This window comes from Kogia breviceps, chromosome 2 (assembly GCF_026419965.1).
Source record: "Kogia breviceps isolate mKogBre1 chromosome 2, mKogBre1 haplotype 1, whole genome shotgun sequence".
NCBI lineage: Eukaryota > Metazoa > Chordata > Mammalia > Artiodactyla > Physeteridae > Kogia > Kogia breviceps.
Window position 1 is genome coordinate 104,931,116 of NC_081311.1, and position 143,298 is coordinate 105,074,413.

General features: G+C 46.8%; 2 protein-coding genes across 2 annotated transcripts; one reads left to right on the forward strand and one right to left on the reverse strand.

Annotated features, from left to right (window-relative positions):
• Positions 1-1,429: 1,429 nt before the first annotated feature.
• SCTR (secretin receptor) lies at positions 1,430-80,212 on the forward strand. The gene is made up of 13 exons (XM_059052853.2): positions 1,430-1,480; positions 20,886-20,991; positions 39,271-39,378; positions 43,350-43,453; positions 49,897-49,994; positions 51,221-51,353; positions 53,546-53,699; positions 67,584-67,644; positions 69,244-69,313; positions 72,511-72,602; positions 74,379-74,505; positions 79,206-79,247; positions 79,909-80,212. The coding sequence occupies exons 1-13, from the start codon at positions 1,430-1,432 to the stop codon at positions 80,053-80,055; spliced, it is 1,293 nt and encodes a 430-aa protein (XP_058908836.1). The 3' UTR covers positions 80,056-80,212.
• Positions 80,213-82,140: 1,928 nt separating this feature from the next.
• On the reverse strand, positions 82,141-87,345 carry TMEM37 (transmembrane protein 37). Its single transcript, XM_059054931.2, has 2 exons — positions 87,233-87,345; positions 82,141-82,959 (listed from the first exon to the last, which is right to left on the reverse strand). The coding sequence occupies exons 1-2, from the start codon at positions 87,251-87,253 to the stop codon at positions 82,369-82,371; spliced, it is 612 nt and encodes a 203-aa protein (XP_058910914.1). The 5' UTR covers positions 87,254-87,345; the 3' UTR covers positions 82,141-82,368.
• Between the last annotated feature and the right edge of the window lie 55,953 nt (positions 87,346-143,298).

Genomic DNA, 143,298 nt, shown 5'->3' on the forward strand with positions numbered 1-143,298 from the left:
TACAGTAAAAATGGCACGTCTTTAACTCATGCACTTTCTAATGCACGTTTATGACGTCAGGGTTTAGGGAAAGCCAGATGATAACTTTTTTTCCAGCCTGAATCTTGAACCAGTTGAGAAATACGACTAAGACAGATGGGGCCCAATATCACTTTTATTAGTGATAACGTTGGTCTTGGAGAATATGGCTTATACTTGTGGGCAAGTGGGTTTGTCACTGATGATGTTGGAGGATGTGGCTTATACTTGTGGGCTGGAACCAGATAAAAACCACCACCTGTCACTGACCAAACTGGATCAAGGCGGTCAGAACCTTGACCTCCAACGACAGCCTGGCCCAGGGCAATCCAGTTATAGGCTCTCTGCTAGTGGGAGCACTGTGCGTGCGCGTGTGTGCCCACGCGCGCAGAACCTCAGGCCAATCCTTATCCCAAATGCGTCAATCACGCAGACCTCGCCTCACCACCACGTGTGCGGGAGCGCGTGGGGGGAGGGGGGAATTCAGTGAGCTGACGAACTTTAAGTGCCTGAGAGAAAGATCGAGATAGGAGAGACACGAGGAAAGGGAATGGGCACCAGGGCAGAAAAAGAAAAACTTGGGTCTGCAAAAGCCATTTGAAGATGCCTTGTACCGAGAGGCCGAAAGCCAACCTCCAGGACATCTGAGGCCTCAGACTCGGCATGCGCAGCTGCCGGGCACACCTGCCTGATGCTGAAATAGCCTCCCGGGGACACCAGGAAGCACAAAGCCTCCAGCACAGCCCCAAACGCCTGGGTGCACGGGATGATCTTGCTCCGTCTCACCTCATCATCAAAGGCTTCTCAGCGTGATGGGTGTGCAACTTTCTGGAATGAGAGTGTGTAACGAATCAGAAAGAAAAATAGAGTGAAAATCGGAAATAGAGTAGCTGCCCCCAGAATAGACGCCTTAGCGATTTCCCAAGCGCCCGCGGTGTCACAGGGCACTCGCCCGGCCTTTCACCGGAAGGTAGGTGGGTATTATTAGACGTGCGGTTCCGGAGGAGAACAGAGGCGCTCTGAGAAAGGTGGCGCTCGCTGCGCAGCGGTGGCGGCGCTGACCCGGGCTTTGGGGAGGGCTCTTTCCGTCTGTGGGGGTGTGGCGGCGGGGCAGGCCGAGCCCGTGGGAGCCGCTGCGGCCGCGCCCTCTTCCGCCGCCGGCCTCCGCGCCGGCCCCCAGCCAGCCGCGGTGGGCAGAGGACCGCACGCCGCGCCGCGTCCTTATCAACCGGCCGGGCGGCGTGGCTCGCGGCCACCTAGCCCGAGGAGGCGAAGTCCCGGGTGGGGCCACGGCTCCCTGGGGCGCGGCGGCCGACCAGGGTCCGAGAGGAGGCGGGGAGCGCCGAGCCCGGGACGGGCGGCGCGCGCGGGCACGCGGCCGTCGGGGCGCCCAGGGAGCGCACGCGGCACCATGCGCGCCCTCCTGCCGTCGCTGCTGCTGCTCGCCTGCGCCGAGCGCGCCGTGAGTACGCGCGCCTCCGCGGGTCCCACGCGGGGAGGGGGAGACCCGGTCTTCCGCTGGGGGTGGGAGCCCTTCCTCCGCACGCGTCCCCCACCGCTACGATCTCGCTCCGCTCCTCTCCGGAGGGCCCGCCCCTCTAAAACACCATCAGCGTGAGCCCAGGCGCAGGCAGCGCTGAGATGACCCCCTTGCCCTCCAGCCCACCCCTTCCTCCCGGCTGCGCCTCCGGGGCCCTCCTAGGTGGAGTTCTGGAGCCGCCCCTGGCCGTGCGTTTTGTGTGCCAGGCGCTTCGCCTGCGTTATCTTCTTGAAACCTCATCATCACCTTTCGAGGCTGATGTTTTCACCCTCACTTCGCGGACAAGGAAAGCGAGACTTGGAAAGACCAAAAATCTTGCCCCGAGAAAAGACAACTGGAACCCAATTCGTCCGCTCCAAAGCCTTGACATTTGCACACACACCGGGCTGCGGATGGGAAGACCTCCGAAAGCTCCGGCCGCAGCAGCTGCTGGTTCTGTGACGGGGCCGGGTCTGCGGCTCTCCCCGCCGTCTCTCCTGTGGGTTTGGCTCCCCAATGTCTGTGTGTCTTGGGACTCCTGGGAGCAGCTGTTCTCTCCAAACCAGGCCCAGGGAGGAGCTGGCGAGAAAAGAGAAGGCAGCAGAGGGGGTGGCGTGTTTTTCTCTCTTTCTCGGAAACTGCAGGGAATCTGGCCCTCTCCCTGTGGGATTTGTGAATGGGAGAGTGGCTGCACCCAGACTGGCGGGCTGGAAGCGAGGGCGGGGGTTTGGGAAGTGGGCGCACAGATTGCAGAACCACTTTTTCCCACCATCCTTCCAAACTGGCCCCCGGGGCCTCTGTCCCAAGAAACTTCTCAGGGAGAGCACTTGGGGACCTAATTCCGAGTCTGCAGTCTCTGTCCTGGGCAAGTCCTTCCTGGCGTCCAGTGACCTCGCCTTCCTGTAGTCCTATCCTGTTTGACTGCAAGAAAGACCTGCTTCCCGAGCTAACAGGAGTGTTGTCAGGCAGCAGGGGCGGCTCTGTGGCATCCAGGCTGGGGTTTGGGGCTCTGTCCCCAGCTCGCTTGTAACTTGGAGCCTCTTGTCCTAGGGCTGGAGTTGGAAGGTGCTAGGGCAACAGTGCCCGCTCGTTAGTCTGAGCTCCCACTTTGGGGAAACGCCACCTGAGGCAGTGGGGACAGTCCGAAGCCCAGTGCAGCCTCCGGGTGTGTTGTTATTCGGTGCCCAGGGCTGGGAGGCAGCTGCTCGCTCTTGGTGATCCTCCAGCCTCCTTTTTAAGTATCTGCAGTAACTGCAGTTATCAGAAGAAATCGACAGGTAGCTGGGCTTCAGGACTGAGGTTCAACCTACATTTTAATCTCCAGGGGACCCCGGTGTTATCTCAGGAATAAACAGGGGGGAAAGGAGAGCCTCCCCTTGGTTCAAGTCTTCTGTGTGCCTTGGAAGGATGCTTTATTATGCCCTGGTCCAGTTACCCCCTTTTACAGGGGAGCAAACTGAGACCCACAGAGAGCAGGGACCTGCTCCACATCGGTTGGTTTGCAGCAGCGCTGAGGCTAGAGCCTGGAGCTCTGTCCGGGACGCCCCTTGTCTTTAGGTGCATTTTCATCCACTCCTGTATCGCTTTCTGTCCTTCGAAGTGGGTTCCTGTGTGTAAGTCTTGGTTCTCTGGTGATTTTATGGGTTTATCCAGACCTGAGGTTCACACTTCTTGGCAGAGAACTCCTTCAACAAATAGAAGTGGAACTGACCTACTTCGGTTGGACTATTTCCCAGACTATGAAACCCTGCTTTTTTTTTTTCCTGTTTGTTTGAGGCGTCAGACATTCGATTTTGAAATTGAAGGGCATTCAAACAATTCTTTTTTCATTTCGTGCTCCCTCTTGAGGGAAATCATAGGCATCTTTCTAACTGGCGGGGGCGGCAGTCACTAAGGCCAAATGCTTATTACTATCCCCTCCCCCGCCTTTCCATACAGGGTGATGTCGGGAGGGTCCCTTGCCAGTGGACTAACAAGTGAGTGCTGATGGCTGATGGGGCAGTTTTCTGAGACCTGGGTAGGAAACCCTGGCCACACCTCGCCTGTCCCCACCTGTGTCTCTCATGAGGACTTCTACCCGGAACGCTATTGTCATTATTTACCAGCACATCTGTCCTCCCCAGTATGTTCACTTCGAGCTTGAGCCTTGAGACTTAGTCTCGCTCATCCTTTATCACTAGAGCCTGTCCCAATGTAAGGGGGAGTCAATGAGTGTGTGTGGGCTGAATGAATGCATGAATGAGTGAATGAAATGATGGTGCTATCCATAGTGGCTGACCTCAGCTGGGACAGTTTCATATAGCAACAGGTAGTGAAGCATGACATCTTGAAAGCAATTGTTGCTTACAAAATTGTACACAAATATGTCAGGAAAGGAGGAGGAGTCACTCAGGGGAGGGCTTTTTAATCCAGGGCATCTGGCAAGCTGCCCATCCGAGAACCTGAGTTAAGGGGGGTGCAGGGCTGCTTTTTCCTTCAAGCAGGGTTTCTTAACTTTGACGCTGTAATTTTGGATATTAAACCTGGGCTTTTCATAAGGGGTGCTGGGAAGAGAGCTAGGCCCTCCCCTGGCACGGGAGGGAACGAGGGGGTGGAGACAAGGGGTGGGGCGGAGGCGGTGCTGTCTTGTGCCTTGTGTGCTGTCCAGCAGCATCCCTGGATCTAGCCACCAGAAGCGAGGACCATCTCTCCAAGTCGTTCCAACACAAAGTGTCTCCAGACATTGCCAAATGCCCTCGGGGAGCAGGCAGGGCCAAACTGCCCTGGTTGAAAGCCACTGTCTTAAATGTTATGTTTCAGGGGAAATGCGTGAACAGGATTCACAATAGGTGTCACTGGATGTTGGATTCAGGGTAGTGGGGTTGGTGACAGGGAATCTGAGCCGGAGGACAGAAGCAGGTGTACCTGATGGAGACCCATTTCCAGACAAGACTTCTGCAGGGCATGGGTTCCTTGGGCTTCTCCACCCTCCCTTCCCCCCGCCTTCATTCCTTCTCAGTTGCCGGCTCAGAAACACAGAAACTCCAAGGATGGGGTCTGGCACACATGGTGGTCCCCACCCCTCTCTGGGCTGCATCTGGACCCAGAGGCTGACGAGCTCTGTGGCAGCTGGGTGAGCAGAATTTTAGGAAGGCCTGCAAAGGTCACCAGAGGATCTGGCTGCTGCGGCCTCTTACAGGAAAGTCACTGCAAGTTTTGGAATATTCTGAGGAAGTATCTATGGGTTTCTTTTTGAGTGTTTACTGGCCCTAAATTAACGTGACTGATGGCGATGATGGTGGAGGCTTCTCTTACTGAGCACTTACTTCACACCAGGTACTCTGCTCAGTCCTTCCTGGCACTGTCTGATTTACTTCTCACACCAACAATCAGTATCCCTCATTGTGCACAGGAAACACAGGCTCAGGGAGAGGTGAAGCCATTGGTCAAGGTCACCCAGCTGGACACGGCGGCGAGAGGACCCAAACCCAGCTGTTCTTGGCCAGAATGTGCGTCTGCTCCCAAAGAGAGGCCGCTCTGGTTTCTGGTGCCCAAGGCGCTGTCATGAAATTCTCTCCCAAACCGCAAAATGACACTAATTTCAGTTTAATCACTTCATAAAACATAAACAAAATACTGGATTACACACAGCATTTTATTGAGGAGGCCAGAGATGAGCTTGGGGTCATGAAGTCCAACAGGAGGTGCACTCCCTGCACTGTTTAGGGGGGTCCTCTAGGCTTTGGCACCCCCTTTAGGAGATGCTATAGAGTTCCCCTCTCTCTGTCCTGTCCCCAGTATTCCCCGCATGCCAGGGACAGGCAGAGCTTTCCTCCTGGCACCCCTTGTTGAAAGAGCAGACTTAATAACCAGGATTAGAGCTCTGTCCACAGAGCGGCCCCTGCAGTTGCCCCTGGTTTGGTGCCTGCACCCCTGCCCTTAGCAAGCTGAGGTTTCTCACCAGTGACCTTTGCTCAGTCTCTGGAACAACCTGCAGCCCAAGGCAAGCCCCACAACACTCAGATCCTATCTGCTTGCTTACATGACAAACAGGACTGCCCAGCATTTGAGAGGACACGAGAAAACAGGGATCTCCTGGGACCCACCCAGCTTCAACAGGCCGTGTCTGACAGAGTCCAAGGGGCCTCTGCGGAAGGGACCTCCCCGGTGCATCATGTCCTGCCCGTCGTGCTGCCAGGATTTCTGAGTTTTCCAGACTTCTCCAGAATCCCAGCGTGCCCCACATCAGTTCCCTTTACCTTGGCTCCCAGAGGCTCCCCCTGGTGTCTTCTCAGATTTCTGACCTCACCGCCTCCTCTTTCATTTTCAACAGAGTGCATCTACCTCCCATTTCCCGAGAGTCAGGGAAAGAACTTCCTCTGAGCAACATCTTGCCCTCACAGATGTGTCTGAATTGTACCATTCTGTGCCCTTCCTTCGCGAGGGCTGCCGTAACAGAGCACCACAGACTGGTGGCCTTAAACAGTGGACGTTTACCTTCTCATAGTTCTGGAGGCGGGAAGTCCCAGATCCAGGGCCAGCATGGTCAGGCTCTGGGGAGCCCTCCCTCCCCAGATGGCTTGCAGACGGCTGCCTTATCCTCACATGGCCTTTCCTCTGAGCGGGCACAGAGAGAGAGTGAGCCCTCTGGTGTCTCTTCTCATAAGGACACTAACCTATCAGATCCGGGCCCCAACCCCTTAGACCTCATTTGACGTTAATTACCTCCTTATGGGCCCGTCTCCAAACAGAGCCACATCCGGGGTTAGGGCATCAGTGTATTCGTTGGGGGACACAGATATCCTGTCCACAACACATCCAGGCGGAACAGAGGCTCTGCTCCGGCCCACGGCCACCCCTACATCCGTGCTCCCACCCCCGCCCCCAGCCATGCTCAGTGACTTGTGTCCTGAGATGACACAGAGGCAGCCCAGTCCTCACTGTCCTCCTCTTGACCGGCTTTTCCCATCAGCTGCTCAACCTTCCCAAGCCTGGTGGTACAGGGTCCTCCCCCTGCACTCTGGGCCTTCTGGCCACAGTTCCATCTCTGACTTCTTACGGCCAGCGTCGTCTTAGAAGAAGCGTCCACGACCCCTGCCTCCGCCCATTTCTCAGCCAGCCGCACCCTGGCTCCCACCTGCTACCCACGGGATTCAGTCACCAGGGCCTGTGTTGCCACATTCACTAGGCGGTCTTTGGTCTACCCTGGGACCTCGTGACTGATGAGAGGAGCTGGACATTAATGAATAACGAGATCCAGGTAGCAGGCACACATCCAGACTGACCTGGTCAAACTGGGCAGGACACCCATGGGACCCCAGCCTCTTGGAAGCATTCCGTGCCAGAGCACCGTGTCCCTTTCCCTGCCTTGGCTCCTACCTTTCGCTGTTCCCACCACGCCTCTCGCGACATTCCTCCTCTCGCATTGTCCCTCCAGTGGCTAGGCCCCTCCTCTCACGTGGCTCCTCCCCTCGCGTGGCTGGCTCCTTCTCGCGTGGCTGGCTCCTCCTCGCGCAAGTTCCGTCCTCTGGCGTGGTCCTTCCTTACGCTCTTATTCCCAGCCTGAGCGGGTCCTTTCCCGAGGCTGTGTGTCTGGCCCTTGGTCTTCTGGATCTGCTCCCTCTTACCGTGTGAGCTTCTTTGGCCATCTTACCGCGTCACAAACCCAGTCTTGCTCAAGCACACTTCTCTCACTTCAGCTCCCAGGCCTACATCTCGTTTCCTTGTTCTCCCTGTGCTCGGAGCTGTCGAGGCACCCAGAGCAGACGCATCATGGGAGCCACGCCGGCCCTGCCCTCAGCTGGCCCTCAGGCCCTCGCCGGCTCCGTCACGTCCGTCCGCATCCTCTCCGCTCTGTGGGGATGACTTCTCTGGTGCAGCCGCCTCCCGGTACCGCTGCTGATGGTCCATCGTGACCTGGCGGCTGCCTTCCCCCCCACGCGATCCCGCCTCGGGCCTCTCCGACTCCTTGGAGCCGGTGAGCTCCGGGAGCAGGACCCGCGTCCGTTCGCCTTTGATTGCACGGCGTCTTGGGAGCCCAGTAAGTGTTTGATGACGTTTTGTGCTTCGAACTGATTGTACGATCGAGTTCCCTCTTTGTCTTTCTCATCCGATAAACTAGACTAGTATTTCTCTTGTTTGCCCCTTGAAACTATTCCTTTCCCGTCTCAATGTTGGCAAGTGAGTAATTATACTGTAAAGTGTGATGAGCAAAGTGATGCTGCGTCTTCACCTTCAGAACTCAACAGGTTTTCATTGCATCTCCTCCCAGATTTTACCTTTTCGGATTTAAGAGTCCAAAATAGCTAACAGAACCCTCTCTTAACATCTTTCCTCTCTTATTTTGGGGTCTGCCTCATTATTTTCTCTCTCTGCAGGTTGGACTTTTCTATCCCCAAATTATTAATTAATTGGATAATTACCCAAGTGAATAAGAGCTTTTTCACTCCTTCAGAGATTCAAAATTTTACTTTCTCCGTGTGTTTCTGTAAAACAAGAAGAGTAAAGAAAAAGGGAGTCCAGGAAATGGAACTCTGGCCGGGGGAGCGGGGAGAGGCCCCCAAAACCACAGGCCGGTGTTGGGAAGAGGAAGGAGGTCTGTGGGAGGGAGGGCTCCAGGGGAAAAAGAATAGGACTGTTTTTTTTAAAACATCTTTATTGGAGTATAATTGCTTTACAATGGTGTGTTAGTTTCTGCTGTATAACAAAGTGAATCAGTTATACATATACATATGTTCCCATATCTCTTCCCTCTTGTGTCTCCCTCCCTCCCACCCTCCCTGTTCCACTCTAGATGGTCACAAAGCACCGAGCTGATCTCCCTGTGCTATGCAGCTGCTTCCCACTAGCTATCCACCCTACGTTTGGTAGTGTATATATGTCCATGCCACTCTCTCACTTTGTCACAGCTTACCCTTCTCCCTCCCCATGTCCTCAAGTCCATTCTCTATGTCTGCATCTTTATTCCTGTCCTGCCCCTAGGTTCTTCATGACCATTTTTTCCCTTAGATTCCATATATATGTGTTAGCATATGGTATTTGTTTTTCTCTTTCTGACTTACTTCTCTCTGTATGACAGACTCTGGGTCCATCCACTTCACTACAAATAACTCAATTTTGTTTCTTTTTATGGCTGAGTAATATTCCATTGTATATATGTGCCACATCTTCTTTATCCATTCATCTGTCGATGGACACTTAGGTTGCTTCCATGTCCTGGCTATTGTAAATAGAGCTGCAATGAACATTGTGGTACATAACTCTTTTTGAATTATGGTTTTCTCATGGTATATGCCCAGTAGTGGGATTGCTGGGTCGTATGGTAGTTTTATTTGTAGTTTTTTAAGGAACCTCCATACTGTTCTCCATAGTGGCTGTATCAATTTACATTCCCACCAACAGTGCAGGAGGGTTCCCTTTTCTCCACACCTTCTCCAGCGTTTATTGTTTGTAGATTTTTTGACGATGGCCATTCTGACCAGTGTGAGATAATATCTCATTGTAGTTTTGATTTGCATTTCTCTAATGATTAGTGATGTTGAACATTCTTTCATGTGTTTGTTGGCAATCTGTATATCTTCTTTGGAGAAACGTCTATTTAGGTCTTCTGCCCATTTTTGAATTGTTTGTTTTTTTGATATTGAGCTGCATGAGCTGCTTGTAAATTTTGGAGATTAATCCTTTGTCAGTTGCTTCATTTGCAAATATTTTCTGCCATTCTGAGGGTTGTCTTTTCATCTTGTTTATTGTTTCCTTTGCTGTGCAAAAGCTTTTGAGTTTCATTAGGTCCCATTTGTTTATTTTATTTATTTATTTATTTATTTTTTGCGGTATGCGGGCCTCTCACTGCTGCGGCCTCTCCCGTTGCGGAGCACAGGCCCCGGACGCGCAGGCCCAGCGGCCATGGCTCACGGGCTTAGTTGCTCCGCGGCATGTGGGATCTTCCCGGACCAGGGCACGAACCCATGTCTCCCGCATCGGCAGGCGGACTCTCAACCACTGCACCACCAGGGAAGCCCTATTTTTGTTTTTATTTTCATTTCTCTAGGAGTGGGTCGAAAAGGATCTTGCTATGATTTATGTCATAGAGTGTTCTGCCTATGTTTTCCCCTAAGAGACAAACGTGATTTTTAAAAACTGTTTAAAGGGAACTTTTCAGTACTAATAGCTCTTGTTTTTAGGAAAATTTTATATGAATTTAGCAATACTTTCACCTTCCCTTGTTTCTCGTCCTGTGAATTTTAAGTAAAATTATATTTAATACTTTTTTTTAAAGGGGGTGAACTATAGAGGATAGTTTTTTCTTCTTCATCTTTTTTCTTTCTTTTTTGTCTTAAAATTTTTTTTGGCCCCCTGTATTCGCAGTGTGGAGTCTTAATCACTAGACCACCATGGAAGCCCCAGTTTATTCAATTTTAATGGAAGGGTAAAGGTAAAAGAAATGTGGGATAATCCACTTTGTACCCACTAAGATGGATATTATTTACACAGAATAACAAAGGTTGATGAGGACATAGAGAAATTAGAACTCTATGCATTGCTGGCGGGAAGGTAAAATGGGGCTGCTGAGGAAAACAGTGTGGTGGTTTCTTAAAAAAGTAAACACAAAATTATCATATGATTTGCACATTTTGCTTCTGGGTATGTACCCAGAAAAATCAAAGCAGGCACTCGACACCTCTGTTCCTGGCTGCATTATTCACAGTAGCCAAGAGATGGAAACGACCCAGCGATGAATGGATGAACAAAGTGTGGTCTGTCCATACAATGGAATAGTATTCATCCTTAAAAAGGAATGAAATTCTGATAGATGCTACAATGTGGATGTGAAATGAGCCAGACACAAAAGAGCAGATATTGCATGACTCCACTTATATGAAGTACCTAGAACAGGCACATTCATAGAATCAGAAAGTAGAATAGAGGTTACCAGGGGCTGCAGGAAGGGTAACGGATAGTTACTGTTTAATTGGAACACAGTTTCTGTTGGGCCAGTTGAAAAGTCCTGGAGATGGATAGGGGTGATCATTGTACAACTTTGTACACTAAACCACGGTTAAAATGGTAAACGTTATGTATATTTTACTACAACTTAAGAAAAAGAAATGTAGAATGAAAAGAAAAAGTTAAACTGTCTTCTGATGTTTATTTTTCCATAATCCCAGGGAAAAACACAAAGGAAGTTAACTTTTTCTTGGAGAGGTTCCCATTGTAGGTGTTCCCTCATTCCTCATCTTGCTCCATTGCTCTCAAGACCCTCTTTGCTGGAGCGCCCCTTTCTTCATTTCCAACAATGCACATGGCCACCCACTTTCGGGAGACGTCTCTCCTACCCAGTCAGCTGTGCTGTGTAACAGTCACAAAAACTCAGTGGCACATAGCAGTGCATGTTTACTTCTTTCTTAGTGTTTGCAAGTGAGCTGGGATTTGACTGACCAGCTATGATACTGACGTTGATGCAGTCAAGGTGCAAAACAAGTCTGCAACCCTGAGGACCCTTCGTGGTGCCCTGTTAGAGTCATACCTCCCTCCCTCCCACCCTCACAGTTCACTCCTGACAGCCACTAATAAGGTCTCCATTTCTATTGATATAATCTTGCTGTTTCAAGAATGTTATATAAGTGATGTGGAATCTAAAAAAAATGATACAAATGAACGTATTTACAAAACAGACTCACAGACATAGAGAACAAACTTATGGTTACCAAAGGGGAAAGGGGGTGGAAGGATAAATTAGGTGTTTGGGATGAACAAATACACACTACTCTATATAAAACAGATAACCAACAAGGACCTACTGTACAGCACAGGGAACTCTACTCAGTCCTCTGTAATAACCTGTATGGGGAAAGAATCTGAAAAAGGATGGATACACATATAACTGAATCACTTTGCTGTACACCTGAAACTAACACAAAGGTTGTAAATCAACTATACCCGAATATAAAAAAATTAAATTAAAAAAATGTTATAGAAATTGAATCATACAGTATGTAACCGTTTGGGTTTGGCTTTTTTCATTCAGCATATTTCTCTGGCTGTTCATTTAAGTTGGTCCATGTATTACTACTTTGTTCCTTTTTATTGCTGTGTAGAATTTCGTAGTATGGATGTACCATAGTTTGTTTAACCATTTACCCATTGAAAGGTATCTGGAGTGTTACAGTTTTGGGCTGTTAGGAATAAAGCTTCTACAAATAGTAATGTACAGGTTTTTTTGTGAATATAAATTTTCACTTTTCCGGGGTAAATGCCCAAGAGTGCAATGGCTGGGTCATATGATAGTTGCATGTTTAGCGTTTCTTAAGACACTGTCAACCTGTTTGCCAGAGGGGTTGTCTCATTTTACAGTCCCACCGGCAATGTGTCCATGACCTAGTTTCACCACGACTTTGCCAGCATTGTCATCATTTTTTATGTTCGATATTCTGATAAGCATGTAGTGATGTCACATTACGATTTCAATTTGCATTTACCTAATAGCTAATAATGTTGAACATCTTTTCATGTGCTTATTTGCCATCTGTGTGTCTTCTCTGAAATGTCTTTTCATGCATTTTGCCTATGTTCTAAATAGATTTGTTTTTTTTTTTTTGGCCATGTTGGGTCTTCGTTGCTGCGTGTGGACTTTCTCTAGTTGTGGTGAGCAGGGGCTACTCTTCTTGGCGGTGCGTGGGTTTCTCATTGCGGTGGCTTCTCTTGTTGTGGAACACAGGCTCTAGGTGTGCGGGCTTCAGTAGCTGCAGCACACAGACTCAGTAGTTGTGGCTCACAGGCTCCAGAGCACAGGCTCAGGAGTTGTGGCTTGTGGGCTCTAGGGCACACAGGCTTCAGTAGTTGAGGCGCATGGGCTTAGTTGCTCTGTGGCATGTGGGATCTTCCTGGACCAGGGATTGAACCTGCTTCCTCTGCACTGGCAGGTGGATTCTTAACCACTGCGCCACCAGGGAAGTCCCTAAATAGATTTTTTAATTTGTTTACTATTGAATTTTGAATGTTCTCTGTCTGTTCTAGATATTAGTTCTAATTGGTGGATTGCAAATATTGTCTCCTCATCTGTAGCTTGCCTTTTCATCCCCTTAACATGGTTTCTCTTGGAGCAAATTTTTAAATTTTGATGAAGTCCAGTTTATCAATTTTTCTTTTTATGGATCGTGCTTTTGGTGTCAAGTATAAGGAATCTTTGCCTGGCCCTACATTTTGAAGATTTTCTATGTTTTTTCTAAGAGTTTTAGTTTAATGTTTTGGGCTCAAGTCCATGATCATTTTGAGGTAATTTTTGTACAAGGTATGAGTCTTAGTTCAAGGTTCATTTTGTTATCTGTAGCTGTCCAGTCGCTCTAACACCATTGCCTATTCTTCTACTAATACCATGCTGTTTTGATTACTCTAACTATACAGCGAGTCTTTAAGTGAACTGATTCCTCCCACTTATTTTTTTAAAATTAATATAATTTATTTTGTTGAGAGGATTTAGGTTTACAGAAAAATTCTGCAGAGAGTACAAAGAATAACCATATACCCCCTCAACCCTTCCTCTCCAGTGTCTCCTATTACTAATGTCTTGCATAAAAGTGGTGCATTTGTTAAAATTGATGAGCTAATTTTTTTAACATCTTTATTGGAGTATAACTGTTTTATAGTAGTGTGTTAGTTTCTCCTTTGTATAATTGAATCAGTTATACATATACATATGTTCCCATATCTCTTCCCTCTTGCATCACCCTCTCTCCCACCCTCCCTATCCCACCCCTCTAGGTGGTCACAAAGCACAGAGGTGATCTCCCTGTGCTATGCGGCAGCTTCCCACTAGCTATCTAATTTACATTTGATAGTGTATATATGTCCCTGCCACTCTCTCACTTCGTCACAGCTTACCCTTCCCCCTCCCCATATCCTCAAGTCCATGCGCTAGTAGGTCTGTGTTTTATTCCCGTCCTACCACTAATCTCTTCATGACATTTTTTTTTCTTAGAGTCCATATATATGTGTTAGCATATGGTATTTGTTTTTCTCCTTCTGACTTACTTCACTTTGTATGACAGACTCCAGGTCTATCCACCTCATTACAAATAACTCAGTTTCATTTCTTCTTATGGCTGAGTAATATTCCATTGTATATATGTGCCACATCTTCTTTATCCATTCATCTGTTGATGGACACTTAGGTTGCTTCCATGTCCTGGCTATTATAAATAGAGCTGCAATGAACATATTGGTACATGAGTCTTTTTGAATTATGGTTTTCTCAGGGTATATGCCCAGTAGTGGGATTGCTGGGTTGTATGGTAGTTCTATTTGTAGTTTTTTGAGGACCCTCCATACTGTTCTCCATAGTGGCTGTATCAGTTTACATTCCCACCAGCAGTGCAAGAGGCTTCCCTTTTCTCCACACCCTCTCCAGCATTTATTGTTTCTAGAGTTTTTGATGATGGCCAATCTGACCGGTGATAGATGATATCTCATTGTAGTTTTGATTTGCATTTCTCTAATGATTAATGATGTTGAGCATTCTTTCATGTGTTTGTTGGCAATCTGTATATCTTCTTTGGAGAAATGTCTATTTAGTTCTTCTGCCCATTTTTGGATTGGGTTGTTTGTTTTTTGTTGTTGTTGAGCTGCCTGAGTTGCTTATAAATTTTGGAGATAAATCCTTTGTCAGTTGCTTCATTTGCAAATATTTCCTCCCATTCTGAAGGTTGTCTTTTGGTCTTGTTTATGGTATCCTTTGCTGTGCAAAAGCTTCTAAGTTTCATTAGGTCCCATTTGTTTATTTTTGTTTTTATTTTCATTTCTCTAGGAGGTGGGTCAAAAAGGACCTTGCTGTGATTTATGGCATAGAGTGTTCTGCCTATGTTTTCCTCTAAGAGTTTGATAGTGTCTGGCCTTACATGTAGGTCTTTAACCCATTTTGAGTTTATTTTTGTGTGTGGTGTTAGGGAGTGTTCTAATTTCATACTTTTACATGTAGCTGTCCAGTTTTCCCAGCACCACTTATTGAAGAGGCTGTCTTTTCTCCACTGTATATCCTTCCGTCCTTTATCAAAGATAAGATGACCATATGTGTGTGGGTTTATCTCTGGGCTTTCTATCCTGTTCCATTGATCTATATTTCTGTTTTTGTGCCAGTACCATACTGTCTTGATTACTGTGGCCTTGTATAGTCTGAAGTCAGGGAGCCTGATTCCTCCAGCTCCATTTTTCGTTCTCAAGATTGCTTTGGCTATTCAGGGTCTTTTGTGTTTCCATACAAATTGTGAATTTTTTTGTTCTAGTTCTGTAAAAAATGCCAGTGGTAATTTGATAGGGATTGCATTGAATCTGTAGATTGCTTTGGGTAATAGATTCATTTTCACAATGTTGATTCTTCCAATCCAAGAACATGGTATATTTCTCCACCTATTTGTATCATCTTTAATTTCTTTCATCAGTGTCTTATAGTTTTCCGCATACAAGTCTTTTGTTTCCTTAGGTAGGTTTTTTCCTAGATATTTTATTCTTTTTGTTGCAATGGTAAATGGGAGTGTTTTCTTAATTTCACTCTCAGATTTTTCATCATTAGTGTATAAGAATGCCAGAGATTTCTGTGCATTAATTTTGTATCCTGCTACTTTACCAAATTCATTGATTAGTTCTAGTAGTTTTCTGGTAGCATCCTTAGGATTCTCTATGTATAGTATCATGTCATCTGCAAACAGTGACAGCTTTACTTCTTCTTTTCCTATTTGGATTCCTTTTATTTCTTTTTTTCTCTGATTGCTGTGGCTAGAACTTCCAAAACTATGTTGAATAAGAGTGGTGAGAGTGGGCAACCTTGTCTTGTTCCTGATCTCAGTGGAAATGGTTTCAGTTTTTCACCATTGAGAACGATGCTGGCTGTGGGTGTCATATATGGCCTTTATTATGTTGAGGAAAGTTCCCTCTATGCCTACTTTCTGCTGGGTTTTTATCATAAATGGGTGTTGAATTTTGTCAAAAGCTCTCACTGCATCTATTGAGATGATCATATGGTTTTTCTCCTTCAGTTTGTTGATATGGTGTATCATGTTGATTGATTTTCGTATATTGAAGCATCCTTGCATTCCTGGGATAAACCCCACTTGATCATGGTGTATGATCCTTTTAATGTGCTGTTGGATTCTGTTTGCTAATATTTTGTCGAGGATTTTTGCATCTATGTCCATCAGTGATATTGGCCTGTAGTTTTCTTTCTTTGTGATGTCTTTGTCTGGTTTTGGTATCAGGGTGATGGTGGCCTCATAGAATGAGTTTGGGAGTGTTCCTCCCTCTGCTATCTTTTGGAAGAGTTTGAGAAGGATAGGTGTTAGCTCTTCTCTAAATGTTTGATAGAATTCGCCTGTGAAGCCATCTGGTCCTGGGCTTTTGTTTGTTGGAAGATTTTTAATCACAGTTTCAATTTCAGTGCTTGTGATTGGTCTGTTCATATTTTCTATTTCTTCCTGGTTCAGTCTCGGCAGTTGTGCATTTCTAAGAATTTGTCCATTTCTTCCAGGTTGTCCATTTTATGGGCATACAGTTGCTTGTAGTAATCTCTAATAATCTTTTGTATTTCTGCAGTGTCAGTTGTTACATCTCCTTTTTCATTTCTAATTCTATTGATTTGAGTCTTCTCCCTTTTTTTCTTGATGAGTCTGGCTAATGGTTTATCAATTTTATTTATCTTCTCAAAGAACCAGCTTTTACTTTTATTGATCTTTGCTATTGTTTCCTTCATTTCTTTTTCATTTATTTCTGATCTGATCTTTATGATTTCTTTCCTTCTGCTAAATATGGGGTTTTTTTGTTCTTCTTTCTCTAATTGCATTAGGTGCAAAGTTAGGTTGTTTATTCGAGTTGTTTCCTGTTTCTTAAGGTATGATTGTATTGCTATAAACTTCCTTCTTAGAACTGTTTTTGCTGTATCCCATAGGTTTTGGGTCATCGTGTCTCCATTGTCATTTGTTTCTAAGTATTTTTTGATTTCCTCTTTGACTTCTTCAGTTATCACTTGGTTATTAAGTAGTGTATTGTTTAGCCTCCATGTGTTTGTATTTTTTACAGATCTTTTCTTGTAATTGATATCTAGTGTCATAGCGTTGTGGTCGGAAAAGATACTTGATACAATTTCAATTTTCTTAAATTTGCCAAGGCTAGATTTGTGACCCAATATATGATCTATCCTGAAGAATGTTCCATGAGCACTTGAGAAAAATGTGTATTCTGTTGTTTTTGGATGGAATGTCCTATAAATATCAATTAAGTCCATCTTGTGTAATGTATCATTTAAAGCTTGTGTTTCCTTATTTATTTTCATTTTGGATGATCTGTCCATTGGTGAAAGTGGGGTGTTAAAGTCCCCTACTATGATTGTGTTACTGTCGATTTCCCCTTTTATGGCTGTTAGTATTTGCCTTATGTATTGAGGTGCTTCTATGTTGGGTGCATACATGTTTACAATTGTTATATCTTCTTCATGGATCGATCCCTTGATCATTATGTAGTATCCTTCTTTGTCTCTTGTAATAGTTTTTATTTTAAAGTCTATTTTGTCTGATATGAGAATTGCTACTCCAGCTTTCTTCTGATTTCCATTTGCATGGAATATCTTTTTCCATCCCCTTACTTTCAGTCTGTATGTGTCCCTAGGTCTGAAGCAGGTCTCTTCAGCATATATATGGGTCTTTTTTTGTATATATTTAGTGAGCCTGTGTCTTTTGGTTGGAGCATTTAATCCATTTACATTTAAGGTAATTATCGATATGTATGTTCCTATTACCATTTACTTAATTGTTTCAGGTTGTTCTTGTAGGTCTTTTCCTTCTCTTGTGTTTCTTGCCTAGAGAAGTTCCTTTAGCATTTGTTATAGAGCTGGTTTGGTGGTGCTGAACTCTCTCAGCTTTTGCTTGTCTGTAAAGGTTTTAATTTCTCCCTCAAATCTGAATGAGATCCTTGCTGGGTAGAGTAATCTTGGTTGTAGGTTTTTTTCCTTCATCAATTTAAATATGTCCTGCCATTCCCTTCTGGCTTGTAGAGTTTCTGCTGAAACATCAGATGTTAACCTTATGGGGATTCCCTTGTGTGTTATTTGTTGTTTTTCCCTTGCTGCTATTAATATGTTTTCTTTGTCTTTGTATTTAATTTTTGACAGTTTGATTATTATGTGTCTTGGCGTGTTTATCCTTGGGTTTATCCTGTATGGGACTCTCTGTGCTTCCTGGATTTGGTTGACTATTTCCTTTCCTATATTAGGGAAGTTTTCAACTATAATCTCTTCAAATATTTTCTCAGTCCCTTTCTTTTTCTCTTCTTCTTCTGGGACCCCTATGATTCGAATGTTGGTGCGTTTAATGTTGTCCCAGTGGTCTCTGAGACTGTCCTCAGTTCTTTTCATTCTTTTTTTCTTTATTCTGCTCTGCAGTAGTTATTTCCACTATTTTATCTTCCAGGTCACTTATCCGTCCTTCTGCCTCAGTTATTCTGCTATTGATCCCATCTAGAGTATTTTTCATTTCATTTATTGTGTTGCTCATCGTTGCTTGCTTCCTCTTTATTTCTTCTAGGTCCTTGTTAACTGTTTCTTGCAATTTGTCTATTCTATTTCCAAGATTTGGAATCATCTTTACTATCATTATTCTGAATTCTTTTTCAGGTAGACTGCCTATTTCCTTTTCATTTGTTAGGTCTGGTGTGTTTTTATCTTGCTCCTTCATCTGCTGTGTGTTTTTCTGTCTTCTCATTTTGCTTATCTTACTGTGTTTGGGGTCTCCTTTTTGCAGGCTGCAGGTTCGTAGTTCCCGTTGTTTTTGGTGGCTGTCCCCAGTGGCTAAGGTTGGTTCAGTGGGTTGAGTAGGTTCCCTGGTTGGGGGGACTAGTGCCTCTGTTCTGGTGGATGAGGCTGGATCTTGTCTTTCTGGTGGGCAGGTCCTCGTCTGGTGGTGTGTTTGGGGATGTTGGTTACCTTATTATGATTTTAGGCAGCCTCTCTGCTAATGGATGGGGCTGTAGACATGTCTTGCTCTTTGTTGGGGATAGGGTGTCCAGCACTGTTCGTTGCTGGTCCTTGAGTGAAGCTGGGTCTTGGTGTTGAGATGGAGATCTCTGGGAGATTGTCGCCGTTAGATATTGCGTGGAGCTGGGAGGTCTCTTGTGGACGAGTGTCCTGAGGTTGGTTCTCCCACCTCAGAGACACAGCCCTGATGCCTGGCTGGAGTGCCAAGAGCCTTTAATCCACACTGCTCAAAATAAAAGGGAGAAAAAATAGAAAGCAAAGAAAAGGAAGGAAGGAAGGAGGGAGGGAAGGAAGGAAGGAAGAAAGGAAGAGAGGAAGGAAGAAAGGAAGGAAAGAAGAGAGGAAGGAAGAATTGAAGGAAGGAAGAAAGGAGGGAAGGAGGGAAGAAAGGAAGGAAGAAAGGAAGAAAGAAAGGGAGAAGACAAAATAAAGTAGGATAAAGTATAGTTATTAAAATAAAAAATAATTAAGAAGGAAAATTTCTATTAAAAAAAAACAAAGAAATATGGGTCGGTCTAATCCTAGGACAAATGGTGAAAGCAAAGCTATACAGACAAAAATCTCACACAGCAGCACACACATACACACTCACAAAAAGAAAAAGGGGGAAAATAATAGTATATCTTGCTCACAAAGTCCACCTCCTCAACTTGGGATATTTCGCTGTCTATTCAGGTTTTCCACAGATACAGGGCATTTCAAGTTGATTGTGGTGCTTTAATACGCTGCTCCTGAGGCTGCTGGGAGAGACCTCCCCCTCTCCTCTTTGTTCTCACAGCTCCTGGGGTTCAGCTTTGGACTTGGCCCTGCCTCTGCGTGTAGGTCTTCCAAGGGTGTCTGCCCTTCGCTCAGACAGGACGGGGTTAAAGGAGTCGCTGATTAGGGGGCTCTGCCACAGGCCAGGGAGAGGGAGGGGCACGGATGCGGGGCAAGCCTGCGATGTCAGAGGCCGACGTGACGCTGCACTGGCCCGAGGCGCGGCGCCTTCTCCCGGGGAAGCTGTCCCTGGATCCCGGGACCCTGGCGGTAGCGGGCTGAACAGGCTCCCAGGAGGGGCGGTGTGGAGAGTGACCTGTGCTCGCACACAGGCCTCTTGGTGGCGGCAGCAGCAACCTTAGCGTCCCACACCCGTCTCTGTTGTCCGTGCCGACAGCCGCGGCTCATGCTCGTTTCTGGAGCTCCTTTACACGGTGCCCTTAATCCCCTCTCCTCGCGCCCCAGGAAGCAAAGAGGCAAGAAAAAGTCTCTTGTCTCTTCAGTAGCTCTGCGCCCGTTTCTGGAGCTCCTTTAAGCGGTGCGCTTAAACCCCTCTCCTCGCGCAGCAGGAGGCAAAGAGGGAAGAAAATGTCTTTTGCCTCTTCGGCAGCTCCAGACTTTTTCCCGAACTCCCTCCCGGCCAGCCGTGGCGCACTAACCCCTTCAGGCTGTTTTCACTCTGACAACTCCAGACCTTTCCCTGGGATCCAACCGAAGCCCGAGGCTCAGCTCCCGGCCCCGCCCGCCCCGGCGGGTGAGCAGACAAGCCTCTCGGGCTGGTGAGTGCCGGTCGGCACCGATCCTCTGCAGGAATCTCTCCACTTCGCCCTCCGCACCCTGTTGCTGTGCTCTTCTCCGCGGCTCCGAAGCTTCCTCCCTCCGCCACCCACAGTCTCCGCCCGCGAAGGGGCTTCTAGTGTGTGGGAACCTTTCCCCCTTCACGGCTCCCTCCCACTGGTGCAGGTCCCATCCCTATTCTTTGTCTCTGTTTATTCTTTTTTCTTTTGCCCTACCCAGGTACGTGGGGAGTTTCTTGCCTTTTGGGAGGTCTGAGGTCTTCTGCCAGCGTTCGGTGGGTGTTCTATAGGAGCAGTTCCACATGTAGATGTATTTCTGATGTATCTGTGAGGAGGAAGGTGATCTCCGTGTCTTACTCTTCCGCCATCTCGACGAGCTAATATTGATACGTTAACCAAAGTCTCTAGTTTACATTACTTTTTTTACAAGTCTTTTTTTATTGACCTATAGTTGCTGTACGATACTGTATAGGCTATAGGTGTACAATTAGTGATTCACAATTTTTAAAGGTTATGCTCCATTTATAGTTATTGTAAAATATGGGCTCTGTTCCCCGTGTGGTACAACGTATCCTTGTAGCTTATTTTATACCTAGCAGTTTGTACCTCTTACTGCCCTGCCCCTAGCTTGCCCTCCTTCCCTCTCCCTGCTGGTAACTACTAGTTTGTTGTATCTGTGAGCATGCTCTCTTTTTGTTATATTCACTAGTTTGTCTTCCTTGTTTTGAGTCTTCATTGTCTGGCTCCGCCCTGCTTACTAGACTCAGCTTCGTGGCAGTGACGAGCATTCTCGGCTTTGGGCTTGCAGGTGGGAGCCCTCCCTCGGCTGTGCGCTGTGCTGCAGGTGCTGCAGGAAGAGCGGGACCAGTGTCTGCAGGGACTCGCCGAGGAGAGGGCCAGGCGCCTGGCCCCAGGTACGTGCACACCTGGGCCCACTCTGGGATGTGAGTTGCGTCCAGGTCCACTGGGTTGGGGGAGGTGGGGGCTGGAGCAGCTGCGTCCTTTCAGAGAATAAGCTGAGGGAAAGGGCCTGGAGTGACCCTGGTGGCCAGTTTATACACACCCAGAGAAACCACATCATCACCTCTTTGGTTCTCTTGAGTTTGTGGTTACAGCCAGGGTTGTTGAACCATTAGCTTCTGCATGATGACTTTACCAAGGTAAGCGTTTGGTGAGAATTACTTATCAAGGTGGTATACTTCTCACCCATTCTCTCACCTCTCCTGCTAGTTTGGTGGGAGAGGCAGCGTGGGGTCTGGAAAACTTGGAGTCCATTGCTGGCTGACCCTCACAGGCTGTGTGAACACAGACACATTATTTAACCTTCCGAGTCTCGCTTTACTGATCTGTAAAGTGCAGGTGATAAAGTCTACATCAGAATTATAAAGATATATGAGATGAAGTATGTTAATACAGGTGTTTCTTAAATATTATTAATTTAAATATTTGTTATTAGTCAAGACTGTAAATATTATTAATTTGATATTTACATGTTAATTTTATTTCTGTTCCCTTCCTTCACTTATCTGCTTTGCTTTCACTTATCTAAGGGCAGGGAGGGATGTGGCATTAGGAGAAGAATCCTTTACAGATAGACAAAAAGACTTGTACAGGCAAGGTCTTAGCAGCATGGGTTACAATCGCCAACAGGTGGAAACAACCCAAGTGTCTGTCAGCTGATGAATGGGTAAAGAAGATGTGGTCTGTACGTACAATAGAACAGTATTCAGTCTTAAAAAGGAATGAAGTACTGATACGTACTACCACCTGGATAAAGTTTTAAAAACGTGAAGTGAAAGAAGTCTGTTGTAAGAGGCCATGTGGTATATGATTCTACTAGTATGAAATGTCCAGATTAGACAAATTCATAGAGACAGAAGTTAGATTCGTGGTTGTCAGGGGCTCAGGGGGAACGGCTGGGGAGTAACTGTGTAGGAACTGCCTTTTGATGGTGGTGAAATGTCTACAACTGGATAGAGGTGCCAGTCACACAACACTGCGAATGTACTAAATGCCACTGATTGTACACTTTAAAATGGCTAATGGTTAATTTTATGTGATGTGAATTTCTTTCCTTTTTTTTTTTTGCGGTACGCGGGCCTCTCACTGTCGTGGCCTCTTCTGTTGCGGAGCACAGGCTCCGGATGCGCAGGCTCAGCGGCCACGGCTCATGGGCCCAGCTGCTCCGCGGCATGTGGGATCTTCCCAGACCGGGGCACGAACCTGCGTCCCCTGCATCGGCAGGCGGACTCTCAACCACTGCGCCACCAGGGAAGCCCATGAATTTCTTTTTAATAGACTTTATTTTTCAGAGCAGTTCCCTACAGAGTGGAGCGGAAAGTACAGAGCATTCCCACGTACTCTCTACTACCCACTCCCACGCAAACACACAGCCTCCCTCACCGTCAGCATCCTGCACCCGGTGCTACATTTGTTACAGCTGATGAACCTACGCACCATCGTCACTCAGAGTCCACAGTTTACAGTAGGGGTCACCCTTAGTGTTCATATTCAGTGGGTTTTGAAAAATGTATGATTGCATGTATCCACAACTACACTATCTTACAGAGTAGTCCCTCTGGCCTGAAAACCCTCTGCGCTCCACCTGTGCCTCCCTCTCTCTCCTCGAACCCCTGGCAACCACTGATCTTTTTACTTGCTCCCTAGTTTTGCCTTTTCCAGAAAGTCATATAGTTGGAATCACGCAGTGGGTAATCTTTTCAGGTTGGTTTCTTTCACCTGGTAATATGCATTTAAGGTTTTTCTCATGTCTTTTCATGGCTTGGTAGCTCATTTCTTCTCTGAGCTGAAGAATATTCCACCGTCTGGATGGTCACAGTTTATCCATTCTCCTACTGAAAGACATCTTGGTTGCTTCCAAGTTTTGGTAATTCTAAATCAAGTTGTTCTGTGTAGACATAAGTTTCAGTTCATTTGGATAAATACCAAAGAGAATGGTTGCTGGATCATATGGTGAGAGTATGTTCAGTTTTGTGAGAAGCTGCCAAACTGTCTTCCAAGTAACTGCACCATTTTAATTTCCCACCAGCAGTGAATAAGGGTTCCTGTAGCTCCACATCCTTGGCAACATTTGATATTGTCAGTGTTTTGCTTTGTTTTTTTACTTGTAGTAAAATACATGTAACATAAATTTTACTGTCTTAAGCATTTTTATTTATTTCTTTTTCTTCCAGTTTTATTGAGATATAGTTGACATACAGCAGTGTATAAGCTTAAGGTGCACAGCATAATGATTTGACTTGCATACATCATAAAGTGACTGTCGGGCTTCCCTGGTGGCGCAGTGGTTGAGAGTCTGCTTGCTGATGCAGGGGACACGGGTTCGTGCCCCAGTCTGGGAGGATCCTACGTGCTGCGGAGCGGCTGGGCCCGTGAGCCATGGCCGCTGAGCCTGCGCGTCCGAAGCCTGTGCTCCGCAATGGGAGAGGCCACAACAGTGAGAGGCCCACGTACCACAAAAAAAAAAAAAGTGACTGTCACAAGAAGTTTAGCAAACACCATCGTCTCTTATAGGCGCAGAGTTAAAGAAATAGAAACAAATGGTGTGACGAGAACTCTTAAGATTGCTGTCTTAACAACTTTCACGTATAACACACAGCAGTGGTAACTGTATTTATCATATGCTGCACGTCACATCCCTAGTACTTATTTATATTATAACTGGAAGTTTGTACCTTTTGACTACCTTCGTGCAATTCCCCCCAGCCCGGCCTCTGCTACCCACACATCTGATCTCTGTCTATGAATTTGTTTGTTTGTTTGTTTTCCAAGTATAATGGACCTACAATGCTATGTTAGTTTCTGATACAGAACATAGTAATTTAATATTTCTGTACGTCTCAAAATGATCACCAAGACAAGTGTAGTTATGAAGTGTCACCATACAAAGATATTATTATTTATAATAGTTATTAATAATATTAATATTAATTAATATTAACACTTAGTTATTAACTATATTCCCCACTCTGTACACTTCATACCGGTGACTCATTTATTTTGCAACTGGACCTTTGTATCTCTTGATATCCCTCACCTATTTCTTTCCTCCCCCACCCTGCCTCCCTCTGGCAACCACCTGTTCATTCTCCGTAGCGTGTTTCTTTTTAGTTATGTTTGTTTGTTTTATAGATTCCACATCTATAAAATCATAGAAATCATAGTGAAATCGTATAGTATTTGTCTTTGTCTGACTTATTTCACTTATCATAATACCCTCTAGGTCCATGCATATTGTCACAACTGGCAAGATTTCATTCTTTTTTATGACTGAGTAATATTCCATTGTGTATATATGTACCACCTCTTCTTTATCTGTTCATTCATCTGTTGATGGGGACTGGGTTGTTTCCATATCTTGACTATTGTAAATAATGCAGTGAATATAGGGGTGCATGTATCTTTTCTAATTAGTGTTTTTGTTTTCTTTGGATAAATACCCAAGAGTGGAATTGCTGGATCATATGATAGTTCTATTTTTTAAGTTTTTGAGGACTTTCCATAGTTTCTCCCCAGTGGCTGAAGCAATTGCGTTCCCACCAACAGTGCATGAGGGCTCCCTTTTCTCCACACCCTCGTCAACACTTGTTATTTCTTTTTGTTGTTGTTGTTGTTGTTGTTGTTTTGTGTGTGTGTGCTACGCGGGCCTCTCACTGCTGTGGCCTCTCCCGTTGCGGAGCACAGGCACCGGACGCACAGGCTCAGTGGCCACGGCTCACGGGCCCAGCAGCTCCACAGCATGTGGGATCTTCCCGGACCAGGGCACGAACCCGTGTCCCCTGCATCGGCAGGCGGATTCTCAACCACTGTGCCACCAGTGAAGCCCCAACACTTGTTATTTCTTGTCTTTTTGATAATAGTCATTCTGACAGGTGTGAGGTGATATCTTGTGGTGGTTTTGATTTGTATTTCCCTGATGATCAGTGATGTTGAGCATCTTTTCATGTGCCTGTTGGCCATCTGTATGTCTTCTTTGAAGAAATGTAGTTTAAAAAATGTAAATTTCATCAACTTAACCATTTCTCAGTGTACAGTACAGTTGTGTTAAGTTCACATTGCTGTGCACCCAATCTCCAAAACCTTTTATCTTGCAAAACTGGAGCTCTATACCCATTAAACAACAACTCTTTTCCTCTCTTCCATTATCCCCTGGGAACCATCATTCTACTTTCTGTTTCTGTGGATTGAATGGTTCTAGGTACCACAAATAACTGGAATCATATGGTATTTGTCTTTTTGTGATTGGCTTATGGTATCTCATTGAGGTGTTGATCTGCATTTACATGATGATTAGTGATGTTGAGCATATTTTCCTGTGTTTCTTGGCCATTTGTATGTCTTCTTTAAAGAAATGTCCTTTCAAGTCCTTTGACCATTTTAAAATAGGGTTGTTTGGTTTTTTGTTATTGAGTTGTAGTTCTTTATATATTCTGGATATTAACCCTTTATCAGATATATGATTTGCAAATAATTTCTGTCATTCTGTAGGTTGCCTTTTCATTCTGTTGATTGTGTCCTTTGATGTACAAGTTTTTAACTTTGACGTATAACCTAATATATATAATTTTACTTTTGTTGTCAGTTCTTTTGGTGTCATATCCAAGAAAGCATTGCCAAATCCAATCTCATGAAACTTCCTCTAAGAATTTTATAGTTTTAGCTCTTACATTTAGGTCTTTGGTCCATTTTTGAGTTAATTTTTATGTGTGGTATAAGGTGAAGGTCCATTTTCATTCTTTTGCACATGGACATTCAGTTTTCCCAGCACCATTTGTTGAAAGACTGTCCTTTCCCCATTGAATGGTCTTGGCACCTTGGTAAAAAATCACTTCACCATATATGTGAAGGTTTATTTGGGGGCTCTTTTTCCTATTCCATTGGTCTATATGTCTGTCTTTATGCCAGTACCACACTGTTTTGATTACTGTAGCTTTCAAATGGGTTTTGAAATCAGGAGGTATGAGATCCCCAAATTTGCTGTTTTTCAAGATGGTTTTAACTATTCCCAGGTCCTTAGAGATTCCATTAAGAATTTTAGGATGAATTTTTCTATTTCTGAAAATAATATTAAATAAATAAATTTTAAATAAAATATTTCTGGGGCTTCCCTGGTGGCGCAGTGGTTGAGAATCCGCCTGCCGATGCAGGGAACGCAGGTTCGTGCCCTGGTCCGGGAAGATCCCACGTGCCGCGGAGCGGCTGGGCCCATGAATCATGGCCGCTGCGCCTGTGCGTCCAGAGCCTGCGCTCTGCAACGCGAGAGGCCACGACAGTGAGAAGCCCGCGTACTGCAAAAAAAAAATAAAAATAAAAAAATAAAAAAATAAATAAAATATTTCTGTTACTGGGATTTTTTTTTTTTTTTTTTTTTGGCCGTGCCATGTGTCTTGCGGGATCTCAGTTCCCTGACCAGGGATTGGACCTGGGCCATGGCAGTGAAAGCCCATAATCCTAACCGTTAGGCCACCAGGGAACTCCCTGTCATTGGGATTTTGATACAGATTGCATTGAATCTGTAGATCACTTTGGGTAGTATTGACATCTTAAAAATATTAAGTCATCTAATCCATGAATACAGGATGTCCTTCCATTTATTTGTGTCTTTAATTTCTTTCAGCAGTGTTTGGTAGCATGTGTTTCACCTTGGTAGTTAGGTTTATTCATAAGTATTTTATTCTTTTTAATGCTATTGTAAATGGATTTGTTTCATAATTTCCTTTGTAGGTTGTTCCTCACTAGTGTGTAGGAATGCAACTAATTTTTGTGTGTTGATTTTATATCTACCCTGTCACTTTGGTGAGTCCATTTGAGGCATCATTAGGGTTTTCTACATATAAGATCACATCGTTTGCAAACAGAGATAATTTTACTTCTTTCCTCCAACTTGGACAACTTTTATTTATTTTTCTTGCTATACGCTAGGGCTTCCAGTACTATGCTGAATACAAGTGGCAAAAGTGGGTGTCCTTGTCTTGTTCCTGATCTTGGAGAAAAAGCTTTCAGGCTTCATCATTGAGTATGATGTTCACTGTGGCCTTTATATATATGGCCTTTATTATATTGAGATAGTTTCTTTTTATTTCTAGTTTAAGTGTTTTTTTATCATGAAAGCGTGTTGAATCTTGTCAGATACTTTTTCTGCATCAGATGAGATGATCCTGTGGTTTTTGTTCTTCATTTTGTTAATGTGGTGTATCACACTGAGCAATTTTCACATTTCGACCATCCCTGCATCGCAGGAATAGATCCCACTTGGTCATAGTGTATAATTCTTTTAATGTGCCCTTCAATTCAATGTGCTCATATTTTGTTGAGAATTTTTACATCAGTGTTCATCACAGATATTGGTCTGTAGTTTTCTTTTCTTATAGAGTCTTTGTGTGGCTTTGGTATCAGGGTAATGCTGGCCTCATAGAATGATTTTGCAAGTGTTTCCTCCTTTACAGTTTTTTGGAAGCCTTTGAGGAGGCTTGGTGTTAATTCCTCCTTAAGTGTTTGGTGGACTCTATCTGGGCTTTTGCTGTTGGGAGGTTTTTTGTGACAGACCCCATCTCCCGACTAGTTAGAGGTCTGCTCCGAGTTTTGACTTGCTCATGCTTCCGTCTTGGTAGGTTGTGTGTCTCTGGGAATTGACCCTTTTCATCTGGGTTATGCGGCTTGTTGGCATACAGACCAGACAGATCCTTTTGCAGCGCTCTTATCTCCAAGTCATGGCCTTTGTTCTTGAAATCCTTGGGCTGTTGGTCGTCCACTTTCTCGCCCCCCATGGCCAGGCCGGTGACTCCTTCCCAGCCCCCTCCCACCGTGCTCACCCCTCCCAGGAACCTGGCTGCCACCCAGACCGCTGCTGCCTCCTGCTTTCTGGTCCTCTCAGCTGGGTCTGCCAGGCCCTCCCCTCCCCCCGCCTTCCTGTCCCGCTTCTGGCCCCCTGGAGACAACTGTCTGCCCTCTGGTGGCCATGGCGGTGGTATGTGCGTGGCTGCAAGGGGGAGGCAGCCCCATCTCGGCATTTTGCAAAAGAAAGAGAGAGGAAGAGGGGTGCAGGGGAGGAGAGGGGGAAGGGGGAGCCTAGACTTTTAAATTAGAGGCTGTGTGATCTTGAACAAGTCCTGTGTCTCTGGGCCTGCGTTTCTTTCGACATCTGTTTTATGGGGTTGGTGTGAAATTGAAAGCATTCATTCAAAAGATAGTTAGCACTTCTTGTTGTGAGGTGAGAATGGTGAGAAAAAAGGAGCTTGGACTCCTCTCTTATGGCTTAGGAATGTGTTTTTGCACATGTGGCAGAGACTTGATAAGCGAGCTTCATCAATAGGGGTTGGTTTCTTAGACATCACAGAAGATACAGAGCTGGTGCAGAGTTCCCAGGTGTCCTCAGATTCCAGATTCCTCCTGTCTTTCTGCTTAACGTGTGGCATTCGCCTCCTGGTCGTAAGGTGGCTGCAGCTCCTCCAGGGATGAGGGGGGAGCATTTTGGGGGAGAGGAGATGAAGGTCGTGAGTTCAGTTCTAGACACAAGAGTGGGGGCTTCAGAGGAGGGCCGGGCTGGGGAACGCTTCTGTTTGGCTGGCAACTGAGGCTGAGGTTGCAGGAGGAGAGGGTGAGGGAAGGGGAGGAGGAGAGGGCCCAGGAGTGGCCTCGAGAGCCCCGCATGAGTCTGTCAGGAGCAGCCAGGGGCAGGAGGAAGGTGGTGCCGTGGGCGGCAGAGGCCCAGCCGTGTGGGTGCTGCGATGGGCTTCAGCCGAGTCGCCTGTCTGCTGCATGAGGGGCGGGGCGGGATGACACCTTTCTTCCGTGGGTTGAGCCTTTCCTTCCCCCCTGCTGGCTGTGGCAGGTGCTTCAGGGGAGCCAGACAGTAGTGTGACGGCTCACGGGGGCCCACCATTGAGCCACAGCCTCCTGACTTCCGGGGCCTCTTGCCACCCCGGAAACCACAGCTGCCTGCATGTCCCCAAGGTGAACGCCAGAAATTCCCATGACAGGGCGTGGGACTTGCATTCAGGCCCAAGGGATAAAGCCTAGAATGGCAAGCCACTGGAGAGGGATGATGGTGAACTTTAGTTCACACTGAGAAGTTACGGATGGTTACTTTACAAGTCAGCGTCTGTAGTGTTTAAATGTCCTCTTGCTCACCAGTGGCTCCAGGGTGAGGTTCAGCTCCTCACTCCCTTGTGCCTCCATCCCAAACGTTCCCATTTGCCTCAACGAAATTGCTTACAACTTCCTGACCGTGTCCGCTGCTCTCATGCCTCTGGGCCTTTGCACATGCTGGCACCGCTGCTTCAACACCGTTCCCTCTTTTCCACTCCCCCAACCACTCTCCTTTATAGACTCCTCCAGGAACGATTTCTCCCCGTGCAGCTGGCCACCGGACTTCTGCAGGACCCTCTGTTTCTCTCCCTCCTGGCACCTCTGCACTGCATCGTATGGATGTGTTTCCTGGATTGGGAGGGACTGTGTCACTTTGCTCTTTTTCCCCACCGCGTGGCACAGGGCTTGCAAGGCCTAGTAGTTGGCGTGTGTTTGTTGGTGACTTACCGGGTGAGAGAGTGAGTGCAGACGTTTGACTGAAAGCAGGGAGTGAGGAGACTGGAAGGAGAGGGAGGGAGGTGAAGCAGAGCCTTTGCGGCAGAGGACGTGGAGCCCCTGGCCTGCCCAGCTCATGACCGACCAGCCGGGGTGAGCAGTGTAGCCACGGCACCCACAGGGGGTGCTCCCCGGAGCCTGACCTGGGGGCCCGTCACCCTGTGGACGCCGACCTCGCACTGCAGTTCCTGGGAGGCAACTTGACCGACCTGGAGCAGGTCTAGCCATCTTCTGTCCCCAGAGGCTCCCATGTGGTCCTACTTGTGCATCCAGGGCCGAGAAGGTGTGGTGGGACCTCTGCTGAGTTCTGCCGTGAGCTCCCTGGGGGGGCCTCGCTCTCCTTGTGTGCGATGGGGCTGTGCTGCGCACGCAGTAGTCGCAGCTGTGTCTGGCAGGGCCGCTGGGTAAACGGGGCCAGGCCGGCCCCATCCCAGCACAAAGGCTCAGGCTGCTTGGATGTGTTTTGCATTTTGGCCTTCTGCAATTTTCGTTTAGGAGGAGGGGTCTGTTGTTTTGAACAGCTGGATGAAAAGCCCCTGAGGCAGAAGACTTCTGAGTCTTCTGAAGTCTTCTGAGGACCCGGACTCCTGGGAAAGTCTTCGGGCCTGTTCTGCTGAGAGGTTGAGAAAGCTGAGCCAGAAGACCCATCGTGGAGCTTAGAACCGACATGGTGGCAGCGGGGGAAGATTCCCTCAAAGGATGCAAACAGGAGAAACAGCAAAGGCATAGAGCCCTTGGTCAGGCTCCGCCCTGCGGGTCCCCATCAGGGCCAGGTTGTGGGGGCCGGCGGGGGCTGAGGCCGCCTGCAGGGGTCCGGCCCCATAACCTCCGCTCAAGAGCGCGACTCCAGAAGTCCTGGGTGCCAGGGCCCAAAGGCCCTCCGTCCCCAGCTAGGGTCTGTCTGGCGCCTGAGCCGGGGAGGGGCTGGCGGACTCTCTGTTGGGGGTGTAGGTTAATGGTTAAGCTGCCCGGTCTTCCCTGGGGAGGAGGTTAATGTTTGAACGCCCGAAGAGTCCCAGGAAACACCACTCACCGAGCTGTCACCAAGCCCGGCACACTTATCACAAATAAAAAATTAACTCTTCAGCTATTCCGGGTTAGGTGGCCAAGGCCTTCGGAACATTTTGTGGGAACATTTCAGGGTCACCCTAATAGCTGCATGGCGTGCTCTACCCGGCTATTTATTGCTCTGTTTTCAGAAACTGATACCCCCTCAGAGCTGGCCGGTTGAAGGGCTTTACCTCTCCCTAAGGAAGGATGTTCCTGAGAGACAGTGCAGTGGCAGGAAAGATGCGGGCTTAGCGGTTTGGACAGACCTGGGCAGGTGTGCTGCTCTGTCACTGAGGGGCCGTGTGACCTTGGGCAAGACCCCGATCCTCTCTGGACCTTTGTGTCCTTGCCTTCAAAATGGGGACACAGCATCCCCTTTTCCTCCTGTCTCTGCCAGCTGGTTGCCCACTCCCATAGAACATGGGATGGCTTCTAGCAGGTGGCAGGGGGCAGTGCTTTTTTACCGAGGTGAAATTCTCTATATTAACCATCCTAAAGCAAATAACTCAGTGGCGTTTGGTGCATTCACGGTGCAACCACCACCACCTCTGCTTAGCTCCAAAGCATTCTCATCACCCCAGAATAAAACCTGTACCCGTTGAGTCGTCACTCCTCATCTCGCCCCCCTTCCACCCCGGCAACCACATATCCACTCCCTGTCTCTGTGCTTTTGCTGACTCTGGACATTTCATAACAAATGGAGCCACAGTCCGTGACCTTTGTGTCACCTCCTTCCACTAATGTTTCCAAGGTTCATCCACGTGGTGGCACTGCTATCAGTGTGTCTTACGTGCTGGCTTTTTTTTTTTTTTTTTTTTTTTTTTTGCGGAGTGCAGGCTCTGGACGCGCAGGCCCAGCGGCCACGGCTCACGGGCCCAGCTGCTCCGTGGCACGTGGGATCCTCTCGGACCGGGGCACGAACCCGCGTCCCCTGCATCGGCAGGCAGACTCTCAACCACTGAGCCACCAGGGAAGGCCCTACGTGCTGGCTTTTAATGCAGTTTCTCTAACAAACATTCCAGTCCTTTTCTGGCCTCTCCTGGCTCCTGAGGGCCACTGGCAGCCAGGCAACCTGGGACCTCCCTCCCCTGCCCAGAGCCCAGCTCTCTTCACCCTTTCCTTGGCAGTACTGATCTGGGCTCGTTTTTCAGAAACAAGTAACTTATGTTCACGTAGCATTTTCAACATACTTTTTCAGTTCTTAAAACAACCTGTGCAGTGAGTACCATTGTCATCCCCACTTCACAGAAGAGGAAATTGAGGCTCTTAGAGGCACAGGATCACACAAGGCTGAAACAGGACTCTCAGCCCATATCTTTTTTTTTTTTTTTTTTTGTGATATGCGGGCCTCTCACCGTTGTGGCCTCTCCCGTTGGGAAGCACAGGCTCCGGACGCGCAGGCTCAGTGGCCATGGCTCACGGGCCCAGCCGCTCCGCCGCATGTGGGATCTTCCCGGACCGGGGCACGAACCCGTGTCCCCTGCATCGGCAGGCGGATTCTCAACCACTGCGCCACCAGGGAAGCCCAGCCCATATCTTTTGACTGCAAATCCTGAGGATTGTCCATTTTACAATCCAGACTGAGCTGTGAGGGACTGATATTCTCACCCTCCCAAGAAAAGATTGGCTTTGGGAAAAAAAAAAAAAAAAAAAGAGGAAGAGAGAGACTGTTGATACCAATTAATGTCTATTCAGTGTGAGAGGCAGGCGTGAAAGGAAGTGTCTCAGCCAGGGAGGACTAGGAGGACTTTTTTGGGCCAGGTGCAGCTTGTACGGTCAGGGGAGGGGAGGCTTAGCCTCCAGTGCTCAGAAGCCACCTTGAGCAAGCCTCCCGGAGGCCAAAGAGCCAGCCGGCCTCAGGGAAGCGGCACTCCGCCTCACATTCAAAGGGTCCTTCGTCTCATGCCATGCAGCCTCCTGACTGCGTGACCCTCGCTGCTTGAACACTCTAGGTGGTGGGCAACCCACTACTCCCCAGGATAGTTCTGAGGAACGGTTTGTGCTTCTTGGTTTAAAGAGGAACACCCCCAGACTCATCACTGTCCCTCCTGTGCCATGCTTTTAAACACCGTTGCCACCATGGGCCTTCAGTGCCTCTAACCCACCCTGACCACCTCTGTGTGTGGTCCGGCCATCACAAGCAGGGCAACACCTAAATACTGCAAAGCCAAGGAGACCGTCCCAGGTTGCCCCTGGGGGTGGGCTCAGAAGGCAGAGCGGGCATGATGAAGCCAGGAAACAGGCTGTCGGTCCTGCTCATCTGGACGTCTTCCCGTAGCCGTTTCTCCTCTGGGCTTTCCCACCATCTGGGGCGAATGGGCAGCAGGGCACTCGTGCCTCTTTCTGGAACCTTCTGTGTGCCTGCTCATCACATCACCCCTTGTCTCCCTAGTCTGAGGGAAGTCTTGCTCTTTTTCTGTTTTCTCCCAAGCGTTTTGATTACACCAGAATTCCTCTTTATCCCCCCTGCCCCAGGGATCTTTGCAAACCCAAGTCAGGGAGATCATAAGTTTTCCTGCCCTCCTCGGAGACTGTGAACTAGTAATCTGAGGAGGAAGGACAGAAAAAAGGAAAAAAATAACCAGGAGGAAAAAAAGAGCCACTGCAAACACAAATCATTAATTCCCACCAAAATCCTGGGGGACGTTACTATGCCCATTTTATAGATGAGGAAAGTGAGGCTCGTAGAGGTAAGTGGCGTGTCCAAAGCTCAGTCCGTCTCCACTACACTTCAGTTCAACCGAGGATGCCATGCTGTGCCGTGGGCACCAGGCAGGCACCCCCCTGGCCCCTCCAGACGACATCTTTGGTCCCATGGTGTCTTTTCTTGTTTCCCTACTTAAACTTGCACACCCTTCCATCCCTTCCCCTCCAGCCAGGCAGTCAGTGTCAGCAGGTGACCTCAGAGAGGGTGGAGGGTTGGGGGGATGCCTTGGGCCCTGCTTGCCCTGCAGCAGCCAGTTTACCTTCGTTCCAGCCCTGCCCTCCCAGAGACGCTGAGCCCTCCCTAGCGGCTCTGTTTACAAAGCTCCCATATCCCTTACCTCGTGGGTCCCCCTCAACCCCGGCTCAGGCGCTGAGCTTTGCTGCTCTGGGTCTAAAACTCCCAGCCCCCCACAGTGACCCGAGCTTCCTCCCTTCCGAGCCAGAGCCCCAGGGGAGGCCAGACCAGGACGCCCCCCTCCCTTTCCTGCTCCACTTGTGCAGCCTTCCCCGCACTCAGAGCAGGAGCCTGTGGGGAGTGGGGTCGAGGCCCTCCACTCACACCCTGGAGCAGCGGAAAAGGGGTTCCTGCAAGCAGCCACGGGGCCGCGCAGACCCCCTGCTCCCCCGGCCCATATTCCCTCCAGCCCGCTTGCACCAAGTACCTTATGTACTGTGGTTTCCTTAATATTTTTTCCTTTAAATCAATTGGCTGACTTTTTTTCAGCACGCTAGCTCTTAGGCTTATTCGTCATACCTGACTGCAGCTCTGGAATCTTCGACCAACCTCTCTGCCTTTCCCTGCAACTCCAGCCCCTTGGTAACCACCATTCTATTCTCTGCTTCTGTGAGTTTGACTTTTCTGGATTCCACATACCAGGGAGATGATAACAGTATTTGTGTTTCTGTGTCTGGCTTACTTCACTGAGCATAATGTCCTCTAATTTCGCCCGTGTTGTCACACAAGGCAGGATTTCCTTTTTTTTGTTTGCTTTTGGCTGTGTGGCATGGCACACAGGATCTTAGTTCCCTGACCGGGGATCGAACCTAGGCCCCCTGCAGTGCAGAGTCCTAGCCACTGGGCCGCCAGGGAATCCCAGTAGCTGAATAATATTTCACTGTACTTACCCGTTCAGCCTTTGATAGACACCTAGGCTGTCTCCATACTTTGGCTGTGGCACATAATGCTGCCGTGTGTTGGGGGGGGCAGATCACTCCTGAGATAGTGACTTCATTTCCTTTGGGTATGTGTCCAGGGGTGGCATTGCTGGGTCGTATGGCGGCTGTAGTTTAGTTTTTTTGAGGAAGTTCCATACCATTTTCCACAGTGGCTGCGCCAACTTACATTGCCACCAACAGTGCATGAGGGTTCCCTTTTTTTTCAACTGACTGTTTTTTCAACTTAGCCTCATCCTAAACAGTAGTAACCCTCAAAGTCACAGCTGTGATGTGCTTGTCCTATGACCTTTTAATGCGTATTAATTAAATTCTCTTTTTAAACATGTACAACTTTTAAAAGGGTTCAACCATGTACCAGCTAACGGGGCACGCCGCCACCATGCGCTCCTCGCACGCTGGTCCCCTGGGTCTGTGCCAGCACCTGCCCCGCCCAGACAGCGAGACCAAGGCCGGGAGAGTGTGGCCAGGTCACAGGGCTCGGGACGTGAGAGATGCCGTGTGGAGTCAGCATCAAGGCCTCCTACTGCCAGAGGTCAGCCTGGCGGTGGCATCTCAGCTCTACCAGTCCTGCTGTCACCCTGCCTGTCACTTCGCCGCCTGGGGCCTGGCTTCCTCGTCTCTGCCGTGGGACAGCAACCCTACTCGACCCCTGCGGCGCACAGCACCTGCCGTGTGTCCAGCACAGGGCTGGACGGCCCCCTCCCAGCCTCTTCTCCCTACTTGGCTGATTGGAAGGGCATGGGTGTGAACCAGCTGTAGGGGGACCCCGCTTCCCTCCCAGCCCCCACCTGCCGCTCCTGCCTGGCCTTCTGCCAGCACAGGCCAGTGTCCCTGTGGGCCCAGTCTGACATGCCCCACCTCGGGAAGCCCTCCAGACACCCTGGCCCCCTTTCCATCGGTCTGGCCGGCCGGACGTGGGTCGTCCGGCCTCGTGGACTGGGGCCATGGGCCGGTGCCCTGGCTGACCTGGCCAGCCTCAGCCCTGAAGCCACTTCTCCCAAAGGGAGCGAAGAGGCTCCCGTGCGTTTCCACAGTGGGGACATGCCCCGTCTGCTCCCAGGAGGTGTGCCTGAGCCGGTGGGGCTTCTTCAGAAGCAGCGAGGCCATGGGGTCCCCTCACCCTCCAGCCTCCAGGTATGGGAGAACTCAAGAGTGGAGGCAAACTGTGCTCGTCTATCCAGGGCCCTCAGGACCGTGTCACTGTCCCAAGGGCATCCGGGGGCCACGTGAGCCGCGCCCGTGGAGGAAACCTGGAGGACCGGTGCGCAGAAGTGGCAGAACCCTGCCTGGGTGCCCTGGGGAGTTTCAGGAAGAGAGAAGGTCCAGCCCACCCTCGTTCAGGTGCTCTGTGAGAGCTGGGGCGGAGCCTCGGGACTATCCAAGGGGGTCTCAAGTCCCACAGTCCTCGAAGGATGCAGACACCTGGTCCTTGGACTCCTGGATGCCTTCACTCTCCTTGGGGGAGCCCCATCCAGGCCCCGCCCTGTGTGCCCATGGTGGCTCTCCTCCATCGCCCTCCCCTCCCTTGCCCAGGGCCACAGCCTCCCTGTCCCTCCCGGGGCTCTCCCCCTCCAGAGCCCCCCAGACACCCTCCTCCAGGAAGCTGGGGCTGATGCCCTGGAGACAGGCAGGTGGGCGGAGCCTGGCTGGACGGTCACATCCGAGCCCTTCCATTCCTGGCTGTGTGACTCCAGGAACCTGCCTCTCCCTGCTCTGCCGCTTCGTTTGTAAACCGAGGACAGAGCCGGGCGCCTGGCAGCACTGCTGTGCGTTCAGTGAGCTGCTGTGTGTGAAACACAGAGTGACTCCTGCTGGGACCAAAGCAGAGCAGGTGGCAGAGAACCGGAAGGCCAGGACCTTAGCGTGGGGCTCAGAAGCCGAGTGGGCATCACGGCGAAAGCCCGTTTACAAGGGATGGGTGATGGGGAAGGGGAGGGGCCGGAGGCTGGGCCGTTCATCCACTGCTTAGACGCTTGTGGACGCCTGTGCCTTGCCCAGCCCTTGCGGGCACAGGCGTCCATCCAGCGGTCCGGAGTCAGACAGGTTCCTGCTCTCCGGACTGTCTGCCCGGGGTGGGGGGAGCCCTCCGCACCCAGGCACCAGGAGGTGACCTCACTGTGAGCTCCCTGGCCTCTCACTCTCATCTTGGACGTGCTCCTGGGAGCCCAGGGCTGGTCTGAGCCCGGAAACGGGCCTTCGCTGTTGGGAGGTGCAGTGTGGATATCCTCAGAGCAAAGCCTGACGACACATAGAGCAGTGCCTGCAGGGAGCTCTTCACACGCAGATTCCTGGGGCTCAGGATGACTGAAGTAGAATCTCCCAGGTGATGCCGACGTCTGCTGCAGGATCAGAGCCTCTGAAGTGGGACAGATCACCAGGGGACTTTACGTGGAGTGGACGAGGGTGTTGAGGAGGATACGGATGCTCTGAGCCTGGTTTTTATTCATGTCTGGAAAGAGACTCTTGCTCTTTATAAAAGCTGGGAATTAGCCATCTGGGTAATCCAAGGGCCCCCTTCAAACCACACGCATCCGCCAGTCCCTGGAGGTAAAAATTGCCCTGCAATTCGGAGGACCCAGCCTGGCCTGCCCTCCCCATGCCAGGATGAAGCAAGAAGGGGCCTGGGGAGGAAGAGGACTGGGCAGGACGGCAGGAGGGAACTGTAATTCCCCCGCGCCCACTGAGCGCTGGGCTTTCCACGTGAGGTTGGCCTCCTCCCCCGCTGCACAACCTCAGGAGGAAGGCCTCTGTCTCCCCCAAAAGAGCTGAGGAACCGGGCTCAGGCAGGAAGTGTGTGGTGAGGCAGATGGGAACCCAGGTCTGTGGGCCTCGAGTCTGGCTTCTCTCTGAAGCCTGGGGCTCTGGGTCAGTGTGGTCTGCTCTGTGCTCCCCAGATCAGATGTGGGGTGACCGCTGACCTCATGGGTGTCACCTCAGCTCTATTTCCGGTCTGCTCCAGACCTCCCCGGGTGATGCCCTCCCAGGTGGCATGGGCCCCCAGAAGCCTGTCACAGGAGCAGTTTCCCTGGCTTTCTTCCCCCGGGATCAACTTTGGGAGAATTGGTGGGTGGTTATGTTAAATGATCTTTTTTCTTTTCTTTTTTTTTTTTTTTTTTTTTTTTGCGGTACGCGGGCCTCTCACTGTCGTGGCCTCTCCCATTGCGGAGCACAGGCTCCGGACGCGCAGGCTCAGCGGCCATGGCTCACGGGCCCAGCCGCTCCCCGGCACGTGGGATCCTCCAGGACCGGGCACGATCCCGCGTCCCCTGCATCGGCAGGTGGACTCTCAACCACTGCGCCACCAGGGAAGCCCTAAATGATCATTTTTAACAGAGTATAATCATAACTCATGGGCAAATGCAAAATGAATACCTGCCAGACATCTCTTAAGTAATGAGAGAACCAGTAAGATATCACCACTGGTTCACAGGAGAATTCAAAGTACTGTACGTATAGGGCAGAATGGTAAAATGAATTTACAAATAGATGCAAAACTGGCTGAAAACAATTCTGTATAAATTGTAGATAACTGATAGTCATGCAAATGCAAAGGAAGAGATAGAGATGTGGATTCAAATGCCTTTGGACAGGACATCAGTTGTCTACAACTTATAGGGTTGCAAAATAGCTCAAGGACCTAAAAGGCCAGAGATCCACAGAATCAGGTAACCCAGAAGGCTGTGATTAGACAACGCCTAGTTTTGCCTTAAAGACACCTGATAATCTTTACATTTCAAAGCCTTTCGGTTACCAGATGTGGGCCACAGATCTGGCTCTGAGCTTCCTAGCAGCCAAACAAAGCAAAAAGGAAACAACCTCAAATTCAGTGTCTATAACGACAGATGTATACCAGTTGTTCACCATAAGTCCAACTTCACGTTGCCTTGAGACCACGTTCTCCTTTGGGGGTGGGGCGGGGGCCTCATCAAGGGAACCCAGTGCGGTGAAAGCAGCATCCTCAGTGATGTTCCTACCACAAATGCAGTGCTGCTTCCATAGCCAAGGCAGCGGTTCTCAAAGTATGGTCCCAGACCAGTAACACCAGCCTCCCCTGGGAACTTGTTAAAAATGCAAATTCTCAGGCTCCACCGAGACTTTGGAGGTGAGGTCCCAGCCATCTGTGTTTTAACAAGCATTCTGGATAATTCTGATACAAGCTGAAGTCTGCGAATCATGGGACAAAGTTCTCAACCCTGCCATCACGGTAGAATGACCCAGAAAGCTTTAACACCGTATCATGCCTGAGCGCCACGCAGGACCGATGAGATCAGGCTCCCTGGATGTAGGGCATGGTTAGGCATGTTTTTAAAGCTCCCCGGTGGTTGCACTGTCCAGCCAGGGTGCGGGCTCACTGCCATGGAGTCAGTGGGTGCGAGCAGAGCCCAGGAGACGCTCCATCGTCTTCTCTGGAGGAGCCCAGCCCTGCCCTTGCGAGGCTTCTGTGAGACAGCATGTCCCCGTGTGTCCTCAGCACCCAGCACGCACCATGTAGATGCCGAGGCCACTGCCCCAAAGGTGACAGGGACCAGTAGACGCCGTGGTTCCCAGTCCCGGGAGCGCAACTAGTGGGGACGGCCAGGCGCGGGCGCTAGTGCTGGTGCCACGGTGCTGGGGAGGCCCTGTGTCCACCCGTCTGACGACGCTTCTCTCCTCGGCAGGCTGCCAGGGGCTATGGGACAACACGAGCTGCTGGCCCTCCTCTGCGCTGGGACAGACGGTGGAAGTGGCCTGCCCGCGGTTCCTCTGGATGCTCGTGGGCAGAAACGGTAACCGCTCAGCCCAGGGGCCCAGCTGGGAGGCTGTGGGGCAGCCCTCTGGGTGGGCCTGGGCCTGGCGGCCTGAGGCCTCGGAGACTTCTCTGGGGACAAGGAGTGAGTGGAAGGATGGGGGTGGTCCTCGCTGGGGATTGGAAGCCTTGACTGGGGAGGTGTGGCGTGGCCTCAGTTGTCAGGGCGCCGAGCAAGGGGGCCGGGGGCCACGTACTGGGGAAGTGGCGAAGGAGGCCAGGCTGGCTTCTCCCTGCCCGGTGCCCTTTAAGAGGGGCTCCCCCCTCCCTTCCACGTTTCTGCCCCCTTAGCCCCCGGGGACCTTGCTCCAGCCCTCGTGTCGGGGTCACACCGGGCCCAGGCTGGCCTTCCAGGACACTTGCTTCCTCTGTGCCCTCTCCGCCAGGCCGCAGGTTCACAGCGGGAGGTGGAGAGGCGGGGACTGCCGTTTCTCCGCTCTGCCACACGGTGTCACTGTGGGGCCGCAGGACCCGCCACCTGCCTGTCGGCCCGGAGGCGCTGCCCCTCGGCTGCGCTGCCCCGCGTCCGGGGCTGGGTGGGGGGATCATCTCGGCCGGGGTCCCGAGTGCTCACGCCCAGCAGCAGGTGCAGGGTATCGGCCAGCCCAGGAGCGCAGGTCGGGACAGCCCTGCCTCAGTTACGGAGAACCATCCAACCGCCGCCCTTTCCCTCCCCATGGAGCCACCTCGGGTCCGGGGTCCGGAGGAAGGCTTCTCGGTGGTGTCCCAAGGGTTCCAGGGGCTCCCCAGCCAAAGCAAGGAAGGAGCACTCAGTGAGGACAAACTGGGGCTCCAGACCCTTCCTTTGGGAAGAAGGAAGCAGCAGAATAAGTTAATTCTTTCTCAGGGCACCCGCTACATGGGTCTAGTCAGAATGAGTGTCTGTGTGACTGGGGAAACTGCAGGCTGGACTCTGCCTCCAGATACTTGTCTGTCTGTGCCAGGGCCTAGAATGTTCCATCTAGGATGCATTCCTTTGATGCTTAAAAGGGCGCTGGTCTTCCAGAGTTCCTTATTAATAAGCACACTTCCAGAGTGGGGTCAGGCCTTGGCTTTTTTTCCCTTCTACCTTGGTGGGGATGGGAGCCTTATAGCAGCAGAGATTCCTAACCTGACTAGGGTCCTGGGGGCTTTTGAGAATCAGATAACAGCTTTGGCCTGGCTCTTCCCCAGACTGCACACACATACATATATGTGTGAACAGAAATGCTGACTGTAGTTTCGGGGGCCCTTGAGGTGTTCACTGACCTGAACTTGGGGCAGAATCCCTTACCTATGAGGAATTAACCCAGGGGAAGTGGATGGGAGCAAGGGGCTCCAGAGGGAGCCCACCCCTGTCTCCTCTGCAGTTCTACTAAGAGCCCTGTCAGCAGAGGGCACTGCCTTGTTCACTGCTCTGGGCACCTGGCCTGGATCACACACAGCATCATCTTGGGAATCGTGTGGGGTCTGTGAAGAGAGGCCCCCAGCCAGGCAGCCCAGCCTCCAGCAACACGCTGATAACCGCTTCTGGATTCCAGGCAGTGTGTGTGCTTTTAACCCAGCCTTCTCATCCAGCCAGTGTACGTTTGACCACCATTCTTTCCTCTCTGACAGCCCAGCTGGTTTGATTTAATTACAGAAACCTTCCACCCCTCTCCTAAATTCCAAGACTCCAAGCCCCACCGCCCCGGTCCATTTTAGAAAGGCTGAGAGCAGAAGGGAAGTAGCCCTGTGGCTCCCACTCTGTCTGGCACCAGCCTGAGTGACGTCCGTGTGCTGTCGTGTTTCCTGTCGCGTCCTGCAGTGTGGGTGATTAATCCCATTTGGCACAGAGAAGTGGTGCACCTAAGGGTCCACAGCAACGAAGAGCCAGTGCTGGGTTTCAAACTCAGATCCGGCTGGTTCTAAACCAGTGCTCTGGGCCTCATGAGCCATCGTAGACCTGGCACGCCTAGAGCCCAGAGGCCATGGTCTCCTGCTAGAGCTGCCCCTGGGAGCTCAGGGAGAGGGCCAGGCAGCAGGGCCGTACAGCGACGGGCCGCATCCTGGCTGCACACTGTTGCCCAGTTCTGGGCTTCGGTTTTCTCATCTGTGAGATAGGTCAGCAGCACCTCCCTCAGTGGGGCGCTGTGAGCATGAGGTCAGAGTCAGTACGTTAGCCTAGTGGCGAGTCCTAGAAATGCCCACCACGTTTCTCCAGCTCAGTGGAACCCTGGGAGCCAGCGGCCCAGACCCTGGGGCCTGTCAGAGAGGAATGCAGCAGGCCCAGCTGGGGTGGCTGGGGGCCCTGGACAGGGCACCAATTAGAGCGAAAGGAGCAGCTCGGCTCCTGTGAACAGGGTCAGCTCCCTGCACCCCTGCGGCCTCCACAGCAGCCAGACCCGGGGAGTGGAACTCGGCCCTCCTAGGCAGCCCGGAGACGAGGGTGCAGCTGGGCCGGCAGTGCCAGCAGGGCGGCTCCCCTGCTTTCCCAGACTTCCTTCTTGGCCAGCAGCTCCTCTCCCCCAGTCTCCGGGCTCCTGTTCTGAGAGCTCCTCGCGGGCAAGCTCTTCCCTCTCCTCTTGTAGAAATGCTCTTCATCAGCCCTCCTCTGCTTTTCTAGCCAGCCAGCCAGCCTGCAAATGTTTGATGAGCAGGCGCTCTGGGCAGGCCCTGGGGAGCCTTCGGGAGCTGTAGTCTGCAGGGAGGCAGGGGGGCCATTGTCACCTCGGTGCGGGGCACAGGCTTCAGCCTTGTGCTGGAGAGGTGGGGCGGTGAGCCCCGGGACAGGGAGGGAGGGCTGCGGCTACGTTGCGGTTTGTAACACAGACGCAGAGGTGTGGCCTGGTGTCCTGGTTAAAGAGCTAATCATTCCATCCTCGGGGGGGCTGCCTGGAGGGCTAGCTCTGCTGGTTTGCAGAAGCTGGTGAGCAGGGTGTGAAGTTAGAGGTAAAGTAGAGCTTCTTAGTGCAGGAGTAGGACCAGGAGCCTGAGGAAGGTCCACCATGGGCGGGGCTGGGTCCTCACCAGCCAAGCAGATTCTCTGGGGGACCCACCCATTAGATGGCTGCAGGGCCCGGGAGCAGGGAGACCAGGAGTAAGAAAGGGCGTTAGGACAAAGCCTATGGCTACGAGTATAGGCCTGAGCCCCGGGGTTCAAATCCCAGGTCCCCCACTTACTGTGGTGTGATCTTGAGCAAGTTATTTAACCACGGTGTTCCTCAGTTTCCCCAGCTGAGGAAATGGGGAAAAATAAGTGTAGTATTTACATGTTACAGTACATTTTACTGTAAAAGTAACAGTGCTGGCCTCCTCGTCTTGTTAGGATTAAATGAGCTAATACTCATCACACGCTTAGAACAGTGCCCAGCGCATAGCAGGGACCGTGCATTGTTAAACAGTAGAGCACGAACACTTATAGTTGAGTAAATACACAGCCGTTAGTGTGAGATCGACATTGTCTGACTCAAGGTGTGTCACCTGCTCTTCTTAAGCACTGCACCCAGCCTCTCTCCTCGCAGGAGACACCGCAGTGCCTCCCAGCTTGAAGGTTCTCTGGGGGCACCCAGGGAATCGAGTGGTGACGCTGGAAGCTCTGCTGGGCCTGGGCTTGGGGCACGTGTCAGTCGTCTTCCTCACTGTGGAGCTCGGTGCCTGGCACAGTGGCCGTGAGGCGGGGGCCGGAGGGGTGTCGGTGCAGGGCCGGCCAGCTTTGCAGGTCGACGTGTCCGTGAACCGCGGGTCTGTCCCATGCTCGCGCCTCTGCTCTAGGCCATCTGCCTGCACACCTTTCCCACTGCTTTTCCTGACTCGCTCTTACTAAGGCTCCCAGGTCCAGCTGGGCCAATTGCAGCTGCCTGTGTGGTTCCGAGGAAGGGACAGGGTGACAGAAGGAAGCCCCAGCTGCCCCTGAGACGCGGCGAGGGCACCCGGAGAGCCGGCCTCGGGTCCGGTCCGCACTGCTCACCGCAGGCTGCTTGGCCTCCACAGGTTCCATATTTCGGAACTGCACGCAGGGCGGCTGGTCAGAGACCTTCCCCAGGCCTGATGTGGCCTGTGGGGTCCACGTGAACGACTCCTCCAACGAGAAGAGGGTAAGCCTGCCGACACCTCCCTGCGGGGCAGAGGTGGCTGGGGGGAGAGAGTGAAGCCGGCTCAGGGTGAGGTTGGGGACCCCGGCTGCCCTCTCAGCCCCACACCCTCCTCGCTCCCCTGGGCTGGGTGGGCCCACTTCCCCGCCCTGGCCCACCAGCCCAGAGGTGATGGTCTTGAGCATGGCACAGTGAGAGCTGCCACGTGCGATCGGGTGGCTGGGGTCGGGCAGGCGTGAAACCCACAGGGCAGAGACTGGGGCTAAATACTTGGGGCCCGGTGGTGAGTCTGAACCTGCCTGTGACGTTGGGGGGTGGGGAGCATGTAACCTCTCTGTGCCTCAGTTTCTTCATCAGGGAAATGGGGGTTAGTCATAGTCTTGACCTCACAGGCTCGTGAACCTGTGGAAGTGCAGGCAAGGGTGCCTGGCCGCGGCGCCTGCTCACAAATGTCCCTTCTCAGGGGAGCCTCGGGCTCCAGAGGCAGGAGAGCCCAGCGGTGGGCAGGCCTGGTTTGAGACAGGACGCTGGTGCGTTGGCTCCCTGAAGGGGCCGTCTGGTTCAGAGCCCTTCCCAAAGGAGGTTGAGTGGGCCCTGACGTGGAGGCTGGAGTTTCTTCTCTCCCAGGTCTTATCATCCAGTTAGGGAAGACACGTGTGGTCTTCAGATCCGATGGGAGTAATTTAATAAGGATACCTGTGGTCTTGGAGGGCCAGTGGATGGGCTCTGACCTCTGTAGATTACCATTTCTGTCACTGACCTATGTGAAGACAGGAGGCTTATGTGTATCATGTTTGTAAAGTCCATAAGATTAAGAGGGATCATTTGTATAATGGGTGGCAGGACGGAGGTTCGAAAGTGACAGAAATTTCCAACTGGCTTCGTAAGCTAATGTGGCTCACATAGCCAGGGATGTGGAGAATGGGCACGAGGGCCCTTTCATGAGCAGTGCCCCAAAGCCACCCAGGACCGGGTTCTTTCTACCTCTCCTCCTGCTAGCCTGGTGGGCTATCCCGGGGCTGGCTCTCTTCCTGTTGTCAGATGACTGCCATTGGTGACTGTAGCCACAGACTCCCCGGGCCTGCCTGTCCAGGAGGAGAGACAGCCTTACTTTTCTTGCTAACAGCAAGAAAGTTTCTTACCCAAGCCGCCAGCAAGCCTGTCCTCACATCTCACTGGCCCAACGTGACTTGAGCCTGTCCGCCTCCAGACCATCCCTGGCAGAGGGCTGGGACGTGTGCTTGGCTTGAACCAGCAGTTCTCAAACTTTTTGGCTTCGAGATCCTTTTATACCCTTGGGAGTTATTGAGGACCCTAAAGAGCTTTTGGTTTTGTGAGTTATGTCTATGAAAACCACATATAAGAACTGTTGGCTTAGACTAATCAGCTGGGCCAGAATGGAGCCCAAGGCCTTAACTATGTTATTCACGGCCGGGTTGAAACTGTAAAATGCCAGAAGAAGGAGCAGAGATTTAACTAAGATAAATGCGGGCTTCCCTGGTGGCGCAATGGTTAAGCGTCCGCCTGCCGATGCAGGGGACGCGGGTTTGGGCCCTGGTCCGGGAGGATCCCACATGCCGCGGAGCAACTAAGCCCTTCGCCACAGCTACTGAGCCTGCACTCTAGAGGCCGCGAGCCACAACTACGGAGCCCACGTGCCACAACCACTGAAGCCTGTGCACCTACAACCCGTGCTCCACAACAAGAGAAGCCACCGCAGTGAGAAGTCCACGCACCACAACCAAGAGTAGCCCCCTCTCACCACAACCGGAGAAAGCCCACACGCAGCAATGAAGATCCAACACGGCCAAAAATAAATAAATAAAATAAATTAAAACAAAGATAAATGCAAAGTTCTGGACTTAACTCAGAAAATTAGTTGTCTAAAATAGTAAAAAGAAGACCTACCATGGCTTCAGCTCACATAAAAAAAAAAAATCCCTAAGACTGGTGGAAGGGTTTACAGAGCATGTGATTCACTGTGGTTCACTGGTCCTTAAATGCCAGTCCACAGACAAGCACAGACTTTGTCTTTCTTTTTTTTAATTTTAATTTTATTTTTGGCTGTGTTGGGTCTTTGCTGCTGCACGTGGGCTTTCTCTAGTTGCAGCGAGCGGGGGCTACTCTTCGTTGCAGTGAGCAGTCGTCTCATTGCGGTGGCTTCTCTTGTTGCAGAGCACGGGTGCTAGGTGCTCTGGCTTCAGTAGTGTGGCACGTGGGCTCAGTAGTTGTGGCTCACGGCCTCCAGAGTGCAGGCTCAGTAGTTGTGGCGCATGGGCTTAGCTGCTCCACGGCATGTGGGATCTTCCTGGGCCAGGGCTCGAACCCATGTCCCCTGCATTGGCAGGCAGGTTCTTAACCACTGCACCACCAGGGAAATCCAGGGCTTGTGGGATCTTAGATCCCTGACTAGAGATTGAACCCAGGCCCTTGGCGGTGAAAGCGTGGAGTCCTAACCACTGGCCTGCCAGGGAATTCCCACAAACTTTTTCTTTTATTCTGAGAATTGAATCATCCTTTCTTAGTGTTGAAATGTCTTTTTCTCCTTTAATCAAATGATGGTGAAAGTATGTATTTGTTGGTTGTCTTTTTGCACTGTCCTGACTTGACACACACCAGTTGCCAACAGTGGACTCAGATTAGCAGAAAGACCAGGCAAAGCTGCCACTTGGGTAAAAAAAAATGGAGTTTGCTTACCCAGAGCAGAGGTTAGCAGACTAGGGCCCTTGGGCCAAATCCAGCCCACCATCTGCTTTTGCAAATAAAGATTTATTGACACACAGCCACGCCCATTTGCACTGTAAGGGCAGAGTTGAATAGTTGCAAGAGACCAAATAGTACCCAAAGCCTAAAATATTTCCTGTCTGTCCCTGTGTGGAAAACGTCTGCTGTCTCCTGATATAGAGGATAGAGAAGGAGGGGGCCCAGTCGAGACACACAGCAGAGAGATGGGCAGCTTGATCCAGGACAGGCAGCAGCCCTCTGGGGGGCAGGAGGTGGAGAGCTGCAGAGGTTGAGGCCTGGGGCACTGGGGTCACATCTGGCTTCCTGGGAACAGGGCTCTTTGGGGGTCAGATCTTACAGACAAAGGCAGAGCTGGCCGGGGCGTCCTGAGGGTGCCCCGGCAGACGAGAACCCAGCCGCAGGACAGCACGGGATGCTCAGCCTGGACCCTGCACGCTTGTCACCCCATGCCTCCTCACTCTGCCACAGGCTAACCCGATGGGCTCCTGACCTGGGGCTGCAGACCTAGGCGTCCCCGGGGTGTGGCCGACGCCCTCAGCTGTGGGGCACATCCCACACGTGACGAGATCCTAGGCTGACACACTGGTCCTCCGATTTTTTGACATTTCACTGCTCCTTGACGTCCCCACGTCTAGGAACCATTCATCCAATGCAACCTGCTGCTGTTGTGGCTTCCCGCTTGTTGCTGAGCGGTGGCCTCTGGCTTCTGCAGTTGCAGTCGCCTCAGTGCAGAAGCGCAGGGTCACACAGCAGACGGCCCGCCAGAGGTTCCCTCTGCTGCCAGGAAACTTTCGGTCCGTCTGAGTCCAGTCGACTCTGTGGTTACTCGCCTGCCTCTGGGCTCACAATCAAGTCTCAGGCGTTTTAGTACTCGGCTTCCCTAAGCTTGTTTGCTTCCTTTAGGATGCAGCATAGCCAGTTCAGATGACAGTCGCCTTCCTCTGGAAATGCTCCACTTTACTAATACTCCTCTTAAAATAACATACCCAGAACTGGACCACACACTCCAGACATTCCAAGGTGGCCTGCTTCACAGCACTCCATTAATGTAACTGCGAAGAGACCTGATTGCCCTAGCAGCTACCTCATACCCATACCTCACACTGGCAGTGTCCGACTGCTGACTCAGACTGAACGGTGGTTGGGGGGGTAGAGGGTGGAGATGGGGAAGAATCAACATGTGCTGAGTGTCTTCCAAGTGCCAGGCACTGTCTAGATACTCCACCTGATACCCTATTTGTTCTTCCAAAAAGCCTGCATGGTAGGTATTATCCCCATTTTGCAGATGAGGAATCTGAGGCTCAGAGAAGTTAAGAAATTTGCCCAGGGTCACACAGCTGGTGAGTAGTAGCATTCCTGGGTTTGGAACCCTTGTCTCTTGACTCTGAAGCCTGTGCATGTTCTCTCTGCATACACTTCTTTAATGCCATGGAGCTTGGGCCACTCAAACCTCAAGGTCATTTTCATATGAACAGCTGTCAGGTTTCCCCAATAGTATTCTTGTGCCTGTGGTTCTTTGTTTTTTATTACCCTTTTCTTCCGGTTATAAGATAGTACTTACCCACTGAAGAAAAATGAAAAGTACAGAAAAAAAATACAGTGAAAATAACGACTCCATCCATAAGTTTGTACTCCAAAGTTAACCACTAATAATGTGGAACACACCTCCTCGCTGTCTTGTTTCTGTGTGTGTATGAGATGGAACCACGTGAGATGGCCAAGATGCAGTCTTTTTCGATGTACAGAAAATGGCAGTTTCATGCAATTCAGCATAACACTTATTTTTACATAAAGCAGAAATCACACTGTACATGTAAAATTTGTATTCTGCCTTTTCAGTTAACATTACGTTATGTCCTGACATCTTTTAAATCTCTTGGTAAGCACCATTTTTTAATGTAGTCTAACCTTTGGATTTAAAAGAATTTGGTTAACTATTCTTCTGTTGTTGGACATTTGCGTGTTTTTCATCAAAAATGGTTCTGTGATAAACATCTTTGTATATAAATATGCTTTTATATTTCTGGTAATTCTTAGAATTAATTCCTAGAGGTAGAGGGGCAGTCAGAAGGAATGCATGTTTCAGAGGTTCTTGATACATGCTACTTTCCAGAGAGACTGAACCAATTTTCACTCCCACTATACCCTCACCTACATAGAATATTAGTACTTTAAAATATTTGTTAATTTGGTTGGTAAAAAAAAAAGTATGGCATTATTGCTTTACTTTTTATTTCCTTGATTCTTTTTAACGTAAAATAGATAGCTAGTGGGAAGCAGCCGCCTAGACCAGGGAGATCAGCTCGGTGCTCTGTAACCACCTAGAGGGGTGGGATAGGGAGGGTGGGAGGGAGACACAAGAGGGAAGAGATATGGGGACATGTATATGTATAGCTGATTCACTTTATTATAAAGCAGAAACTAACACACCATTGTAAAGCAATTATACTCCAGTAAAGATGTTTAAAAAAAAAGGACTATTGTACAATTTGGGGTTTTTTTTGAGCCTTAAAAATACAGGTCTTCAAATTTATTTCTATATGTCACATTATTCCATTCCATTGAGATCTTCTGTTTTTTTTTTTTTTTTTTAGTTTTTACTTTAGTTTTATCTTATTTTATTTATTTTTTTAACATCTTTATTGGAGTATAACTGTTTTACAATAGTGTGTTAGTTTCTCCTTTACCACAAAGTGAATTAGTTATACATGTACATATGTTCCCATATCTCTTCCCTCTTGCATCACCCTCCCTCCCACCCTCCCTATCCCACCCCTCTAGGTGGTCACAGAGCACAGAGGTGAACTCCCTGTGCTATGCGGCAGCTTCCCACTAGCTATCTAATCTTCTTGAATCAAAGATGAGCCAGTAGTGTAAGGTGGCTGCTGAACAAGTAAATGGCTGCTTGGCTGAATTAATAAGAGTGCAGTGTGTGTAGATCAGGGGAAGTGATGGTCCCACTCTGTTTCTTCCTGGGCAGAGAAAGCATCTGGAGCTTTTCAGCTATCTGGTTCTGGGTGTCTTGTTTAAGAAGGACATTCACAAACTGGAGCATATTAGTTGAGAAAAATGGTGAAGGGTTATGGAAAGAGATTAAAGACACAGGGAATATTTAATGCGCAGATGATAAGTGGGGGACAGATGGTCAGAAGAATTGTATTCAGAAAGGACAGGCCTCTGTGTAGAATCTTTGTCACTCTTCTGTAAGTCTAAAGCTATTCTACAATGAAAATTTTATTTTTAAAATAATTATGGGCTCTAGGTACAAGACAAATTCAATTTATTTTCAGTGGCTCCAGAAGAAGAAAAGGGACCGATAGGTACAATTTAAAGGTAATAGATTTTAGATTCACTTGAGAAAAAATTATCTAATACTTTGCACTGTTGTATATCCAGTGACTTCTTCAAAAAGCAGTGAGCTTCTCATCCCTGGAGGTATTCAAGCGAAGGCTTGAATTCAGGGTGATGGTCAGGGGCCCTGAGTATGGGATAGAAGTTTGAACTGGTATCGGATGATCCCCAAGGTCTTTTCCCAAGCCAAGATGTCGTGAGTCTATGAATGTGTGTCCTTGGGGTATGAAGAGAATAGCGGTCAGAGTTGAAGGGGCTCCGGCAGCCTGGAGCAGGTACAGGCTGTGGCAGAAAAGGGCAGGTTCAGCCAGGTGGGTGGGTGGGGCTGACACAGTCCTCTCTCTCTGCAGTACGAGTACCTCCTGAAGCTGAAGGTCATGTACACCGTGGGCTACAGCTCCTCCCTGGTGATGCTTGTGGTTGCCCTCAGCATCCTCTGTGCCTTTCGGTAAGAACCTGCTGCCAGCTCTCCATCTTCCCAGCCTTCCCCGGCACACACTTCGGGTCTCTTTTAATTGTTCTGACCAGAGAGAGGAAGGTCTGGGTGGGCCACTTTGTCCCCTCTTGATCTAAAGCTTACCTGTGGCAAAACTGTGAAGTTTCTGTGACCTCGTTCATTCCGTAATTCATTTGACATTTACTGAACAGCACTAGAACTTACTGCACCAGTTGCTTTACATGTATCATTTCTAATTTTCACACAGTGCTGTGAGATAGGTATCATCCCCATTTTACAGGTATATTAGCCAGACTCTTGGTTGCAAGAAACAGAAATCCACCTTAAAACACCTTAAGAAAAACAAAGGTGACCTGATGCACATAATTGACAAGTTCAGGGGCATCTGGCTTTAGGTGTGCCTGGATCTAGGTGCTCAAAGGTATCAGCAGAACTGGATCTGTCTCCTGCCATTTCTTCACCTTGCATTGGCCTCAGGCAGGCTTTATGCGGGGCTGGCACAGACAACCACCAGCAGCTGCAGGCGTACATTCTACGAGCTCAGCGACACCAGGGCCAAGAGACCCCCTTCTCTGTTAGTTGCAACGAAAGTCCTGGGGGAATTCTCATTGGCTGGCTTGGGTCACACGCCCCGCCCTGAGCCAATCACTGCAGCCAGGTATGGAGCTCTGATTGGTCAGGTCTGTCATGAGGGGAGGGGTAGCGTCATCCCCAACCAGAGCTGGGATGCGTTCCCCGTAAGAAAGCCCGGTTCCTGAAGTGGAAGGAGGGGAAGAGTTAAGAGACTTCTGTCCCTACAGCAAGGGGAAACCTAGGCTCTGGCTGGTGAAGGGCTTGCTCTAGGTCGTGTAGCTGAAAAGTGGCAGAGCCCGGGTCTGATTTCTCCCCACAGCCTGTGTTCTTTCTTTGCCACTTGCCCCTTTCCCCACCCCCTTCTGACAATTCTGGGAGCTGGAGGTGGTGGTCGGGGCAGAATAGAATCTCACCCATATAACCCCGGCTTTTTTTTTTTTTTTTTTTAATTGCAGCATGAGACAGAGTAGGCTGGGCGCCTGAGGGCCTGGGCTCATTCAGGTTCTGCGAACAGCGAGATTTTAGAGAGTTGTCACGTCCAGGGCATGGGTTTCCATGGTGCGTGGGGGTGGGGGGAGAGTGGGCGGCTGAGCCCTGGGCCCCTCCGGCTCTGGCCCCTACGGCCCTGCATCCTCTCCCTCCAGGAAGCTCCACTGCACCCGCAACTACATCCACATGCATCTCTTTGTGTCCTTCATCCTGCGTGCCCTGTCCAACTTCATCAAGGATGCCGTGCTCTTCTCCTCCGAAGACGTCGCCCAGTGCGATGCCCACAGGGTAACCATGCCTGCGTGGCCCACGGCGTGGCCAGGCCTGCCTGCTCCCCCGCTGCCCCCGCCGTCCCTGCTGAGGCTGCACTTAATGCCTAGAGTAAAGGGGCCAGCGCTGGGGAGGTTCAGGGAGTCTCATGTCCCCACATGCATAGTCTGGGACCCACCTGAAAGCAGTTTGTCGAGAAGCCCATGGGGCTGCTGTTCAACTCCCAGTGTCCCGGAGTGGATTAGCCATTCTGGGAAGTAGACACATAGCAATCCCCTCCCTTCCCTGCTCCTGCCAAGTCCCAAATGTAGACAGATGGCTAAAGCTAGAGGGTTGGGGTTGTAGAAAGAAAAAGGTGAGCATATGCTTGTGTGTCTGCACACCCAGACGTGCAGTAGAACAATTGTTTTGTTAAATCTCACCCTGGTCCTCCTTCTGAAAGCTCAGATGAGTCTTCGTTCGTTGCAGTGTCACTGTGTACCAGTTGAGAATCCCTTTCGCTGTACATAACAGAAAACTGTACATCAGTGCCTTAAACAGGTGGAGGTTGTTTCCCACAGAAGCAGTCCACAGATGGGTGACCCAGAGGGGGCACTGGCTCCATGCCATGATGGACACAGTCCTTTCCCCTTTCCGCTCTGCCGTTCTTTTTTTTTTTTTTTTTTTTTGCGGCACGCGGGCCTCTCACTGTTGTGGCCTCTCCCGCTGCGGAGCACAGGCTCCGGACGCGCAGGCTCAGCGGCCATGGCTCATGGGCCCAGCCGCTCCGCGGCATGTGGGATCTTCCCGGACCGGGACACGAACCCGTGTCCGCTGCATCGGCAGGCGGACTCTCAACCACTGCGCCACCAGGGAAGCCCCGCTCTGCCGTTCTTGATCCCATGCTTTACACTGCATGTTAGCATTGTGGCTGCTGCAACCCCAGGCCTCACATCCATGTTCCAGGCAAAAAGCAGGAAAGTCAAGGTTAAACTTTTTTTCTCTTTGGGAGGCTTTGCCTCTTCCCAAGACTGTGTCTACATCTCATGGGCTAGAACTGTGTCATGTGACAATATCTAACTGCAAAGGAAGCTGGGAGATTGAGTATTTTATTATCATAGTCTCCACAGCAGAAGCCAGCAAGGGAGAAGGGGATTGGAAGTCGAGATTGGTTTAGTCAGCCTGCCTGCCACTTCCCACCACTCACATCTATAATTGATCACAGATCTGTCAGGTTTGCATTGCTTATAGTTTTCTGTGTGCGTGTGTGTATGTGTGTGTTTTCTGACTCAGAACTGAGAGGTCCCTCAAGCAGGGCCCCTGTGTCTCAGGCAGATTTCCTGGGAGTCAGAAGACAGATTCAGGCCCCGCCCCATCACTGACCAGTGGAGAAGTCCAGCAGTGCCCAGCAGGGAACCTTTCCAGGTTCTACTAAGCCGCGGGCTAACGAGCCAGCCACAGGCCTCGCCTGGAGTCGGAGTGTCTGGGAGGCCACAGGCGGCCCTGGGCGCTCCTCCCCTGGGGACTTGGACGTGACCTGCGCTCTGTGCAGCAGCCTTCGGGCCATCCCAGGAGCTATGTCCTCTCTTCAGGGAACAGCGCGGTGAAAGGAAAGGAGGCCCTCACAGTGCGGGAATGGGAGCCGTGCTGGCATAGAAGCCTTGGCCCGACAATCCCACAGGCATAGCTTCCAGGGATCCCGGCAAAGGACAGGCCTGCCGCAAGAGTCACAGTGTCAGGCAAGGCCAACCCTGGCACCCCCCTCGGATATTCAGAGGCCTGCAGTCCAGACGCAGTGCACCAGGCAGGGTCGTGTACTCTCATCCTTGTTAGCTCGCCCCTTCTTCATCAATTTCCAGGAAAACTAAACCTGGAAAGGATTTTATTAACCTTTTGCTCAGAAATCCCTTTCCCTCTCTAGGCCTCAGTTCCCTCATCTGAAAAATGCCCTCATTTGCTGCTGGGAATTGGGCAATATCTGACCGTTTGACACCTGGTAGCCGGTTCCGGAATTTGAATGCCGTTCCTGCTGCTGCAACAGCCCTTTGGCCATCCTGACCAAGCCTGCTGCCCTGTGGATTTCCACTGTCTCATAGTGGAAGACCAGAGGGGGTGGCCGTGAGCCCCAGAGGCTCGCTCCTTGGCCTGGCTGCTGAACCCTGCCGCACCCCACCTCTCCTGGAGGGAAGCCCAGGGTCGCCAGCCTGGGACTCAGCTGCCTCTCTTTGCAGGTGGGCTGTAAGCTGGTCATGGTCTTCTTCCAGTACTGCATCATGGCCAACTACTCCTGGCTGCTGGTGGAAGGCCTCTACCTTCACACGCTCCTCGTCATCTCCTTCTTCTCAGAAAGGAAATGGCTCCAGGGCTTTATTGCCCTCGGATGGGGTATGTTTCTCCAGGGGTACGGTGGCTGCATGCTATGTGGGAAAGGGCACCGAGGCAAAAGGAGAAGGGTGTGGGCTCCAGTCTCAGCTCTATACTTAGTTAAGTTTGTGAACTTGTGTGATCTTAGACAAGTTGCTTGATGGTTAACTCTCTGGCCTCAGTTTGTCTGTCACATGGGAAAAAAATAGCTAAAACCTAGCCTCAATTTCTGGAATCCAAAGCCTTTACAGTTTGATACCCCCAACACCATTGCCTCGTCTTCCCCAGACGTTGCATCCATACATCCTCATTCCTGCTTCCTTTTGTATCAGTTAGGGTGCTTTTGACTGTAAGTATCAGAAAACCTGGCTTAGATAGGCTTTAAACATCAAAGAAATTAATTGGTTCATATAACTGACAAGTCCAGGGATCACCAGCTTCAGGTGAGGCTGAATCCAGCAGCTCAACGTTTCTTTTTGTTTTTCTGCTTTGCCTTCTGTAACATCAGTGTTATCATTAGGTGCTCCCAATGTAACTGCCAGCAGCTCTGGGCTTCTTCCTGGCATCATTGTTACATCTGATGAAAGAGAGAGGCTGTGTCCAAGTACTCCTGGCAAATACTCTGAGATTCACTCTGATTGGACCAGCTGAAGTGTTATTCACATCCTTGAACGAATCACAGGGGCCTGAGAGAATGGAATACACTGATTGGCTTAAGCTACTCAAACCACATAGCTTCCCAAAAGAAATTCAGGATTCAGTTTCCAGGAAGGAGGGGAAATGGTAGTAAGACAGCTAACTGCAGGCCCCATTGCTTCTCTTCCCCCTTTCCTTTCTGGTCATTGATGATAATAATTCTGATTTCTTGAGCACCTACCATATGCCAGGCTTTGAGCTCAACACTTTGCATGCATAATGTAATAATCACAACAACCTCCAGAGGCCTCTTAGAGGAACCTTGGCTCAGAGACATGACATAACATGCTCAGCTCACACTGTAGACAAGAGTAGAACCAGAATTCAAACCAATGCCTGTCTATTTGCAAAGCCCCTTAACTCTTATTCTGCTATAAACAAACATCCACCTATCCCTCCATCCACCCACCTTTCCATCCACCCGTCCATCCGTCCATCCGTCAGTCCATCCATCCATCCACCCATCCATCCATCCCTCCATCCCTCCATCCATCCATCCCTCCATCCATCCCTCCATCCCTCCATCCATCCATCCACCCATCCCTCCATCCCTCCATCCATCCATCCCTCCATCCCTCCATCCACCCATCCACCCACCCATCCATCCATCCTTCCATCCCTCCATCCATCCACCCATCCATCCTTCCATCCCTCCATCCCTCCATCCATCCCTCCATCCCTCCATCCCTCCATCCACCCACCCATCCACCCACCCATCCATCCATCCCTCCATCCATCCATCCCTCCTTCCATCCATCCATCCCTCCATCCCTCCCTCCCTCTATCCCTCCCTCCATCCATCCATCCTTCCATCCATCCATCCACCCATCCATCCACCCACCCACCCATCCACCAATCCCTCCATCCCTCCCTCCATCCATCCATCCATCCGTTGTTCATTTGATAAACATATGTAAGTTCCCCACTGGGTTCTAGACAGAGTCAGGTTTCTGTGAGTGACTCACAGGCCTACAGGGGTAGTCATATGTAGTAGCCATTAGCTTCATTTACTTTCTTCTTGGCGCCTTTAATTAAGAAGTGCCCCTGCCAGGAATGCCCTCCACTGCTCTCTGCTTGTCTAGACCCCTATGTGCAAAAAGGTCTCTATCTCCTCATCAGACCATCAGGGAAGTTGCCTGAACCAGCGGAGCTCCCTGAGCCCTCCTGCTTCTGAACTTTGGCAGCCTGATTAGCACATGACCCTCAGTCAGCAGGAGATGCAGGCTCTGCAGATCTGGATTTCCGCACAGGCCGGTAGTTCCAGAGAGCCTGGGACAGGGGACTTGCCATATGCTGCTAGCTCTGCCCCAGAGGCCCCCGGTGCCTAGCCACCTCACTGAGCCTTGACTCCCACATCTGCCAGGATTTCCCTGCGTGAACCTGGACAGCTTCGTCATCCATAATATCAGGATCATAATTTGCTGAACTTTCTTTGAGCACTTCTTTGTGCACAGAAGGGCTTACAGAGATTACAAAAACAAAAACAAACATGCTCCCTTCGCTCCAGGGGTTGGTAGCCTAGCAAGGAGACAAAAGTGTATTGTGATAATATCTCCATCACGGGTTTTTAGGGGTTTAAGTGAGATAACGAGAGCCTTATTTTCTAACTCAAATATATATATATATATTTTTTAATTTTTAAACATCTTTATTTGAGTATAACTGTTTTACAATAGTGTGTTAGTTTCTCTTTTACAACAAAGTGAATCAGTTATACATATACATATGTTCCCATAACTCTTCCCTCTTTTGTCACCCTCCCTCCCACGCTCCCTATCCCACCCCTCTAGGTGGTCACTAAGTACAGAGGTGCACTCCCTGTGCTATGCTGTAGCTTCCCACTAGCTATCTAATTTACATTTGGTAGTGTGTATATGTCCCTGCCACTGTCTCACATCGTCACAGCTTACCCTTCCCCCTCCCCATATCCTCAAGTCCATGCTCTAGTAGGTCTGTGTTTTATTCCCATCCTACCACTAATCTCCTCATGACTTTTTTTTTTTTTTTTTTAGATTCCATATATATGTGTTAGCATGCGGTATTTGTTTTTATCCTTCTGACTTACTTCACTCTGTATGACAGATTCCAGGTCTATCCACCTCATTACAAATAACTCAGTTTCATTTCTTTTTATGGCTGAGTAATATTCCATTGTATATATGTGCCACATCTTCCTTATCCATTCATCTGTTGATGGACACTTAGGTTGCTTCCATGTCCTGGCTATCGTAAATAGAGCTGCAATAAACATTTTGGTACATGACTCTTTTTGAATTATGGTTTTCTCAGGGTATATGCCCAGTAGTGGGATTGCTGGGTCATATGGTAGTTCTATTTGTAGTTTTTTAAGGAACCTCCATACTGTTCTCCATAGTGGCTGTATCAATTTACATTCCCACCAGCAGTGCAAGAGTGTTCCCTTTTCTCCACACCCTCTCCAGCATTTATTGTTTCTAGAGTTTTTGATGATGGCCAATCTGGCCGGTGTGAGATGATATCTCATTGTAGTTTTGATTTGTATTTCTCTAATGATTAATGATGTTGAGCATTCTTTCATGTGTTTGTTGGCTATCTGTATATCTTCTTTGGAGAAATGTCTATTTAGTTCTTCTGCCCATTTTTGGATTGGGCTGTTTGTTTTTTTGTTATTGAGCTGCATGAGTTGCTTACAAATTTTGGATATTAATCCTTTGTCAGTTGCTTCATTTGCAAATATTTTCTCCCATTCTGAGGGTTGTCTTTTGGTCTTGTTTATGGTATCCTTTGCTGTGCAAAAGCTTTTAAGTTTCATTAGATCCCATTTGTTTATTTTTGTTTTTATTTCCATTTCTCTAGGAGATGGGTCAAAAAGGATCTTGCTGTAATTGATGTCATAGAGTGTTCTGCCTATGTTTTCCTCTAAGAGTTTGATAGTGTCTGGCCTTACATTTAGGTCTTTAACCCATTTTGAGTTTATTTTTGTGTATGGTGTTAGGGAGTGTTCTAATTTCATACTTCTACAGGTAGCTGTCCAGTTTTCACAGCACCACTTATTGAAGAGGCTGTCTTTTCTCCACTGTATATTCTTGCCTCCTTTATCAAAGATAAGGTGACCATATGTGTGTGGGTTTATCTCTGGGCTTTCTATCCTGTTCCATTGATCTATATTTCTGTTTTTGTGCCAGTACCATACTGTCTTGATTACTGTGGCCTTGTAGTATAGTCTGAAGTCAGGGAGCCTGATTCCTCCAGCTCCGTTTTTCATTCTCAAGATTGCTTTGGCTATTCGGGGTCTTTTGTGTTTCCATACAAATTGTGATATTCTTTTTTCTAGTTCTGTAAAAAATGCCAGTGGTAATTTGATAGGGATTGCATTGAATCTGTAGATTGCTTTGGGTAATACAGTCATTTTCACTATGTTGATTCTTCCAATCCAAGAACATGGTATATTTCTCCACCTATTTGTATCATCTTTAATTTCTTTCATCAGTGTCTTATAGTTTTCTGCATACAAGTCTTTTGTCTCCTTAGGTAGGTTTATTCCTAGATATTTTATTCTTTTTGTTGCAATGGTAAATGGGAGTGTTTTCTTAATTTCATTCTCAGATTTTTCATCATTAGTGTATAAGAATGCCAGAGATTTCTGTGCATTAACTTTGTATCCTGCTACTTTACCAAATTCATTGATTAGTTCTAGTAGTTTTCTGGTAGCATCCTTAGTATTCTCTATGTATAGTATCATGTCATCTGCAAACAGTGACAGCTTTACTTCTTCTTTTCCTATTTGGATTCCTTTTATTTCTTTATTTTCTCTAATTGCTGTGGCTAGAACTACCAAAACTAGGTTGAATAAGAGTGGTGAGAGTGGGCAACCTTGTCTTGTTCCTGATCTTAGTGGAAATGGTTTCAGTTTTTCACCATTGAGAACAATGCTGGCTGTGGGTTTGTCATATATTGCCTTTATGATGTTGAGGAAAGTTCCCTCTATGCCTACTTTCTGCAGGGTTTTTTATCATAAATTGGTGTTGAATTTTGTCAAAAGCTTTCTCTGCATCTATTGAGATGATCATATGGTTTTTCTCCTTCAGTTTGTTGATATGGTGTATCACGTTGATTGATTTGCGTATATTGAAGCATCCTTGCATTCCTGGGATAAACCCCACTTGATCATGGTGTATGATCCTTTTAATGTGCTGTTGGATTCTGTTTGCTAGTATTTTGTTGAGGATTTTTGCATCTATGTTCATCAGTGATATTGGCCTATAGTTTTCTTTCTTTGTGACGTCTTTGTCTGGTTTTGGTATCAGGGTGATGGTGGCCTCGTAGAATGAGTTTGGGAGTGTTCCTCCCTCTGCTATCTGTTGGAAGAGTTTGGAGTTAGCTCTTCTCTAAATGTTTGATAGAATTCGCCTGTGAAGCCGTCTGGTCCTGGACTTTTGTTTGTTGGAAGATTTTTAATCACAGTTTCAATTTCAGTGCTTGTGATTGGTCTGTTCATGTTTTCTATTTCTTCCTGGTTCAGTCTTGGCAGGTTGTGCATTTCTAAGAATTTGTCCATTTCTTCCAGGTTGTCCATTTTATTGCCATAGAGTTGCTTGTAGTAATCTCTAATAATCTTTTGTATTTCTGCAGAGTCAGTTGTTACATCTCCTTTTTCATTTCTAATTCTATTGATTTGAGTCTTCTCCCTTTTTTTCTTGATGAGTCTGGCTAAGGGTTTATCAATTTTATTTATCTTCTCAAAGAACCAGCTTTTACTTTTATTGATCTTTGCTATTGTTTCCTTCATTTCTTTTTCATTTATTTCTGATCTGATCTTTATGATTTCTTTCCTTCTGCTAAATTTGGGGTTTTTTTGTTCTTCCTTCTCTAATTGCTTTAGGTGCAAAGTTAAGTTGTTTATTCGAGATGCTTCCTGTTTCTTAAGGTATGATTGTATTGCTATAAACTTCCCTCTTAGAACTGCTTTTGCTGTATCCCATAGGTTTTGGGTCGTCGTGTCTCCATTGTCATTTGTTTCTAGGTACTTTTTGATTTCCTCTTTGATTTCTTCAGTGATCACTTCGTTATTAAGTAGTGTATTGTTTAGCCTCCATGTGTTTGTATTTTTTACAGATCTTTTCCTGTAATTGATATCTAGTCTCATAGCGATGTGGTCAGAAAAGATACTTGATACGATTTCAATTTTCTTAAATTTGCCAAGGCTAGATTTGTGACCCAAGATATGATCTATCCTGGAGAATGTTCCATGGGCACTTGAGAAAAATGTGTATTCTGTTGTTTTTGGATGGAATGTCCTATAAATATCAAGTAAATCCATCTTGTATAATGTTTCATTTAAAGCTTGTGTTTCCTTATTTATTTTCATTTTGGATGATCTGTCCATTGGTGACAGGGGGGTGTTAAAGTCCCCTACTATGATTGTGTTACTGTCGATTTCCCCTTTTATGGCTGTTAGTATTTGCCTTATGTATTGAGGTGCGCCTATGTTGGGTGCATAAATATTTACAATTGTTATATCTTCTTCATGGATCGATCCCTTGATCATTATATAGTGTCCTTCTTTGTCTCTTGTAATAGTTTTTATTTTAAAGTCTATTTTGTCTGATATGAGAATTGCTACTCCAGCTTTCTTCTGATTTCCATTTGCATGGAATATCTTTTTCCATCCCCTCACTTTCAGCCTGTAAGTGTCCCTAGGTCTGAAGTGGGTCTCTTGTAGACAGCATATATATGGGTCCTGTTTTTGTATCCATTCAGCCAGTCTGTGTCTTTTGGTGGGAGCATTTAATCCATTTACATTTAAGGTAATTATTGATATGTGTGTTCCTATTACCATTTACTTAATTGTTTCAGGTTGTTCTTGTAGGTCTTTTCCTTCTCTTATGTTTCTTGCTTAGAGAAGTTCCTTTAGCATTTGTTGTAAAGCTGGTTTGGTGGTGCTGTACTCTCTCAGCTTTTGCTTGTCTGTAAAGGTTTTAATTTCTCCATCAAATCTGAATGAGATCCTTGCTGGGTAGAGTAGTCTTGGTTGTAGGTTTTTTTCCTTCATCACTTTAAATATGTCCTGCCACTCCCTTCTGGCTTGTAGAGTATCTGCTGAAAGATCAGATGTTAGCCTTATGGGGATTCCCTTGTGTGTTATTTGTTGTTTTTCCCTTGCTGCTTTTAATATGTTTTCTTTGTATTTAATTTTTGACAGTTTGATTATTATGTGTCTCGGCGTGTTTATCCTTGGGTTTATCCTGTATGGGACTCTCTGTGCTTCCTGGATTTGGTTGACTATTTCCTTTCCTATATTAGGGAAGTTTTCAACTATAATCTCTTCAAATATTTTCTCAGTCCCTTTCTTTTTCTCTTCTTCTTCTGGGACCCCTATTTTTCGAATGTTGGTGCGTTTAATGTTGTCCCAGAGATCTCTGAGACTGTCCTCAGTTCTTTTCATTCTTTTTTCTTTCTTCTGCTCTGCAGTAGTTATTTCCACTATTTTATCTTCCAGGTCACTTATCCGTCCTTCTGCCTCAGTTATTCTGCTATTGATCCCATCTAGAGTATTTTTCATTTCATTTATTGTGTTGCTCATTATTGCTTGCTTCCTCTTTATTTCTTCTAGGTCCTTTTTAACTGTTTCTTGCAATTTGTCTATTCTATTTCCAAGATTTTGCATCATCTTCACCATCATTATTCTAAATTCTCTTTCAGGTAGATTGGCTATTACCTCTTCATCTGTTAGGTCTGGTGTGTTTTTATCTTGTTCCTTCATCTGCTGTGTGTTTTTCTGTCTTCTCATTTTGCTTATCTTACTGTGTTTGGGGTCTCCCTTTTGCAGGCTGCAGGTTCGTATTTCTATCTATTTTTGGTGGCTGTCCCCAGTGGCTGAGGTTGCTTCAGTGGGTTGAGCAGGTTTCCTGGTTGGGGGGACCAGTTCCCCTGTTCTGGTGGATGAGGCTGGATCCCATCTCCCTGGTGGGTAGGTCCACGTCTGGGGGCGTGTATGGGGATGTCGGTAGCCTTACTGTGATTTTAGGCAGCATCTCTGCTAATGGATGGGGCTGTAGACCTGTCTCACTCTTTGTTGGGTATAGGGTGTCCAGCACTGTTCGTTGCTGGTCCTTGAGTGAATCTGGGTCTTGGTGTTGAGATGGAGATCTCTGGGAGATTTTCGCCGTTTGATATTACGTGGAGCTGAGAGGTCTCTTGTGGACCAGTGTCCTGAGGTTAGTTCTCCCACCTCAGAGACACAGCCTTGACACCTGGCTGGAGTGCCAAGAGCCTTTAATCCACATGGCTATAAGAGACAAAAGAAACACAGTGTAAGCTGTGTCACCTGTTAAAGCTGATAATCCACAGTCTTGTCAGCCTCCTTGGAATACACTGAATGGGAGAGAGGAACCCTCTGGACTTTTGTCTGAAGCAAGGTCCTGGAGCGACACCCCACCGTGTGCGGCCAACACTGAGCAGGACGGAAGCAGGCTGCGCTCCAAATATATTTTTTAAATATTTGTTTATTTATCTGACTGCGCTGGGTCTTAGTTGCAGCACGCGGGATCTTTAGTTGCAGCAAGTGGGATCTTTTAGTTGCAGCATGTGGGATCTAGTTCCCTGACCAGGGATGGAACCCGGGCCCCCTACACTGGGAGCACAGAGCCTTAGCCACTGGGCCACCAGGGAAGTCCCTCTTCCTCAAATATTTATTGAGCATCTACTATATGCCAGGCCCTGGGGATAGAGCAGCACATTAAACAGCAGTGGTTCCTTCTCTCCGTGCCTCTCTGCCTGCACAACCCCCAGGGGACATGAAGGGACTCAGGAAGGTCTAAAGCTGTCTGTGAGAGGCTCTTGTCTTGCAAAAGCAGCGGCCCCTGCCTCAGTTTGTACTCACCCCCCTCCCCAGAGATAGGTTGCTGAAATGAGTATGTGGCCACCATAAAACTTTGCAAAAAAAAAAAAAAAAAAAACATTTTTTTTATGTAGGAAAAAATATTACCATAGTCCCATCTGTTGAACATTTTCTAGGATTTCCTTCCAGACTTTTTTTATACTCCCAGTTTTTCCCACATGGTTGCAATCGTCCTGTATGTAGAATTTTGAATCTTGCCTCTTTCCGTGAACACAGAAGCACGCTCTGTATTCTTTCAAGTCTTCAGTAAACATTTTTAACCACTGTGTTTATGTATGTAACCAAATACCTATTCTTTGGATGTTCAGGTTGTTTCTCATTTTTCACTGTGATAAATAACACAGTGAGGAATACTTTTATGGGCAAAGCTTATTCCATGTGTAATAGAGAATCCTGGAATTGGGAGCCCTGAGTCAGAAGGCACAAGCTTTTGATGTTTTTATTACTTATCCAAAGCTTTTACTTTTTCAAGGTGGCTGGGGTGTCAGACTGTGCCCAGGAAAGAGTGATACCTCTGGCTTTTATAGGAGCTGCGTCAAACTCCCATTCACTGAGGGAACTCAGACTGGGGGTACTGCAGCTGGAGCTGCATTGGAACCATGCAGAGGGCACGTCAACCTGGTTGCCTGGGCCCCGCCCCACAGTCTCAGTCCAGTGGGCCAGCGGTGGAGCCTGAGACTCTGCATTTCTAACCAGGTCCCAGGTGATGCTGATACCGCTGTTGCAGGGACCACAGTGAGAACCACAACTTAAGCCATTATCCGCTTTTCAAACTTTTCCACCGACTCACTGTTAAAGATGTAAGACAAATCATCATAAACAGGTGGCCCTCAGAATCCATGTTTGCCCAAAGTACCCACAACTGAGGCAGAGAATTTTTTTTAATCAAAGTCATACGTGCACTTGGTTTAAAGAATTAAATAGAACTACAAGTCTAAGATGAAAAAACAAAAGCAAGCGGCCTCCTGAAGAGGCTTCCACTTCTGCCACCCAGATGTAACATCCCCCAGCTCTTTAGCTGCCCTCTTGATGTCTGCTCTCATGTTTCCAAACAATATTCTACCATGTCTTGATTTGTCCATCTGAAGCATTGTTTTTTTTTTTAAACTGTCTATTCACATCCTTGGCCCACTTTTTAAAAAATATTCATTTGTTTATTTGGCTGCGTCGTGTCTTAGTTGTGGCACGCAGGATCTTCGCTGCGGCACGCGGGATCTTTTCGTTGTGGCGTGCGGGCTGTAGAGCGCACCGGCTTAGTTTTCCTTCCACATGTGGGATCTTAGTTCCCAGACTAGGGATCCAACCCGCGTCCCCTGCATTGGAAGGTGGATTCTTAACCACTGTACCGCCAGGGAAGTCCTGAGGCGTTATTTGTTGACTCCTTGTGATTAAAGGGAAGAGTATAAAATTCTTCATCTGCCACCTCCATCCTCCCGTTACAGTCTTTCACAGTTTAGGGCTAAATCACAGTATTCAATGTATACATCATCATGTCTATGTAAATATTGTTTACTACCGAGCCAACTGGTGTACATTGGTTTTTACTTCCAATATTTAAGTTTTTATATTTTATGGAGTCATTTTTTAATTTAATTTTTATTTTCTTTTGGAGTATAGTTGATTTACAATGTTATGTTGATTTCAGGTGTACAGCAGAGTGGATCAGTTATACATATACATATATCCACTCTTTTTCAGATTCTTTTCCCATATAGGTTATTACATAATATTGAGTAGCATTCCCTGTGCTATACAGTAGGTCCTTGCTGGTTATCTATTTTATATATAGTAGTGTGTGTGTGTGTGTTAATCCCAAACTTATGGAGTCATTTTATATTGACTCATTTTGTGTTGCTGTCATTAATTCTCCCACATTCTCAACAGAACTGGAAAACCCTCCAGTGCTGGTTCCCCATCATCAAATGCAACAACGTGAAGTCTGTTAGTTCCTATTTGTTTGGTTTATTCCTGCTGTATTAGTGTTCTAGGGCTGCTGTAACAAGTTGCCACTTGTCTTAAAACAACAGAAATGTATTGTCTCCCAGTTCTGGAGGCCGGAAGTTCAAAGTCTGGTCTTGGCAGGGCTGATTTCCTCCTGAGGGCTCTGAGGGACAATATGCTCTATGCCCCTCCCCTCATTTCTGGTGGTTGCGGGCAGTCTTTGGCCTTCTTTGCCTTGTAGGAGCCTCACTCCAATCTCTCCCTCCATCTTTACATGGTCTTCTTCCCTCTATGTCTCCTCTCTGTGTGTGTATCTCACAGCCTTCTTAAAACGATGCCAGTGATATTGGATTAAGGTCCTTATAAGTATGACTTCGTCTTAACTAATAACACCTGTGAAGACCCTATCTCCCAAAAAGGTCACATCCTAAGGCTCTAGGGATATGAACCTTGGGGGGTGCTATTTAACGTGATATACCCACCCGTGTTCTTTCTAGAAAAGCCTTCTGTCCTCCTGCTCTGCTTGGGATGGTCATTCTCTAGACTTGCTCAACTCCCTTAACCTTCAGGCTGAGATATCCTTCGTTTTCCTCCACGAATCCTATTCCTTGACTTCTTGTCTGCCTCTCTTTGCTTTACTGTCCAGTCGTGTTGGAGCACATCCTCCAGTGTCTGTCTTAACAAAGAGTGCATGGAAGCTACATTTTTTTTTTTTTTTTGTGGCTGCATTGGCTCTTCGTTGCTGTACGTGGGCTTTTCTCTAGTTGCGGCGAGCCGGGGCTACTCTTCGTTGCGGCGCACGGGCTTCTCACTTGCAGTGGCTTCTCTTGTTGCAGAGCACGGGCTCTAGGCATGCGGGCTTCAGTAGTTGTGGCGCGCGGGCTCAGTACTTGTGGTGCACGGGCTTAGTTGCTCTGCGGCATGTGGGATCTTCCTGGACCGGGGCTCGAACCCATGTCTCCTGCATTGGCAAGCAGATTCTCAACCACTGCACCACCAGGGAAGTCTGGAAGCTACATTTTTTTTGCATTGCATATCTAAACATATCTTTGTTCAACTTTCACACCCAATTTGTAGTTTTGCTGGGCATAGAAATTAGGTTGACAGTTATTTTTCCCCAGAATTTTGAAGGCCTTCTGTTTTGGCATCTGGTGTTATGTGACATGCCATGTCATTCTGTCGCCCGAGCCTTTTTACCCACCTCTGTATCAGCTGTAGAATCTGTAGAATCTTCTCTCTGTCTCCTGTGTTTTGAAATATCACAGGGATTGCCCCCATGCAAGTCTGCTGGTATGTGGTGCTCCTTTCATCTGGAAACTCACATCCTTCATTTCTTGGACAGTGTTCCTACACTGCCCCTTGGATCATTTCCTTCCCTCTGGTTTTTAATCCTCTCTTTCTGAAACTTTTGATCAGATGGTGCACATCCTGGAATTGGCTTCTAAGTTTCTTGTTTCTTTCCTCTGACTTTTCATTCCACACTTTGTGTTCTGCTTTCTGGGCAGCTCCTGGTCTACACCTTCCATCGCATCTATGGAATTAAAAAATCTCCATCATCATGTATTCAGCTTGCAAGCCCTCTTCCTTAGTCTCTGAATGCCCCTTGTTTTCGGCACCCTGTTTGTGTCTTGGAGAAGGAATGGTCCCTCTAATCTCACTGGTGATAGTCCTTAGAATTGTTTTGCTCAAGTTCCTCGTACAGCCTGTATGGTCTGTTTCCTCTGAGTTCCTTTTCTCTGGTTGTTGTGGTCCTTGCCTTTTATGTAGGCAGCTTTCCTCAGATGTGGTTGACCTTGGCGGTCCATATTTAAGAGTGAGTCGCTTTGGGGTTGACTGAAGGCCCTCTGTGTGTGTGTGGAGGGGAGCGGGGGGACACGTCTCTCAAGAGAGAGTCGGCTGGGAGCGGCCGCCGTGTTGGTGGGTCCTCAGCGTCGCTACTAGAGGCCCTTTGTCTGGGGCTGTTTGGTTCCTCCAGGGGAGAATCCTGCTGTTAGAAGTCTGAGAACTGAGCAGCCTGGGGGTGGGCTCTTACCAGTTAGCGGATGTCAGGCACGTCCATTAAAAATAGAATCTGAGCTCTATTTTATATAACTTAAAATTTTCTCGTAGCCACAATAAACACAGTAAAAAGAAACGAATTAGGTTCATTAATTAGTCAGATTAATTTCAGTAGTAAATTTTATTTAACCCACTATAACCCAAATATTAACATTTCGATGTACAATTTACAAAACCATCACTGACATGTTTTACAGTCTTTTTTGACTCTTGCAAATGTTCCAGTCTGCTGTCCTGCACTTTCAGCACAGCTCGTCTGAGAGCAGCCACGCATCAAGGGCTCAGTGGCCACGCGTGGCAGCACAGGTGTAGGTCCTTTCTGGGTCCTCGTGCCCGGCTGAGCACCCCTCCCACCCTCTGCTGGCCCAGAGCCCCAGTCCCCTTGGCTCTGTTTCTCCAGAGAATGCCCTTCTGTCGGGGATGAGCTCTGGCTGTGGGAGGGTGGTGCTGGCCGCCTGGGGTGGTTGCACGCTTCCTGCCTTCCAGCCCCATCCGCTCTCCTGCCTGCTGGCGTCCCGGGTGCCCTCACCACCGGGCCGGGCTCCTTCCCAGCGGCGGCCCCCGTGCCGCGCTTGTGTTTCAGCTTTGTCTGCTCTGGGGCATCAGTTACTGTTCCTCTGCCAGCTCCCGGGTCCCTACGTGTGCTGACATCTCTCGTGCACTGTACCCTCCTCGCCCATTCTTTGTGCTTACGGGCTTGTAGCTTTTTTATTTCTTTACTGTCATGTTGGAGGGGTTTCAGTGAGAAACAGAGATAAATGTATAAGTTCAATTTGTCCTGTTCAGCCAGAAGTCAGGAAGTGTTCTTGTATTTTATCTTTAAATTTCCTGTGTACTTACAATTCTCTAGTCCAAAACATATTTTTGTTTACATAACATTGATAGCTTATATTACCGGTTGAATGGCCAAGCTTTTTACAAACCAATATTCAAATAAAACTAAATCTTCTCCTGTGGCCTTGTATCTGCCCCAAATATCCCAGTTTGAGAAAGGGGCTCCAGCAGTGGCCTCCACAAGCTCCATGGGCCCTGGTCCCCTCCCTTCTCCCCTGCAGAGGTCCTCTGGAATCTGGCCCAAGCTCCCAGGAGCCCCCTGCCCCCCAGTGGCCTTCAGGATCTGTCTGATCCTGCCTCCGTTCCTAGGGATTCCTTGGCGCCCTTGAAGCATGAGGCTGCACGTTTACATGGGATGGCACTGGGGTTTCCATGGCAACGAGACCTTGGCACCTGCTTGCTGCCTGGCCTAGAATCACTGATTGTCCGGTCTCTCATAAGGGTGCTGAAAATTGAGTCCTCTCCTTTCTGCCCCCCACTTTATTTTTAACCCTCAGGTTCCCCAGCCATTTTTGTTGCTTCGTGGGCTGTCACCAGGCACTTTCTGGAAGATGTCGGGTAAGCTGGTGGATGCAGAGAGGTAACGAGGGTATGTTTTATCTTGCGCAGCTCTTCCAGCAGGACGGGCCCTTCTTTGGAGCTGTGAGCTAGGAGAGGCCTGTGTCTCAGACCTGGGGCCATAGGCGAGTTCTCTGCGGCGCAGGCTGCCGAATGCCCAGCCCTCCTGGGCTGGGCTGGGCCGGCCCAGCCGCTCTGTGGTTGGGTCAGGTGCCCGACGAGAGCTGTGAAACGCTGGCAGCTGCTCTGAGGGCCAGCCCAGCTCTTCCTCTCCTGGCAGCTCCCTCCTCTGACACGGGTGTGTGGGTCCCGCAGGCCCAGGGGAGCAGGAGAGCAGGAGAGCGGCCTTATAGCCCTGACGGGCACCAAGAGCTTTAGTCTCATTCTCCACAGACTTGGGCTCAGGGGCAGGGTAAGCCCGGGGGTTCCTGGGCATGCGCTCATGGAAGGAAAGCATGGAAGAAACCCGGGGGGAGGTGCGGCACCTGGGCCGAGGGGGAGGGAGGCCATGTGTCATCAGCGTAATGACACAGCCAGGCCAGAGAGTGGTCGAGGGCAGGCGAGGTGTGCACGTGTCTTGCAGTCCAAAAGAATCCTTTTCTTAAAAACATTTTTTATTTCTTTAATGTTGTATCTATTTTATTTATTTAGTTTTGGCTGCGTTGGGTCTTGGGTGCTGTGCACGGGCTTTCTCTAGTTGCGGCGAGCGGGGGCTGCTCTTTGTTGCGGTGCGTGGGCTTCTCATTGCGGTGGCATCTCTTGTTGCGGATCATGGGCTCTAGGCATGTGGGCTTCAGTAGTTGTGGCTTGTGGGCTCTAGAGTGCAGGCTCAGTACTTGTGGCATGCGGGCTTCAGTAGTTGTGGCTCATGGGCTCTAGAGCGCAGGCTCAGTAGTTGTGGCATGTGGGCTTCAGTAGTTGCAGCTCGTGGGCTCTAGAGCGCAGGCTCAGTAGTTATGGTGTACAGGCTTCATTGCTCCGTGGCATGTGGGATCTTCCTGGACCAGGGCTCGAACCCGTGTCCCCTGCATTGGCAGGCGGATTCTTAACCATTGTGCCACCAGGGAAGCCCCCCAAATAATCCTTCTAACTGGATAAATTCCCTTAAAAAAGAGTCTGGATTTTCAGCTTCTTTAGAACAAATAGAAAGTTCTATCAACATTTCCTGTGTGTCCTTGTGGCAAAAATGAGCTGGACAGAGTTGTGGCCGCCTTAGACCAAGCACAGGCTCTGCAGCTGCCAAGTGCCCCTGTGCCTGATGTCCCCGGGGCCGAGGTCACACGTCAGTCACCCTGACACTTCACTCCCTGAGGTCACCTGCCTGGCCACCATGCTCCCCGGTGCACTCTGACAGCGTGCTGGCTCTGGGGTCCAGAATCTTCCATCCCGGGCCCGCATGGCTCTGCTCCCCAGGTGCTCCCTTGGCCCCGGCAGTGCTCCTTGGCAGCAGAGGACGGTCAGCTCTCAGGGTGCTGAGCACACAGCCTCTCGGGTCAGGACCACAGTGTGGGTCCTTCCCGCAAAGGGGACCTCAGAGAACTAGTCTCTTCTGGTCAGCCAGCTCCCCACTCCTTGTGATGCCTGGCTGTCCCTCCCTAGGTGCTGGGACATCAATGCCAACGCGTCTATCTGGTGGGTCATTCGAGGGCCTGTGATCGTCTCCGTCCTGGTAAGTGGCCATCCCCCTGAGCTGGGCTCCAGTGGGAGAGACCAAAACAGGACCGGCCTGCAGGGCAGAGGGCCAGGGCAAGGCCAGCATTGCTGCCTCTGGGTGTGTGGAGGGTAAAACAGAGCTTCCGGGGGCTGGGCTGTGGCGGGAGGTCTGGGAGCTCCGCCCCCGAGAGGCCAGTGGACGGGAGGGCAGTGAGGCAGGTGGCAGGAGCTTGCCTGTGCCTGGTCCACGGGTGGCAGCTGCGGCGTGGCGAGCAGAGCTCCTTACCCGAACTGGCTGGCTCAGGCTGGCCTGAGGTTCCCCCTCCACTGGTTCAGAGCACTGGCGCCTGGTCATTTTTCTCGGTGGTCTCTGGTGGAAGTGGGTGGACTCACTGAGCTGAGAAAGCCAAGTGCCAGACTGGTCTTGGGCCTCCGGGGGGCTGTGACGGGGACAGGCCCGGAGGGGTGGCCCCAGCGGAGCGATTCAGGAGGGACTCGTGGACAGGGGAGCTCAGGCGTCTCAACCCTGACTGGACTCTCAACCTGGGAGCTTTCTAAAAACAGTGATAGCAGAGATGCAGGGTCTCCTTGTCTTGGGGAGGGTCCTGGGGGCTCGTCTTGCTTTTACGTTCCCAGCTGATTGTGTTCTGCAACCCAGCGGCCCTTAGCTGGGCCTGGGGCCTGGATAGGGACAAGAAAGACACATGGGGCGGCCCCTCTCCGCAAGTAGTGTGCACAGGCCCCGAGGGGTGCCAAGGCTGCAGAACCAGGTGACAGAACGTGCCCCTCCTGGGCTCACAGGAGGGTGGGACAGGGCAGCAGCCCCCTCCTCTGCTGATGGCTGACTGGCTCACCTCCTGGGGCCGTCCATGACCACCTTCTTTTTTTTTCAAAAATAACAGACTTTTATTCGATCCTGCCTACCATCTCAACTTGCAATAGGAGAGCTGGAAATTGTAGAGAAATCTGCGTGGCAGCCACATCAGGCCAGTGGGTAGCTCAGGAGAGTATAACGACTTCCTATTTCTGCTTTTCTCAGTAGGTGTGAGGGCCATTCATTAATCCGGAAGCACTCAGGGAAGAGGGTGCCTGATGGGGTAGTAATGCAGAGTGTACTGCTAGCAGAGGGGGTATCGAGCACTTTAAACAAGACTTTACGTTTGCTCCCCTAAGACATTGCTACCCAAAGTCTTTTTATGGTAACAAATAATTTGATGATCATTTTTATTTGCTAACCTTAGCATAGTGTTTTATAATCTGACTAAATTGAAGCTTAAGGGATAATGAAAGGTATTAAGCTTTCATTTCCTACTACAGTCAATACGCTGAAAACAGTATAATGAAATCTGCTGTTATTTACCAAAAGTTGTTTTTTGTCAGCTTGTCACATTTAGATAATGTCAGAACCTTTTTTATTACGTTGATAATGTGGTGGAAAAACATTGACTCTGTCACTAACTATGTTTTAATAAGAATGTACTTGTTTTTCCATAAAATCAAAATATATTTTCATTTCTAAAATGATGGAATTCATGTAAAAAATTGGAAAATACAAAGTGTATTTTTAAAAAGGGAATAAAATCACCCATATTTTTAGTACCTAGATGCACATTGTGATCACATGCTTTTCCTTCCTATTTTTTTCTTTGAGCACATGTACTTTTTCAAAAATGCTTAATATAGATTTGTGTCCTAGTTTGTTTTTTTCACTTAGCAATAGATGTAATCTTTCCCACGTCATTTGAAATTATTTGACCAGCTGATGTGCTATAGCTGCATAAGGCTGAGCCAGTTTCCCTGCTGTAACTGTGGGGCTTGGACAGCCCAGCCTGCGAGAGCCCCAGGGCCCAGGCTGCTTTCACAAGACTGTAGTCTCTGTAGGGACTGACGGATATGTGGGGTGGGCACTCCTGATGCAAAGTTTCTCCCTACCAGCCTGTCACGGGGCCTAGAATTCCACTATTTAAGACTCATCCTAGGGATAGTTAAGATTTTCCCTCTTGCTTTCAAGTTCTCCCTGTTAAATTAAATACAATTCAAAGGCACAAAATGAAATAAAATAAAAGAGACTTTGTTAGTTTACACCACGCATGGCTTAGAGCAAGATGCACAAACAGCGACCTGAGAAGTGTCCTGAAGCAGGGGCGCTGGGCTGGGGCCCCAGCCAGGCTGCTAATCCTGTGTCTTCTGGCCACTGTCCCCAGGCCCCAGGGGGCCCAGCCAGTCAGCTCCACTGATCCTGCTGCTGCAAAATGATTCTAGAGCTGGTGGGGGAGGGGAGGAGAGGGGCCGACGCACGGGCAGCTTCCTAGTGAGTGTTGCTGGCACTGGGCACTGGAGCTGGGGAAGGGAACACCAAAAGAAATAGACTCCGTTCCTGTCCTTCAGAAAGTTAGGATTCAACTGGTGATTAGTGGACACACACAGATGCTTGCATTTGGCCCCCTTCAAGTATTTCAAGTGCTCTGACAAGTAGCATCATCCCTAACTACAGTGAATCAGGAAAAGGAGGTAATCAAGAAGGCTTCCTGGAGCTGGTGATTGACCTGCAGAGATTCTGTAAGTCTCCGAAGCAGTGGTTCTCAAAGTGTGGCCCCTAAACCAGCAGCTTCACCTGGGAGCTTGTTAAAGATGCACATCTTGGGAATTCCCTGGCGGTCCAGTGGTTAGGACTCCGTGCTTTCATTTGCCGAGGGCTTGGTTGGGGAACTAAGATCCTGCAGGCCATGTGGTGTGGCCAAAAAAAAAAAAAAAAAAGTAAATCTCATTTGCATTTACTAAACCATAACCTTGGGGGTGGAGCCCAGCAGTCTGCACGTTGAACTTTGAGAACCTCTGCTGTAAAGCCTTTGCAACTCAAAGCATAGTCCAAGGACCGGCTTCAGCATTCATTCCCTGGAGCTTGCTAGAAATGCAGAATCTCAGGCCTACTCCAGGTCTGCCTTTTAACAAGATACCAACGCATTCCAAGTGTGAGTAATCCATGCTGCAACTGAGCCGACCTCAGAGCTCCTGAATCCCAGGGGCGGGGGGCGGTGCTGTGGCAGCCATCCCTGCCCAGACAGTGTGTTTCACCAGGACTGGGGGTGGCGGACTGAGTGATGAGCTGCCCGGGTGTGGTCTGCAGCGCCTTCCCTGGCCAGGGGCGGGGGCCAGGAGAGGTGCTGGGAAAGCAAATCACCTTGAGCCCCACCTCTGCCTTGTGTTTTACAGATTAATTTCATCCTTTTTATAAACATCCTAAGGATCCTGATGAGAAAACTTAGAACTCAAGAAACAAGAGGAAGTGAAGGGAACCATTATACGTAAGTGGAGGGCAAGGACCTAGGCACGCTCGCTCAGTCAGTCAGCGGGCATTTACTGAGCACCTGCTGTTTCCCCAGCTGGTGCTGGGCACTGTTGGAGGTGGAGGAAAAGGAAAAGCCGGGACCTGGGAGTTTACAGTGGACCAGGGGAAGGGAGAGTGGGTCCATGTGACCCTGAGACCTGGCCCCAGGGGTGGGGAGAAAAGAAATCTAAGCAGGATCCCTGGAGGCAGAGATCTTACCCTTGGGACAAGGCTAGGGAGTGAGAGAGTGGGCTTCCGGGACCCAAATTCAAATCTTTACAGGGACAGTGGCCCTCCTTGTCTGTGGGATTTGCATCTGAGGATTCAGCCAACCTTGGATTGCAGATTGAAAATATTTGGGAAAAAATATTCCCAATCAAAACATTTTCATTGTAGGAGGTATTATATGTAATCTAAAGATGATTTAAATATATGGGGAAATGTGCGTAGGTTATATGCAAATACTACCCCGTTTTATATAAATGACTTGAGCATCCAAGGATTTTGGTGTCTGCGGAGGGTCTGGAACCAATCCCCGTGGATGCCCGAGGATTGAGCTGGTATGTCCCAGCTTTCACTAGACCTTAGCTTTCACCAGACCTTGGCTTTCACCAGATTTTCAAGATAATGTGATCCCCAAATACTTTAAAACCTTTAAGGAGTTCAAGAAAGATGCTGTGTTAGTCTGCACAGCCTGCCACAATAAGACACCACAGACTGGCTGGCTTAAATAAGAGAAGTTTATTTACTTACAATTCTGGAAGCTGGAAGTCCAAGGTCAAGGTGTTGGCAGGGTTGGGTTCTCCTGAGGTCTGTCTCCTTGGCTTGTAAACGGCTGCCTTCTCGACGGGTGGGTCCTCACGTGGCCTTTTCTCTGTGCACCTGCATCCCTGGTGTCTCTTCTTACAAGGACACCAGTTGGTTGGACTACGGCCCCACCCTGATGGTCTCATTTAAACTGGTCCCTGTCTGCAAGTACAGTCACATTCTGAGGTACTGGGGTGTAGTTAGAGCTTCAGCTTAAAATTCTGGGGGAACACAGTTCAGCCCATGATAAATGTTGGAGACAAATCAGTGTCCAACAGAGGCTTTCTCTGTCAGGGTCTGAGTTTTGAGAGTCTGGCAGAGGCCTGGATTACTGGGTGACAGATTCCCCAGGATGTCACTAGAGTAGTGGCTCCAAAGTAGGGGACAGCTGGGGATCTAGGACAGAGTTGCCAGATAAAATACAGGATGCCCAGTTTAATTTGAATTTTGGATAAACAACAGATAGTTTTTTAGTACTTACACCAAAAGAACCACTATCCATTGTTTATCTGAAATTCAAATTGAACTGGGTATCCTGTATTTTTGTTTGCTAAATCTGGCAGCCTAACCTGGGAAGAAAACAAAAGAGCTTCTCCTCACAGATATTTATTATCCAACAAATGAGAATGCTGGCTTTGCTAATAATACATGAGACACAGAGTGATAGTAATAATGCAGATACGCTATCAGTCAATAAAGTTATTCATGTGGGTATGGGTTCAAAGCGTTTTACTGACAGGGTTCATGAACAGAAATTTGGGGACTGGCCGTGGACTGATAAGTATTGAGTCCGGGTGACGGGTACGTTGGGAGTTGGAGATATTCTGAAACGGAAGTAAAAACAAACAAGCAGCGGAACACCGCTGCAAAGCCTCCTGCGGTCAGGCGAGACGGGGGTGCCCCTGCGTGTGGGGGGCCCGAGACCGCAGCGCCTCTGTGTCCTCAGGCGCCTGGCCAAGTCCACCCTCCTGCTGGTCCCCCTCTTTGGAGTCCACTACATAATCTTTGCCTTCTCCCCGGAGGATGCCATGGAGATGCAGCTCTTTTTTGAACTGGCCCTTGGCTCATTCCAGGTAAGCTCCGGGGACTGTGACTTTACGGTGGGAGGAGGTGTCCTCTCTCTCCTGAGAGAGAAATGGAGAGGCCCAGAGCCAGAGCCTCCCGGGGGCAGAGGGGCGCCTCGTTTGGCGGAGACCCAAGAGGCGCAGACCTCATCGTGCTGCGCGACCCTCAGCGGGGCCCAAGTCCCCCACCAGCCACGCGGGGCCGGGAGATGCAAGTACTGGGGGAGAGACTGACTCCGGGGAAGACAACGGGAATATGAGCCAGCACACACGGTCACACGAGTCTCAGTGACTAGCGTCAAAATGACGTAAGCGTGAGGGCTCGGGCTCAGCCATCGAGGAGTGGGACAGGAAGGTGAGCGTGTTGGGGGAGTGGGCAGGGGTGGTGGTGGAAGGCTGTGCGAAAGAATGATGGCCCCCCTCCACACTGGGAGGTCCATAGCAACCGCCCCAAGTTGAGAAGTTCAGAAGTAGCAACATCAGCATATAATTCAGAATCAGTCAAGAGAGTTCCAAGTCTTTGCCTCTGAGGAACAGGAAATGGGGGCAGGGGTGTCAGGAGCTTACTGTTTTTTCTTTTTTGTGTGTGACAAGAGACATTTGACTCTTTGAAACCAGTTACATACACAATTTACTAAAAATAAAAGCCAACTTTAAAAAAAGAAAACCAAGGGAGGGGAGAAACCACCTACCTTCTAATTCAACAAGATGTTGTAAAGTTAAAAATATAGTAAACCTGTTTGGACAGAAGGGCCTTTTAACATGAATCCCAAACTTCACAGTGTTATTTGTTCATTTACTCATAACTATCTCCTTCCAAAAATAATATGATGTAGCTTTCAGGGAAAACATACAAAGGACAAAAAATAAGTAGATGAGGGATCAGCGAATAAAGAAAATGAAGCCAAAACTGAGTTCATACACAGGAACAAATTTGATGAAGTTTTCTGAAGGTGACAGAGGTGTGTCATAAATTTGGTTTGGAGCTTCCCAGTAGCCAAAGCAAAGACAGAAACACTCTGTTTCAAGGTTTAGAGGAAAACAGGCTAGTCCCCCGGGAAAGGCCTGAGAGAACTCTCTCCCCGTGGGTTTTCCGGAAGAAGCCAGCCTGTCCCCAACAACACTGACTATCCCGCAGTCTTCCTCAGCTGGGCAGGCAGGCCAAGGCCTCAGGGCGGGGCTCAACGCCGCCCTCCTCATTCCTGGAGTTCTGTTCAGGATGGGTGTGCCCTGGGTGGTCCTCGTGTCTCGCTCACGTTCCAGGGAGGATGCGTCTCTGGGAACACACTGCTGAGTGGGCTCTGGCCCTAACCCCGCCTTCAGACCCCACCCCAGGGCTGCCCCTGGCTCTCCCTCTGAGCCTCTTCTCTGCCCAGAGACGCCGGCCAGCACCCCAGACCCGCAGAGCGCCTCGCCTCTCGCGTAATCCGTGACATTTTGCTCTGGACCGGGAAGCTTCCATGTTACGTGCAGGAGGCTGGGCTCGCTGTGGCCCATTTAGCAGGTGGGGGGGTCCAGGTCCAGATGGGTGGAAGGTCATGACCCGGCCACCAGAAGTGGGTAGTGACCCCGCTGAGGACCTGGAGACCCAGGTGTCATCCTGCGTGGATGGGGACCTCCTGTCTCTGGAGCTGGGCTTGCGGCTGGGGCTGCAGACTGCTCGTGAAGGCCGTTCGCCTCCTCTCTGGGGAAATGCTTGTTACGAGGAAACCAAAAGCGCTTTCCTAAATGTTTCCATAGAAATGTTTACAGAGAAAAAGGATCTTTAAGACTTTTTTAAAAAAAAGAATCACCGTTCAAACACAAACATAGATAGCATTTTATTATATATTATACATTTATACTGTACACATATTTTTAAAATTTTGTATTACGGGAAAATTTTTCCATAATACAAAAGTGAAGGGGACGATATAGTGAACCTCCGTGTGGCCCTTACCCTTTCATGGCCTGTCCTGTTTCACCTCTACCGCCACCCACCCTCATCATTTTAAGCAACCCCAAGCCATCGTTGTATTTCAAATGTAAATATTTTAGCATGTATTCCTAAAAGACGAGAGCTTAACACACACAGAACCATAATGCCATGATCACTGTCATATATTTCTAAAAATGGAAGTTTATTAGCTCCTCCTAATTGTAGAAATACTTGCTTATTGAGGAAAATTTGGAAAATAAGGAAAAGTTAAAAGAAAAAGGAAAATCCATCCATAATCTCATAACCCAATATAATGACCTCTGTTAAAATGTCAGTGTGTTTACTTCTGTCTCTTTTCTATCCAAGAAGACACACACACATATACATACATGTACACAAACAAAATTGAGATCAGGACGTGTGGTTTTATATCCTCCTTGTTCTGTTTAATTCTTTATCATTCCATCATGAACGTTTCTCCAGGTCATTAAAATTTTCAAAGACTGCATATTCTTTTTTTTTTTTAATTTTTATTTATATTTTGGCTGCACGGGGTCTTTGTTGCTGCACGTAGGCTTTCTCTAGTTGCGTTGAGTGGGGGCTACTCTTCGTTGCGGTGCGCAGGCTTATTGCTGTGGCTTCTCTTGTTGCAGAGCACAGGCTTTTGGCGTGCAGGCTTCAGTAGTTGTGGCGCACGGGTTTAGTTGCTTCGCGGCATGTGGGATCTTCCCGGACCAGGGCTCGAACCCGTGTCTCCTGAATTGGCAGGCCAATTCTTAACCACTGCGCCACCAGGGAAGTCCAAGACTGTGTATTCTTAATGATTGTATACAAACCGTGGAATTTCTGAAGCTTGCTGGCTGAGGCAGGCCGCCCTCTGTGTACCTGGGGCGCGTCTAACCGGCCCTCACCCAGGGCTGCCCCCACCTCAACAGTGAGACTGTGTCTCCGGACCTTTGAGGCTGGGCCAGCTCTGGTCCAGTGAGGTGGCAGCAGCCTGACCACCAGCTCCCGGCCTGCCGACCCGGGACTCAGTCCCTCACCTGTGAAGCAAGGGTCCTCCCCACCTACCTCCTAGGGCTCTGCAAGGATTGAACGAAGCACCTGGAACCCAGAAGCCCAAAATCACACAGGCTAAGCTGTGCCCCAAACCCAGCTCTTCACAGCCCGACTTTCACACCCTCTGACAGCAGCTCCTAATCAATGGTGCCCCTGCAAACCATCTTTCAGAGCTGCTGATGGTCTCACCCCAGATGTTTGGAGTTGGGGCACAGCGTGCACCCTGGGCCAGAGCTCCCGGGTGATTCTAACGTGTGGCAAAACTTGAAAACCGCTGCCTTGAGTCTGTGTTCCAGCCCCACCCCCGTGGTCCCCGGTCCATGTGGCATCAACCACACCTGAGACTCTCAGAGCAGATCCTTCTAGTTTGTAACTCTTGTTAAAACGCCAGGACTGGGCTTCCCTGGTGGCGCAGCAGTTAAGAATCCGCCTGCCAGTGCAGGGGACACGGGTTCGAGCCCTGGTCCGGGAAGATCCCACATGCCGCGGAGCAACTGAGTCCGTGCGCCACAACTACTGAGCTTGAGTGCCACAACTACCGAAGCCCGTGCACCTAGGGCCCGCACGCTGCAACGAAGAGTAGCCCCTGCTCGCCGCAACTAGAGAAAAGCCCGTGCGCAGCAATGAAGACCCAACGCAGCCAAAAATAAAAAAAACCAAGTAAATTAAAAAACAAAACAAAACAAAACAAAAAAACCCCAGGACTCCTGAGCAGTTGTGTGGATGAAGCAGGCTGGTTCGTCCCCCTCTGGGGTCCTGTCCATGTCATAAGCAGCTAGGGGCCGGCCTGGCTGGCACTGGGGGGAGGGCCTGGGCCACCCGAGGTCAGGGCTGTGGCACCCAGGCCTCTGTGGGAAGCCTGAGGGCAGGGGCGCGTTAGGAAGGACAGGCTGGCCCTTGGAGGGCACTGAGGTGAGCGGGGCTTCCGGGCCGTGAGACCCTGCTCATAGCTCACGGTTCCACGCAGGCCTCTTTGGCTCCGATCCCACATCTCAGCCTGAGCCCTGCCTGGCAGGCTCCACGCCAGGATTCCGGGGTACCACTGGGAAGAGAGGCGCTCTGGATGCTGGGGAGGGAGGGTCCTGATAGGCACAGACCCCACCCTCCCAGGGAACCTAAAGCATACGTAGCCCTGAGGACTCTGACCTGGACGTGAGGAGGGCTCATGCCCCACTGCTGGCTGCCGGGTACCTGCCTGTGACTTGCACGCCAGCTGTTCTGACCACAGGGCTACACATCTGTCTTTGAACTTGCATAGCTGGCCCTGTTTACACCTCGCCAGATTTCCAGCTGTCCTGCAGATGAGCCCGCCCAGGCCCAGGGGCTCCCGTGGGCTGCCCCACCCGCTGAGCTCGGGGCGCGTGGGCCCGGCTCGGTGCTGTGGCTCCCGGGCGGCCCGCTTCACTGATTCTGGTGACCTGCCCGGTCCCTGTGGCCTGCACTTAATGTAGCTGACGCTGCCCTGGTGCGGGCCCCTCCCTGGACACGGACACGGTGGTGGTGGTGGGGGGCGTGCCCCCAAGGGTGTCAGCCTGTGGGTGATGCCAGCACAGCTAGGGGCACTGAGGGCCGGAGGAGGAAGCCTCCGCTTCCCCTGGAGCGGGAGAGGTGCGGAGGCTCTGGAACAGCCACGGGGAGCAGTGAGCTCGGGGCTGGTGATGAAAGGACCCCGGGCGGGTAGGAGGCCGGGTGCCGGGCGCGCGCTTACCCCGTTGCCCTGCTTCTTCCGCAGGGCCTGGTGGTGGCCGTCCTCTACTGCTTTCTCAACGGGGAGGTGAGTGTCCTGGGCTGCCCTGGCGCAGGGGCGTTCCCTCACAGCTGTGCCTGGAAGGGGTGGTCGGGAGTGGGGTGTGGTGCTGGTGGGGGAGGCCGGGCCCGCCTGGCTTGGGCCCGGCTTCCAGGAGTCTGGGCTCACCTCATGGGAGCCCCAGGATCACCTGCAGGCCTAGTTGGATACGGTGTTGCACACAAGTAAAGCCTTCCTGTGACTGTTGATCATCTGGTTCGCCCCACTGGAATGGGAGTAGCCTCTGATGTTTTCCAAAAATTAAGCATCAAGTCTGGCCTCAGAGGCTTTGCTGCTACAGCTAGGGATTGTGAAGGAAGTTCCCAAAGAGCAGCCCTTTGGCCCCCAGATAAGTTCTGAGCTTGGGTGGCTTCATGGGATGTGTCCAGTTGCCCCAGGTGACCAATCTGGAGACTGTGGAACAAGCCCCTTCTTCGGGACAGGTGTGTGGAGATTGCAGGTGAAAGGACCCAAGGGAAAGGGGGCCCTCAATACCTACTGGACGTCGAGATGGTAAATCCAAGTGGCCTGCAGGAGGGGAAGGCATGCCCGCTGGGCAGAGTGTTAGAGCCCGAACGAGGCCCCAGGGGAGCAGGACCCTGGGCGAGGGTCACCCTTCCCTCTGGCTGACGGCTGTCTCTGGGGGCAGGTGCAGCTGGAGGTTCAGAAGAAGTGGCGGCAGTGGCACCTGCGTGAGTCCCCGCTGCACCCGGTGGCCCTCGGCTCCCTCAGCAGCGGCACCAAGGCCAGCCCCTCGGAGCAGAGCCGGGGGACCTGCAGGACCAGCGTCATCTGAGGCTGGAGCAGGGCCACCCAGACAGGCCAAGATGGGTCCCGAGGGCTGACTGCTGCCCATCTTCCTGCCAGATGCTGTGTGATCGCTCCTGTGACTCAACCCCCCTCCTCCGGGCCTGGGGCGGGGGCGTGGTGATAATCCTCAGAACCGAAGGGACCTGGGGCAGGAAGAGGGCCTGGGATTTGGGTCTGTTGAGTTTTCTGGGAAGACTTCAGGGGTCCCAGGAGGGGGCAGGGGAATAAACAGTTCCTGGGATGAGCCTTGGTATCTGTCAGTCCTCTTGCCCTTGAGCCACAAGGTCAAGGATGCTGTCCCCCACCACTTCCTGGAGGACGGGCCTTCCCTGAGCCCCATGCTCCAGTTTTCAGGGACAGGCTTAGCAGGAATTGAGGCCCTTGGCCCTAGGTGGACCCTCCCCACCCCTCACTGCAACTCAGCCACCCAGCAGCTCCTCCCCCAGAGCCTTCTGACAACCAAGTCGCAGGGAGCCCAGGAGAGCCCCAGCCCTTTCAGTCGCCCTAGCATGGCATGAGGCACCCGTTCTTCCCGCTTTCAGCTAAGTTTTCTGCAGTACGGCAGGAAATGGGGCAGAATCCCATTTGACAGCAGAGAAACTGGTTCACCAAGGTCCTGTGACTTGACCAAGTACTCAGCAGGGAAGTGGCAGCTCGGTCCAGGGCTTCTGGTTTCAAATCCCCAGGCTCCAAGGCTGTCGGTCTGCCTTGCTCCTGGGCAAGGGCGGACAGGGGCCTGTCTCCCCGCCCCACTGGGGATTTTAAGTCCCACCCTTTACCCTGAATCTCAGTTCCCTCAATGATTAGCACTCCTTCCTTGCCAGCCATGTGACGGTTAAAGGACGAAAATATTTGAACCCTTTTACAAAACAAAGCCTGCGCGCTCAGGGGAGAGCATTCTTGAGGGAAGCAGAGGCGACCCTCCCCGCGGCTAGGGCTAGAGAAGAGGGCGTCGTCTTGCTGGTAGGTGGGCCCAGCTCTAGTCCTGGCTTTGGGCGACCCTGGACAAGTGGCCCTGGCCCCCAACTTCTGCATCTCACCCCTGCAGACAAGGTCACCCCCTTTGCATCTTATAGTCTGCTACTGGGGTGAGAAGGCCAGATAACCCATTTTCCAGGGCTTTCTCCAGGGACCTTCATGGACTCTGTACATCTTGGAATCAAAAAGTTAAAAAAGAAAAATCACAGGAGACGTAGAGGCACCCAGTCCAGCCCAGAAAGAGGACCTGGCAGGGCAGAGACCCAAACCCCATGCAATCAGTGGCAGCCAGAATGAACCAGGAAAGGCCTGAATTCATCAGGTGGGGGAGGGGCACATGGCTAGTGTAGAATGAAAGGGGCTGAGGGCAAAAACCCCACCTACTGGGCAGAAAAGGGACTGGAAAGGGGCCAGTTTGATGCCCAGAAATGTAAAGTGGCCAGCAAGGGTGGAAATCTCCACTGGTTCCCGGCGCCCTCTGCCTGCAGGCCTCTGCATCCGGGGTGGTTGTTAATCATTACCCGAGGTCGGGTCAGCCCCCAGTACCCCACAGAGTCCAGCAGCTCCAGATACGTGCTCTTTGAAGTGTGTTCTAGGATAAAAATGGTACCCTGAGGCTGTCTGGCCCTTACCAAAGATGGATGCCCATGCTTACCAAGTCAGGCGGGCCCTCCCGGAAGGGCTTCAGGTGGGATTCACAGGGCACAGCCAGCTGCTGGAAGCTGGGGTTATCCAGGGATTACGGGGTCCCCCTGACAAAGGGCAGGGCTCAAATGAAGTCGAACGGTTTGAAAAGCTTCTACACCCCAGCAGCCCTGAACGCTGCCTCCCTGACATGACCAAAGCTAAAGCAGGGAATTTGCACAAGGCCCTTTGAGCTGGTGAAGAAAGTCCTAGGCACTGACTGGACAGGACACCCTTTACTGACGAATGATTCACTCTTAGCAACCCAGGAGGCGCCAGGGACCATGCAGCCCATATCCCAGCACAGTCAATAAAACAGGTGTGAGATGTACTGGGCTGTGCAGCCAGCCTGAGCGCCAGTTACCGAGCTGCCTCCACATCTACTCCCGTCCCAGGAACGACTCAAGAAAAGGTTTCAAAATGTGTTTCTTCTGGTAAAATCAACATCCTAACAACGTGGCTAAGCTGGTGCAGCTGATGGCTCAGAGGCACCCACCTGGCCTCTGGGCTGCAAAGGCCACTGGCCCGACCACCCCAAAGCCGAGAGGTGGCAGTCTGAATGTCACACGTTGGAGAAGTCCCATCCTGACCACACTTTCTGGTAGCACTCAGTGTCCTCGCGTTGGGGGGGGGGGGGCTAACATTTTGCAGGCAGGCCCCAGGGGTACGTGACGCCGTCGGTACGGCTGATACTGTTGATGTGGAGGCCGCTGATGGCGTTCAGGAAGAAGAGGAAGGAGGCCGTGAATTGGCTCCAGAACGTCAGGGTGAGGCCCATGAGCGTGACCTCGTTCCTGAGGAGGATCAGGAAGCTCAGGAGGCCCCCGAAGGAGAGGATGAACGCAAGGAGGGAGAGGGCGGAGCCCACGGCCCACCTGTGGCATGAGTGGGGGTCCTCGCACACCTGGGACACCATGAGGAGCTCCAGGCCGAAGATGGCGACCACCACGGCCAAGGTGGCCACGCTGCGGGCCACCGCCATGCCCGAGGCTAGCCCGGGCACGTGGGCCTGCCTCAGGTCTCGGAGGCAGTGCAGCTCGGCCTGGTCGGAGGTGGTGCAGAAGTGCCACAGCCCGAAGAGACGGTGGTCGGCCAGGAGCCAGTGGCCATCGCAGATGGAGAGGGAGGAGAGGACCACGGCCAGGGAGGCACACAAGATGATGAGGGCCCGGACGGAGGGTTCAAAGAAGGGCCGGTGGGGCCTCCTTTGGGCCAGCAACTTCTGGGCCTGGAAGACAGCACGGGGCAGCGTGAGGGAGGGCCCCCGCCACAGCCCACCAGCCTCCTCAGGGAAGGCCCAGAACGCACCTTGTAGCTTCCGACAGCCACGGTTTCTGCTTCGGTCTCCCAGGATGCCCGGGAAGCCCACCTCAGCCACAGCACAGACCCACCTCCTGGTGGGGCGGGGGGGACCCTCCTCCCGTCCTACCTGTTCCCCGTGCGTCCTCCATTCAAGACCTATAAGCATTGCCTGTGGATCCAGTTATTCACCAGGCAAAGAGTTCCCTGACCTTTCTTAGTGATCTAGATGTGACCTTGAGCTAGCAGCCAGCCTTGGCTTCTTTGTATGCAAAACAGGAGTACTGCACTAGACATTATTAGCATATCAGTGAAGGTTACACAGCTCCCTCTCTGGCCCCTGGTCTTCCCCAGTTTCATTCTAATCTGCATCCAGCTTTTTCTGCACTTCTCTTCAGTGCGCAGTGATGTCTGCACTTTGCCCTTCAGTCCAGCTCAGCCTGTACTCCGCCCAGGACATGGCACCACTGCCTGTTCTAGAAGCTTCTGGGCGGGGGAGTCCCTTAGGCTCCCCTTCAGCCTACGGTTTCGGCCCCGCAAAAGTACACCTTCTCCTCTCTCCTGGCAAGCTGGGCCAAGCGTCCAGTGAGGTGTCCCTTCTCACAGCCCCAGGACACCCCCAAGCCACCGTCCCCAACCCCCAACCCGGAAGCAAAAGGAATGCTTCAAAGAGTAAAACTCCTTAGACGGCCCACAAGCCCTCCCAGGGCACCCTCCTGGCCACCTCGCATGCCTAGGACAAGCCTAGAACTTTCCTCCTCACACCTACTGGTCCCTCCACCTGAAAGGCTCTTCTCTCGGCTGCCCCCCTTTCTCCATTCTTCATGTCTCAGCTGAAACATCGCCTCCTGGGAGAGGTCTGTCCTGCCCACTCAACCCAGAACCGACCCCTCTGGTCACTCTCCGTCAGGAACCGTTCTGACAAGTTTTCCATTCCCGTCTCATTTGTAGTGGGAGGGCAGGACCGGGTCCCCAGCACCAGTGCCGTGCTCAAGAGCCACGAGGTTGAGTTTGCAGCCGCTGTCACTTCCATCGGAAGCCCCCTTTAAACCATCTCCTGCCCAGTCATAAATGGCGCCCTTTACAGTGCGTGTGGAAGCAGCCCAGGTCACGCCCCAGTTTGGGAGGTAAGCAAAGCGCACAGCTCATGCGTATCAATCACTGCTGGGAAGCAGACCCCAAGGGGACTCTGGGGGTGAGCCCTAGGCCACGTGCAAGTGGAGGCTTCCAGGGGTGGTCTGGGCCCCTCTCTCGGTGAGGGGCGGAAAGCAGAGCCACGCTCCCGGGAGGCCCCAGGATCCTTATGGATCCGGCTTGCTTTCAGCACTTCTGCCTAGTTAGGGTCCTGTCTCACTCTTAAACCTGAGTCTGGTGGAGTAGGGTGCTCCATGGGTGGGGGGGTGGCGGGGGATGTAAAAAGGGAAACTGTCACACAGAGGTCAGGGGACCAGCCCAAGAGCATTCACCGAGATCACAGTAAAGCCTGGCACAGCTGCCCGACAACAGTATCATGCGTAGTGGGGGGGGTGCACGCAACCGATAAATCCCCAGCGTGGCCTTCGTGTGAGGGGCTCAGTATGCGGTGAGGAGAAGGACTGGCGCGGCCAGAGGGTCACCCACGGGCTCAGGACCGGCTCAGACCAGAGACAAGGGCAGTCTGGGCACTGGAAAGGGCACTCGGGAGGGGAGTCCAGGCTCTGGTTCCCAAACCGCATCCCCGCGTCTCCTTCAGGCCTCCAGGTGCTAAAGCAGCTCCCGGCCCCTCACCTCAACCACAACAGGTCCCTCTTACCTGCTGGGAGCCACTGGGAATCTAAGAGTCTGTACTGGAATTCATTAGGAAAAAACTGCTCTACTGAGAAACAAACCAAGGGAACTTTGAAACCTCTGTGACTACAAACCATAAAGGTGTTTGTCTTTGCGTGGTTTCTTAACCTCCTTGGCCTTTATTTTCTCATCTACCGTTCCGTAGTTACCTTTTGTAGCATAAGTTAGTGGTCCCTGCAGGAAAGAGTAGCCACAAGGCACCCGGAGGTTATAACTCCCTACAAGTTGATAAGTTTCTAGGATGGGAAAATCCCAGACACAGGCAACAAGTCACAAGAACGCAGCACTCAGAGGCCTTTTGACCTCAGACATCACGCTGTCTGGAGAAAAAGCACATGCCATCCTACCCTCAGCCCCACCTGTCCTGCACACAGAGTGGACTTTAATCTCCAGGCCCTCAGACATCACACTGGGATCAGAAAAAGACAGCTGACGTCAGGTCATTTCCCCCTCCTACCCCAAAGGGGGCGTCATTCAAACTCTGACACCAGTAAAACTCCCAAGGATTAAGTGAGGTCATGTATATAAAGGTGCCCAGCACGGAAGCCGTTCCTGATTAATATTAGTAACAACAGTAAGGTATCTCGGGAGAACTCATTCCTCACTACTGCCCCACACCCCAGCTGCCAGCACCTCTGTGAACTTCCAGCGCTCCAGGGCCTGAAATCCTCTCCCGGAGGGCAGCTGGGCAGCAGCGTGGCCAGTGGAGGGTCCGTGGACCAGAGCGTATGAGGGCAGTCTAGCCCTGCCCCTGACCCACCAGCCTCTAGCTCTGTGACCTGGGGCAAATCACTTTAATCTCTTAGGGCCTGGACCGTCTCCACTGAAAAAAAGAAAGAAAAATGGAAACATTTCCCTTTTCCATCCAGAGCCCCGAATGATTAGTAGTGACCTGCAGAACAGTGTCACTTGGCACTCCTGGGCCACTGAGTCCAATGCCAAGGTCTTGTCTTCCTCTGGAACCCAGGACCCCATCTGATCCCGTCAACCCCTAAGTAGTGGACACTCTGGGCTGCTCACTACTCTTTCTCCACATCAAGCCCAGCCCCGCGCCGCTGCCCGCTCAGCCCAGGCCCAGGTCAGGCCCTCCTCCTCCTCAGCTGGAAATCTCTGCTACAGCCTCCTAAAGAGTCAGCGCCTCCGCCTGCGTGACCGCAGGGCAGCGGTCAGGAGCCAGCCTGCTTGCCTTTTAGCCCTTTGACCTCCGGGAGCTACTTACCCCCTGAAGATAACAGTACCTGCTTCCTGGCCCCCGGAGGGAGCCGAAACGAGACCTAAGCACCCCAACTGCTTAGAACAGTCCCAGGCAGGCGGTGCAGTGCTCCTAAGCCTCCGCGACGATTTCCAAGCAAGCACAGCGCCCCGCCCCCCGCCGCCGGCAGTAGAGCGCCGGGGTTTTACCCCATCTTCCCCGCCCCCTTCTTTCACTAAAAGGTCAAGTCTGTTTACCTGGCCGCTCTCCTGCCCCTCCCCACCCCCGTTAATCCTGCCGCAGTTGCTTCACCTCTAATCCAGCACCCGCGCCCACCCTCCTCACTGCGGGTCCCGGAGGCGGCCCGGCCGGGAGCCCAGATTATGCCCAGAACGAGAGGAACTCGCTGCATCCGGCTCTAGGGTTGCGGTGTCCCGGCGGCCACAAGGGGCGTGGGGCGCGGCCGCCTGTAGGTGGAGTTTCTCCCGTTCGGGCCCAGAAGTGTGGTTCGACTCGATTCTGTCGCTGAGCTGGCCGCCACGGGCGGGTGGCTTCGCCTGAGCCTCGGTCACCGCATCTACAGAGGGGGCGCAGCGGGTCCGCCGGAGTCTGCGCTGCGGGGCGCCGAGCACTTGCGGCAGAGCCTGCGGGCCGCTCTGACACCCTGACCGGCCCGTCGGGAGGTAAGGAGGCGGGGCGCGTCCGCTGGGGAAGCCCGACGCAGGGCGGCGGAGAGCCGCGCAGCGCGGGTAGGGCTGGGATGGACCCCTCGCGTCTTTCTAAGGAGAAACTCCATCTCTGCGAGGCGGGCCCTCCCATCCCTACGGCCTGTCCTGAGGTTTCCGCGTGCCCCAGCGAGTCCACCACCTTGCCCGCCTCCCAAAATCAGTTTGGGGAGGGGAGGTGGTCTTGCTGCCCCCGCCCAGGAAAGTCCTGGCTTCCCCAGAGATGCTTCCTCGTGTGACAAGGCGAGCCTCATTTACGAGTGGATTCTGTCCATCCTCCGCCCCAGACGCGCCCCCTTTTAACAGGAGGAACCCCTCTGGTGCACCTAACGGATGGACACCGCGGACCCCAAAGAGAAGCACGACACTCCTCCCCAGCCGTGGAGACCGCGCCCTGGGCGGCCTCCGCCCGCGGACCCCGGCCGGGCCCCTCCCACCCGCCCCGGGCTCTCGCCCACCTGCGCGCCGAGGGCTGTCATCCCGCGCAGGGGCTCGGCTGCGCGCTCTCGCCTGCTTCCCTCGGGGCTCCCGAGCGCGCTCTGCCGGGGCCGCGGCTGCCGACTCCGGACCTCTTCCCGGGGGCGGGGCGGGCAGCACGGAGGGAGGGGCGGGCGGAACTTCTGCCCCCGGGCGGCTGGTCGGGCCGGGCCCTCCCCGCCCCGCCCAGCCCAGCCCCGCCCCTCCCCGCCCGCCGCCGCGGCTCTGTTTGCGCTGAGTCAGCTGGGCCGCCGCAGGAGCCCCCGGGCAGGGGCGGGGGCCAGGACCCGGCCCGAAGGGGTGGCTCGGGCCCCGGGGGAGGGCTGACCCGGCCGACTTGCAGGCCGGAGGCGCTGCCCAGCCTCAGGGCACGGCTGTGCCCGCGGCGCCGATTCCTCGAGGGCCCGGGGCCGAGGAGCCGGTTCCGGCCCGGCGGGTCCGCCCGAGCGTCTGGGGGAGGCGGCGGCGTCCAGAAGGCAGGCGCGCGCCCGGGCTCTGCAGCTCCACCACCGTGGGCCGTTGTGATCCTGGGTTCTTGTTTCCGTCTCTGAGCCACGGGCGATAAATGAGATGATACCTGTGAAAGGTCGGCGTCTTGAGAGGCCTCGGTAAGTGTGAACGGAGTGGACTCCCCGGGGCCGTCTTTCCTGCGTCCCTTTTCTCTCCCCCAAAGGGTGGCGTACAGCCCTGCCCTCCTCCTCGCCTCCCCAGGGACCACCCAGAAGGCAAATAGGCCAAAACAAAAGTCATTGTTCTTCCTGGACTTTTGATGGGGCTTGAGTTCTCGAGGGGGCAGCGCACAACGTCCTCACCCCAGGAAGGGTAAATTCCAGCTGAGACCCTCCCAGCCCTTCTCACCTGTTGATAAACGGGGAGGGGGTTGCCGCCGCTTAAGGTGAAGCAGGGTCTCCTTTCTCCGTCGCGAAGCAGGTTGAGGGAAGTGACTTGGCCCATTCAGGCAGGCAGCTCCCCGGTGACTTTGCCCGGGGTCGTTCTCAGCTGGCACCTAACGCTCCCCCCCACCTGCACCAGCCCCATCCCGGGCATCTTCTTGTCAGAGGTTCATCTGATTCTGTCGCTGCCGCAGAAACCGTGTCAGGTCCGTTAACCGAGCTCCCACCTTGTTCCTTGTGTGGTCAGACCTGTTTGGGGGTCTGCTGCCTGTTATCTTTTCTTGGTAAGAATAGAAAGTCTTGAATCTGTGGAATTTAGAGCGACATGTCAGCAAGATTGCTGGAGAAGCAGAAATGACTTAGGAATGATAATGAGGAAGTGATGGTCCGCTTCCAATTATTTTATGAGCATAAGAAAGCCGGGGGACTTCCCCTGGCCGTCCAGTGGTTAAGACTCCGCACTTGCACTGCAGGCGCGCGGTTAGGGTTCACCTGGGCCGGCCCTCCGTTTGCACTGTAGGTTCCCTGGCTCTCCTAGGCCCCTCCGTGGTGCCGGGGCTGAGCAGAGCGGGTGTGGCAGTGTGAGACACAGACGCTCCACTCGGTGGGACAGTACAGAACCCACCCTCTTGCTTGACTGTCTCTGCCTTTTCCCCTCCACCTGTCCTGCTTCTAGGCCTGGCCCGTGTTGGGGGAAGAGGAATTGCGTAGACAGGGAGGACGTGGCCCCCACTCACCCCTCTGAGCACTCCTGTCTGATGAGAAAGACCCAGGCACTGATCTTAGAAAGTTCCAAGGCAAGGGCACAGGTACCCATGAATGAATCAACAAACTCAGTGAGCACCCTCCCACCTCCCGGCCTTTGTACTTGCTGCTTCCTCTGCCTGAAATGTACTTCTTCAAGATATTCACAGCTAAGACTCACCACCTCACTCCCCCGAGGAGGTCAGAGAGAAGCCTGCAGTGATCACCGCCCCTGAAACAAAGATCTTCCTTTCTCTTCTCCTTCCCCTCTATCACCACAGGCATGCACCACGCACGTGGGCCCTCTGTCTCCACAGTGTGAACTCCAAGAGACCAAGGACTTTGCCATGCACGATAGTAGGTGCTCAATAAATATTCATTGAATATATGAATGAGTTAATTGTATACCTACTGTGTACCCGCTGTCCTGGCTAATGAGGGACAAAGGAGAAAAAGTCCCCGTCAGGGGTAAGATGCTTGGGTTTTAGGGTCAAAATCTGCCTCCCCTTCATTTCTGCTCCCTCCCCAGCCTCCCCAGTTCAGGCCCACATCCTCCTTCTCTCTATTCCCTTGCACCCCTGGTCCCCTGCGCCATCCTCTCCCCAGCTCTAGGCCCCATCACCTCTAACATGGAGGCCTGTGTAACAGCCTCCTGCTGGGCCTCCCTGCCTCCACTCTCAGCCTCTGTCCTGCAGCTTCCCATCCCCTCTCTCTTCAGGCCCACGTGTCTGCCCTCAGCTCCAGATGCTTGTGCCCTGGGCGGGAAGCTCTGTCCAGTCTCAGGGCTGCTGTGTTCATGGTTCCCTCTGTGTGACAGGCCTTCCCTGGGGGTCTGCTGGGCAGGCTGTCACCTCTTCAAGGGCCTCCCTTGAGTTTGCCAGCCAGAGTAGCACCCCACAAATGCTTGACCCTGTTACCTTTGCGTTTTCTTTCTCTTTTTTTTGGTATTTATTGTCTCATTCATTCCTTTTTTCTTTTTTAAATTTATTGAAATATAGTTGATTTACAGTGTTGTGGGCCTTCGTATTTTCTTGATCCTTAGCTGAACTTCTCTATTTGTCCGTTTCCCTCTGTAAAGTACAGCACACAGTTGAGTGCTAGGCCTGTCTCTCTTTCACCCATGCATGCCCAGTTCTAAGAGCAGGGACTGGTCTGTATGGCTTGCTAATTGATGGAGCAGCCTCAGATGCATTCTGGGCGAATCACTTCCCCTCTGTGAGCTTTGGTTTTCTGTCAAATGGGGAAACGCATCCTTTGGGTGTCGCGAGGGTCGTGGGAGCAGTGACTGTGTCAACTGGCGCAGGGTGGGCACTGACCCCTGACCCCAGAGAAGCTTAGCTGAGGCAGGCTTCACTCTACCATTAGGGAGACCCCTGCCCCGGGATTTTCTCCTTTGAGCACTTGGGGTCTCGGGCAGACACATGGGGAGACCCAGTGCTAGGAGCTGCCTAGTTCACTGGGCAGTTTCAAAGCTGATGACTAGCTCTGCCTGCCCGAAGCCTGGACTTCTGGGCCCTCCAGCTCTCATGCTTTGTGGACCAGCCCACGTGCCTCTCCCTGTCCCCTTCCCGTCCCCTCCCCCCTTCTCCCCACCGCCCTGCCTTCACCCACTGGGAGAAGGTCTTTCTCTTCTCCCAGCGCCCTCCTCAAGTTTTCCTGAGTCCAGGCTGGTTCCATCCTCTCCAGCCAGAACCCCCCCCTTTGCCCCCTCCACCTCAAGCTCTAGCCCTATATCCCAGCCTCCTCCCAGCTGCCTGACTGCAGCGGAGCCTGTTTAGGCATTGTAGTGGCCCAGGGGCTTCCCCCCTGCCCTGGGGCTTTACTTCACAGTGCTTGCTCTGGGCCAGGGAGATAGCAGGTGTGAGGTTTATGCTTCGGTGAGGGTGTCAGCCTCAGAGGGCCCCAGGGCACCCGTTCCCCGCCAGGGCAAGGGTTGAACCCAGGCATCTTTCCTGAACGTCCCCATACATCGGAACTTCCCCCCATGTTGTCTGAAGAGGATGCGGAGGGATGTAGGTGGGCTCAGAGGGTGTCCTTTCTGTAGGGCCCCCCTTTCTACAAGCAAGTCCGGCCTGGAGATGGGTGCCCCTCCAGGGCGCCAGGACCTGCAGATTTCCAGAGTTGGGAAGACTTCTAGCACCTTCTTTGCAGCCGTGGACCCTGGACTTGTAAGTGCACTCTGAGACACCCCATCTCTAGGGGATGGTCCGGTAACTAGGCACACCCAGGGCAGCTGTATAGAGCAGACTGCCAGCCTGTCCCTTCGCAAAATGGGGCCGGTGCTCTTCCCTAATCAGGGCACCCCGCCTGCCGGATCAAAGGGTCCAGGAAGCAAAATTAGACACCGGAAATTGGTGGTGAGCACGGAATGATGACAAGAGAATTGAAAAGCTTTAGGCAGGGCTTTGCCTAGGCTCTGGGAAGCCCGGGAAATACCCCATCACCCCGTTTATTAGCTTTGACGTTGACAAGGAAGGCATGCTGTCACAGGGCCCAGAGGAGTGATAAGGGAGAGAGAGATGGTCCCCCACGGGGACGTGGAGGGGTGGTCAGAGGGGAGCCTCCGGGCCTTGAACCAGCAGGGTCTGGGCGTCTGGCCACTTACCACTTCAGTTTGTAGACAAGGGGCTCAATCCGTGGTTGGGGAATTAAGATCCCGCGTGCCACACGGGGCGGCCAAAAAATTAAAAGAAAAGAAAAGAAATTGGGAGGTTTTACACTAAATTTTGGATTTATTGGCTTCTCTTGAAAATGAGACAGTTTGGACCCTGAGGGTCCCTTTTCTGCATGGGAACAGTGGCCACTTTGCGTGGCTGCCCTTTGCATGAACTGTGCTCTGGGGGGCTCCCCCAGTCTTACCGCCCCCCGTTCTGTTCACTCTTCTGTGTTGCCTGCCTGGCCCTCGTAAGATTTCCGTTTATAAGCCCAGCTCTGTTGTGCTTGTAAATAACCCAGCCATGCTTTCAGGGTCTGTTTCCACGCTACCACCACTGCCTTCCTGGCTGGCCCCAGTTTTTGTTCCCCGTAACTCTGCCCCCCCGCGCCCCCCAGACCAGTCTTTCCTATCCAGATTCTAGACCCTCCTGCTGCAGCCCTCACCCCGATGGCAATGATCTCCCCCTTCTGGGTTCAGGTTCCCGAGGAGAGTCTCCTTAGTCCAGGAAAACGAGGCTGCTTGGTGTAAAGGGAAGCAGATGGTCTGAGCACTGGTGACTCTGGGGCTAGGGGTCCATCCTGGTCCAGAAAAGCTGTAACCAAGGGCTGGGGGCAGGCAGCCTCCTGGGCGAGAGAGCAATGAGGCAGGGGCTGTAACTCGACAGAGAGCCCCTCCCTGGAGTCATCGAGGCTCCCGCCATGAGCCCCCTCGCCTGCAGTATGCTGCGGGTGCACTGACCAGCCAGGCCTCTTGGACCCTGCTCTTTGCCAGCCTCCAAGCCTATCACCTCCTTTTCATCTGGTATCACCTTGTCGATGGTGAGGGGACCCTTCCTCCTCTCTTCCAACTTTGTCCTGGATGATATTTTGTCTCTGACCTTATGAATTGATTTTTAAAATACATTTCAAGAATTCGGAACGCGACATTCTCCAGCTCCTGTGTATTTTCTGGATGATTCTCAAACTTTTCCAGTAAATGACCCCCCCGTCTTTTGTTTTGTTGGACCCCACTTCCGAGACTAGCCAACCATTCTCAGATCACAGCACGTGGGCATCCTTGCCTCCAGATACCCCTGGAGTTTATTTTCCGTTTTTCATTCCCATTCCCCCAATGGTACCGCCTCTAATGTGTTTGATGTGTATCCTTAACCATTGTGTATCCTTGTATGTGTGTGTGTGTGTGTGTGTGTGTGTGTGTGATTTTTGCTTTCCTAAGTGGCATTATGCTATAAATCTTATTCTGTTTCCTACTGTTCTCACCCAGCAGCATGATTTGAGGCCACCTCTGTTGGTACATGTGTAAATCTAATTCAGTGTTTTACACATGATAGGTTGGGTCCCAGGAGCGGCTGGTGAGATCAGTTTGGCAGGGGCATAATCACCACTTATAATAAACGAATACAATGTAATAGGCAGTATCAGAGTGCCTCAAACCTAATTAGGGTAAATGTTGTTTCATGAGTTTTTTTTTCAAAAAGAGATAGATACAGGTTGCCAAGTAAAAAGGATTTCTTACGTGGGTCCCAGTAAGGAAAGTTTGAATGGTCTGGTTCATTGCTTCTTATTGCTTTATTTTTTTAAATTAAAAAACACTTATTTATTTATTTTTAACTTTTGGCCGCGTTGGGTCTTCCTTGCTGCGCACGGACTTTCTCTTAGTTGTGGTGAGCGGGGATTATTCTTCGTTGCGGTGCGCGGGCTTCTCATTGCGGTGGCTTCTCTTGTTGCAGAGCACGGGCTCCAGGCTCGCGGGCTTCAGTAGCTGTGGCTTGCGGGCTCTAGAGCGCAGGCTCGGTAGTTGTGATGCACGGGCTTAGCTGCTCCACGGCATGTGGGATCTTCCCAGACCAGGGCTCGAACCCGTGTCCCCTGCATCAGCAGGTGGACTCGCAACCACTGCACCACTGGGGAAGTCCTTCTTATTGCTTTAGATTGCTCTGCTTTTCATCTACTGCATTTTATTTGTTCACCTTAGGGGTGAACAACAGGTCACCTCAGAGCCCCCAACCCACCACCAACCACGCTGATTAATATCTTAATCCGTGTCCGTCATGCGAGTGTTTATGGTGGTAAGGCTTCCCCTTTATGCCTTGGAAGCCTTCAAGCGCAGCACCAAACAGGCTGAGCCGGAGGCCACAGAATAGAAAGGCTGCTAGAGCAAATTAGGATGGCTGGATCACACAGATTATTAAATGAATTTACAGCACACAGCGAGAAGAGCGGGTGGGTGGGAGAGGTGGAGTGAGTTCACACACACACACACACACACACATACACCTGGAATGGGCTGCAAGAGGGCGGGGAGGTATGTGCCACCTGAATCCCGGGTGTGCAATGCTCACCTGTCTTGTCCTGCTCTCTCCCTCTGACATTAGCCTCTTCCAGTGAAGGTGAGTTATAAGGGCGACAGCTGAGGTTTGAGCCCGGGGCCCAGCAGACAGAAGGTGACCCTGGGCAAATACACTCGCCAGAGGGCTAGCAGGCCTGGCCACAGCTGAAACTCACCAGTTAGTCTGATCCACAGCCCTGGGCTTTCTGCGGCAGAGGACCCCTAGGGCACAATGGGGTCTCCAATTAAGAGCTGCATCCAGATTGGGGCTGTTAGGCGCCTTGTGTATACCATGGTTTTATATGAGCGTCTTCTGGTCCTTCCATCCCTTTTCATCCGTATTCACACAGTGTGTTCTCTGGATCTGCCTGATAGGTCTTAACTATCTGTTCTTTTTTTTTTTTTTTTTTAACATCTTTATTGGAGTATAATTGCTTTACAATGGTGTGTTAGTTTCTGCTTTACAACAAAGTGAATCAGTTATACATATACATATGTTCCCATATCTCTTCCCTCTTGCGTCTCCCTCCCTCCCGCCCTCCCTATCCCACCCCTCTAGGTGGTCACAAAGCACGGAGCTGATCTCCCTGTGCTATGCAGCTGCTTCCCACTAGCTATCCACCCTACATCTGGTAGTGTGTATATGTCCATGCCACTCTCTCACTTCATCCCAGCTTACCCTTCCCCCTCCCCGTGTCCTCAAGGCCATGCTCTAATCGGTCTGTGTTTTATTCCCCTCCTACCACTAATCTCTTCATGACATTTTTTTTTCTTAGATTCCTTATATATGTGTTAGCATATGGTATTTGTTTTTCTCCTTCTGACTTACTTCACTCTGTATGACAGACTCCAGGTCCATCCACCTCACTACAAATAACTCAGTTTCATTTCTTTTTATGGCTGAGTAATATTCCATTGTATATATGTGCCACATCTTTATCCATTCATCTGTTGATGGACACTTAGGTTGCTTCCATGTTCTGGCTATCATAAATAGAGCTGCAGTGAACATATTGGTACATGACTCTGTTTGAATTATGGTTTTCTCAGGGTATATGCCCAGTAGTGGGATTGTGGGGTTGTATGGTAGTTCTATTTGTAGTTTTTTTAAGGAACCTCCATACTGTTCTCCATAGTGGCTGTATCAATTTACATTCCCACCAGCAGTGCAAGAGTGTTCCCTTTTCTCCACACCTTCTCCAGCATTTATTGTTTCTAGAGTTTTTGATGATGGCCATTCTGACTGGTGTGAGATGATAGCTCATTGTAGTTTTGATTTGCATTTCTCTAATGATTAATGATGTTGAGCATTCTTTCATGTGTTTGTTAGCAATCTGTATATCTTCTTTGGAGAAATGTCTATTTAGTTCTTCTGCCCATTTTTGGATTGGGTTGTTTGTTTTTTTGTTATTGAGCTGCATGAGTTGCTTATAAATTTTGGAGATTAATCTTTTGTCAGTTGCTTCATTTGCAACTATTTTCTCCCATTCTGAGGGTTGTCTTTTGGTCTTGTTTATGGTATCCTTTGCTGTGCAAAAGCTTTTAAGTTTCATTAGGTCCCATTTGTTTATTTTTGTTTTTATTTCCATTTCTCTAGGAGGTGGGTCAAAAAGGATCTTGCTGTGATTTATGTCATAGAGTGTTCTGCCTATGTTTTCCTCTAAGAGTTTGATAGTATCTGGCCTTACATGTAGGTCTTTAACCCATTTTGAGTTTATTTTTGTGTATGGTGTTAGGGAGTGTTCTAATTTCATACTTTTACATGTAGCTGTCCAGTATTCCCAGCACTACTTATTGAAGAGGCTGTCTTTTCTCCACTGTATATCCTTCCGTCCTTTATCAAAGATAAGGTGACCATATGTGTGTGGCTTTATCTCTGGGCTTTCTATCCAGTTCCATTGATCTATAATTCTGTTTTTGTGCCAGTGCCATACTGTCTTGATTACTGTAGCTTTGTAGTCTATCGGTTCTTAACATACCTTCTGAGTTGCATCCCTCCCGTTTGTCTGACGGAACTGAATGTTCTTCAGCAACCTGGCTGATGCACATAACCTGTTCCCCTGATGCTGGGTCAGGGGCCATGTACACACTTAGATTTGTTACATGTGCCCGTGGCTGCACAAAATGACCCCTCAGTGGACATGAGAACCCACAGTGGCATTGTTTCCACTTCCCAACATCCTTGCCAAATATGATTTTCTCCTGCTAACATTTTCTATTTTGATGAGTATAAAATAGGACATTTTTGTAACTTTGAAACATTTTCAGAATCCCATGTTCTTGATTAAAAGAAAGAAGTGTTGGACTTCCCGGCTGGTCCAGTGGCTAAGACGCTGCCCTCCCAACACAGGGGGCCCGGCTTCGATCCCTGGTCGGGGAACTAGATCCCACATGCTGCAACTAAAGATCCCGCGTTGCCGCAACTAAGACCTGGTGCAGCCAGATAATTAAATATATATTTAAAAAAATAAGTGTTGGCCTGTGGATTCCTAGACTCCTTGCAGAATGCTCTTGTCCTCTCATAAACTGGGAGCCACTGGTCTGCATGGCTGACTCTGATTATTAGAGGAGGCGTCGTCCTCATCTTGATCTGTCTGAAGACCTGCTGGTGCGCTCTGTGGGGCGGTGTGTGAGAAGTACGTGGTGAGGGCTAAGAGGGGCCCCAAACTCCAGCTTCTAAGCTCTTAGTATAATTTATGTTATAGTTGTATATTATAAATCTACACATTTATTTGTAGGTTTTCCAAATCATGGATATAGTGTGTTCCAACTTTCTCTTTTTTCCCCCCAGACTTTCTTTTGGGAATTTCTTTCTTTCTTTTTTTTCAGTTTCCAAATGGTTATTTCATCAGATTGTTTGAAGGAAGTTTCTTGCTTTCGCTTCGGTGTGCCTCTCCTCCTAGAAGTCATTCTTGGTGGCAGGGAGAACAGGCTTGACGCACTAAAGCTACACCACGACCCCAGGGCTGCCAAATTGGAGGATTCAGTGGTACGTGGTGGGGAAGACGAAACTTTCCAGCATTTTCCCTGAGCACAGGCTCAAGTCTCAGACAGGAGGAGGGTTTCATGTTGAAGGGATCCCGAATTCACTCCTGAGACATATAAAATATTTTGAGCTGAAGGCATTTGAGAAGAGGTTTTCTTGTTTGTTTGTTTCTTCTGAACTTTCTTACTTGCCTAAAAGCAGAGCCTCACCAAAGAACTCGTAGGGGAGGAAAAACTTTTCCCGCCACGCATCTTTGGTTGTTGGCAGGGGCCATCTAAATGGACTTACAAAAGACAGATTAACAAGAAAATAACAAACAGAAGTTTCTTAGCATGTGTATCTCAAGGGCACCTGGGAGCAGGCAGTGAGGGTAACTCAAAAGGGTGGTTAACTTGGTCTTATATAACATCTCAACAAAAGAACAGTACATGTTTTTAATTTATTTTTATTATTATTATTTTTTGGCTGCACTGCGAGGCATGCGGGGTCTTACTTCCTCGACCAGGGATTGAACCCACGCCCCTTGAAGTGGAAGTGCAGAGTCAACCACTGGACTGCCAGGGAAGTCCCAAGAACAGTACATTTTTAGAAAAGGAAAAAGACTGGATTTCTAGGGACTTACCTGGTGGCGCGGCGGTTAAGAATCCACCTGCTAAAGCAGGGGACATGGGTTGGAGCCCTGGTCCGGGGAGATCCCACATGCTGAGGAGCAATGAAGCCTGTGCGCCACAACTACTGAGCCCACATGCCACAACTACTGAAGCCCGTGCGCCTAGAGCCTGTGCTCTGCAACAAGAGAAGCCACCGCAATGAGAAGCCCATGCACCGCAACAAAGAGTAGCCCCTGCTCACCACAACTAGAGAAAATCCCACACACAGCAACGAAGACCCAACGTAGCCAAAATAAATAAATAAATTTATATATTAAAAAAAAAAAGACTGAGTTTGTAGAGTGGCAAATTGTGGGAAGGTAAATATATGGGGTAATATATGGGGAAACCAATGGAAGGTGCCGGTTAGCAAGGAAGGTGTGTTACATGGATTCCTCCGGGGCCTCTTCTGGGTGATTAAGGATCGCCCAGCCCTTCCTGGTAGAGAGGGGAAGGTAGAATTTTTCTTTGTGTCTTACTTTTCAGTTGTTTTCAGCTCAAAATAATCCTTCTGTCAAAGTGGCATCTTTTGGCATGGCATATTCACCACCCTTCAAAGTCAATTGTCATAAACCCCCTCCCTGGAGCAACCTGGGAAGATATACTCTTATCTCCAGAAACTAGAAGTCACAGGTATTGTCCCAAGACTATCTTATCTTCCATCCGGTTGCCTAAGAGCCCGTTTATACTTCCAAAAAGTTATTTGTTTTCCCACAGTGCCCTTCTCCCTGTCCCCTCCCTCTGTTAAGATGGTACACAAGCCCAGCCACCTCTCTGAGTCATGTTTTTTTGGTGAGTTCCCACATACACATGATTAAAATCTGTCTTTTCTCTTGCGCAGCTGTCTTTTGTCAGTTAAATCCCAGGCCCCCCGATGAGTTAGGTCAATTTAAGAGGATGAAGGACAGGTTTTTTCTTTCTGACGGCACTTGCCCATCTCGCCTCTTTACCAGTCTGCTTCCTGGTGACTTTTTCCCCTGGACCGCTGGTCCCCCACCTTGGCTGCTCAGTGGGCGGAGGGTTGGAGGTAATGGTCGGAGCTGGCCAGTTGCCAGCGGGGCACCCACTCAAGCACCCTCCCCGGCATTCCCCAGCTTCCTTCCCACCAACCTTCCTTTCTTCCTTGACTTGGAAGTCAACTGGGCATGAGGAACTAGTGAACCTTAAGTTGTAAGTGGCCGATTAACTTCCCCCGAGGAAGTAAACGTTTGACAGGAAGATACTGGTTTACACAGACATCTCTAATTCAGGGACTTCCTGGCAGCGTTGAAAAGTGAAGTGAAAATACAGAGTTTTAGGCTGAGGCTCAATCATAGCCAAGGACTGGAATCACCTGGGGAGCTTTAAAAAAATGTCCCAAGGCCAGCCCACCACCCCAGACCCGCCAGCTCGGGGGTCTCTCTAGGGCCGGGTGTGGGCATTTACAAAAAGTTCCCCAGGTGATTTTGAGGTGCAGCTGAGGTTGAAAACCTCTATCCTAAAGGCTTTCTGCTTTCCTTAGTTCCTCACCCTGCCCTCTTCTCTCTGGGTTCACAGAAGATATTTTGACCTTGGAGGTTTGTTGCTTGGCCTGTGACGCTCACAGAGCAGTGCAGGTTCCGAAGTGGAGAGTGAGGGCGGCTCCTCGTGTAGGTAACTTGTGAGTCAAAGACGTCTCTGCGTGTGTGTACGTGTAGACCTGCACAGCCGCATCTGCTCGCACGCACGTCCCAGAGGCAGACGCTGTCCTTGCTTGTCCACAAGGCGTTTACTTCACAGTTTTGCGTCTCAAACACAAGTGAGAACCAAGAAATAAGCCCTCAGTAGACCTGAAGCTAAACATAATATTGTCAATCAATTTCAGCTTAAAAAGGATGAAGCCCTCCAAAACTCCTCAACAGCCAAACAGAATCAAGTCATTATTTACTTTTTTTTGGTTTTTTTTTTTTTTTTTTTTTTGGCTGCTCCATGTGGCTTCTGAGATCTTATTTCCCAGATCAGGAATGGAACCCAGGCCCTTAGCAGTGAAACCACAGAGTCCTAACCACTGGACTGTCCGGGCATTCCCAAGTTAAGCCATTGTTGAATTAACTAATTACACTGATTGATGTTCTCTTGACCTCAGGTCAATATGAAAAGTTTGCTCACTCTTGCTTAAGAAGATGGGGAGCCCACAAAGCACCGAATTCTACCCGTTACTGATGCCTCAAGGGGCAGCTGCAAGTGTCTGGATGACTGATTTATGTGAAGTCAGATGATTTAATGTATGGGTTTGTGTTTGGGGCATAATAATATAATAGTATTTGTCAAGTGCTTGTTATGTACTAGATCATGTGCCGAGTGTGCTAGAATGTACTATTTCATTTATTCCTCACATCAGTCTTTTGAGGCAGGTACTATCGCGATCTTCGTTTTCGAGGGAGAAACGGAAGCACAGAGAAGTCAAGCAATTGGCCCAGGCACACACAGTAATGGTAGGTTGGGTTTTAAATCCAAACCTCTCTGCATGGTCAGCACTGAACCTTGGCAGAACACCCACAACCTTGACTCACTGCTCGTTATCCTGGGCACTTTGTAAAGGCGTTTTAAAGAGTTTCACAAGGGACTTCCCTAGAGGTCCAGTGGTTAAGACTCTGCACTTCCACTGCAGGGGACTTGGGTTCGATCCCTGGTCAGGGAACTGAGATCCCACATGCTGTGTGGTGTGGCCAAAAAATAAAATAGTCTCACAAATCTACTGCGGGTATTTTCTAGAGACTTTACAGAATGCCCAGCTGCTGAGACGGTGAGCAGGGAACCAGGAAATGCCTCTCTCTGGGGAAAATGTAAGCGGGGACTGGACCAGGCAGGAGAATGGTGAATCTGGGGCTCTCAGCCTGCCTGCTGCATTGCCCAGTGTGGGCTGGCCGGGCTGGGTGGTGCTGCAGACAAGGGACCCACCTTCTCTCACTCTTCCCTTCCTGGCCACTCACCCCAGGTTGCCACCAACAGAGCTGTCCCAGCCGGGATGGATACATGTGGCTTCCCGAGCCGTGTCTATGGGGAGGACCCCACAAGGTCCCAGCAGATCACTACACCTCCCTCTGCTGGGCTCTGCCAGAATTACAGGCAAAGAGCCCACGTTTAAGTCCTGCACCAAAGCCCAGCACCCTGCTGCCTCTCCTCGACTGCCCGCTTCTCCAGGGTCGGGGAGCCTGGCCCTCTCCCACCGTCCCTGCCACTCCATCCCACTGGAGCCACGATTTCAGAACCCCACGCCCTGGCCGTGGCAACAGGCGCATGGCCCAGGGCAGCAACAATGATGGGCCCCAGGGGTGGGAACATAACCCAGACAGGGCAGTCCCGGGCTTCATATGTGTACCCTGTGCATGTCCCCTTCCTCTGGGTTCCCCTAGGCGGGGCTGTCAGCCTGGGCTGTGCGTGGCCTCAACCCTCCTCCTGGCCAATGCCCAGAGAACCCCAAGCGAGAAAACCAGAGTATCACAGCGCCTGGACCCAGTCTCAGAGGGCCGCCCACCGCTGTGGCACGTGGGCTCAGCAGTTGTGGGATCTTCCTGGACCAGAGCTTGAACCCGTGTCCCCTGCATTGGCAGGTGGATTCTTAACCACTGCGCTACCACAGGAGCCCCCGATTCAGAATTTTCTATAATTTTACGTTCCTGGCTTTAAAGGAACACAAATTATCTAAAATATATTTAAAATATACTTCTTAACTTACCTTGTTTCCAGATTGATATTGTTATGCTTGACGGTTTCTCTTAACACAGTGACCATCTTAGATATTTGTAAATATTAGGTCATTGAAACGTCTTTGGCAGGTTTCCAATGTGACTAGGAGTGTTAAATGATAACTTATAAAGATATAATGAAAATATTGTGACTCACTTTCTTTTTTTAAATTTTTTTTTATTTTTTATTTTATTTTTTTTTTGCGGTATGTGGGCCTCTCACTGTTGTGGCCTCTCCCGTTGCGGAGCACAGGCTCCGGACACGCAGGCCTAGCGGCCATGGCTCACGGGCTTAGTTGCTCCGCGGCATGTGGGATCTTCCCGGACCAGGGCACGAACCCGTGTCTCTTGCATTGGCAGGCGGATTCTCAACCACCGCGCCACCAGGGAAGCCCGTGACTCACTTTTAGAAGATCCACATACAGCTTTGATTTTTAAAGTACTAGCCATTGCATACTACTTAAGACAATTTAAGACGGAATATATTAAAACTTAAAACTTTAGCATATTTAAGAGCCAAGACAATGGGTGCTTTTTATAGATACTTTCGTTGCAAATAAACTTTCTCCTAGTAAATTCAGAATCTCAAGGCATTTAGATTAATATTGTATATCTCAGTGGTAAATTAGGATATCTATAACCTTATTTTTTATCATAAGCTCCTTTCTCATAAGAATTGATATTTTGGGGACTTCCCTGGCGGTCCAGTGGTTAAGACTCTGTGCTGCAACTGCATGGGGTGCGGGTTCCATTACTGGTCGGGGAACTAGGATTCCGCATGCTGTGTAGCATGGCCAAAGATTAAAAAAAATATATCTATCTATCTATATATATATATTTAATGTCTTTATTGGAGTATAATTGCTTTACAATGGTGTGTTAGTTTCTGCTTACAACAAAGTGAATCAGTTATGCATATACACATGTTCCCATATGTCTTCCCTCACCCTCCCTATCCCACCCCTCTAGGTGGTCACAAAGCACCGTGCTGATCTCCCTGTGCTATGCAGCTGCTTCCCACTAGCTATCCACCCTACGTTTGGTAGTGTATATATGTCCATGCCACTCTCTCACTTTGTCACAGCTTACCCTTCTCCCTCCCCATATCCTCAAGTCCATGCTCTATGTCTGCATCTTTATTCCTGTCCTGCCCCTAGGTTCTTCATGACCATTTTTTTTTCTTAGATTCCATATATATGTGTTAGCATATGGTATTTGTTTTTCCTCTTTCTGACTTACTTCACTCTGTATGACAGACTTCAGGTCCATCCACCTCATTACAAATAACTCAGTTTCATTTCTTTTCATGGCGGAGTAATATTCCATTGTATATATGTGCCGCATCTTCTTTATCCATTCATCTGTTGATGGACACTTAGGTTGCTTCCATGTCCTGGCTATTGTAAATAGAGCTTCAGTGAGCATTGTGGTACATGACTCTGTTTGAATTATGGTTTTCTCAGGGTATATGCCCGGTAGTGGGATTGCTGGGTTGTATGGTAGTTCTATTTGTAGTTTTTTGAGGAACCTCCATACTGTTCTCCATAGTGGCTGTATCAATTTACATTCCCACCAGCAGTGCAAGAGTGTTCCCTTTTCTCCACACCTTCTCCAGCATTTATTGTTTCTAGATTTTCTGATGATGGCCATTCTGACCGGTGTGAGATGATATCTCATTGTAGTTTTGATTTGCATTTCTCTAATGATTAATGATGTTGAGCATTCTTTCATGTGTTTGTTGGCAATCTGTTTACCTTATTTGGAGAAATGACTATTTAATTCTTCTGCCCATTTTTGGATTGGGTTGTTTGTTTTTTTGTTATTGAGCTGCATGAGTTGCTTATAAATTTTGGAGATTAATCCTTTGTCAGTTGCTTCATTTGTAACTATTTTCTCCTGTTCTGAGGGTTGTCTTTTGGTCTTGTTTATGGTATCCTTTGCTGTGCAAAAGCTTTTAAGTTTCATTAGGCCCCATTTGTTTATTTTTGTTTTTATTTCCATTTCTCTAGGAGGTGGGTCAAAACGGATCTTCCTGTGATTTATGTCATAGAGTGTTCTGCTTAGGTTTTCCTCTAAGAGTTTGATGGTGTCTGGCCTTACATTTAGGTCTTTAATCCATTTTGAGTTTATTTTTATGTATGGTGTTAGGGAGTGTTCTAATTTCATACTTTTACATGTGCCAGTCCAGTTTTCACAGCACCAGTTATTAAAGAGGCTGTCTTTTCTCCACTGTATAGTCTTGCCTCTTTTATCAAAGATAAGGTGACCATATGTGTGTGGCTTTATCTCTGGGCTTTCTATCCTATTCCATTGATCTATGTTTCTATTTTTGTGCCAGTACCATACTGTCTTGATTACTGTAGCTTTGTAGTATTGTCTGAAGTCAGAGTCAGGGAGCCTGATTCCTCCAGCTCCATTTTTCGGTCTCAAGATTGCTTTGGCTATTCGGGGTCTTTTGTGTTTCCATACACCACTCTTATTCAACATAGTTTTGGAAGTTCTAGCCACAGCAATCAGAGAAGAAAAAGAAATAAAAGGAATCCAAATCGGAAAAGAAGAAGTAAAGCTGTCACTGTTTGAAGATGACATGATACTATACATAGAGAATCCTAAAGATGCTACCAGAAAACTACGAGAACTAATCAATGAATTTGGTAAAGTAGCAGGATACAAAATTAATGCACAGAAATCTCTGGAATTCTTATACACCAATGATGCAAAATCTGAGAGTGAAATTAAGAAAACACTCCCATTTACCATTGCAACAAAAAGAATAAAATATCTAGGAATAAACCTACCTAAGGAGACTAAAGACCTGTATGCAGAAAAGTATAAGACACTGATGAAGGAAATGAAAGATGATACAAATAGATGGAGAGATATTCCATGTTCTTGGATTGGAAGAATCAACATTGTGAAAATGAGTATACTACCCAAAGCAATCTACAGATGCAATGCAATCCCTATCAAACTACCACTGGCATTTTTTACAAAACTAGAACAAAGAATTGATATTTTTATGTGTAGATTCTTCATTCCCCATTTCTTTACTTTTCCTTTTTGTTTAATTTTTATGTCAGAAAGTTTCTAACATATTTCAAAGGTGTTTTCTCTCATTGTAAATAAGGGGAAAGGCCTTCTAACAAGCATGCATTTTATATAGAGTCAGGATTTTTCCATGGAGAGCTTTCTTATCAATTTCCACTTGGTTCACAGTATCATCCCATCATGAATCCTGCATAAATATTTGTAATATATTTATACAAAGATGCTTCTGATTTCCCCACATTGTATTTCCTAATAGGATTTTATTTTAAATATTATAATCATATAGTATTTGACTTTGTTTTGTATCATATACTAATATATGCTTTGAATAAGTGGACACGTATATTAACATTTGCTCAATGTCATTAATTTGCATGGAATGGTAGCTGATTGCATTTGATCTTGATGCCCATTGGGCATTCTTATCAGTGTTTAAGTGCTTTTTAGAACAGATGTGAAAATATCTAATCTACTCACTGAATTTGCAAAACATGTTTGTAAATTGTACAATATTTTGGGAGTTCCCTGACAGTCCAGTGGTTAGGACTCCATGCTTTCACTGCCATGGCCCAGATTCAGTCCATGGTTGGGGAACTAAGATTCCACAAGCTGCGGGGGCTTCCAAAAAAAAAAAAAGAAATTGTACAATATTTTAAAGGTTATCATGATTTAATTTATAGGAGCAGAAATTTTTTCTCTTAAGATTATGAGCTGAACACATTTGCCATAATCATATACAGTTGAGGAACAATGGCTTGTACCACCTTGTACAACTGCCAGAGTCACTCATGTAAAATATCTGCGATGATGAGCATTTTTAAGCCAACATTATCTTTTTCCAATTTACTAATAATTATGTAAGTTGCAGCATATCAATTTTTTTCTTTTATTTCAATACAATCAATACATCTTTCTTCTGTGGTGATGGAAGTGTTCTTTTTTTAAAAATTGAAGTATAGTTAATTTACAATGTTGTGTTAGTTTCTGCTGTACAGCAAAGTGACTCAGTTATACATATATAGACGTTCTTTTTATATTCTTTTCCATTATGGCTTATTACAGGATACTGAATATAGTTCCCTGTGCCATACAGTAGGACCTTGTTGTTTATCCATTCTCTATATAATAGTTTGCATCTGCTAACCCCAAACTCCCAATCCATCCCTCCTCCACCCTCCTCTCCATTTGGCAAACATAAGTCTGTTCTCTATGTCTTTGAGTCTGTTTCTGTTTCATAGATAAGTTCGTTTGTGTTGTATTTTAGATTCCACTTACTTCACTTAGTATGATAATCTCTAGATCCATCCATGTTGCTACAAATTGCATTTTTTCATTCTTTTTAATGGCTGAGTAATATTCTATTGTATATATGTACCACGTCTTCTTTATCCATTCTTCTGTTGATGGACACTTAGGTGGTTTCCACATCTTGGCTATTGTGAATAGTGCTGCTGTGAATAGGGGTACATATATCTTTTTGAATTATAGTTTTGTCTGGATTTATGCTCAGAAGTGGGATTGCAGGATCATATGGCAACTCTATTTTCAGTTGTTTGAGAAAGATGGAAGTGTTCTGAAGATGAACATACCTTATCAGGTGACGTGTTTGTTTAACATGGCCACTTCTTTTGTACAATCAAAGCAAGGAAAAGTATTTGCTTTTTATATTTTCAACTCTATTTAATATCTAACCTGATTTCTTAGGAGCACTATGTGTTTCTTTTGAATTGTGGTACACATATAGGAACAGATCACTCTTTATCTTGACTTACATTGCTAACTATATGGATGGACATTGTAATAACATGTAATTCTTTTTAAAAATAAATTTATTTATTTAGTTAGTTTTGGCTGCGTTGAGTCTTTGTTGCTGTGTGTGGGCTTTCTCTTGTTGAGGCGAGTAGGGGCTACTCTTGGTTGCGGTGCGTAGGCTTCTCATTGCAGTGGCTTCTCTTGCTGCAGAGCGTGGGCTGTAGGCATGTAGGCTTCAGTAGTTGTGGCACGTGGACCCAGAAGTTGTGGCGCATGGGCTTAGCTGTTCCACGTCATGTGGGATCTTCCCTGACCAGGGCTCAAACCCGTGTCCCCTGCATTGGCAGGCAGATTCTTAACCACTGCGCCATCAGGGAAGTCCAACATGTAATTCTTTACCACTGGACCATGGTGGTCCAGTGGTAAAGAATCTGCCTTACAATGCAGGGGACACAGGTTCAAGCCCTGGTCAGAGAGCTAAGATCCCACGTGCTGTGGGGCAACTAAGCCCTTGCACCACAACTACTGAGCTCGCGCCCTTCAACTAGAGAGCCTGTGTGCCACAAACTACAGAGTCCATGTGCCCTGGAGCCTGCACGCCACAAGTAGAGAGAGAAAACCCACACACCACAACTAGAGAGAAGCCCGTGTACTGCAACGAAGAGCCCGCATGCCTCAGTGAAGATCCCGTGTGCTGCAACTGAGACCCAACGCAGCCAAAAAATAAATAAATAATAAAATAAGTATTAAAAAAAAGGAAATATTCCAGTGTTTGAGCTTCCAGTAATTCCATCTGATCTTCTAAGAGTCAACTTATTTCTGGCACAAAATGTAGCAGCATCTGAAATCACTTGCAAGATAATTTGCCATTGTTGGTCCTCTGATTTTGTCACTTTCTCCTGTCACCTAGGAACTGATGAGTTTGAATATTTTTTAAACACTTTGGATTAGAAAAAATCATGATGATAAATTGAATCTTTGTGGTCACAACTTTTCTCATTATTCTAAATTGGTATTTGAATTGACAAATAGTTGATTTTGTGCTATTAGTCCTGAAATGTAAACATGGAAACAAAATTAAAACAAGCCAGTCACAATGAATCATTAATCTTTTTTTTTTTTTTTTTTTTTTTTTTTTGCGGTATGCGGGCCTCTCACTGTTGTGGCCTCCCCCGTTGCGGAGCACAGGCTCCGGACACGCAGGCCTAGCGGCCATGGCTCACGGGCTTAGTTGCTCCGCGGCATGTGGGATCTTCCCAGACCAGGGCACGAACCCGTGTCTCCTGCATCGGCAGGCGGACTCTCAACCACTGCGCCACCAGGGAAGCCCAATCATTTTGTTTTTATTTTATAAACTGACCTGTTGAATATGTTCAGCCATGAAGTGAAATAGACTCACGTCAGCCTGAACCCTGACCTACATCTATGGTGACAGGCTTTTTAGAGAGTGAACCCAGGACACAGCCACTCCAGTAAAACAACAACAACCAAGAATACTTCTAAATAACATAGTGTATAATAAATTATTATCCACATGTGCATTAATAATTTAATATAAAATGCGCTATATGGGTGCTATAGGAAATTATGTGTTATCCTGGGTTATCTACTTTACTGTGTCATGAATCCAATTAAAAAATCAAACTATAGGGCTTCCCTGGTGGCGCAGTGGTTGAGAATCCGCCTGCCGATGCAGGGGACGCGGGTTCGTGCCCCGGTCCTGGAAGATCCCAAATGCCGCGGAGTGGCTGGGCCTGTGAGCCATGGCCACTGAGCCTGCGCGTCCAGAGCCTGTGCTCCGCAACAGGAGAGGCCACAACAGAGAGAGGCCTGCATACAGCAAAATTTAAAAAAAAAAAAAAATCAAACTATAACACTAGGTGACAGTGGAAAGTTATAGTAATTACTAGTAGGACAATACATAAAGTGTTAGAAAAATGTAAAAATTTGATGTATTGATTAATATATTTTAATTTAAAATACTTTCAGATTTATAAAAATTTTGTGGGACTTCCCTGGTGGTCCGGTAGGTAAGACTTTGCGCTCTCAGTGCAGGGGGCACGAGTTCAGTCTCTGGTCAAGGAACTAGATCCCGCATGCTGCAACTAAGAGTCCGCATGTTGCAACTAAGAAGCCCAAATGCCACAACTAAGAAGGTCGCATGCCACAACTGAAAAAAGATCCCAGGAGCCGCAATGAAGATTCTGCGTGCTGTAACTAAGACCCTGTTCAGTCAAAAAAAGAAAGAAAGAAAGAAAGAAAATTTTTGCAAAGAGAGTGCAGGATTCCACAAATAGCCCTGCCTGAGTTTCCTATTTTAATACCATCTCCAATAATTAGGGTACATGGTTATAACTAATGAACCAATGTTGATATGCAACTATTAACTACAGTCCACTCTTTTTTCAAAGTTCTTAGTTTTACGTTCTTCATCTAGGATAGCTCACTGTGTTTAGTGGTCATGTCTCCATTGTTAGAGTCTCTGAGACATCCCTTGTTTTTGATGATGTAGACCATTTTCAAGGGTGCTTGCCAGGAATTTTGTAGCATGAATTTTACCTGGTGTCTCCCTCGTGATTAGCCTGGGGCTTTGTGTTTTTGGAGGGGAAAACCACAGAGGGTAAATGTAGTTCACAACAATCCATATACAGGGCAAAAGCTCTGAGGGTGGCTTATTCCTTTCTTTAAAAAATTTTTAAATTTTTATTTATTTTTTGGCTGTGTTGGGTCTTCGTTGCTGTGTGCGGGCTTTCTCTAGTTGTGGCGAGTGGGGGCTATTCATTGCGGTGTGCGGGCTTCTCATTACGGTGGCTTCTCTTGTTGCAGAGCACGGGCTCTAGGCGCACAGGCTTCAGTAGTTGTGGCATGCGGGCTCAGTAGTTGTGGCTCACGGGCTCAGTAGTTGTGGCTCGCAGGCTCTAGGGCACAGACTCAGTAGTTGTGGCGCATGGGCTCAGTTGCTCCGCGGCATGTGGGATCTTCCCCGACCAGGGCTTGAACCCGTGTCCCCTGCATTGACAGGCGGATTCTTAACCACTGCGCCACCAGGGAAGTCCCTGTGGCTTTTTACTGTTGATGTGACCCTGGTCCCCTGGCTGAAGGAGGGCTTGTCAGGTTCCTCCACTATAAAGTTCCTCTTTCCCCCAGTCCATTCTGTCTGTACCTTTTGGAAGGATGTCACTACACACAGCCCATGTTTAAGGAGTGGGAAGCTGTGCTCCACATCCCTGACAGTTAAAACATTTATATTAATTTTTGGGGTTCATGGCTGAAAGATTCCCACGCTCCCGTATTACCTATTTATTTTTCCAGAAAACTAGTGATAAAATTGACTGCGAGTTTATGACACTATGCTCCACCTCAGCAGTGATCAGAGGGGTGCTGGGCGCAACCATCTACGCCTTGAATAGAGCCTGGCACGTAGTCTGTGCTCCATAATATTTGTCAATGGGGAAGACTTAAAGGCTGTGAAGGAGGACATGCAGAGTGTCACCAGTGGCAAAGAAATTCCAAGCGGAGTGAAGAGCAAGGGAACAGGCCGCAAGGAAGGGACATGCCTGGCTCTTTTGAGGACCGTCAGGAATGCTGTGTGTTTGAAGTTAAGTGAGTGAGGGAGAGAGTCCTGGGGCTTGTGAACAAGCTTGTCAGCCATTGAAAGGACTTTGGCTTCTATTCTGGGTGAAATGCCAGGGAAGGGTTTCAAGCAGAGGAGGGACATCATCTGAATTACTCTGGCTGCTGTCCCACAAATGGTCTGAAGGGGCAAAATGAGAATCAGGGGGCCGTTTAGGAGATTGCCATAGTGAACCAGCTGGGAGCTCAGGCAGGTTGCTAGCCGTGGAGATGGGGACAAGGGGGCAGGTTTTAGGTGTGTCTTTGCAGGTTCAGTAAGGGCCAGCCCCACAGGTGTGACACTTTTGCTGTCACACTGGGTCCTTTGCTCAGAAAAGCCTGTGCTTGTTTTCATGCTCTGCTGTCACCATCTTGAAATATTTTTTCTGGCTTTATTGAGATACAATTAACATAACACTTTGTCAGCTTAAAGTGTACAACATAGTTATTTGATAAACCTGTATATTGTGAAACAATGACCATAGGTTATTTAACTATTTACTTTTTGTGTGATGAGAACATTCGAGATCTACGTTCTTAGCACCTTTTAAGAATATAATAGTTTTGTTAACTATAGTCACCGTGACGTATGTTGGATTTCCCCAAACGTATTCATCTTACAAGTGGAAGTTTATACTCTCTGACCGTCATCTCCTCATTGTCCTCACTTCCCAGGCCCTGGCGACAACCGTTCTAGTCTCTGTTTCTCTGAGTTTGGCTCTTTTAGAATACACATACATACAAGGTTATACAGTTCTACTTTTAATTTTTTTAAAGTTTACAGTGTGATCTGAACCATTTATATGCTGCAATCTGATTACCGCCATAGCTTTACTTAACATCTATATCACATCCCATAATGATAATTTATTTTTGGTGAGAACATTTATGATCCAGTACCTTAGCAGTTTTGAGATATATAAAACAGTATTGTCGTTTGTGATCACTGTGCTGTGTGTTAGGTCGACGTAACTTACTCATCTTCTAGTATCAAGTCTGTGCCCTTTAACAACGTCTCCCCGATTTCTCCACCTCCTCACCCCCTGGTAACCACCATTCTACTCTCTGCTGCTAAGGGTTTGGTTTTAGAGTCCATATATAGGTAATATACACTATTTGTCTTTGTCTGGCTTATCTCACTAAGTATAATGCCCTCAAGGCTCATCCATGATGTCTCAAATGGCAGGGTTTTCTCCTTTCTTTCTTTTTTTTTTGCCTTCTTTCTTAAGGCTGAATAATATCCCATTGTATGTAAATACCACATCTTCTTTATTGATTCCTCTGTTGTGAATAATGATGCAATAAACATGTGAGTGCAGATATATTTTTTATTTTTTGCGGTACGCGGGCCTCTCACTGCTGTGGCCTCTCCCGTTGTGGAGAACAGGCTCCGGACGCGCAGGCTCAGCGGCCACGGCTCGCGGGCCCAGCCGCTCCGCGGCACGTGGGATCTTCCCGGACCAGGGCACGAACCCGTGTCCCCTGCATCAGCAGGTGGACTCTCAACCACTGCGCCACCAGGGAAGCCCCAGATATATTTTTGATACCTTGCTTTTATTTGCTTTTGCTATATATCAGGATGTGGTATTGCTGCAGCGTATGGTCCTATATTTAATTTTTTGAGCAACCTCTACAGTTTTTCCATAGTGACTAAACTATTTATATCCCCACGAGCAGTGCACAAGGGTTCCCTTTTTTCCATACTCTCACCAATGCTTATCTCTTGTCTTCTTGATAATAGTAATTCTAAAGCTGTGAGATGATACCTCATTGTGGTTTTGATTTGTATTTCCCTACTTTTTAGGGATGTTGAGCATCTTTTCATGTATTTGTTGACCGTTTAGAAGTCTTCTTTGGAAAAGTATGTATTCAATTCTACTGCCCATTTTTAAATTGGATTTTGTTTCCTGTTTTTTTTGTTTGCTTGTTTTTGCTATTGAGTTGTATGAGTTCAATATAGACAGATTTTGGATACTAACCTTTTATCCAATATATGTTTTGAGAACATATTCTCCTTTTTCTGTATTCTCCCTTAACATTTTGTTGATTGTTTCTTTTGCTGTGCAAAAGCTTTTTAGGTAGATGTAGATCCACTTACTGATTTTTTACCTTTGTTGCTTATGCTTTTAGGGTCATATCCAGAACAATCATTGCCAAGACCAATGTTAAGGCACTTCTTCTCTATGTTTCCTTCTAGGAGTTTTAGAGTATCAGTCCTTATGTTTGTCTCTAATCCATTTTGATTAATATTTGTGAGTGCTATAAGATAAGGGTCTAATTTCATTTTTCTGCATGTGGTTTTCCAATTTTCCCAACAGCATTTGTTGAAGACACTATTCTTCTCCATTCACAATAGCATCAAAACCAATAAAATAGTTAGGAATAAATTTAACCAAGGAAGGGAAATAATTGTACAATAAACACTTGAGGATTTTGATGAAAGAAATTGAAAAAGTAAAATAGAAAGATATACTGTGCCCATGGATCAGAAGAATTAATATCGTTCAGTTGTCCATACTACACATCTATAGATTCAATTAAATCTCTATCAAAATTCTAATGACATTTTTCACAGATATAGAAAAAATATCTTAAACTTTGTCAAACGAAAGACCCCAAATAGCCAAAGCAATCCTGAGAAAGGACAAGTTGGGAGGCATGAAACTTCCTGATTTAAAACTATATTACAGAGATACAGTAATTCAGACAGTATGGTACTGGCAAGAAAATAGTCACATAGTCAGTGGAACAAAATAGAGAGCCTAGAAATAAACTCCTGCATATAAAGTCAACTAATATTTGAGAAGGGATTCATGCATACTCAATGGGCAAATGATAATCTCTTCAACAAATGGTACCGGGACAACAAAACGACCACTTTTAATTTTTTGAGGAACCTCCATACTGTTTTTCACAGTCCCTATAGGATTTTTATTGTTTCAAGTCCTACATTTAAATATTTAATCCATTTTGAGTTAAATTGTGTGAGTGATGTAAGATAAGGCTCCAATTCCATTCTTTTTGATTCCTACGATTGTACCAGTTTACACTTCCACCAAAAGTACATAAGAGTTGCCCTTTTTTTTTTTTCTTCTTCACCTAACCATTCTAGCAGGTATGAAGTGATATCTCATTGTGGTTTTGATTCACGTTTCCCTGATATGTAGATGAGCATCTTTTCACGTACCTGTTTGTCATTTGGATGTCTTCTTTGGGGAAATGTCTATTCAAGTCTTTATCCCAGATTTTTATTTTTTTAGCCATCAAGCTTTATATATTCTTTATATATTTTGGATAAAGCCCTTATCAGAAAGATGGTTTCCACATATGTTCTCACATTCTGTAGGTTTCCTTTGTATTTGCTGATTGTTTATTTTGCTCTGTAGAAGTGTTGTTTTTTAGTTTAGTGTTTTTTGCTTGTTTGTTATTTTAGTTTTTATTTCATTTGAAACAAGTTCTACTTGTTTATTTTGGCTTTTGTCACTTGCACCCTTGGTACAAATATCCAAAAAGTCTTTGTCAAAATCAGTATCAAAGATGGAAGAGGGAGGAGATATGGGGCTATATGTATAGTATAGCTGATTCACTTTGTTATAAAGCAGAAACTAACACACCATTGTAAAGCAACTATACTCCAATAAAGATGTTAATTTAAAAAAAGCCCCCAATATCAAGGAGTTTACTCCTTAAGTTTTCTTCAAGTAACAGAAGAAGTAATAGTTTGGGGTCTTATATTTAAGCCTTTAGTCCATTTTGGGTTAATTTTTGTGAGTGGTAGAAGAAAGCAGTTTATTTCATTCTTCTGCTTGTAGTTATCCATTTTTTTGAGCACAACTTATTGAAGAAACTATTCTTTTACCATTGCATCTCTTGGCTCCCTTGTCAAATATTTGTTGACCATGTATGAGCTGGTTTATTTCAGGGCTCTTGATTCTGTTCCATTTGTCTATGTCTCTATTTTTTTGCCAGTATCATACTGTTTTGATTACTATAGCTTTGTAATGAAGTTTGAAATCAGAAATTGTGATGCGTGTAGACTTGTTCTTTTTTCTCCAGATTTATTTGGCTATTAGGGGTGTTTTGTGGTTTCATACAGCTTTTAGGGTGGTGTTCTTTATTTCTGTGCAAAAGTCACTGAAATTTTGATAGGAATTGCATTGAATCTATAGATGACTTTGTATAGTACGGACATTTTATCAATATTAATTCTTCCAATCCATGATCACAAGAACTCTTTCCATTTATTTGTATCTTCTTAAGTTTCTTTCATCAAGGTATTGTAGTTTTATAGATCTTTCACCTACTTGGTTTAACTTATTCCTAAGTGTTTTATTTATTTTTGAGGCCATTGTAAATATGATTGTGTTCCTTACTTCTTTTTTCAAATTTTTGTGGTTAGTATATTAAAACACAGCTGTTGGTACTTCCCTGGTGGCACAGTGGTTAAGAATCTGCCTGCCAATGCAGGGGACACAGGTTTAATCCCTGGTCTGGGAAGATCCCACATGCCACGGAGCAACTAAGCCTGTGCACCAAAACTACTGAGCCTGCACTCTAGAGCCCATGAGCCACAACTACTGAGCCCACGCACTGCAACTACTGAAGCCCATGCACTCTAGGGCACATGTGCCGCAACTTCTGAGTCTGCATGCTGCAACTACTGAAGCCCACACACCTAGAGCCTGTGCTCTACAGCAAGAGAAAACACTGCAATGAGAAGCCTGTGCGCCTCAATGAAGAGCAGCCCCCACTCGCAGCAACTAGAGAAAGCCTGTATGCATCAATGAAGACCCAACTCAGGCAAAAATAAATCAATAAAATAAAACACATCTGTTTTTTCTACGTTGATTTTGTATCCTGCAACTTGACTAAATTTGTTTATTAGATATAATGGTTTTTTGGTGGAATCTTTAGGATTTTTCATATATAAGATGATATTAAATGCAAACAGAGACAGTTTTACTTCATCCTTTCCAATTTGGATTTCTTTTATTTCCTTTTCTTGCCTAATTGAAATGGCTAGGACTTCCAGCACTGTATTGATAAGGAGTGATGAGAGTTGACATGCTTGTTTTTTTCCTATTTTTAGCAGAAAATCTTTCAGAATTTCACCATTGAGAATAATGTTTGTGAATTTGTTCTTTATGGCCTTTATTATGTTCAGGTACATTTTTCTAAACCAATTTTGGAAGGATGTTCAATTTTGTCAAGTGCCTTTTCTGTGTCTATTGAGATTACCATATGATTTTAATGTTTTATTCAATTAATGTGGTGCATCACATATTTTAATTTACATATTTTATTTAATTTGCATTGAACCATCCTTGCACCCCAGGGATAAATCCCACTTGGTCATGGTGTATGATCCTTTTTGTATACCATTGAATTTGGTTTGCTAGTATTTTGTTGAGAATATTTGCATTTATATTCATCAGGGATACTTCACAGTTTTTTGGGTTTTGTTTTGTTTTTTTTTTTCTGGTAGTGTTCTTATGTAGGTTTGGTATCAAAGTTACATTGGACCCATAAAATGAGTTTGGGAATCTTCCTTCCCTTCATGTTTTTGGAAGACTTTGTGATAGATTTGTATTAATTCTTATTTAAGTGTTTGGTAGAATTTCCCAGTGAAGCCATCTTATCTTTACCTTTTTCTGTTGGTAGGTTTTTGATTAATGATACAATCTCTTCACTCATCACTGGTCTGTTTAGATTTTCTATTTTGTTTTGATTCAGTCTTGGTAGGTTTCTAGGAATTTGTTTATTTCTTCTAGTTTATCCAATTTGTTGGAGTATATTTATTCATATTTGTCACTTATGATGTTGTATTTCTGTTGTATCAGTTGCAGTTTCTCATCATTCATTTCTGATTTTGTGTATTTGAGTATTCTCTTTTATTCTTAGTATAGATAAAAGTTTGTCAATTTTGCTTATCTTTTTAAAAAAGCACACCTTGCATGGATGTTTTCTATTGTTTTCATGGTCTCTATTAATATCTGCTCTGATATTTCATTCCTTTTGCTACTTATGTGCTTAGTTTTTTGCTTTTTTTTCTAGTTCCTTTAAGGGTAAAGTTAGATTGTTTATTTCTGATCATGTTTTCTTATAGTAGGTGTTTATAGTGATAAACTTCTTTTTTTTTTTTTTTTTTTTTTTTTTTTTTTTTTTTTTTGTGGTACGCGGGCCTCTCACTGTTGTGGCCTCTCCCGTTGCGGAGCACAGGCTCCGGACGCACAGGCTCAGCGGCCATGGCTCACGGGCCCAGCCTCTCCGCGGCATGTGGGATCTTCCCGGACCGGGGCACGAACCCGTATCCCCTGCATCGGCAGGCGGATTCTCAACCACTGCGCCACCAGGGAAGCCCAGTGATAAACTTCTTAATTACAGCTGTTTTTGTTGCATCTTGTAAGTTTTGCTAAGTTGTATTTCCATTTTATTTTGGTCCTATATATATATATCTATATATAGATATATAGATATATAGATCTCTCTATATATGTATATTTCAAAGACATTATTGTAAAGCCAATGTAACTTTTTCCAGTTTTATTGAGATATAATTGACCTGTGATTTGACATACATATATTGTGAAATGATTACCACAATACACTTAGTTAACATACATCATTTCATCTAAAAAGATTCTTTTTTAATAGTACATATATATTGTATATGTATATAGCAATGAGCTTCATCATTTGCAGGGAATTGGATCTGGCTAGGGCTTGGCCCTTATAATGAAGTTTGATGTCTTTTTCTACTTTTCAGGTGTGGTGTTGACATGGTCGTCTGGAAAAGTTATTTACTTTCTAGTAATTTCAGAGTTACAGAAAATTTGCAGTAGCAGTACAATGTACACTTTATCTCTAAGCCCAGATTCCTCAGTCATCATTGATTTTCCACATCTGCCAATCTAAATGAAAACCTCCAGTGTGTTCGACCTCAAACAGAGACACTCTCCCAGTGGACCACTGCCAAATGAGGAATTATTATGGTTTTCACTTTATAATCCCATCCACAGGCCCTGTTCAACTTTCACCACTTGCCCCAACTATATGGAAATGTGGTTTTCTATTCTGATCCAGTTTACTTGTTCTGGAACTGTTCTTGAGGCTTTCCCTTATTTATAAAAACTTGATGGATTTAAAGTGCGTAAATGAATACAATCTGGATAGTCTTTGCTGTATGGCTTCTTTCTCTTAGGATGTTTTCAGTGTTCATTCATGTTGTAGCATGTATCAGTACTTCATTCATATTTGTCATTGTGATTAAATCCATACAACATAATGTTTACCATTTAAACCACTTTAAGTATATAGTTATATGACATTAACCACATTTACATCCATTAAACACCAACTCTCTTCAACCCCTGGGAATCACATTCTACTTTCTTTCTTTGAATTTGACTTACTTGGATATCTCATACTAGTGGAATCATAGCATGTTTGTCCCTTTTTGGTCTGGTTTGTTTCAGTTAACATAATGACTTTAAGGTTCATCCACATTGTAGCATGTATCAGAACTACCTTAGTTTTAAAGGCCGAATCATATTCCATTGTGTATATACCACAACTTGTTTATGGAATCATCTATCCATGGACACTTGGATTCCTTCTATCTTTGACCAGTATGAATAGTGCTGGTATGAATTTGAGTGTACAAATATGTGTTTCAGTCCCTGCTTACAAACCTTTTGGGTATACACCCCAAAGTGGAATTGACATATCATATGTTAATTTCACGTTTAAGTTTTTGCTATAATGTTTTCCACAGTGGCTGCACCATTTCACTTTATTTTTTATATAACAGAAAAATGGAAGTCTTTGAATCTACCCTATTTTGCATATCCATTCATCCACTGATGGACTTTTGAATGGTTTCTACCTTTTGGGCTATTGTAAATAATGTTGCTATGAATATTTGTGTACCAGTTCTTGTTTGAACACCTGTTTTCAGTTCATTGAGGTATATATCTGGGATTGGAGTTTTTGAAATAAATGGTAATTATATTTTCATCTTTTTGAGAAAATGCCAAACTGTTGTACATATAGTCTGTACTGTTTTCCATTTCCACAAGAAAACCATAAGGGTCCCAATTTCTCAACATTGTTGCTAATATTTTTATTGGTTCTTGATTATAATCATTTAGTGAATGTGACTAAATGTTATATTGCAGTTTTAATTAGTATTTCCATAACAACATAAAAGAAGTATACCTAAGATAATTTTATTAGAAACTCAAACCTCAGGATACTGCTTTGTAGCCATAGCTGTTGCATGACCAAAAACTATTAGCAGTCACCCTAAATAAATTTTAAAAACCATTAAGCCCAAAAATGATCCATCAAAATTCATTGCAATAATACAACCAGTTCTATCATGGAAATAAATTCAAACCCACTACAAATCTGTGAAGGTTTTGAAGAAAAACCTTATAAAACTAACAACAAAAATGGTACTTAAAATACGATGTATGTCATCATTATTCTTACAATGGAACCATGCCAATGTGATGGAAAATCATCATTGTTTTTCAAGTATAAGAACACTAGTGACCAACACTTGAAAATTCCACACAGTAATCAAAATCATTAACAGTGCATTTATTGATCTACCAGCCCCATCAAATGTCTCATCACAATGTAATGCCCATTCTTTGTATTTGTTTAATTTTGCAAATCATAACAGGTTTATTTCTAGCAATACACTATACATCAGGTACAATAATTGTCTTCTCATCCAAAAGTCATATGTAACAAGATGTAAACAACCTATGAATTATTTGGTAGTTTCATGAAAACAGAGCTTCTATATTCTTTCTTTTTTTGAATTTTATATTTTTTTATACAGTATGTTCTTATTAGTTAACCATTTCATACATATTAGTGTATATATGTCAATCCGAATCTCCCAGTTCATCCCACCACCCCGACCCCCACCCAGCTTTCCCCTCTTGGGGTCCATACAATTGTTCTCTACATCTGTGTCTCAATTTCTGCCCTGCAAACTGGTTCATCTGTACCATTTTTCTAGGTTCCACATATATGCATTAATATATGATTTTTGTTTTTCTCTTTCTGACTTACTTCACTCTGTATGACCGTGTCTAGATCCATCCACGATGCTACAAATGACCCAGTTTTGTTCCTTTTATGGCTGAGTAATATTCCATTGTATATATATATGTACCACATCTTCTTTATCCATTTGTCTGTCGATGGGCATTTAGGTTGCTTCCGTGTCCTGGCTATTGTAAATAGTGCTGCAGTGAACATTGGGGTGCATGTGTCTTTTTGAATTATGGTTTTCTCTGGGTATATGCGCAGTAGTGGGATTGCTGGGTCATATGGTAATTCTATTTTTAGTTTTTTAAGGAACCTCCATACTGTTCTCCATAGTGGCTGTATCAATTTACATTTCTACCAACAGTGCAAGAGGATTCCCTTTTCTCCACACCCTCTCCAGCATTTGTTCTTTGTAGATTTTCTGATGATGCCCATTCTAACTGGTACAGTAATACCTCATTGTAATTTTGATTTGCATTTCTCTAATAATTAGTGATGTTGAGCAGCTTTTCATGTGCTTCTTGGCCATCTGTATGTCTTCTTTGGAGAAATGTCTATTTAGGTCTTCTGCCCATTTTTGGATTGGGTTGTTTGTTTTATTAATATTGAGCTGCATGAGCTGTTTATATATTTTGGAGATTAATCCTTTGTCCGTTGATTCATTTGCAAATATTTTCTCCTTTTCTGAGGGTTGTCTTTTCATCTTGTTTGTAGTTTGCTTTGCTGTGCAAAAGCTTTAAAGTTTCATTAGGCCCCATTTGTTTATTTTTGTTTTTATTTCCATTACTCTAGGAGGTGGATCAAAAAAGATCTTGCTGTGATTTATGTTAAAGAGTGTTCTTCCTAAGTTTTCCTCTAAGAGTTTTATAGTGTCCAGTCTTACATTTAGGTCTTTAATCCAGTTTGAGTTTATTTTTGTGTATGGTGTTAGGAAGTGTTCTAATTTCATTCTTTTACATGTAGCTGTCCAGTTCTCCCAGCACCACTTGTTGAAGAGACCGTCTTTTCTCCATTGTATATCCTTGCCTCCTTTGTCATATATTAGTTGACCATAGGTGCATGGGTTTATCTCTGGGCTTTCTCTCCTGTTCCATTGATGTATATTTCTGTTTTTGTGCCAGTACCATATTGTCTTGATTACTGTCACTTTGTAGTATAGTCTGAAGTCAGGGAATCTGATTCCTCCAGCTCCATTTTTTTTTCCCTCAAGACCACCTTGGCTATTTGGGGTCTTCTGTGTCTCCATAAAAATTTTAAGATTTTAAGGGCTTCCCTGGTGGTGCAGTGGTTGAGAGTCCGCCTGCCGATGCAGGGGACACGGGTTCGTGCCCCAGTCCGGGAAGATCCCACATGCCGCGGAGTGGCTAGGCCCGTGAGCCATGGCCGCTGAGCCTGCGCGTCCGGAGCCTGTGCTACACAATGGGAGAGGCCCGCGTACAGCAAAAAAAAAAAAAAAAAAAAAAAAAAAATTTAAGATTTTTTGTTCTAGTTCTGTAAAAAATGCCATTGGTAATTGGTAGGTTTATTCCTAGGTATTTTATTCTTTTTATTGCAGTGGTACATGGGAGTGTTTCCTTAATTTCTCTTTCAGATTTTTCAACCTTAGTGTATAGAAATGCAAGAGATTTCTGTGCGTTACAGAAAGTTGTATCCTCCAACTTTACCAAATTCATTGCTTAGCTCTAGTAGTTTTCTGGTGGCATCTTTAGGATTATCTATGTATAGTATCACGTCATCTGCAAACAGTAACAGTTTTACTTCTTGTTTTCCAATTTGTATTCTTTTTATTTCTTTTTCTTCTCTGATTGCCGTGGCTAGAACTTCAACTGTGTTGAATAATAGTGGTGAGAGTGGACATCCTTGCCTTGTTCCTGATCTTAGAGGAAATGCTTTCAGTTTTTCACCATTGAGAATGATGTTGGCTGTAGGTTTGTTGTATATAGCCTTTGTTATGTTGAGGTAGGTTCCCTCTATGCCCACTTTCTGGAGAGTTTTTTATCATAAATGGATGTTGAATTTTGTCAAAAGCTTTTTCTGCATCTATTGAGATGATCATATGGTTTTTCCTCTTCAATTTGCTAATATGGTGTATCACATTTATTGACTTGCGTATACTGAAGAATCCTTGCATTCCTGGGATAAATCCCACCTAATCATGGTGTATGATCCTTTTAATGTGTTGTTGGATTCTGTTTGCTAGTATTTTGTTGAGCATTTTTGCATCTATATTGATCAGTGATATTGGTCTGTAATCTTTTTTTTGTAGTATCTTTGTCTGGTTTTGGGATCAGTGTGATGGTGGCCTCATAGAATGAGTTTGAGAGTGTTCCTTCCTCTGCAATTTTTTGGAAGAGTTTGAGAAGGATGGGTGTTATCTCTTCTCTAAATGTTTGATAGAATTCACCTGTGAAGCCATCTGGTCCTGGACTTTTGTTTGTTGGAAAATTTTAAATCACAGTTTCAATTTCAGTGCTTGTGATTGGTCTGTTCATATTTTCTATTTCTTCCGGGTTCAGTCTCGGCAGGTTGTGCATTTCTAAGAATTTGTCCATTTCTTCCAGGTTGTCCATTTTATTGGCATACAGTTGCTTGTAGTAATCTCTAATAACCTTTTGTATTTCTGCAGTGTCAGTTGTTACATCTCCTTTTTCATTTCTAATTTTTTTGATTTGAGTCCTCTCCCTCTTTTTCTTGATGAGTCTGACTAATGTTTTTTATCAATTTTGTTTATCTTCTCCAAGAACCAGCCTTTAGTTTTATTGATCTTTCCTATTGTTTTCTTTGTTTCTATTTCATTTATTTCTGCTCTGACCTTTATGATTTCTTTCCTTCTACTAACTTTGGGTTTTGTTTGTTCTTCTTCCTCTAGTTCCTTTAGGTGTAAGGTTAGATTGTTTATTTGAGATGTTGTTTCTTGAGGTAGAATTGTATTGCTATAAACTTCCCTCTTAGAACTGCTTTTGCTGCATCCTGTAGGTTTTGGATCATCGTGTTTTCATTGTCATTTGTCTCTATGTATTTTTTGATTTCCTCTTTGATTTCTTCAGTTATCTCTTGGTTATTTAGTAACGTATTGTTTAGCCCTCATATGTTTGTGTTTTTTGCGTTTTTTTCCCTGTAATTGATTTCTAATCTCATAGCATTGTGGTCACAAAAGATGCTTGATATGATTTCAATTTTCTTAAATTTACTGAGGCTTGATCTGTGCCCCAAGATGTGATCTATCCTGGTGAATGTTCTGTGCGCACTTGAGGAGAAAGTGTAATCTGCTGTTTTTGGATGGAATGTCCTATAAACATCAATTAAATCTATCTGGTCTGTTGTGTCATTTAAAGTTTGTGTTTTCTTATTAATTTTCTGTTTGGATGATCTGTCCATTGGTGTAAGTGAGGCGTTAAAGTCCCCCACTATTATTGTGTTACTGTCGATTTCCTCTTTTATAGCTGTTAGCAGTTGCCTTATGTATTGAGGTGCTCCTATGTTGGGTGCATATATATTTATAATTGTTTGATCTTCTTCTTGGATTGATCCCTTGATCATTATGTAGTGTCCTTCCTTGTCTCTTATAACATTCTTTATTTTAAAGTCTATTTTATCTGATATGAGTATTGCTACTCCAGCTTTCTTTTGATTTCCATTTTCATGGAATATCTTTTTCCATCCCCTCACTTTCACTCTGTATGTGTCCCTAGATCTGAAGTGGCTCTCTTGTAGACAACATATATATGGGTCTTGTTTTTTGTATCCATTCAGTGAGCCTGTGTCTTTTGGTTGGAGCATTTAATCCATTCATGTTTAAGGTAATTATCGATATGTATGTTCCTATTACCATTTTCTTATTGTTTTAGGTTTGTTTTTTAGGTCCTTTTGTTCTTTTGTGTTTCCCACTTAGAGAAGTTCCTTTAGCATTTTTTGTAGAGCTGGTTTGGTGGTGCTGAATTCTTTTAGCTTTAGCTTGTCTGTAAAGCTTTTGATTTCTCCGTTGAATCTGAATGAGATCCTTGCTGGGTAGAGTAATCTTGGTTGTAAGTTCTTCTCTTTCATCATTTTAAATATATCATGCCACTCGCTTCTGGCTTGTAGAATTTCTGCTGAGAAATCAGCTGTTAACCTTATGGGAGTTCCCTTGTATGTTATTTGTTGTTTTCCCTTGCTGCTTTCAATAATTTTTCTTTGTCTTTAATTTTTTCCAATTTGATTACTATGTGTCTCGGTGTGTTTCTCCTTCATTTTATCTTGTATGGGACTCTCTTTGCTTCCTGAACTTGGGTGGCTATTTCCTTTCCCAAGTTAGGGAAGTTTTCGAGTATAATCTCTTCAAATATTTTCTCGGGTCCTTTCTCTCTCTCCTCTCCTTCTGGGACCCCTGTAATGCGAATGTTGTTGTGTTTAATGTTGTCCCAGAGATCTCTTAGGCTGTCTTTATTTCTTTTCATTTTTTTTTCTTTATTCTGTTCTGCAGCAGTGAATTCCATCATTCTGTCTTCCAGATCACTTATCCGTTCTTCTGCCTCAGTTATTCTGCTATTGATTCCTTCTAGTGTAGTTTTCATTTCAGTTATTGTATTGTTCATCTCTGTTTGTTTGTTCTTTAATTCTTCTAGGTCTTTGTTATACATTTCTTGCATCTTCTTGATCTTTGCCTCCATTCTTTTTCTGAGGTCCTGGATCATCTTCACTATCATTATTCTGAATACTTTTTCTGGAAGGTTGCCTATCTCCACTTCATTTAGTTGTTTTTGTGGGGTTTTATCTTATTCCTTCATCTGGTACATAGCCCTCTGCCTTTTCATCTTGTCTGTCTTTTTGTGAATGTGGTTTTTGTTCCACAGGCTGCAAGATTGTACTACTTCTTGCTTCTGCTGTCTGCCCTCTGGTGTATGAGGCTATCTAAGAGGCGTGTGCAAGTTTCCTGATGGGAGGGACTGGTCTATATTCTTTAATTGCTTATTTATTCATGTAGCATGAGGCCTGCATTGTGGATCTTACACCTTCTTAGAAACATGAAACATCAGAATCATATTACTGTTTTATTAATAGCCATAGCATTTATCGGTTACCTCTTACCATGAGGCTAAGTGTCCTTTGGAGGAAAAACAGTCATTACCAGTTTCCTTTTAGCAATTCCTTACCTTGGCACTAGTGTAGTCAGAGGAGTCAAAGGAGGATCCTCAGCTGATAAAACCACCCTTACCTGATACTTCACCTTCCACTTTTTTCTCCCATTTTTAATTGCAGCTTTAGCAGTTGTTTACTTATTATTCCTTCATGACATAGACTCTAATAATCCAACAGGGATCTCATCCAGTATGGGCAAAATCTCATTTCATCCATACTACAAAATAAAGCATATCTTGGTTGCTTTATTCTTATTAATAATCTTACTAATACTAGTAGTAGTCTTGCCTGACCTTCTATGAGACCCAGTAAGTTATACTCCAGGTAAGCCCTTCAATATTCCCCCTCATGGCTTCCCTGGTGGTGCAGTGGTTGAGAGTCTGCCTGCCGATGCAGGGGACACGGGTTCATGCCCCGGTCCGGGAAGATCCCACATGCCGTGGAGCGGCTGGGCCCGTGAGCCATGGCCGCTGAGCCTGCGTGTCCAGGTCCTGTGCCCCGCGACGGGAGAGGCCACAGCAGTGAGAGGCCCACGTACCGCAAAAAAAAAAAAAAATTCCCCCTCACATGAAACCAGAATGATAGTTGTAACTTGCATGTGCAATTCTGCGATCCATTCACAATGAATAGGATGTGTATTAATCTTCTCAATCATGATTTTAGCTATTGTTCCAATACTTCATACAGCAAAACAATAAAGTATAACATTCTGACTTCTTAGCTAATGTTTATTTGGATTCCTAGTAGTGGGCCTATTAACACTTATATGAATTGGAATGCAATCCATTGATCACCTATTTATTATCATGAGACAACTAGCATCTATTCTATCCTTTCTTCTAGTTCTTGTCCTCATACCACTAATAAGCGTTATTGAAAATAACCTCCTAAAATTAAGAGTCTTTGTTAGAAACAGAAACATTTCTCTCTAAGACTCAAGGAAGAAGCTCCAGCTCTCTCATCAGCACCCAAAGCTGAATTTCTGCTTAAACTATTCCCTGAACAATTTGCTTAGGGGACATAAACACTATTGTTGAGTGCTATATATAAGTATTAAAAATTGACATCGTAAACACTAACGTTACTATGTACTTTGAGAATTATATGCCCTTCCACATATATAAGTACAATACATATGCTTTATCATATATAATACATAATATGTGTAATTGTGAATTATCTCATGTGTATAAGCATGTACATTGGTGTACTGATGTTATATAACACAAACATTTCAATGCACACATTAAACATTTCAATGAACACAGAGGTTCCAGCCTCTGTGAGTTTTTACAAGGGTAACTGAAGTGATTAATACTATATAGTACATATGTGTATTAATCATACATAATACATTGTCAAATCATTTCCAGTCAACATGCTTATCATTGCTGATAACTAGGACTTAATGATGAAGCCACGAGAAACCATCAGCTTGCCCCAAAATGTGCCTGTCTGCATTTCTGGCCCATGAACCATACGGATTTCTATAAATGAACTATATCTGACATCTCGTTCATACTTCAGGGTCATCTCACCTAAACCATATCATCTTCAGGGCCATAGCACCTACTCTTCCCCCTTAAGTAGGACGTCACAATGGACTCGTGACTAATCAGGCCGTGTTCACACATAACTGGTTTCATGCATTTGGAATTTTTTAATTTTGGGGGGTGCTGTGACTCAGCTATGGGCATCAGTGGCCTTAACACAGTCAAGCAACTTGTAGCTGAAATTAAATTGAGTATTATTTACCAGCATCATCCACCATAAAGTGTCATTGGGTCAGTGGTCCCGGAACATAGAGCAATTACACACATAAGCACACATGCACATTTCAGGTAAATAGCTTGCTTAATCAAACCCTCGTACCTCCTGCTAAATCTCATACTTTGTATGCCATCAACAACCTGCCAGACTCCTAAAACAAGGCCAACATACAACTATGTAAGACTCAGTTAACCTATCTAACAGTCATATTGCCCTCACTTCTCCAACCCAAAGTTAGATAACTACAAGCTAGGTTCCTAACTGTACCAATTACTTAGATATGTAAGGCTTATAAGGACAGACAACCCATAGTTCTGCCATTTACTCTGAACAAAAGCAAAAAACACCAGTCAGAATGGTCATCATTAAAAGTCTATAAGTACTAAATGCAGGAGAAACTGGAACCCCTCCTCCCCTGTTACTGGGCATGTAAACTGGTGCAGCCACTGTGGAGAACAGTATGGAGGTTCCTTAAACAACTGAAAATAGAGCCACCATAGGATCCAGCAATCCCACTCCTGGGCATATATCTGGAAAAGACAAACACCTAATTCAAAAAGATACATGCGCCTCAGTGTTCATAGCAGCACTGTTTACAATAGCCAAGATGTGGAAGCAACCTAAATGTCTATCGACAGATGAATGGATAAAGAAGATGTGATATACAGACACACAGACACACACACACACACACACATACACACGCACACACACTGGAATATTATTCAGCCATAAAATAGAAATAATACCATTTGTAGCAACATGGATGGAACTAGAGATTATCATACTAAATGAAGTAGGTCAGACAGAATGACAAATGTAATATGATTTCACTCATATGTGGAATGTAAAAAAATTTATACAAATGAACTTATTTACAAAACAGACTCACAGACATAGAAAACAAATTTATGGTTTCCAAAGGGAAAAGGTGGGGAGGGATAAATTAGGAGTTTGGGATTAATATACGTACTACTATACATAAAATAAACAACAGGACCTACTGTATAATACAGGGAACTCTATTCAATGTAATAATCTCTATTCTTGTAATAATCTATAATGGAAAAGAATCTGAAAAAGAATAGATCTATAGATATGAAAAACATAATTAAAAAGATAATCTTCTCCCAACACTAATAGCCATCATAGCACTACTCAACATATATTTATACATGCGGCTAAAATCCTCCACATCAGTAACTATATTTTCATTGATAAACAACAGAAACATAGAATGAGAATTCAAACATACAAAGTAAATAAACTTCCTATCATTACTAACCCTAATAGCCACATTATTACTACCCTTTACACCCATTCGATCAGTGCTGGACTAGGAATTTAGGTTAATATAGACCAAGAGATTTAGAAGGTGTAAGGGAGTATAATTGACTTAATTCCTTAAAATAAGGATTACAGAACCCTGCACCAATTGAATGCAAATCAGTTTAAGTTAAATCCTTACTATTTTGCTGTGCTTGCATCCCACACACTTTGTGCTGACAGGTCAATCCTCTAGTAGCTGCCATCAATCTGTTTCTCCTGCCATCCAGAAGGAAAAGGTGGGAGAAGCACTGGCAAAATTGAAGGTGATTTTTTTTTTGGATTTGCAATTCACCACAGGGCTTGGCAAAAAGAGGGCATAACCTGTTTTAAGATTTACATTCGTGGGCTTGCTCAGCCATTTTACATATGTTGACACACTGCTGATTATTTCCAACAAATCACAAAGATCAGCACTTTATATTTACTATTTGGTGCTTGAGCTGAAATAGTAGACACCGCTTTGCATCCATTACTCTTACTACTCTGTAGTAGGCGAACCTGAAGACGAACGAATTTACAGTGTCGTCATAACATCCCATGCATTTGTCATCATTTTTTTAGTTATGCCCATTATAATTGGAGGACTTGGAAACTGACTTGTCCCACTTATAATTGGAGTACCCAGTGTAGCATTTCCTTGACTACATAATAGAAGCTTTTGACGACTTCTTCCAACGTTCTTACTCCTACCCTTGTCATCAATAGAAGCTGATGCCAGCAGTCCGTGAACCGTACAGTGATCTCCACTATCCTCAGGCTATACACTTAACACAACACGCACAAAGTTCAGTTCACAATTATATTTGTAGGAGTAAATACGACTTTCTTCCCGTAGCACTTTTTTGGCTTTTCATGGATGCCCCCGAGTTATTTCCGACTACTCTGATGTATACACAAAGTGAAATACCATTGTATTTATAGGCTCACTCATGTAACTAACAGCAGTAATGCTAACACTTTTCTTAATTTGAGAAGCATTTGCATCCAAAGAAGAAATCTCAGTAGTGTAGGTAACTGTCACTAATCTAGAATAATTACATGGATGCCCTCAACCATAGCCTATGTTTAGGGGGTGTATTTATGCAAATTTGACATAAGAAAGGAAGGAATCAAAACCTCTTCAACTGGTTTAAAGCCAACACCATAACCATTATGTCTTTTTCAATATGTGAGATGTTAGTAAAAAATTACATAACTTTATCAAAGTTAAATCAGAGGTGAAAATCCTGTATATAGCATATTCATTTCAACGAGGCTTCACAATGCAACATCACGTATTATGAAAGAACTTTTACATTTTCATCATCACCCATTCATCATCCTTTTTTGATAAATTTTCTAGTTCTCTATATTATTTCTCTAATATTGACAACTAAACTGACTCATACACATACAATAGATGCATAAGAAGTAGAAACAATTTAAATCATTCTACCAGCCGTCATTCTGATCTTAATTACCCTACCATCCTTATGAATTTTTTACATAATAAATGAAATTAATAACCCTTCCCTAACTGTAGAACCTATAGGCCATCAATGATACTGAAGCTAGAAATACATAGATTATGAAAACTTAAGTTTTGACTTCTATATACCACCCACACCAGGTCTAAAAACCAGAATTGTGACTACTAGAAGTAAACAACTGAGCAGGTCTACTTGCAGGGATAACAATTCATACGTAATTTCATCTGAACGTGTTTTACACTCATGAGCTGTTTTTTCTTTAGACCTAAAAGCAAATGCTTTCCACGGACGCTTAAATTAAAGAACCCTGAAATTGACAATCAGGCCTCTATTGTGAGCAATGCTCAAAAATTTGTGGGTTAAAGCATAGTTATACACCTATCATCATTGCGTCCACCCCACTAAAATATTTTGAGAAATAATCTCTGTTCATACTGTAGATTCATGAAGACTCTAAATAGCGTTACCCTTTTCAGTTGAAGACTGGCAGTTTAAACCTCCTGTTAATGATATGCCACAACTACGTCCACCAGCATGACTTATTATCATTATATCAGTACGTTTAGTTCTATTATATTTTAGGTAAAAATGTGAATATGTATTTATATATGAAGCCAAGAAGTAAAATGAATTAAAATACCAAAATACTCCATCCCTTGAGAAACAAAGTGAATGAAAAATCTATCTGCTTTGCTTAATGATATTTTAAATATTAGGTTTCCAAGTATTTTATTCACCACATCCAAGTGAGTGATTAACAAATGTATAATTTCTCTTCAACAATGAGTAGGTTAACTCATGTCAAAACAAATAATGGGGGCTTCCCTGGTGGCGCAGTGGTTGGGAGTCCGCCTGCCGATGCGGGGGATACGGGTTCGTGCCCCGGTCCGGGAGGATCCCACGTGCCGCGGAGCGGCTGGGCCCGTGAGCCATGGCCGCTGGGCCTGTGCGTCTGGAGCCTGTTCTCCGCAACGGGAGAGGCCACGGCAGTGAGAGGCCCGCGTACCACACACACACAAAAAAACCAAATAATGGCCATCGAGAACTATAAAGAACAAACTTGAAAATTAATACTTGTATTATTCATCAGCTGGACAAACTTACTAGGTGTCTTACCACATCCATTTACAGTTCTGACACAGCCTTCAATACATTTGGAAATAGCCATCTCTTTGTGAGCAGGAACTGTAATAAACAGCTTCTGTCATAAAACAAAATCATCTGTATCCAACTTTCTACCACAAGGAACATTAAACCTTCTTATCCCTATGCTAATAATTATTGAAACTATTGGGTTACTTATCCAACTGATAGTTCTAGCCATACAACAACGTGCTAATATCACAGCTGGCCATGTATTTATTTACTTAATTGGAGGGGCAATCTTGGCCCTAATAAGTAGTAGCCTTCATGAAATTTGTTATTCTAATTCTACTCACTTTACTTGAATTTGCAGTGTTATTTGCAGTATTATTCGAGATTACATATTCACGCTGTTAGTAAGCCTCTACTTCCATAATGACCCACCAGGCCCCTGCACATTATGTAGTAAATCCCAGCCCCCGACCTCTTACAGGAGCCTCTTCAGCCCTTCTCATAACAGTTAGTCTCACATGTGGTTCCATTTAAACTCAAGTGTTTGGTGTTTTTTTTTTTTTTTTTTGCGGTACGCGGACCTCTCACTGTTGTGGCCTCTCCCGTTGCGGAGCACAGGCTCAGCGGCCATGGCTCACGGGCCCAGCCACTCCGCGGCATGTGGGACTCTCCCAGACCGGGGCACGAACCCGCGTCTCCTGCATCGGCAGGCGGACTCTCAGCCACTGCGCCACCAGGGAAGCCCTCAAGTGTTTTTTATTATACTTGTGCTTATGACGAAACATCATCTGAGAAAGCACTTTATTACTTTAGAAGCCCTCTTTTTTTAAAAAAAATTTATTTTATTTATTTATTTTTGGTTGCATTGGGTCTTTGTTGCTGCGCGCAGGCTTTCTCTAGTTGTGGCGAGCAGAGGCTACTCGGTTGCCGTGCGCGAGCTTCTCATTGCAGTGGCTTCTCTTGTTGCGGAGCACGGGCTCTAGGCGCACAGGCTTCAGTAGTTGTGGCACTCGGGCTTCAGTAGTTGTGGCTTGTGGGCTCTAGAGCACAGGCTCCAGTAGTTGTGGCATGCAGGCTCAGTAGTTGTGGCTCACAGGCTCTAGAGCGCAGGCTCAGTTGTTGTGGCTGTGGGCTCTAGAGCACAGGCTCAGTAGTTGTGGCACACAGGCTCAGTAGTTGTGGCTCACAGGCTCTAGAGTGCAGGCTCAGTAGTTGCGGCGCATGGGCTTAGTTGCTCCGCGGCATGTAGGATCCTCCCGGAGCAGGGCTCAAACCCGTGTCCCCTGCACTGGCAGGCGGATTCTCAACCACTGCGCCACCAGGGAAACCCCCTAGAAGCTCTCTTTTTTTATCCACTTCCTAAAAGCTGTAATCACTCAGGCCTTGCCCCTCCACTTGTACTAGGCAGTTGCTGACCACCGACGGGCATTTGCTCCGCAATTCAGTAGAAGGAAGTACCACTTCCCAACATCTCTGTCTTACTGTCCTCTGGAGTGTGTGTTCCTTGAGCTCACCACAGCCTGGTAGATGGAAATTGTAAGAATATACTTCAAACAGTTTTTATTGCAATCTGTTTGGGAGTTCATTTCACACTCCTGCAAGCCTCAGAACATTACAAAGCACGTTTTACAGTCTCAGATGGAGTATACAGGTCAACATTCTTCATAGCTACAGGCTTCCATGGCCTGTGCATGATCATTGGTTCTTGTTTCCTAATTATCTGCTTTTTACACGAACTGAAATTTCACTATATCTCTGATCATCGTTTCGGCTTTGAAGCTGCTGCATGATATTGACACCTCTTAGATGTATTATGGCTGTTCCTGTACATCTCCACTTACTGATGAGGGTCTTATTCTTTTAGTAGTAATTACTAAAATTGACTTCCAATCAAATAGTTTTGGTAGAGTCAGAATAATCAACTTTCTATTATTAGCATGATTTATGAATATATTACTAGTTTCATTACTTGTGTTTATTACATTCTGACTTCCTGAAGTAAACAGACAGAAAAATCAAGTCCGTATGAATGTCTGGCCCTATAGGATCACCACGCCTATCTTATTCCATAAAACTTTTTAAAGTGGCTGTTAGTTTTTTCCTCTATGATGTTGAAATTGCCCTCCCTTTGCCTCTGCCTATAGCATCCCAAAGAAAAAAAATCTAATAACAACACTAATTATAGTTCTAACCCTGATTTCACTGTTAGCAATAAATGTAGCCTACAAGTGAAGACAAAAGAGGTTAGAGGGTTTCAAATATGATAATTAGTTTAAATTAAAACATACAATTTTGAGTCATTACATTTGATTAAATTTATAGTTACTAAATTCCTTTAGTATACATAAATATTATTCTGTCATTTCAGTTTCCCTCTTAGGGCTATTAATGTACTGATTCTCGTTAACATCCTCCTTACTATGCCTAGAGGGGATAATATTATCCTTATTCATTATAGCAACTCTAATAATTCTTAACACTTCACTCAAGCTAGCTTAATACCCATCATCTTAGTAGTATTTGTAGTTTGTGAGACTGCGGTAGTTTTATCCCTTTCAGTAATAGTATCAAACACCTATGGCATAGGGACAGGACAGGAATAAAGATGCAGACGTAGAGAATGGACTTGAGGACACGGGGAGGGGGAAGGGTAAGCTGGGACGAAGTGAGAAAGTGGCCTGGACATATATACACTACCAAATGTAAAGTAGATAGCTAGTGGGAAGCAGCCGCATAGCACAGGGAGATCAGCTCCGTGCTTTGTGACCACCTAGAGGGGTGGGATAGGGAGGGCGGGAGGGAGGGAGACGCAAGAGGGAAGAGATATGGGGACATATGTATATGTATAACTGATTCACTTTGTTATACAGCAGGAATTAACACACCATTGTAAAGCAATTATACTCCAATAAAGATGTTAAAAAATCACAAACACTTCTGGCATCAGCTATGTATATAATCTCAACCTTTCTCAATTTTAAAAATTATTATTCAAGCTATCATATTAATACCACTAGCATAATTGTCCAGAAATAATATAATTTGAATTAATACAACTTATAATTTGCTAATTAGTTTTATTATCCTATTTCTTTTTAACCAATTTAATGACAGTAGCCTTAACTTTTCATTAACCTTCTTTGACTGTCAGCATCTTTACTACCTCTAAAAATATGACTCATTACTAATACTCCTCATCAGCTCATTCCATCTATCTAAAGACTTATACTTTTTAATAATTCAGTACTGAGCTCAAACATTATCTAAGTCTTCATCCAGTGTTTTCACTCGATTATCATGCAGGTTAGCTTTTATGGTAAAAATACCTCTGAATGGGTTAGAGCTCTGATTGCCAAAGTGCAAGTAGAAGCTTCCATTGAGAAATCTAGAGTTCTTTCAGGTGTGCTACTGCAATTGGTGCATGAGGTATACCATGAACTACAATTCTAAACCCATTAACATACTGCTCAGTGTAGCTGATGCTTATATAATTTTTACGAGGAACAATTATAACCAGCTCAATCTGTGTGTTCCTAATAGACTTACAATTATTCATCACATACTGCTTCACTGATCAAGGGCACTTGTCATTGTATTATCCTCATCCAAACACCCTGAAGTTATATAGGGACTACCATTCTGTAATAATTGCCCATGGACTCACATCATGTATATTATCTTGCCTGCAAAACGTTTGACATCTTTGCTTGTTGACAAATCATACATCTCATCTGGAGAAAGGTCTATTCAAGTCCTTTATTCATTTAAAATATGGGCTTGTTTGTCTTTCTGTTGATCAGTTGTAACAGTTCTTGATATATTCTGGATAGCAGAGTTTTATCACATATATAATGTGTCGGTATTTTCTATTTTTATTTTCTTTACACTTTATGGATAGTGTCTTTTGATGCACAAAAGTTTTTAATTTTGAGGAATTGCATTTATTTTTCCTTTCATTGATTGTCTCCTGGTGTCAGATCTAAGAAACCATAGCGAAACCCAAGGTCGTGAAGACTTACAGCCTTGTTTTCTTTGAGATTTGATATAGTTTTTCTTCAGTATTCCTTGAGGAATGGTTCCAGATATGCCCCGTCGATACCAAAATCCACAGATGTTCGTGCCTCTTATATAAAATGGTGTAGCATTTGTATGTATCGTACGCGCACATTCTCCTGTATACTTTAAATTATCTCTAGATTAGTCATAATACCTAATATAATGTAGATGCTATCTAAAGTACTAACTGGAAGTGAAATTCAGTATTTACACTTTGGAACCTTTGGAATTGTCTTCTGCAATAGTTTATATCCATAATTGTTTGAATTCATGGTTGTAGAACCCACGAATATGAAGGGCTGGTTGACTTTTATTTATTTTAAGTGTCTTTATGGTGTGATGCAAGGGTCAAATTTCATTCCTGTGCACGTGGATAGTCAGTTGCCTCGCACCATTTGTTGAAAAGACCATTCTTTCCTTAATCGAATGTTGTCTGCCTATGTCAAAAATTATTCTAGCAGGATGGGTTTATTTTGGGGTTGTTTATCCAGTTTCATATATATGTATATCTTTGTGCTAGTATCATAATGTTTCATTTACTGTTGCTTTGTGCTGAGATTTTAAATTGGCAAATGTGTGCCTCCAACTTTGATTTTATTTTTCAAGTTTGTTTTTGCTTTTTAGGGGTCCCTAGAAAATCCATATGAATGTTATAATTAGCTTGTGTATTGCTTCCCAAATTTTCACTGAGATCACATTGACTCTAGATCTCTTTGTGCATTATTGCCATATTAACAATATTAAGTTTTCCCATCACCATGGGATGTCTTCATATCTATTTAGGTTTTCTTTCATTTATTTTGGCCATGTTTTTTCATTTTCTGTGTACCAGTCTTGAACCTTGATTAAAGCTATTCCTAAATATTCTAATCATATTGACATTACTTAAAATGGAGCTCCCTTCTTAAATTCCTTTTGAGTTTATTAACTGGTAGTTTATAGAAGTAAGTAGAGGGACTTCCCTGGTGGTCCAGTAGTAAAGAATCCACCTTGCAATGCAGGGGACGCCGGTTTGATCCCTGGTCAGGGAGCTAAGATCCCACATGCCACGGGGCAACTAAGCCCGTGCCACAACTACTGAGCTCTCGTGCCTCAATTAGAGAGCCTGCATGCTGCAAACTCCAGAGTCCATGTGCTCTGGAGCCCGTGTGCTACAACTAGAGAGAGAAAACCCTCATGCCACAACTAGAGAGAGAAAACCCACGTGCCACAACTACAGACAAGGCTGTGCACCGCAACGAAGGTACCATGTGCTGCAACTAAGACCCGATGCAGCCAAAAGTAAATAAATAATAAATAAATCTTTAAAAAAGAAGTAAATAGATTTTTGTGTATTGATATTTTGTCTTGTTAATTTGTGAATTAGTTGGCTAGCTGAAATTATTTATGCTTTAAACTTGTATATATACAGATGACGTCAACTGTATAGTGAAAAGACTTGGTTGTAATTTCTACTTTCATATCTGAATCCCTTTTATGTCTTTCCTCATGGATTTGGCTAGAACTTTCAGTACAACATTGAGGAACAGTGTTAAAGGCACCATCCTGACCTTGCTTCTGATGTTCAGAAGTAAACCTTTCAGTCTTCAATAATGAGCATGATATTTGCTGCATGGTTTGCATAATGCTCTGCATCATAGTGAAAAAATTTACTTTTACTCCTACTTTTGTGAGTATATCATAAAATAGGACTGGAATTTGTTTAGAGCTTTTTCTTCATCTAGTGATATAATCATGTTTTTTAAAAAAATATTTATTTATTTGGTTGCACCGGGTCTTAGTTGTGGCAAGTGGGCTCCTTAGTTTTGGCTCTCTGGCTCCTTAGTTGCAGCATGTGGGCTCCTTAGTTGTGGCAGGCAGGCTCCTTAGTTGCAGCTCAACAACTCCTTAGTTGTGGACCACCGGCTCCTTAGTTGTGTCATACAAACTCTTAGTTGCACATGCATGTGGGATCTAGTTCCCTGACCAGGGATTGAACCCAGGCCCCCTGCATTGGAAGTGTGGAGCCTTATCCACTGTGCCACCAGGGAAGTCCCTGATCATGTGTTTTTACTTCTCACAATTATTGTCATGTATTACATTGGTTGGTTCTATTTAATAATTTATTACCTTGTTTGGTTTAAATGTTAATGATGTGGAATTTCTGGTGTAGAGACATTTGTTGGTGGTGCAAAGTCTTTTCAGTGGGGTGTCCTTTCATACCACTCTTATGTTGTGGAAGATTCTTACGTCCATTTTTGAAGTTTTATTGCTCTTTTTTGTTTTTTTTAATATACTTATGTGATTGGATTACACTGTGGATGCCATAGGTGGTTCAGAAAACTAAGACTCTGGCTGCAGGTACTGTGGGAGCAGACCGGCTGTAAGGAGGTTAGGGTTTATGGCTATAGTATGCGGCTAAAAGTTTTGGTTGGGGGTAGGAAGATGAGGGAATAGGGGTTGAGGGTTAGGGTTAATGTTTAGGGGTACTCTTTAGGGTTGAGGGTTAGGGGTTGGGGGTCAGGGTCAGGGTCTGGGTCTGGTTCTGGTCAGCCTCGGGGTCAGGGTTAGGGTTAGGCTGAGGGCGAGGTTTAAGGCGAGTGGGAGGGCTAGACGAGGGCCAGGGTTAGGGTTAGGGTTAGGTTAGGGTTAGGTTAGGGTTAGCTTCTGTATGTATGTATTGTTAGGGCCCATGCCAGGTCACTTCAAAATATCTCTTAAAGACATATTGATTATTTTAAATTAGTGTTACTGAAGAAAAGAGCCATGCAAGACAGACACTTTCCACCTCCTATTTGTCTCCTTGAAAGCAGGAAATAAATCTCTCTTGCAAAAGGAACACACCTGGGGATGAGGTCTGAGGGCTCAGGGCTGCAGGTGTGCTGGCTCCTGCAATTCAGTTCATTCTGGGAACCTTGTGTCATGACTGCGGAGGTGCCAGTTAGCAACCAAAGCCAGCTCCTCTCTCTGCCTGTTTCTGAGAAAAGGCCTGAGTCTGAGCCACTCTAGATTCTCTGGATTTCTTGACATCTGGACTGACCCACACCCTCTCACCCTGCTTACCCCTCATCCAGAAAATAAACAATGCGCAACCCCCAAAAAACCCCGCCAGTACCCAACAAACAAGCAGACATCCAGCTGGCCTTCTACCGCAGCCTCTCCAGACGGTCACTCTCTTAGAACTCTCAAGCTCAATGACATGCCGCCGTCTCCCTTTCTCTGGCATCATGCCATGCCTGGGTGAGCCCCGTCTTATGTGGGCACGATGGCCTTGCTCAGGTGAGCTGGAGACAAAACCCCAAGTGGCCCAATGATAGCATTGTACATCGAAAATGACCCACGAACCAAATTGGCCATAAACACAGTGCCCAGAGACTAGAGATGTGCAAGTGCCTCCAACGAATTCAGTGCTCAGGAGACCCTGGCGTCTATGTCCATCTTCTTCACAGTCTTCTGACCTTTGCTCTTCCTCTTTTCAGTTGATATCTTGCTAGATCGTTCACAGAGAAGTTAGATCCTACCTTGCAAGAGCAGAATCGTCTTCCCAACACATGAGAAGAGAACAGGCACGGCCCGCGCGCATCTTATCCTCCTCCGCCTGCCCGGCCCGTCAGGTCAGAAACGTGTTTCCCTCCTCTCAGAAGCCAGACGCCAGGGACAGGGCTTGGATGTGAAGGAAACCAGAATATTGTGTTGAGCTACGGACACTTGAAAAAACAGCAGAAACAAAACAAACCCCCCTATATGGCAGGTGCAAGAAGGGTGTGCTGAGCCTTCCCCTCTTTCTTCCTGGAAGCAGGAGATAACATCTCCCTCCCCCCATCCACCGACCCCCGTGGAAGATGTCCATCCTCTGCTGGAAGTAGAGTGACATCGTTATTGTCCAGGGCAGAGTGTGGAGAGTGAGCGAATTCTGTACAAACAGACCTCGTGCAACCTAATTCTCATCCTCCTTAGCCTCCCCACTTAGTGTGGTTCCTTTTCCGCAATCGCCTCTCTTTGTTTCAACCCAACAGAAAAGCATTTAGGTTTTCCCACTTCTCTGGGTCTTTCTTCATTTCCTTAGGAGGGCAACCTGGGTCACGTAAAACTCATGGGAAATAAACGTGGATGCTTCTCTTCTGTGAATCTGTCTCATGTCCATTTAATTCTCGGGACCGGCTGTCAACCCTAAGAGGATGAAAGTATGGTTTTGTCTTGGCGACATCTTCCTTGCCAACATCGCTGAATTCTGCCTCCTTCCTTGGCTTGATTCCTCGGCATGCTGACATGCTCTCAGCTACCATCTTCCGAAACTCTGAAAACGAAACACATTCTTACCATATGATCCAGCCCTCGAACTCCTTGGTATCAGTGGGCCCAAATGAGTCAAATGTTTATATCTACCCAGAAACCTGCACCCGGACACTTAGGGCAGCTTTATCCATAACTTGCGGAACTTGGAAGCAACCAAGATGTCCTTTAGCAGGTGAATGGACACACAGACTGGACGGACTCCACCCATGCAACAGAATGCTCTTCAGCACTGAAAAGAAATGAGCCATACGGAGCAACGGAGAGATGGGAGGGGCACCTTAAGTGCATATCACTCACCGAAAGAAGGCAATCTGGAAAGGTGGCATAGCTTAGGGTACCAGCTACGTATGACATTCCAGAAAAGGCACACCAAGAAAGGGTGAAAAGATCAGTGCATAGCCAGGGCTTTGTGGCAGGGTTGAGTGGTGGTGGGTGATAAATAGGTCAAGCACAGAGGATTTTTAAGTCAGTGAAGCTATACAGTGTGGTACCTTCGTGGTGAGATACATTTGTCAAAACTCGTCAAACATACAACACTAGGAGTGATACCTAATATAGACACTGGACTTGGGTGTCCGTGTGGATTCATCCGTAGGAACCAGCACACAGGATGTTGACAGGATGGTCGGGGAGGCGGAGGCTTTGAGCACCTGTGTGTGGGGCTGCGGGTGGGAGGGTGGATGATGGAATAGCTACAGCAGAGCAGGGGCCACATGGCACTTCTCTGCACTCTGCCCAACTTTGCTGGGAACTCAGAACTTCTTTAAAAAATAAAGCTTATTTAAACAAACAAACATTCCAGTAGTATCCCGTGGCCGCTCTCTTCAAGTCCTGTCTGGGCCACTTGAGAGTCGAACTTCAGTGGACATTGCCCTTTCAACCCGCACCCTTTATTTATTTATTTATTTATTTTTAACATCTTTATTGGAGTATAACTGTTTTACAATAGTGTGTTAGTTTCTGCTTTACAACAAAGTGAATGAGTTATACATATACATATGTTCCCATATCTCTTCCCTCTTGCGTCACCCTCCCTCCCACCCTCCCTATCCCACCCCTCTAGGTGGTCACAAAGCACAGAGGTGAACTCCCTGTGCTATGCGGCAGCTTCCCACCAGCTATCTAATTTACATTTGGTAGCGTGTATATGTCCCTGCCACTCTCTCACATCGTCACCGCTTACCCTTCCCCCTCCCCATATCCTCAAGTTCATGCTCTAGTAGGTCTGTGTTTTATTCCCGTCCTACCACTAATCTCTTCATGACATTTTTTTCCTTAGATTCCATATATATGTGTTAGCATAAGGTATTTGTTTTTCTCCTTCTGACTTACTTCACTCTGTATGACAGACTCCAGGTCTATCCACCTCATTACAAATAACTCAGTTTCATTTCTTTTTATGGCTGAGTCATACTCCATTGTATATATGTGCCACATCTTCTTTATCGATTCATCTGTTGGTGGACACTTAGGTTGCTTCCATGTCCTGGCTATCGTAAATAGAGCTGCAATAAACATTTTGGTGTATGACTCTTTTTGAATTATGGTTTTCTCAGGGTATATGTCCAGTAGTGGGATTGCGGGGTCATATGGTAGTTCTATTTGTAGTTTTTTGAGGAACCTCCATACTGTTCTTCATAGTGGCTGTATCAATTTACATTCCTACCAGCAGTGCAAGAGTGTCCCCTTTTCTCCACACCCTCTCCAGCATTTATTGTTTCTAGAGTTTATGATGATGGCCAATCTGACCGGTGTGAGATGATATCTCATTGTAGTTTTGATTTGCATTTCTCTAATGATTAATGATGTTGAGCATTCTTTCATGTGTTTGTTGGCAATCTGTATATCTTCTTTGGAGAAATGTCTATTTAGTTCTTCTGCCCATTTTTGGATTGGGTTGTTTGTTTTTTTTGTTGTTGAGCTGCCTAAGATGCTTATAAATTTTGGAGATAAATCCTTTGTCAGTTGCTTCATTTGCAAATATTTTCTCCCATTCTGAGGGTTGTCTTTTGGTCTTGTTTATGGTATCCTTTGCTGTGCAAAAGCTTTTAAGTTTCATTAGGTCCCATTTGTTTATTTGTGTTTTTATTTCCATTTCTCTAGGAGGTGGGTCAAAAAGGATCTTGCTGTGATTTATGTCATAGAGTGTTCTGCCTATGTTTTCCTCTAAGAGTTTGATAGTGTCTGGCCTTACATGTAGGTCTTTAACCCATTTTGAGTTTATTTTTGTGTGTGGTGTTAGGGAGTGTTCTAATTTCATACTTTTACAGGTAGCTGTCCAGTTTTCCCAGCATCACTTATTGAAGAGGCTGTCTTTTCTCCACTGTATATCCTCCCATCCTTTATCAAAGATAAGATGACCATATGTGTGTGGGTTTATCTCTGGGCTTTCTATCCTGTTCCATTGATCTATATTTCTGTTTTTGTGCCAGTACCATACTGTCTTGATTACTGTGGCCTTGTAGTATAGTCTGAAGTCAAGGAGCCTGATTCCTCCAGCTCCATTTTTCGTTCTCAAGATTGCTTTGGCTATTCAGGGTCTTTTGTGTTTCCATACAAATTGTGAAATTTTTTGTTCTAGTTCTGTAAAAAATGCCAGTGGTAATTTGATAGGGATTGCATTGAATCTGTAGATTGCTTTGGGTAATAGATTCATTTTCACAATGTTGATTCTTCCAATCCAAGAACATGGTATATTTCTCCACCTATTTGTATCATCTTTAATTTCTTTCATCAGTGTCTTATAGTTTTCTGCATACAAGTCTTTTGTCTCCTTAGGTAGGTTTATTCCTAGATATTTTATTCTTTTTGTTGCAATGGTAAATGGGAGTGTTTTCTTAATTTCACTCTCAGATTTTTCATCATTAGTGTATAAGAATGCCAGAGATTTCTGTGCATTAATTTTGTATCCTGCTACTTTACCAAATTCATTGATTAGTTCTAGTAGTTTTCTGGTAGCATCCTTAGGATTCTCTATGTATAGTATCATGTCATCTGCAAACAGTGACAGCTTTACTTCTTCTTTTCCTATTTGGATTCCTTTTATTTCTTTTTTTTCTCTGATTGCTGTGGCTAGAACTTCCAAAACTAGGTTGAATAAGAGTGGTGAGAGTGGGCAACCTTGTCTTGTTCCTGATCTTAGTGGAAATGGTTTCAGTTTTTCACCATTGAGAACAATGCTGGCTGTGGGTTTGTCATATATGGCCTTTATGATGTTGAGGAAAGTTCCCTCTATGCCTACTTTCTGCAGGGTTTTTATCATAAATGGGTGTTGAATTTTGTCAAAAGCTTTCTCTGCATCTATTGAGATGATCATATGGTTTTTCTCCTTCAGTTTGTTGATATGGTGTATCACGATTGATTTGCGTATATTGAAGAATCCTTGCATTCCTGGAATAAACCCCACTTGATCATGGTGTATGATCCTTTTAATGTGCTGTTGGATTCTGTTTGCTAATATTTTGTCGAGGATTTTTGCATCTATGTCCATCAGTGATATTGGCCTGCAGTTTTCTTTCTTTGTGACATCTTTGGTTTTGGTATCAGGGTGATGGTGGCCTCATAGAATGAGTTTGGGAGTGTTCCTCCCTCTGCTATCTTTTGGAAGAGTTTGAGAAGGATAGGTGTTAGCTCTTCTCTAAATGTTTGATAGAATTCGCCTGTAAAGCCATCTGGTCCTGGGCTTGTTTGTTGGAAGATTTTTAATCACAGTTTCAATTTCAGTGCTTGTGTTTGGTCTGTTCATATTTTCTATTTCTTCCTGGTTCAGACTCGGCACATTGTGCATTTCTAAGAATTTGTCCATTTCTTCCAGGTTGTCCATTTTATTGGTATAGAGTTGCTTGTAGTAATCTCTAATAACCTTTTGTATTTCTGCAGTGTCTGTTGTTACATCTCCTTTTTCATTTCTAATTCTATTGATTTGAGTCTTCTCCCTTTTTTTCTTGATGAGTCTGGATAATGGTTTATCAATTTTATTTATCTTCTCAAAGAACCAGCTTTTACTTTTATTGATCTTTGCTATTGTTTCCTTCATTTATTTTTCATTTATTTCTGATCTGATCTTTATGATTTCTTTCCTTCTGCTAAATTTGGGTTGTTTTTGTTCTTCTTTCTCTAATTGCTTTAAGTGCAAAGTTAGGTTGTTTATTCGAGATGTTTCCTGTTTCTTAAGGTACGATTGTATTGCTATAAACCTGCCTCTTAGAACTGCTTTTGCTGTATCCCATAGGTTTTGGGTCGTCGTGTCTCCATTGTCACTTGTTTCTAAGTACTTTTTGATTTCCTCTTTGATTTCTTCAGTGATCACTTCGTTATTAAGTAGTGTATTGTTTAGCCTCCATGTGTTTGTATTTTTTACAGATCTTTTCCTGTATTTGATATCTAGTCTCATAGCATTGTGGTCAGAAAAGATACTTGATACGATTTCAATTTTCTTAAATTTGCCAAGGCTAGATTTGTGACCCAAGATATGATCTATTCTGGAGAATGTTCCATGAGCACTTGAGAAAAATGTGTATTCTGTTGTTTTGGGGTGGAATGTCCTATAAATATCAAGTAACTCCATCTTGTGTAATGTATCATTTAAAGCTTGTGTTTCTTTATTTATTTTCATTTTGGATGATCTGTCCATTGGTGACAGTGGGGTATTAAAGTCCCCTACTATGATTGTGTTACTGTCCATTTCCCCTTTTATGGCTGTTAGTATTTGCCTTATGTATTGAGGTGCTCCTATGTTGGGTGCATAAATATTTACAATTGTTATATCTTCTTCATGGATCAATCCCTTGATCATTATGTAGTGTCCTTCTTTGTCTCTTGTAATAGTTTTTATTTTAAAGTCTATTTTGTCTGATATGAGAATTGCTACTCCAGCTTTCTTCTGATTTCCATTTGCATGGAATATCTTTTTCCATCCCCTTACTTTCAGTCTGTATGTGTCCCTAGGTCTGAAGTGGGTCTCTTGCAGACAGCATATATATGGGTCTTGTTTTTGTATCCATTCAGCCAGTCTGTGTCTTTTGGTGGGAGCATTTAATCCATTTACATTTAAGGTAATTATCGATGTGTATGTTCCTATTACCATTTACTTAATTGTTTCAGGTTGTTCTTGTAGGTCTTTTCCTTCTCTTGTGTTTCTTGCCTAGAGAAGTTCCTTTAGCATTTGTTATAGAGCTGGTTTGGTGATGCTGAACTCTCTCAGCTTTTGGTTGTCTGTAAAGGTTTTAATTTCTCCATCAAATCTGAATGAGATCCTTGCTGGGTAGAGTAATCTTGGTTGTAGGTTTTTTTCCTTCATCACTTTAAATATGTCCTGCCACTCCCATCTGGCTTGTGGAGTTTCTGCTGAAAGATCAGATGTTAACCTTATGGGGATTCCCTTGTGTGTTATATGTTGTTTTCCCCTTGCTGCTTTTAATATGTTTTCTTTGTATTTAATTTTTGACAGTTTGATTATTATGTGTCTTGGCGTGTTTATCCTTGGGTTTATCC

Coding starts and splice junctions, on each gene's coding strand:
- SCTR (XM_059052853.2), top strand. CDS start 1,430: ATGCGCGCCCTCCTGCCGTCGCTGCTGCTGCTCGCCTGCGCCGAGCGC. Junction 1,481..20,885: donor TCGCCTGCGCCGAGCGCGCC/GTGAGTACGCGC, acceptor TTGGGCTTGCAG/GTGGGAGCCCTCCCTCGGCT. Junction 43,454..49,896: donor ACTCCTCCAACGAGAAGAGG/GTAAGCCTGCCG, acceptor CTCTCTCTGCAG/TACGAGTACCTCCTGAAGCT.
- TMEM37 (XM_059054931.2), bottom strand. CDS start 87,253: ATGACAGCCCTCGGCGCGCAG. Junction 82,960..87,232: donor TGACAGCCCTCGGCGCGCAG/GTGGGCGAGAGC, acceptor GCTGTCTTCCAG/GCCCAGAAGTTGCTGGCCCA.